The sequence below is a fragment of the Budorcas taxicolor genome, chromosome 18, assembly GCF_023091745.1.
Source record: "Budorcas taxicolor isolate Tak-1 chromosome 18, Takin1.1, whole genome shotgun sequence".
Classification (NCBI taxonomy): Eukaryota; Metazoa; Chordata; class Mammalia; order Artiodactyla; family Bovidae; genus Budorcas; species Budorcas taxicolor.
In genome coordinates, this window is record NC_068927.1 from 46015275 (window position 1) to 46152877 (window position 137603).

General features: G+C 41.2%; 2 protein-coding genes and 1 pseudogene across 4 annotated transcripts; 2 read left to right on the top strand and 1 right to left on the bottom strand.

Moving 5' to 3' along the window:
- The first annotated feature begins 45944 nt into the window (after positions 1 to 45944).
- Positions 45945 to 96996, top strand: LSM14A (LSM14A mRNA processing body assembly factor). 3 transcript variants are annotated; one of them, XM_052655435.1, is made up of 11 exons: positions 45945 to 46207; positions 69659 to 69822; positions 72056 to 72185; positions 81135 to 81257; positions 85622 to 85798; positions 86083 to 86148; positions 87789 to 87971; positions 88085 to 88256; positions 89368 to 89599; positions 94582 to 94638; positions 95618 to 96996. In XM_052655435.1, the coding sequence occupies exons 1-10, from the start codon at positions 46087 to 46089 to the stop codon at positions 94603 to 94605; spliced, it is 1392 nt and encodes a 463-aa protein (XP_052511395.1). In that variant the 5' UTR covers positions 45945 to 46086; the 3' UTR covers positions 94606 to 94638; positions 95618 to 96996. The 3 variants fall into 3 exon arrangements, with proteins under 3 accessions (XP_052511395.1, XP_052511396.1, XP_052511394.1); XM_052655436.1 differs by lacking the exon at positions 94582 to 94638; XM_052655434.1 differs by lacking the exons at positions 94582 to 94638; positions 95618 to 96996 and adding an exon at positions 93575 to 93601.
- Positions 96997 to 107274: 10278 nt separating this feature from the next.
- On the top strand, positions 107275 to 108345 carry LOC128063824 (T-box transcription factor T-like; annotated as a pseudogene).
- Positions 108346 to 109297: 952 nt separating this feature from the next.
- On the bottom strand, positions 109298 to 110300 carry LOC128063482 (ornithine decarboxylase antizyme 1-like). The gene is given in 2 exon segments (XM_052656250.1): positions 109298 to 110034; positions 110036 to 110300. Coding segments are annotated over 2 exon segments (684 nt in total). The 5' UTR covers positions 110240 to 110300; the 3' UTR covers positions 109298 to 109554.
- Between the last annotated feature and the right edge of the window lie 27303 nt (positions 110301 to 137603).

Below are 137603 nucleotides of genomic sequence, written 5' to 3' on the forward strand. Positions count from 1 at the left end.
TGCCAAGCAGAAGACACAGGGTCAATCCCTGGGTCAGGAAGATCCCCTGGAGAAAGGAATGGCAACTCACTCCAGTATTCTTGCCTGGAGAATCCCGTGGACAGAGGAGCCTAGTGGGCTACAGTCCATAGGGTCACAAAGAGTCAGACACAACTTAGTGACTAAACACCACACCACACCACACCACATAGTATATATACTATATTAGGTATTTTAAGTAATCTAGAGATGATTTAAAGTACTCAGGAGGATGAATATAGGTTATATGCAAATACTGCTGCTGCTGCTGCTAAGTCGCTTCAGTCGGGTCCAATTCTGTACGACCCCATAGACAGCAGCCCACCAGGCTCCCCCATCCCTGGGATTCTCCAGACAAGAACACTGGAGTGGGTTGCCATTTCCTTCTCCAATGCATGAAAGTGAAAAGTGAAAGTGAAGTCACTCAGTTGTGTCCTACTCTTAGCGACCCCATGGACTGCGGCCCACCAGTCTCCTCTGTCCATGGGATTTTCCAGGTAAGAGTGCCAGAGTGGGGTGCCATTGCCTTCTCCATATGCAAATACTACATCATTTTATATAAGGGACTTCAGTAGCATGGATTTGAGTATCAGTAGGGGGTCCTGGTACTCTTGCCTGGAAAATCCCACGGATGGAGGAGCCTGGTAGGCTGCAGTCCATGGGGTCACTGAGAGTCGGACATGACTGAACGACTTCACTTTGACTTTTCACTTTCATGCATTGGAGAAGGAGATGGCAACCCACTCCAGTGTTCTTGCCTAGAGAATCCCAGGGATGGGGGAGCCTGGTGGGCTGCCATCTATGGGGTTGCACAGAGTCAGACACGACTGAAGCGACTTAGCAGCAGCAGCAGCAGGGGGTCCTGGAACCAATCCCCCATGAATACTGGGGGATGATTATAAATCAAAGTGGTGTCATTAATTCAATAATTTCATTATTTCAAAACAATCATAGAAAATCTGTTGATTTCTGTTATTAGTAGTTGCCTAACCTGAATATACACATATTCTATGACTGAAAAGTAGAAGGAAAATCCCATTTAAAACAAAGGCGGGGGACATCTCTGATGGTCCAGTGGTTAAAACTCTACACTGCCAATACAGGGAGAGCAGGTTTAATCCCTGGTGGGGGAACTAGGATCCCATATGCCATGCAGCATGGCCAAAAGATACATAAATAAATTTAAAAAGGCAGAAGTCATGAAGGGGGAAGATCTCCTGCACTATCCCTCACTACTGTCTGCAGATCCCAAACAGGAAGAGATCTAACTTGGATCTCCAACAGGAAGATTATTACTTTCCTTCTCCAAAAAAGAAAGATTTCTCCTTGCCCAGCAACAACCTCAGGCTGAAAAACTATTCAGCCAAAAGAAACCATAACTCTCTCTTTCCTCCAATGGACTTTCTTTCAAAACAGCCCCCTCCAACCTCTTTCTTCTCTAGAAAGTAACATCCCTCTCCTTTCGCCAGACTTGCCTATGGTTTTGCCACAGCTTGTGCATCCTGAATTGCAATTCCTCTACTATTCTCAAATATTAATAAACCCATTTTGCTTGTAAAATACTGGCTGTTTTACTCTAAAGATCAACACAGCCTAGAAATTCTACTCTTAGTAAATGCCAACAGGAACATGTACAAAAGTTCATCAAAAGACAAGTTCAATATTCACAGTAGCACAACCCACACAAGCCAAAAACCAACAAAGAAAAAGGTCATAACCCAAATCTCTATCTATAACAGAAAATAAAATATATATACACAGAAAATATAAAATTGCAATGAGAATAAACAAACTACAACAACACATATATGTGTGAATCTTACAAACACAATGCTGAGTGAAGAAGCTGGGCACAAAAAAGTACAGACTCTATGATTCCATTTACATGAAGCTCAAAAACTACATATTAGAAATTAGGGAGAGGGGTTTGCCTAGTGGTCCAGTGGTTAAGAATCTGCCTTGCAATGCAGGGGACACCAGTTCAATCTCTAGGACGGGAGGATACCACATACCACAGAGTAACTAAGCCCGTGCACCACAACCACTAAGCCTGCACTCTAGAGCCCTCTAGTCTCAATTACTGGGCCCATTCACCACATCCACTGAAGCCTGCGTGCCTAGAGCCCACGCTCCACAACAAGAGAAGCCTCTGCAACAAGAGAAGACACCGCAACAAGAAGCCCATGCACTGCAACTAGAGAAAACCCTTCAAACAACAACAAAGACCCAGCACAGCCCAACAAACAAATTTTTTAAAAGAAGTATTTTTTTAAAAAGGAAGTTAGGGGAACTTCCCTGGTCATTCAGTGGCTAAGACTCTGAGCTCCCAATGCAGGTGGCCCAGGTTTGGTCCCTGGTCAGGGAACTAGATCCTGATGTATGCTGCATGTATGCTGCAACTAAGAGTTTGCATGCCACAACTGAAGATCCCATATGCCACAACCAAGATGGAAGATCTCGCATGCTGCAACTGAGACCTAGTGCAGCCAGATAAATAAGTAAATAAAAACAAAAAAGACATTAGGATAAGGGTTCTCAGCCCCCAGGTTGGGGGGAGCAGATATGACTGGAAGGGAGTCGATGCCTTAACACAAATCGAAGCAGTGGCACTAAACTGTTAGTCACTGTATTCTTCACAGCCATGCCCTCAAGTTGAGAAAGGGAAAAAAAAGCCTGCTTCAATAAGCAATGTTCCTGATGAACAGTAAATATCATTAACTTTATTAAATCTTGCTTTTCAACATACATCTTTTTAATACTTTAATACAATGTGTAATATGTGATGAAATGGGAAGTATACATGAGGCACTTCTGTCCCATACTTAAGTCCAATGGTTGTCATGAAGAAAAGCACTTGTGTGAAAATTTGAGTTGTAAACTGATATAGCCATTCTTTTGATAGAATGTCATTTTTACTTAAATGATTGACAAGCTGAGGCTATTCAGTCTTGTGTATCTGGCACACATTTCCTCTAAAATGAACTATTGTAACTGAGCCTATTACTTCAAGGAAAACAACTTAGCATTTGTTGGCAATAAAAAAAATTCAAGCTTTCAACAAAAATTATTTTGGAAAACTTATACCTGACACAAAGAGCTTGACAATTTCACACTACTTAAGACTCTTCTTGGGGGCTTCCCTGATGGTCCTGTGGTTAAGAATCCACCTTCCAATCCAGGGGACACGGGTTCCATCTCTGGTAGGGGAACTAAGATCCCACATGCCATGGGGCAAACAAGCTGGCGCAAGCAACTACTGAGCCCGCATGCGGCAACCAAGACCAGACACAGCCAAACAAATATTTTTTTAAAAGAAAGACTCTTCACTGATAGGTTAGTGGTAGAAGTAATCATTATGAGGCTTTTTTGTCTTGTTTTTGTATAATGAAATATGCCAACATTTGGAAGATTTGCAGAACTCAGTGAGCAGAGATTTGGAATAGGTAAACCCTTAGAAACGAAAAACAATGGAGCAGGAATGGAGAGTGACTGCTAATGTGTATGCAGTTTTATTTGGGGGTATTGGAAATATTAAATTGTAGTGATGGTTTACAACTCTGTAAATATGCTTAAAAATCACTGTACTTTATACTTTTAATGGGTGAATTGCATGGTACATGAAATATATCTCCAAGAGCTGTAAATCAAAAATTATACCACTGTAATAAAATCACAATATCTGAAGTTTATTTAAAGAAAAAAACCAGACTGTCACCCCACAGGCCATGGTTTGCTGATCCCTGTTTAACCATTATCTTTGAATTTCTCATTCTAGAACACCTTTTGGTGATCAGTATTTCAAACTCTACTTTTAATTTACTGTTTTTCCTTATTCTTCCATCATGACCTTCTTTTATCTGTACATCAAAACAATTTTCTTTAAAGTTGTCTGTATTAATAAAATGAGCCTCTTTCCAACCAATACCTCACAACCAAAACACACACACACACACACACACACACACACACACACACACAATAAAAGATATCACATGTGGCCATAGTTATCTAAGATCTGACTTGGGGTGAAAGACCAGTTTCCAAGTTCACTCATGTGATTGTTGATACAAAGCCTCAGTTTCTCAACTCAAGGATATCTTAATCTGTCACTTGTGTTTCCTCGTGACTCCTTAGGTGACTTCCTCCAAAGCAAGCAAGTCAAGAAAAAGAGCAAGGAAGACGGTCTGTGCCTCTTATGACCTAGTTTCTGAAATGTACATTCAGTTCAGTTCAGTTCAGTTCAGTCGCTCAGTCATGTCCGACTCTGTGACCCCATGAATCGCAGCACACCAGGCCTCCCTGTCCATCACCACCTCCCGGAATTCTCTCAGACTCATGTCCATCGAGTCAGTGATGCCATCCAGTCATTTCATCCTCTGTCGTCCCCTTCTCCTCCTGCCCCCAATCCCTCCCAGCATCAGAGTCTTTTCCAATGAGTCAACTCTTTGCATGAGGTGGCCAAAGTACATTACCTCCACTTTATTCTATTTGTGAGAAGTAAGTAGCCAAGTCTTGCCCACATTCAAAAAGAGAGGAATTAGGCTCCATCTCTTGAAGAGAGGAGTATGAAATAATTTGTGGACATATCTTAAAACCACCACAGACTCCTTATGTATGATAGTCACACAGTCACGTTCGACTCTGCAACCCTGTGGACATGACTTGTTGCCACTCTTTGCGACCCCTGTGGCCCACTAGGCTCCTCTGTCCAAGGAATTCTCTCAGGCAAGAATACTGAAGTGGGTTGCCATTTCCTCCTCCAGAGGATCTGCCCAACCCAAGGATCCAACCCACTCCCTTATGTCTCCTGCATTGGCAGGCAGATTCTTTACCACTGGGCCACCTGAACTTTTTTGCTGACTTGATGGTATGTAAAATAACAACTTCCTAAACCATGTGTTTTTAATTCAAGTATGAATGGAACACATCAGGTTACCCTGGATAACTTTTGCTTCATCTATGAGTGAAGCAAATTAGTATCCAGAATTCAGCCATTTTATTCTTTTTTTTTAAATAAATTTAAGTAAACGTCTAACACAGTCTGACAAGGAATTAACCTGGAGGCAATACTGAATAGTCAAGAAGAGCATAATCTCTGAAGCCAGTCTGTGGAGATTTCGACCTTGCAGTCAAGATCTCACACTAACAGGTGTGAAATCTTTGGGCGGCAACTTTGCTTCTCTGTACCTCAGTTTCCTCATGCACTCTTATACTATATCAGCATGGGAAGGAACAACTATATTTAAGCCAGAACTCCCCACCTAGCAAGAAACAAACCACCCAAATGCTTCGTCTCTTTTTCAAAAGCGCTCTTGAAGCCGACTCGAGGACGAGGAGAGCGTCTCCTGGATAGCTGGTCCCACTTGCCTCCGGACTCAGGGGCTCGGTCCTAAGTGAGGTGACGGAACTGGGGAATATCATCCCACTTAGCAGCGGCAACATCCTGCCTTCCCTTCAGCAACCCAGCTGGTGCGAACAACCCCGCGCTCCCGCAATCGCCCCGCCGCTCTCACCTGAGCGGGTACTGTAGCTCAGAGACCCGCAGCCGCGCCTCCGACCACCGCCCAGGTCGAGAGGCGGGGCAAGAGCCCAAGCCACGCCCACCCAACCTCGGGGCCGGACCTCACTGGGCCCCCACCACCGCCTATCTCACTGCGCCTGCGCCCGAAGGCGCGAGGCAGGCTGGGAGGTGTTTGTGGCTTGCTGTGTGGTGCGTAGGTTGGTTACCTGTTCCGCTGCTCAGGTGTTCGCCGCGGCCTCTGGGTATCGCTTTTGCTACTGCTACTGTCCCAGCCGTCTTTACCTCCCAGGCTTACCAACCCCTAACCCAGAAGGTTCCTTCCGCGCGACCCACGCCGAGATCCCAGCAACCAGCCAGGGTCTAAAGCTACTGACACGTCCTCCCCACCTGTATACCTGGCACTACACTAATTCCACGTATTGCTATGTCACTTCAGTCGTGTACGACTCTGTGTGGCCCCATAGACGGCAGCCCACCAGGCTCCCCCGTCCCTGTGATCCTCCAGGCAAGAACACTAGAGTGGGTTGCCATTTCCTTCTCCAATGCGTGAAAGCGAAAAGTGAAAGTGAAGTGTCCGACTTAGCGACCCCATGGACTGCAGCCTACCAGGCTCCTCCATCCATAGGATTTTCCAGGCAAGAGTACTGGAGTGGGTTGCCATTGTCTTCTCCAGTTCCATGTATTATGTCATTTTAATACCCTCTGCAACTGACACTGAAACAAGTTAAAGAACTTGCTTAAAGGCAGAGATCCAAGATGTACTAGAACTTCAGATAGATTACAGACTGCCTACTACCCTTCCACTTTGAATGGCAGAACAACAGAATGTCTAGCCAAGGGTCATATGCATTATATAAGTTTTCACTGTCTCTCAAGCGCCACAAGGGCGGTATTATCTCTACAGCTGAGGATTCTTGAGTGACTGGCCAAGGGACACCAGCCCAATTTTGGTCACACAGTCTGGGTCACACGTGGCCTCCGTGTTTCTCCATAGGTTTTTTAAACGACTTTATTGAGGTGATACTTAAAATCTGCACGTAGTTGAAGTGTACAATTTTATTTTTACATGTGTATGTATACACCCCTGAGACCATAATCAAAGTCAAGAGAGTAAGCATACACATCATCCCCCAAAATCTCCTTCTGCTCATTTGTAATCTGTATTGCCAGTCACAGCTTACTATACTTACTCCTCAGAGAACTGCTTTTGGTCACTGTAGATTAGTTTACATTTTATAGAATTGACCATAAATGGAATTATATGCGACGAGCTTTGGGAGAGGTTGGGGGTGAGTCAGGCTTAATTATTTTGAGGTTAATCAATATTGTTGAGTATATCAACAGTTCATTCCTTTTTACTCCTGAGTAGTAGTGCATTATGGGCTTCCCTGGTGGCTCAGATAGTAAAGAACCTGCCTGCAACGTGGGAGACTAGGGTTCGATCCCTGGGTGGGGAAGATCTGCTGGAGAAGGGAATGGCTATCCACTCCAGTATTCTTGCCTGGAGAATTCCATGGACAGAGGAGCCTGGCAGGCTGAACAGTCCATGAGGTCACAAAGAGTCAGACATGACTATACAACTTTCACCTTTTTTCTCTTATGCTATATTAATTTTAATATACAGTGAAAGATATGAGTTGAAGTTAATTTTTTCACGTATAGAAATCCAGTTGTTTCAATTATTTGTTGAAAAGATTATCCTTTCTCCATTGAATTGTATTTGCCACTTCATTAAAAGCAACTGATCAAATGAATGTGGGTTTAATTATGGAATCTATTCCATTCATTTTTCTATTTTCTGTCTTGAAGTTGATTACCATGTGTGGTCTCAGTGACTCAGTTGTGTTCGACTCTTTGCTACCCTATGGACTGTAGATGGCCAGGCTCCTCTGTCCATGGGGATTCTCCAGGCAAGAATACTGGAGTGGGTTGCCATGCTCTCCACCAAGGTATCATCCCAACCCAGGGATCGAAACCAGGTTTCCCTCATTACTAGTGGATTCTTTGCCCTCTGAGCCACCAGGGAAACTCAAGAATACTGGAGTAGGTAGCCTATCCCTTCTCCAGGGGAACTTCCCAACCCAGGAATCGAACCAGGGTCTCCTGCATTGCCGGGGATTCTTTACCAGCTGAGCTACCAGGGAAGCCCTTGGTTACCATAACTTTGTAAAAAAACCTTGAAATCAGGTCATTTACATCTTCCAACTTTGTTTTTTGGTCTCAAAGTTGTCTTGGCTATTCTATATCCTTTGCATTTCTAAATGAATGTTAGAATCAATTTATCAATTTCAACAACAAAAAAGAGCCTGCTGGGGTTTAGATTAGTCTTTCAGTAAATCTGTAGATTAACCTATGGCACATTGATGCCTTAAAAATAATGAGTCTTCTAGTCTATGAATATGGTATATATCTCCATTTAAGTATTTAAGTATTCTATAATACTTAAGTATTCTATAATTTCTCTCAGAATTGTTTTGTAGTTTTCAGTGTACACACTTTGCAAGTCTTTTGTCAGATTTATGCCTATTTCATACTTTGTATGCTAGTATAAACAGTATTGTTTCTACATTTTTAAAAGACTTTTTCATTTATTCATTTTTGGCTGCACCAGGTCTTCATTGGTTGCACTGGATCTTCATTGGTGTATGAGGGCTTTCTCTAGTTGTGTAAAGCATAGGCTACTCTTTATTACAGGGCACGACTTCACTTTCACTTTTCACTTTCATGCATTGGAGAAGGACATGGCAACGCACTCCAGTGTTCTTGCCTGGAAAATCCCAGGGACGGGGGAGCCTGGTGGGCTGCCATTTATGGGGTCGCACGGAGTCGGACACGACTGAAGCAACTTAGCAGCAGCAGCTTCTCATTGCAGTGGCTTCTCTTGTCATGGAGCACGGGCTCTAGGGCTCGTGGGCTTTAGTGGTTGCTGCATGTGGGATCAGTAGTTGGGCTCTAGATTGTGGGCTCAATTGCCCCACGGGATCTTCCCAGATAGGGATTAAACCTGTGTCCTGTGCATTGGCAGGCAGATTCTTAACCACTGGACCACTAGGGAAGCCCTGTTTCTACATTTTTAATAATTTATTGCTAATAAATAGAAATATAACTGATTTATATATATATATCTTATATCCTGAAAACTTGCTAACCTCAATAGTCTGAGTAGCTTTTTATAAATTCTATAGGATTTTCTGTAGATACAATCATAGTATCATCAGTAAATAAAGATGAATTTCTTTTTTTTTAATCTGGATGACTTTTCTTTTTCTTACCTATTGCACTAGCTATAACCTCCAGTATAGTTCAGTGAGAAATGGATTGTCTTTTCAATAAGTGAAGCTGGGTCAACTGGATATTCATGTAAGAAAACATGAAACTTGACCCCTCAAACAACACACAGAAATTAATTGGAGAAGTATTATAGAGCTAAGTTTGAAAGGTAAGACAATAATACTATTAAAGAAAACATAAGAGATTATGTTAAGGGCTAAGAGGAGGCAAAAATTTATTAAATGGGACAAAAAAAGATTAATAAATTAATTCCATTTAATGTATGAATTAAATAAGTTTAATTTACATATTAACTTAATTACTAAAACTTCTGTGCATCAAAAGATGTCATGAAGGGGACTTCTCTGGTGGTCCAGTGGCTAAGACTCTGTACTCCCAACGCAGGGGCCTGGATTCGATCCCTGGTCGGGGAACTGGATCCCAAATGCTGCAACTAACAGTTTGCATGTCTCAGGTAAAGATCCCACATAATGCAACTAAAGATTCTATATGCCACAATTAAGACCTGCCTCAGATAAACTTTCTTTTTAAAAAAAGGTATGAAATGTTTATTAAAAAAAAAAAGTTGCCATGAAGAAAGCGGAAAGGTTAGTGACAGGCCAGGAAAAGAGATTTGCAAAACATGTATCTGACAGGGGACTCCTATAAATTGATTTTTTTTAAATCTGAATCAACTTTAAGAGAGCAGAGGGACAGAAGACTTGCACTGATATTTACAAAAGAAGATATCCAAATGGCCAATAAGCAGATGAAAAAGCATTTAACATCAATAGTCATGCAAGAACATGCAAATTAAAACCACAATTGGGATACCACTACAAACCAACACACTAACCTCCACCATGCTGCACCCACTTTGGAGAACTGGCAGTATCTACAAAAGCTAAACATACATGTTCATCCTGTGACCCAGCAGTTACATCTCTGGGTATAGCCAACATAAATGAATGCTTCTGGTCCCCCAAAAGACATGTACAAGAATGTTCATAGCAGTTTTATTCCTAATGACCAAAATCTGGAAATAACTCAAATGTCCATCACCAGTAGGATGGATAACTGGCTATATTGTATTATATTCACATGGTGGAATGCTACTGTATGGAATGGAATACTACAATGGTGAAAAAGAACAAATCACTGCTATGTGCAAGCATGCGAATGAATATCACAAATACATGCTGTGTGCTGAGTTGTTTCGGTTGGGTCCAACTCTGTGTGACCTATGGACCATAGCCTAGCAGGCTCCTCTGTCCATGGGATTCTCCAGGTAAGAATACTGGAATGGTTGCCATGCCCTTCTCCAGGGGATCTTCCCAACTCAGGGATCGAACCCTCATCGCTTATATCTCCTACATTGGCAAGCCGGCCCATTACCACTAGCACCACCTGGAAAGCGTCACAAATATAACATTGACCAAAATAAGCTGAGTACAAAAGATTGCATCTGTATGATTCTATTTGTGTGAAGTTCATAAACAGGCAAAACTAACCCACCAAAAAGTTACTTTTGTTGGAGGAAGTGATAGTGAGTGGAAGAGAGTACAGACAAACCTACTGGGGTACCAGAAATGCTCTATATCTTGGTCTGAGTAGTGTCTAAGCTGCTACATACACACATGTAAAAATTATGCCTTTTATGTATGCAAGTTATATCAACATAAAGGAAAACTAAAGTGTCTGTTTCTGAACATAATTATTCAATTCTTCTGATATGTATGCCTATTTCTGGGCCAAAACTGCTCTTTTGATCACTATAACTTTCTAGTAAGTTTGATATCTACAAAATAAGTTTAGCTCTTTTCTTTAAAAAATTTCTTGCAAACGTATGTTTTCAAGTGAATTTTAGGATCAATTTTTCAAATTCCTTAGAAATTTTCTATTGTGATTTTAATTGGGATTGTGTTATATAGTTAATTTGTAAAGCAATTACGTTTCTACAATACTGTGTGTGTGTGTATTCATTCATGTCCAACTCTTTGAGACCCTGTGGACTCTAACCCACCAGGCTCCTCTGTCCATGGGCAAGAATACTGGAGTGTGTTGCCATGCCATCCACCAGGGCATCTTTCCGACCCAGGGATCGAACCCATGTCTCTTACATCTCCTGCACTGGCAGGTGGATTCTTTACCACTAGTGCCACCTGGGAAACCTTTCTACAATATTGACTCCATTCAATTAACATGGTTCATTATTGAAAATTCATGGAATTTTCAATCAACTTTTAAGGTTGACTTGTAGGACTTAAACATTTTTTTGGTATATTATGTATGTGATATAATTACATAATTATGATTTCTATTATATTATAAAGAAATATCTATCTCATTATATTCTGTAATCACTGTTGGTATATTAAAAAGCTATTTTCTTTTTTTAAAATATCTGGCCACCTTATTGAACTCCTTCATTCATTTCAGTAGTTTTTCATTTGATTATTTTCATTTCTAGGTCATGTGTAAAATGTTCAAACTTTTTCCCCTTTGTATGAGGATCTGACTTTTGGTTAATTTTCCAACAATATTTTCCTGGAAATAGATGAAGATGGTTAAGTGCCCACTAGGCAACATTGTTTATAGTAACAATGATGCCCATGGTTTGTAACTTTTATATGGACTGGGAATCACACCATTAGTTAGATAGTTCAGTCCCTCAGTCCTGTCGGATTCTTTGCAACCCCATGGACTGCAGCACACCAGGCTTCCATGTCTATAACCAACTCATAACTCAAACTCATGTCTATGGAGTCGGTGATGCCATCCAACCATCTCATCCTCTGTTGTCCCCTTCTCCTCCTGCCCCCAATCCCTCCGAGCATCAGGGTCTTTTCCAGAGTCAGTTCTTCGCATCAGGTGGCCAAGGTATTGGAGTTTCAGCTTCAGCATCAGTGCTTCCAATGAACACCCAAAGACTGATCTCCCTTAGGCTGTATCTCCTTGCAGTCCAAGGGATTATCAAGAGTCTTCTTCATCACCACAGTTCAAAAGCATCAATTCTTCAGCGCTCAGCTTTATTTATAGCCCAATTCTCACATCCATACATGACTACTGGAAAAAACAGCTTTGACTAAACAGACCTTGGTTGGCAAAGTAATGTCTCTGCTTTCTAATATGCTGTCTAGGAAACAGTGTCAGAGTTTATTTTGGGGGGCTCCAAAATCACTGCAGCTGGTGATTGCAGCCATGAAATTAAAAGATGCTTACTTCTTGGAAGGAAAGTTATGACCAACCTAGATAGCATATTGAAAAGCAGAGATATTACTTTGCCAACAAAGGTCCATTTAGTCAAGACTATGGTTTTTCCAGTGGTCATGTATGGATGTGAGAGTTGAACTGTGAAGAAAGCTGAGTGCTGAAGAATTGATGCTTTTGAACTCTGGTGTTGAAGAAGACATTTGAGAGTCCCTGGACTCCAAGGAGATCCAACCAGTCCATCCTAAAGGGGATCAGTCCTGGGTGTTCATTGGAAGGACTGATGCTGAAGCTGAAACTCCAATACTTTGGCCACCTCATGCGAAGAGTTGACTCATTGGAAAAGACCCTGATGCTCGGAGGGATTGGGGGCAGGAGGAGAAGGGGACGACCGAGGATGAGATGGCTGGATGGCATCACCGACTCGATGGACATGAGTTTGAGTGAACTCCGGGAGTTGGTGATGGACAGGGAGGCCTGGCGTGCTGCAATTCATGGGGTTGCGAAGAGTCGGAAATGACTGAGCGACGGAACTGAACTAGGTTGGTCATAACTTTTCTTCCAAGGAGCAAGCATCTTTTCATTTCATGACTACAGTCACCATCTGCAGTGATTTTGGAGCCCAGAAAAATAAAGTCTGTCACTGTTTCCGTTGTTTCCCCATCTATTTACCATGAAGTGATGGGACAAGATACCATGATCTTAGTATTCTGAAAGCTGAGTTTTAACCCAACTTTTCCACTCTCCTCTTTCACTTTCATCAAGATGCTCTTTAGTTCTTTGCTTTCTGCCATAAGGGTGTTGTCATCTGCATATTGAGGTTATTGATATTTCTCCCAGCAATCTTGATTCCAGCTTGTGCTTCATCCAGCCCAGCGTTTCTCATGATGTATTCTGCATAGAAGTTAAATAAGCAGGGTAACAATATACAGCCTTGATGTACTCCTTTCCCAATTTGGAACCAGTCTGTTGTTCCATGTCCAGTTCTAATTGTTGCTTCTTGACCTGCATGCAGATTTCTCAGGAGGCAGGTCAGGTGGTCTAGTATTCCCATCTCTTCAAGAATTTTCCACAGTTTGCTGTGATCCACACAGTCAAAGGCTTTGGTGTAGTTATTAAAGTAGAAGTATATGCTTTTCTGAAACTCTCTTGCTTTTTCTATGATCCAGCAGATGTTGGCAATTTGATCTCTGGTTCCTCTGGATTTTCTAAAACCAGCTTGAACATCTGGAAGTTCACAGTTCATGTACTGTTAAAGCCTGGCTTGGAGAATTTTGAGCATTACTTTACTAGCATGTGAGATGAGTGAAATTGTGCAGTAGGTTGAGCATTCTTTGGCATTGCCTTTCTTTGGGATTGGAATGAAAATTGACCTTTTCCAGTCCTGTGGCCACTGCTGAGTTTTCCAAATTTGCTGGCATGAGTGAAGCACTTTCACAGCATCATCTTTCAGGATTTGAAATAGCTCAACTGGAATTCCATCATCTCCCCTACCCTTGTTCATAGTGATGCTTCCTAAGGCCCACTTGACTTCACATTCCAGGATGTCTGGCTTTAGGTGAGTGATCACACCATTGTGGTTATCTGGGTCATGAAGATCTTTTTTGTACAGTTCTTCTGTGTATTCTTGCCACCTCTTCTTAATATCTTCTGCTTCTGTTAGGTCCATACCATTTCTGCCCTTTATTGAGCCCATCTTTGCATGAAAGTTTCCCTTGGTATCTCATATTTTCTTGAAGAGCTCTCTAGTCTTTCCCATTCTATTGTTTTCCTCCATTTCTTTGCATTGATCGCTGAGGAAGGCTTTCTTATCTCTCCTTGCTATTCTTTGGAACTCTGCATTCAAATGTGTATATCTTTCCTTTTCTCCTTTGCCTTTAGCTTCTCTTCTTTTCACAGCTATTTTTAAGTGCTTGTCAGACAACCATTGTGCCTTTTTGCATTTCTTTTTCTTGGGATGGCCTTGATCACTGCCTCCTATACAATGTCATGAACCTCCATCCATAGTTCTTCAGGCACTCTATCAGATCTAATCCCTTGAATCTATTTGTCACTTCCACTGTATAATTGTAAGGGATTTGATTTAGGTCATAGCTGAATGGTCTAGTGGTTTTCCCTACTTTCTTCAGTTTAAGTCTGAGTTTGGCAATAAGGAGTTCATGATCTGAGCAAGTCAGCGCCCAGTCTTGTTTCTGCTGACCATATAGAGCTTCTCCATCTTTGGAGTCACTGTAGTTCATTTTTAACTGCAAGTACCTTGTAGGGACACTTGGCCATCTGCTGAGTGGACTGATGCAAAGATTCCCACTGCTAGGAATATCTGACAGTGCTTGGTTGCATGTGTGGTTCCTGTCCTACGTCCTGAACATTGTTGCCGTTGTTTAGTTGCTCAGTCGTGTCTGACTCGTTTGTGACTCCATGGAGTGTAGCCCACCATGCTCTTCTGTCCATGAAATTTCCCCAGCAAGAATACTGAGGTAGTATGCCATTTCCTTCTCCAAGGGATCTTCCTGACCCAGGGACCAAATCGGTGTCTCCCACCTTGCATAGGCCTGTCCTATATCATGTGTGGCCTGCAATAGTCTTGTGAGTCTGAAGATATTTAGTCTAATCTAAGAAACAGCCTCATGAGCATTGCAGAGTGGCAGCAGCAGTAGGCTAGACTTTTAGACCCTCCATTCAATTTGACCAATGGACTGTGAGATAAGGGAATGAGGAAGAAACTGCTGACAAGTTACTAAATGTGAAAGAGAAGCCATCTACCCATTCTCTGATGTTGAAAACTCTGCTGTATATAAAAGAGGATAAATCATCCCCTTGTGGGGAGCAGATTTGGGTTGAAGTAAAACCAACTGCACACTGAAAGAAGAAATTTCTCACTGTTCACTGTGGGACCCACTGCATCTGGGCCACAGAAACTTATTAACAAACTGGTTGGTTGGGGGTTGGACAGGGGTGGCAAAGACAAAACAATGATTCACAAGACACCATGCCTGTGATGGGACTGCCACCTGATAAAGCAGGCGTGACTGCCAGGTAGACTGATTCCATGCAAACTTGAATCTACAGAGAGATGTTTGAAAGTGCCCAAGAGAGTGGAAGGCAAAAGCAGACAGCAGGCTGCGTGATGGCCATCAGGTCCAAGCAGAGCTACAACAGTATAATAGCATGTGGGGGTCACCAATAAAAGATTAAAGAAAATGCTAAGGGATAGTCCTGGCTCAGCCCTAAACATCTTCCATAATTCTGATAAAAGCTGTGGACTGAGAATGCTTGAGGCCACTTAAGGCTACACAAGAGCCTGACCAATGGCCTCTGCTGCCATCTAGTGAAGACTTGGTGGGAATGCAAACACTTTCTAAAGTGAGAAGAGGTTGTTAAAGCAATAATTGGTTATTTTAAAGGCCTGCACTGTGCACTTTCAGACTGGATAAAACCTTTGATATACAAATGGTATATAGGGAGAACAGATTATTTTTCTTAAAAAGTTAAATAAATTTCAGTGTAGTATGTTCTGTCTGCTAAAAACTAATCATGTAATATTGTTAGCTGTAGTGAAATTGAAGTCACTCAGTCGCGTCCGACTCTTTGCGACCCCATGGACTGTAGCCTACCAGGCTCCTCCATCCATGGGATTTTCCAGGCAATAGTCCTGGAGTGGGTTGCCATTTCCTTCTTCAGGGGATCTTCCAAGCCCAGAGATCGAACCCGGGTCTCCCGCATTGTAGACAGATGCTTTACCATCTGAGCCACCAGGGAAGCTCCATTGTTAGCTGTAAAATACCTAGAAATCCCCAAATAAAGAAGGTATTGTAGGCACTATAAATACAGATGATCAGACCATTCTAGATTCATAGGATATGAAGGGAACATCCTTACTGTAATACAAATCCTGGTGATGGCAAAATATTCAATCTTGTCCTTTATGTTAAAAGTGATAATCACAATCTTGGGAAAGAAGAATGGAACTGGAGGAATCAACCTGCCTGACTTCAGACTATACTACAAAGTTTCAGTCATCAAGACAGTATGGTACTGGCACAAAGAAAGAAATATAGAACAATGGAACAAAATAGAAAGCCCAGAGGTAAATCTTCGCACCTATGGACACTTTATCTTTGACAAAGGAGGCAAGAATATACAATGGAGAAAAGACAATCTCTTTAACAAGTGGTGCTGGAAAAACTGGCCAACCACTTGTAAAAGAATGAAACTAGAACACTTTCCAACACCATACACAAAAATAAACTCAAAATGGATTAAAGATTTAAATGTAAAACCAGAAATTATAAAACTCCTAGAGGAAAACATGGGCAAAACACTCTCTGACATAAATCACAGCAGGATCCTCTATGACAAACCTCCCAGAGTAACAGAAATAAAAGCAAAAATAAACAAATGGGACCTAATTAAACTTAAAAGATTTTTCACAACGAAGGAAACTATAAGCAAGGTGAAAAGACAGCCTTCAGAATAGGAGAAAATAATAGCAAACTAAGCAACTGACAAAGAATTAATCTCAAAAATATACAAGCAACTCCTGCAACTCAATTCCAGAAAAATAAACGACCCAATCAAAAAATGGGTCAAAGAACTAAACAGACATTTCTCCAAAGAAGACTTACAGATGGCTAACAAACACATGAAAAAATGCTCAACATCACTCATTATCAGAGAAATGCAAATCAAAACCACCAAGAGGTACCATTTCACGCCAGTCAGAATGGCTGCTATCAAATAGTCTACAGACAATAAGTGCTGGAGAGGGTGCGGAAAAAAGGGAACCCTCTTACACTGTTGGTGAGAATGCAAACTAGTACAGCCACTATGGAGAACAGTGTGGAGATTCCTTTAAAAAACTGGAAATGGAACTGCCATATGACCCAGCAATCCCACTGCTGGGCATACACACCAAGGAAATCAGAATAGAAAGAGACACATGCACCCCAATGTTCATTGAAGTACTGTTTACAATAGCTAAGACATGGAAGCAATCTAGATGTCCATCAGCAGACGAACAGTTAAGAAAGCTGTGGTACATATACACAGTGGAATATTACTCAGCTATTAAAAAGAGTGCATTTGAATCAATTCTAATGAGGTGGATGAAACTGGAGCCTATCATACAGAGTGAAGTAAGTCAGAAAGAAAAACACCAATACAGTATACTAACACATATATATGGAATTTAGAAAGATGGTAGCGATAACCCTATATGTGAGACAGCAAAAGAGACACAGATGTAAAGAACAGACTTTTGGACTCTGTGGGAGACGGCGAGGGTGGGATGATTTGAGAGAATAACATTGAAACATGTATATTAGCATATGTGAAATAGATCGCCAGTCCAGGTTTGATGCATGAGACAGGGCGTTCAGGGCCAATGCACTGGGACGACCTGAGGGGTGGGATGGGGAGGGAGGTGGGAAGGGGGTTCAGGATGGTGGACACATGTACACCCATGGCTGATTTGTGTTGATGTGGTGGCTAAAGCCACTACAATATTGTAAAGTAATTAGCCTCCAATTTAAACAAATAAATTAATTTTTTTTAAAGTTCTAATCAAAGCCATGGCAAAGATTAAAACAAACACACACACTTCTGCATGATAACCTAACCTTAGGTTTATTTCCCTAAAATTATGTCAAGTATGTTGCTAGGCTATATTGTTGTTACTGTCGTTCAGTCGCTAAGTTGTGTCTGACTCTTTGCGACCCCATGGACTTCCGTCTAGCCCATCAGGTTCCTCTGCCCACAAGGTTTTCCAGGCAAGGATACTGGAGTGGATCGCCATTTCCTTCTCAAAGGGATCTTCCCGACCCAGGGACCAAACTTGTGTCTCCTGCATTGCAGGTGGATTCTTTACTACTGAGCCACCAGGAAAGAAAGGCTGCATTGCTTACAGTAAAAACGATCATTGGTAGAGACTTCCCTAGTAGTCCAGTGGTTAAGAATCCACCTGCCAATGCAGGGGACATGGGTTCAATCCCTGATCTGGGAGAATTCCACATGCTGCAGAGCAACTAAGCCCAAAAGCCTCAAATAGAGCCCAAGTTCTGAAGCCGTCTCGCCTAGAACCTGTGCTCTGCAACAAGTGAAGCCACCTCAATGAGAAGTCCATGTACTACAACAGAGTAGGCCCCAGGCGCCACAACTAGAGAAAGGCTGCACACAGCAACGAAGACCCAGTGCAGTCAAAAATAAAAACGAAATGAGACAACCCGGAGGGATGGTACGGGGAGGGAGAAGGGAGAGGGGTTCAGGATGGGGAACACGTGTATACCTGTGACGGATTCATGTTGATGTATGGCAAAACCAGTACAATATTGTAAAGTAATTAACCTCCAATTAAAATAAATAAATTTTTTTTTAAAAGCTAATCTTAAAATGATCATTGATGAGACTTCCCTGATGGTCCAATGGTAAGACTCCACACTTCCAATGTAAGGAGCGCGAGTTCAGTCCCTGGTTTGGCAACTAAGATCCCACATGCTGCACGGTATAGCCAAAAAATTTTTTAATTAAAAAAAAATTTTTCATCATTGGTAAACTGGACTGACAGATCTGCAACTACCTAACGGGGAAGCCGTTGTCTGGAGCTTTGTGAGTACTGGACTCTTATAACTAGGCATATCCCTTGCAGAAACCCTGGAAACTGTGCCTGTGGAATTATGAGATTGTCTCTTGTGAGGCAGAGAGTGAAGTGAGGTGAAATCACTCAGTCGTGTCTGACCCTTTGAGACCCCATGGACTGTAGCCTGCCAGGCTCTTCTGTCCGTGGAATTTTCCAGGCAAGGATACTGGAGTGGGTTGCCATGAGGCATGAGACATTTAAACCAAAGCAGCTCTCATTGAGGTCCAATATGCATCTAGCATCTTTGTACCTACCCAGTGAACTGTGGCAAAGAATGTCTGAAGCTCCCCTAACCTATCTCCCTCTAAACAGACTGAGTGTGGCTTGCAGTCATCTTGTGAGTCTAAATAAGCCTGAAAGTGAAACTGTTAGTCGCTCAGTAGTGTCTGACTCTGCAACCCTATGGACTGTAGCCCACCAGGCTCCTCTGTCCAAGGAATTCTCCAGATAATAAGACTAGAGTGGGTAACCATTCCCTTCTCCAAGGGGATCTTTCTGACCCAAAGACTGAACTCCTAAATAAGTCTAAGAGACCACTAGTAGGCCTTGTATAGGTACTTACATCAGCTGCCCAAAATGACTTTTTTTTTTCCCTTTTGTTTTCTGTAACTATATTCATTTCCTTTTCATTTGTTATTTGTTATAATTTGTTGAATTACAGTCAGCATAATGCTGAGGGGAGGGAGAGGAGTCCAGTGGTGACAAGGGGAGAAGGGATGCCGTGTCCCTATGTTTTACTGTTTCACTTTTTATTATGAAAAGCATATTTCCTATATTTAAACATATAGAAAAGTTGCAAAAAGAATATAAAGAAATCCTAGAAAGATTCACAGAAAATTGACTAATTGTTAACATTTCACTACATTGCTTTATGTTTTTTCTCTCTCTACATATATATATATATTTATTATCATTATTTTTATTTAAGAGTGAGTTGTAGCCATCATACCCCTTTATTCTTAAATATTTTATTGTGTACTTCCTAAAAGCAAAACATCTATGAAGATTTCCCCAGTGGTCCAGTAGTTAAGACTTCACCTTCCAAAGTAGGGGGTGCTGTTCCGATCCCTGACCTGGGAACTAAGATCCCACTCAAAACATAAAATAGAAACAATATTGTAACAAATTTAATAATGACTTTAAAAATAGTCCACATTTTTAAAAAAATCTATATGCATAATTGCGGTACAATTTTCAAGCTGGAAATTAATATCAATACAATGCTATTACCTAATTAACAGACCTATGAAAATTTCCATAGATCCCAGTGGCCAAGGACTCCAGAATTCCATGCCCAAAGAGCCTCCGGCCTATTTTTTCGTCTTCTTTTAATATTTATTTACTTACTTGGCACGTAAGATCTTTAGCTGTGACATGTTCCCTGACGAGGGATCAAACCTGGGTCCTCTGCACTGGAAGCACAAAGTCTTAGCCAGTGAACCACCAGGCGAGTCCCACCTCAAGCCTGTTTCTAAATAGGCCTCCATAGGCCTCTCTTCCTATGTCCACCATCCTGAAGCATGACAGATTGCCACTTACAGGATGTTTTTCCTTAGGCTTGAGTGTGACTTCAAGAGGCACAGATGGGGCCTTCACACTGTTGGAAAGAGCTGCGAGTGGGAAGAGAAGAGGGCCTGGGCCATGGTCAGGGATGGTTCTCCCCCTTCACCATGTTCTGACATGGAACTCCGAGGAGTCAGAGAAGTCTACATTTGACCAGTCAGTTTGAAGGTGCAGTTTATCTGCTGCCGTTGTTCAGTTTCTAGGTCGTGTCTGACTCTGCAACCCCATGGACTGCAGCACGCCAGGCTTCCCTGTCCTTCCCCATCTCCTAGAGTTTGCGCAGATTCATGTCCACTGAATTGGTGCTGTTATCCAGTTTATCTAGAAAAATAAAGTAACATTTTATTTCACCTCTTATTGCTTGAATTATAACTGTTAAACATTTCGACATATGATACATGACCCATTTGTAATTTGACCCTGCTCCACCATGGAATACCCTGTGTAAAAGAACAAACGCTGCTCAGAACGGTCTTAGGGTGAACTGGTCCCCACAGGTGTTCACCTGAGAAGGTAATCTGAAAGCTGACTCCTGTCTCCACATTGCCCCTGGGAGAATCAGGAATGTCAGTGGCAATGCCTCCCAGCCTCCCTTGCCTGCAACCACTCAGTTTGGTGACAAGCCCCAGGCTTAGTGCTCAGCATTTTCAACAACAGTGCAGAATCCAAACTGGCCAGTTCCTCATTCTATCCACTCTCTATCTCTGGAATATCTTTTCTTTCTAGTTTATCTAATTTCTTTGAACAGCTTGATATTTGACCAAAAAATCCCCTATGATGGACTTAAGACCTCCAGACGTTTCTTTCTTTTTTTTTTTTTTGGTCACGCCACACAGCATATGGGATCTTAGCTCCCCCATCAGAGATCAAACCTTCACCTCATGCAGTGTAAGCTCAGAGTCTCAGCCAGTGGACTGCCAGGGAAGACTCCTTGGAAGTTTTCCTCCCTCTTATTTATTTAACACACGACTACCACCACCACAGCTACTGTTACTGAAAGGTATGCATGGGGGCGTCTGGATGCTCACCTCTCAAAAGTCAAAAAGCAGGCCAGGTTGGTGGAAAGGAAAGTTTGCTTTATTTCAGATGCTGGCAACTGGCGGGGGGCGGTGGGGTGGACATCTGTCCAAAGGCTTATTCCCCCCGCTGACAAGCAGAGGGTAAGAGCTTTTAGAGACAGAGTGGGGATTGGGGTCACATGCAGAAACAGTACAGTCATCTCTGACAGTCACCTTCAATTGGTCATCAGTGGTCTGACTAGCATCATGTTGCTTGTTCTAGGTACAGTTAATCTTCAGTTCGGGGGTGCATTTGTTCCCATTTCTTTGCAGTCAGTTCTCAGAATTGTGGCAGCTCAAGTCCAGGTACAGTCTGGTCATCATGGAGTTAACTCCTCCACCTGGTGTTCTGGTAGCTACAAGACAGCTCACAGGATACGGCTCAGAATATTATCTATAGCCCTTGAAAAAGAACTGAACGTCCTTGGCTGTTCTTAATGACTACATTATTATTATTTAGTCTCCTTAGACTGTTTTGCTTTGTTTAAGCATTTTTCACTTCTCTGATTAAACTTATCCTTTGATTGAAGTTTTCCACAGGCAAAAGGAAAGCAGAGAACATGATGGGGGGGGCGGGGGGCGGGCAAGGACCATGCAGTCCTGCTCTGTTTCAATACCGCATCCACACTGCCACACCTGCCCCTGGTCAGCACAGGGTCCTAAGGCTCATTTTCTCTTCCCAGAACACTCTAAATCCAAAAGATATTGTAAGGGGTGCATCTTACCAACACTAATGTACACTCAAGTCCAAGACACTTTGGAATTCCAACTAAGTAAATAACACCAATATGGTGCCCAGATCTTAGAAGTGAGGTGTATCTGGAAAAATGAGCAATTCTTTAAAATATTACTGGGATGACCCAGAAGGGTGGTACGGGGAGGGAGGTGGGAGGGAGGTTCAGGATGGGGAACACGTGTACACCCGTGGCAGATTTGTGTTGATGTATGGCAAAACCAATACAATGTTGTAAAGTAATTAGCCTCCAATTAAAATAAATAAATTTAAATTTTAAAAAATGAAATATTACCCCATGAAGTACCTCTAACTTTTAATGTTGTTTAGAGGTAAGTGTGTAAAATGTCACTTTTGATAATGTAATACTTTCAGTGAGACAGCCAAAAACATCCAAATGTAATTAGTGCCACATGATTTACACAATTACTAATAATATGAGTGAGTGATAGTTGCTCAGTCATGCCTGACTCTTTGCAACCCCGTGGACTGTAGCCTGCCAGGCTCCTCTGTCCCTGGAATTCTCCAGGCAAGATTACTGGAGTGGGTTGCCATTACCTTCTCATAATATAAGAACATATAATTTAGTGTTATGTAATTTACTGGGGTTTTTTTTCATTATTTTGCTCAGTTTTTTTACTTTTGTCCTAAAATTACTTTCTATAAATGTCATATAAACTCTAAGGAGTTCCTTGGCAGTCCAATAGTTAGGACTCGGTGCTTTCACTGATGTGGGCCCAAGTTCAGTCCCTGGTTGGGGAACTAAGATCCCACAGACTGCTGCGGTATGGCCAGTGTATGTGTGTGTGTGTGTCTGCGTGTGTTATATATATTCATGCATGCTCAATTGCTCAGTCATGTCTGACTCTTTGTGACCCCATAGGCTGTAGCCTTCCAGGCTCCTCTGTCCATGGAATTTTCCCAGAAAGAGTATTGGGGTGAGTTGCCATTTCCTCCTCCAGGGGATCATCCCTGCACAGGGATTGAATCGCCATCTCCTGCAGCTCCTGCATTGTCAAGTGGATTCTTCACACTGAGCCATCTGGGAAGCCAGATTATATTCACATAAACTCTAAAAGTTGTTCCGTTGTAATTTGTTTCTTTTTATGATGCTTTGAATCTCCAGAAAAAGGGAATTTTTATGAAAGTGTTTTGCATCAATGCATTGATTAGTTACTCCATCATTTTTATTTGCCAATGGTTATTCCTGTTACTTACTACAATTTACTTATTTATATTTTCAATAACCCTGGTCAACTATCAGAATACAAAATCAGTTAAGATACACAATAGAGCAAAAACAGGAATTTTTCCCACAAAGAAGTAAAGCAGAACCAGTTCCTAAGTAGGCCACTTTCTCTTCTAGCTGGGTGCTGTAATAGAAAGAACTGAGGTTTGGACTGAAAATACGTGAGTACAAGTCTTGACTCCACCATCGTCCACCTGAGGTCAAAACCTTCTCTGGCCCTTGATTTTCCCAGTGTAAAGAGAGGAGTGTGCTAATACTGATTCTCTGCTCTACCACACATGAAGTCATATGAAGATCGACTGATAAAATTCTTTGTTAACAGTATATTAATGTGCTATTTGTGATCATCCCACAGTGTGCAAAGTCTGTTCATTGGATCATGATCCCTCATGCTGCAGTGGTGTGGCAGCCTGCAGGAGGGGTCCTCTCTCCTTACTTAAATTGTACATTGAGAATAATTACCTCCTTAAATTTTACACCCTACCTTGATGCCTACCTTGTCTCACACCAGCCCTGACCCTGATTCCTTGGAGGGAGACCCAAAGCCTGCAGCTGTAGGAATAAGCCAGTGTAATTGTTTCCTGGTCTAGTGTGCCCTGGTGCTGAAGTTCCATCTTAGAGGGACTGACCCTCTACATTCCCCTGCAATCCTCTGCATTGGGCTCACAGTGCGGGCCTCGAAGTCATTGAATTTTAACTTCATGTCCCATCTTGCCTTAAGTTTTTGCTCTCTGCAAACTTTACATCTGCACATACATCTCAGGGGGAAAAAAAGTGTAAGAGCACTCGTGAACCTCTGCTGTAGATTCTCTTTGGGACTTTGAACTTGTGGGTTCAAGTATCCCACCAAATTTGGGGGATTCTGGACCACTGGTCTTTGATATATTTTTCCTCCACTTTTGGAACTCCAACTACACATATATTACACAACTTGATATTGTTTCATAAGTCACTGAGATTCTGTTCATCTTTAACCATTTTCTCCCTGTACTTCGTTTGAATAATTTCCACCAACCTGTCTTCAATTTGACTCTCCTGTGTTCTGCAGCTCCGTTCTGCATTAGGTCTAAACCATGGATCCATGGATGCATTTGATAATCCTTAATCCTGAGCTTACTTGTAAGACATGGCCATGCCCTTTTGGATTTCAACAGAAAGCTTTATTTATTGATTTTGGATTTTAATAGAAAGCTATACTTATTTATGGTTTTTCCAGTAGTTGTGTACGGATGTGAGAGTTGGACCATAAAGAAGCCAGAACACCAAAGAATAGATGCTTTTGAACTGTGGTGTTGGAGAAGATTCTTGAGAGCCCCTTGGACAGCAAGGACATCAAACCAGTCAATCCTAAAGGAAATCAACTCTGGATATTCATTGGAAGGACTGAGGCTGAAGCTGAATCTCCAATACTTTGGCCACCTGATGTGAAGAGCTGACTCATTGGAACAGACCCTGATGCTGGGGAAGATTGAAAGCCAGAGAAGAGGGCAACAGAGGATGAGATGGTTGGATGGCATCACTAACTCAAAGGACATGAGTTTGAGCAAACTCCAGGAGATAGTGAAGAACAGGGAAGCCTGTCATGCTGCAGTCCATGGGGTCAAGGAGTCAGACATGACTGAATGAATGAACAACAACAAGAAAACTTTACAAGTTCCACAAGCCTATCTTAGTTGCAAGAACCGAACTTCAAAATTAGTACAGAAATCTCTGCCTAAAATTCTGTTAATAGCTAAAACTTTCAGCTGGGTTCCCTGACGTCTCGCCCTGCCTGTATTCCTGTTAGAAGTCAACCAGAGCTTTGAGGGGAATTTATATGCACATTTTGCAGTTACTCTCCATGACTCACTCCCTTCTAGGATGTCCTCCATCAGTTTTCAATTTTAGGGCACTTTTGACAGTCCTAAAATCTCATCTCAGTCTTCAGCTAGTAAGATCACCACTTTAAAAAATAATCTTTATTGACAAAAGAGGCAAGAATATACAATGGAGTAAAGACAATCTCTTTAACAAGTGGTGCTGGGAAAATCACTTTCTAACACCACACACAAAAATAAACTCAAAATGGATTAAAGATCTAAACGTAAGACCAGAAACTATAAAACTCCTAGAGGAGAACATAGTCAAAACACTCTCCGACATAAATCACAGCAGGATCCTCTATGATCCACCTTCCAGAATTCTGGAAATAAAAGCAAAAATAAACAAATGGGATCTAATTAAAATTAAAAGCTTCTGCACAACAAAGGAAAATATAAGCAAGGTGAAAAGATAGCCTTCTGAATGGGAGAAAATAATAGCAAATGAAGCAACTGACAAACAACTAATCTCAAAAATATACAAGCAACTTATGCAGCTCAATTCCAGAAAAATAAACGACCCAATCAAAAAATGGGCCAAAGAACTAAGTAGACATTTCTCCAAAGAAGACATACGGATGGCTAACAAACACATGAAAAGATGCTCAACATCGCTCATTATTAGAGAAATGCAAATCAAGACCACAATGAGGTACCACTTCACACCAGTCAGAATGGCTGTGATCCAAAAGTCTGCAAGCAATAAATGCTGGAGAAGGTGTGGAGAAAAGGGAACCCTCTTACACTGTTGGTGGGAATGCAAACTAGTACAGCCACTATGGAGAACAGTGTGGAGAGTCCTTAAAAAAATTGTAAATAGAACTGCCATACGACCCAGCAATCCCACTGCTGGGCATACACACCGAGGAAACCAGAATTGAAAGAGACACATGTACCCCAATGTTCATCGCAGCACTGTTTATAATAGCCAGGACATGGAAACAACCTAGATGTCCATCAGCAGATGAATGGATAAGAAAGCTGTGGTACATATACACAATGGAGTATTACTCAGCCATTAAAAAGAATACATTTGAATCAGTTCTAATGAGATGGATGAAACTGGAGCCTATTATACAGAGTGAAGTAAGCCAGAAAGAAAAACACCGATACAGCATACTAACACATATATATGGAATTTAGAAAGATGGTAATGATGACCCTGTATGCGAGACAGCAAAAGAGACACAGATGTGTAGAGCGGACTTTTGGACTCTGAGGGAGAGGGAGAGGGTGGGATGATTTGGGAGAATGGCATTGAAACATGTATACTATCATGTAAGAAACGACTCGCTAGTCTATGTTCGATGCAGGATACAGGGTGCTTGGGGTTGGTGCACTGGGATGACCCAGAGAGATGGTATGGGGAGGGAGGTGGGAGGGGGGTTCATGTTTGGGAACTCATGTACACCCGTGGTGGATTCATGTCAATGAATGGCAAAACCAATACAGTATTGTAAAGTAAAACAAAGTAAAAATAAAAATTTTAAAAAAAGGTTAAAAAATGGAAAATAATAATAATAATTTTTCTTGAAATATAGCTGATTTATACTGTTGTGTTAGTTTCAGGTGTAAAAGTGATTCAGTTATTCTGATTTAGATTCTTTTCCATTATAGATACTATAAGATATTGAGTTCCCTTGGTATCTCTAATTTTCTTGGAGAGATCTCTAGTCTTTCCCATTCTGTCATTTTCCTCTATTTCTTTGCATTGATCACTGAGGAAGGCTTTCTTATCTCTCCTTGCTATTCTTTGGAACTCTGCATTCAGATGGTTATCTTTCCTTTTCTCCTTTGCTTTTTGCTTCTCTTCTTTTAACAGCTGTTTGTAAGGCCTCCCCAGACAGCCATTTTGCTTTTTTGCATTTCTTTTCATTGGGGATGGTCTTGATACCTGTCTCCTGTACATGGCTCGATAAAGGACAGAAATGGCATGGACCTAACAGAAGCAGAAGCTATTAAGAAAAGGTGGCAAGAATACGCAGAAGAACTATACAAAAAAGATCTTCACGACCAAGATAATCACAATGGTGTGATCATCCACTTAGAGCCAGACATTCTGGAATGTGAAGTCAAGTGGGCCTTAGAAAGCATCACTATGAACAAAGCTAGTGGAGGTGATGGAATTCCAGTTGAGCTATTTCAAATCCTGAAAGATGATGCTGTGAAAGTGCTGCACTCAATATGTCAGCAAATTTGGAAAACTCAGCAGTGGCCACAGGACTGGAAAAGGTCAGTTTTCATTCCAATCCCAAAGAAAGGCAGCCAAAGAATGCTCAGACTACCACACAATTCCACTCATCTCACACGCTAGTAAAATAATGCTCAAAATTCTCCAAGCCAGGCTTCAGCAATACGTGAACCGCGAACTTCCAGACGTTCAATCTGGTTTTAGAAAATGCAGAGGAACCAGAGATCGAATTGCCAACATGCACTGGATCATCAAAAAAGCAAGAGAGTTACAGCAAAACATCTATTTCTGCTTTATTGACTGTGCCAAAGCCTTTGACTGTGTGGATCACAATAAACTGTGGAAAATTCTTAAAGAGATGGGAATACTAGACCACCTGACCTGCCTCTTGAGAAACCTATATGCAGGTCAGGAAGCAACAGTTAGAACTGGACACAGAACAACAGACTGGTTCCAAATAGGAAAAGGAGAACATCAAGGCTGTATATTGTCACCCTGCTTATTTAACTTATCTGCAGAGTACATCATGAGAAACGCTGGGCTGGAAGAAGCACAGGTTGGAATCAAGATTGCTGGGAGAAATATCAATAACCTCAATATGTAGATGATACCACCCTTATGGCAGAAAGTGAAGAGGAACTAAAAACCTCTTGATGAAAGTGAAGGAGGAGAGTGAAAAATTTGGCTTAGAGCTCAACAGTCAGAAAACGAAGATCATGGCATCTGGTCCCATCATTTCATGGCAAATAGATGGGGAAACGGTGGAAACAGTGTCAGAGTTTATTTTGGGGGTCTCCAGAATCACTGCAGATGGTGATTGCAGCCATGAAATGAAAAGATGCTTACTCCTTGGAAGGAAAGTTATGACCAACCTAGATAGCATATTCAAAAGCAGAGACATTACTTTGCCAACAAATGTCTGTCTAGTCAAGGCTATGGTTTTTCCAGTGGTCATGTATGGATGTGAGAGTTGGACTGTGAAGAAAGCTGAGCACCGAAGAATTGATGCTTTTGAACTGTGGTGTTGTAGAAGACTCTTGAGAGTCCCGTGGACTGCAAGGAGATCCACCCAGTCCATTCTAAAAGAGATTAGTCCTGGGATTTCTCTGGAGGGAATGATGCTGAAGCTGAAACTCCAGTACTTTGGCCACATTATGCAAAGAGTTGACTTGTTGGAAAAGTCTCTGATGCTGGGAGGGATTGGGGGCAGGAGAAGAAGGGGACGACAGAGGATGAGATGGCTGGATGGTATCACCGACCAGAAGGACATAAGTTTGAGGGAACTCCGGGATTTGGTGATGGACAGGGAGGCCTGGCATGCTGCGATTCATGGGGTTGCAGAGTCGGACACGACTGAGCGACTGAAATGAACTGAACTGAACTGAAGATATTGAAATATAGTTTGTTTTTTGTCTTTTTAATTATTTTTCATTATAGGTCATTACAAGATATTGAGTATACTTTCCTGTCACTTTCTAATTTAGTTCTATTCTACCATGTGTCTGTGTTGCTGAAAGATAGAAGTGCCCTTAATGGAAAAGTCTGATAAATTGGAAGTTACCAAGTTTCTTTCTCTTCTTACAAGACTCATATTCCCTTCAATTCCTGCCGTCTTTAGATTGCTCACCAGTGCCTTCAAGCAATAGCATTTAAAAGAGCTTTTCGTTCTAGGGTTAATAACTGTTATCAAGAGATAAGTCAGTTCAATACAAGATATTATCATTTCCGAAACTAAAACCTCACTTTCCATAGCATTTAAAAGGAGTTATGGTTCCAAATAGGAAAAGGAGTACGTCAAGGCTGTATATTGTCACCCTGCTTATTTAACTTATATGCAGAGTACATCATGAGAAATGCTGGGCTGGAAGAAACACAAGCTGGAATCAAGATTGCCAGGAGAAATATCAATAACCTTAGATATGCAGATGACACCACCCTTATGGCAGAAAGTGAAGAGGAACTAAAAAGCCTCTTGATGAAAGTGAAAGTGGAGAGTGAAAAAGTTGGCTTAAAGCTCAACATTCAGAAAATGAAGATCATGGCATCCAGTCCCATCACTTCATGGGAAATAGATGGGGAAACAGTGGAAACAGTGTCAGACTTTATTTTTTGGGGCTCCAAACTCACTGCAGATGGTGACTGCAGCCATGAAATTAAAAGACGCTTACTCCTTGGAAGGAAAGTTATGACCAACCTAGATAGCATATTCAAAAGCAGAGACATTACTTTGTCAACTAAGGTCCGTCTAGTCAAGGCTATGGTTTTGCCTATGGTCATGTATGGATGTGAGAGTTGGACTGTGAAGAAAGCTGAGCGCCGAAGAATTGATGCTTTTGAACTGTGGTGTTGGAGAAGACTCTTGAGAGTCCCTTGGACTGCAAGGAGATCCAACCAGTCCATTCTGAAGGAGATCAGCCCTGGGATTTCTTTGGAAGGAATGATGCTGAAGCTGAAACTCCAGTACTTTGGCCACCTCATGCGAGGAGTTGACTCATTGGAAAAGACTTTGATGCTGGGAGGGATTGGGGGCAGGAGGAGAAGGGGACGACAGAGGATGAGATGGCTGGATGGCATCATTGACTCAATGGACATAAGTTTGAGTGAACTCCGGGAGTTGGTGATGGACAGGGAGGCCTGGTGTACTGCAATTCATGGGGTCGCAAAGAGTCAGACACGACTGAGCGACTGAACTGAACTGATTCTTCCTTAGATACTTAATTGTAGTAAAATCATATACAGCGAAGATAAATCTTTCTAGTCTTCATTGTGTAAAATATACATAACTGAGAAATTTACTGTTTTCACCATTTTAAAGTGGTATTAAATATACTTATATTGCTGTATAACCATCACCATCATCCACCTCCAGCACTTTTTCATCATCCCAAAATGAAATTCCATATCCTTGAAACAAAATAGGAAACCCTGTCTGCCTAGGGCTTCCCTGGTGGCTCAGCAGCAAAGAATCTGTTTGAAATACATGTGACATGGGTTAATCCCTGAGTTGGGAAGATTGCCCTGGAGAAGGAAATGGCAATCCATGCCAGTATTCTTGCCTGAGCAATCCCATGGAAAGAGGAGCCTGGTGGGCTACAGTCCATGAGGTCACAAAAGAGTATAACATGACTTAGCGGCTAAACAACCACCACAGAAACTCCTGCCTGCCCCCAGCTCCTAGTAACCACCATTCTACTTTCTCTCTCCATGAATTTGACTGTTCTAGTACTTCATATAAATGGTATCATACAGTATTTGTCCTTTTGTTAGAACACTTCCTTTTCAAAATGAGTGAACTCCTGGTTAAAGATAGCTGGGATCTTTTGTTTGTTTTTCCTATTGACTGATTGATTGATTTGACCACACCAAATCTTAGTTACAGCACAGGGGATCTTTGATTTTCATTGTGGCAGGTGGGATCTTTAGTTGCGGCATGTGGAATCTAGTTGCTTTACCAAGGATTGAATCCCGGCCCCCTGTGTTAGGTGTTTGGAGTTGCAGCCACTGGACCACCAGGGAAGTCCCTGAAGATGACTATTTAACCCACACTTTTATCCTCATGCCCTCCCCATGCCCCACTAAATTAATAATAAAGGAGGTAAAAGGTGCAACAAGGGATGGGAAATGACCATTCACAGTGAGCAAGGAATCCACCAAGAGATAAGAACTTTCAACAGATTGCGGTCAGGAAGCCTCCTGGTGATGATCAGGGGGCCTTTTGGCAATGGTTTACAAAGGGGCTCAGTCAGCTCCAGAGGTGACCAGGTTTCTGGGCCCTTCTGTGGCCTTGGTACAACGTCTCGTACCTGTGACCTTGGGGCAGGACTCAACAGAACCTACTGTATAGCACAAGGAACTCTGCTCAATGTTATGTGGGAGCCTGGATGGGAGAGGGGTTTGGGGGAGAATGGATACTTGTGTGTGTGGGGCTGAGTCCCTTCACTGCCCACCTGAAACTATCACAACATTGTTATGTGGAATCTAAAACAATAAAATAAAAAACTGGTGAATAAAACCATAGAGAAGCAGACTCACAGATAAAGAGAACAAACTAGTGGTTACCATTGGGGGAGGGGGAAGGGCAACATAAGGGTGAGGGCGAAGGAGGCAGAAACCAATAGCTGTAAGATAGGCTCAAGGATGTATCGTGCAACATGGGGCACATAGCCAATATTCTGTAATAACTGTAAGTGGAAAACTAACTTTTAAAACTTTTTTTCATTTTTTAAAAATTTTAACTAAATAAAAGAGTGGCTTCCCACCTGATCACCAGCAGTGAAGTCCTTCCATCAGTGAGTCCACTACAAACACAAAGGCCCAATCACAAGGATGATTCATGATCTCATTCTTACATATGCTCCAGTGGTCACCAGACTTCAGTGAAAGCCTCCAATATGAAAGACTCACTCTAAAATAAGCATACAAAATCACGGCCAAGAAGCAAGTGTTAGTCCCTCAGTTGTGTCTGACTCTTTGGGACCCTGTGGACCATAGCCTACCAGGCTTCTCTGTCCATGGAATTCTCCAGGCAAGAATGCTAGAATGGGTAGCTATTTCCTTCTCCAGGGGATCTTCCTGACCCAGGAATCAAACCCAGGCCTCCTATATTCCCAGCAGATTCTTTACCATTTGAGCCAGCAGGGAAGCCCATGGGAAGTCCTCAAGAAGCAAGGGGAACTGTTAATACAGCGAAGAATATACAGTCAAAAATAGGCACCACCAGGACACGTCAGGCCTACCTTACAATGCATGTAGCCTTGGACTTCTGCCCTTCATGAAGGAAATAAAATCAATTCAGGAAAATAATTTTTAAATATCTCTAAGTATTTGTTCTGTGAGATAAATCTTCATTTACTATAGCTGGAAATTAATAGTGAATGTCTACAATGGATGAATCAAGAACTGATGCTATAAACATATTATTTAGAGATGCAGATAACTACCAGTATAAGCAGCTAAAAAGAATTAGAAGTGGTGGCCTCCATAGGTCCATGGCTGGGGAGAGGTAGGCTAGGAATAATCGCTATGCTTCATAAGCCCTTCTGCACGATATGATGGTTTAACCTTATGCATGTATTAGTGGCACTTTGATTTTTTTTAAATTTTTTTCAAAGAAAATGACTAGAAGATTTTTTTTTCTCATGTAGTATTGTTTCGTTCTGGAATTTTCCAATTAAGCTTTTGGCTAAACACATACATATGATAATGATAATTATTCTGGAAACTGGGAGATTTGTAAAAACGTCGTGCGCCATTAGAGTAATCAAGCTCGGCTTTAACACATCTTGGCTTTTCAGGATAATTAGACCACACTGGAGGCCCAGATGGGGTGAATGAGAAAGCCGTGGGTGTCTGCCATAGAGAACCACTCAACTGGCAATTGAAATTTGCATGTTAACTTAGTACCCAACAAGAAGTCAATAAAAATGCTTGGATTTGGGGCAAAACATTTTATTTTAAAAGCCAAACTTAGAACAGTAATGGATGTCCCACACAACTCATTTAAGCCTTCATGTATGAAAACAATCTTCAAAACTACAAGTAGTTCCTTCTATATCTTCTGGTTTGTTTTTTTTTAAAGGTCACATCCCACTGTGAGTATCTTTGTTGTAAATTCACAAAATATAAGAAAAAAAAAGGAGAGAAACTATGGGCTGTAGCCCACCAGGCCCCTCTGTCCATAGAATTCTCCAGGCAAGAATACTGGAGTGGGTAGCCATTCCCTTCTCCAGGGTATCTTCCCAACCCAGGGATTGATCCCAGGTCTCCTGCACTGCAGCCAAATTCTCTTCTGTCTGAGCCACAAAGAAAGCCCCATGGAGGGGCGGGGCGGGGGTGGGGGGCGGTGGTGGGGGAGGCGGGGTAGCGTAGGGGCAGGGGGAAACAACAACTATTAATTCATTTGACAGATATTTTGCATGTCTGCTCTATGCAAGGCCCTGAGTTGGTGCTAAGAATGCAATGGTGGAAAAGCACATATAGTCCCTGTGAATGGAATCACCGACACAATAGACATGGATTTGGGTGGACTCTGGGAGTTGGTGATGGACAGGGAGGCCTGGCGTGCTGTGGTTCATGGGGTCGCAAAGAGTCAGACACGACTGAGTGACTGAACTGGACTGAACTGAACCAGGCACAACTTACAGACTAGGGTAGAATGTGCATATGGAAACAAGCAATTTCACCACCATGTGATTAGCACAAAGGCCTTAGTACAGGTTGGATAGGATCGTGTGAGAGGAGCAACTGTTTCAGATGCTGCTCTCAGGATATCAGTGAGGGAGCTGCTGAACTGACATGGTACCTAGGCTGAAAGCTGCAGTGGGAAGCCTCAGGGAGAGAATCTGATAGAAGTTTAACATGGCTTGTGGAATAGAGGACAAAGTCTAAGAAGTGGAGAGAACGGGGACAGTGAGATGGGAGAGTTAAGCAGGAGCCAACTTCTACAGGGTTTTGTAAACAACATACCCTGGCTTACTCTAAGAATAAGTAAGGTCGAGGGGAGAGGCTTGCAGGCCAGTTCTGGCATCATCAGATTTGCATTTTAGAAACATTTTCCTCAGATAAACTCATTATAAATTAATTTTCATTATTTTGGAAAGATAAGACTTTCCAATCAAACCCACTTCTTACCCATTTCTATTGCTTGTTGTTAAGATCAAGGGATAAACATTTGAATAATGCTAAGAACATGTAATTAACCATAGAGTACTAAATTTTTTAAGAGTTTATTGGAGTATTGCTGCTTTACAATGTTGTGTTAGTTTCTGCTGCACAGCATAGTCAGCCAGCTATACATATACACATTTCCTCTCTTTTTTCACGGGGGGTGGATTTCCTTACCATGTAGGCCACCACAGAGCGTTGAGTAGAGTTCCGTGTGCTATACAGTCTAGAATGTTATTAAGTTTATAAAGTGCTTTACCATATGTACTGCCACTGCATATACTTAGGTTATAGATGGAAATTTGGTCCTGATCTTATCACTCTGACCTTGCGTAATGGGAAATACACAACTCAGAGGGCTACTATAAATTGAAACAATGAAATTATGTCTTCTGTGCATTTAGCTATATGAGTTTAAAAACATGCTCTGAAAAGAGATAGCTATAAAGACAGGTATCAGTAACAATCCCACTCATGTCCATGCACCCAGAGCAAATACGGGATGGAAACCATCCTCCGCATCAGCATTAATTACTCTCAGTTTCAGTGCATTTCTCGTAAAATGAGCATCTCACTGTGCTGAAAGTGGCTCAGGTATTTGAAGGGACATAGTTTGAAAGAAAATCATAGCCCTTAAAGGCCAGTCAAAAATGCCATATGTTAACTGAAGGCCTAGCAGCCCATCCCAGTTCTGGAGCAAAAACTGGCTATGAGGGTATAATAGACATATTCCTAATGGATATAAATATGGCCCCCAAATCTCTCAAGGGCTTTTCTGGTGGCTCAGATAGTAAAGAATCAGACTGCAATGCAGGAGACCTGGGTTCATTCCCTGGGTCAGAAAGATCCCCTGCATAAGGAAATGGCAACCCACTCCAATATTCTTGCCTGGAGAATTCCATGGACAGAGAAGCCTGGCAGGCTACAGTCCATGAGGTCGCAAAGCATCAGACACGATTGAGCCACTAACACTTTTCATTTTCACGAATCTTCCAAATTCTACTTCCAGTTAAGCTGTATGAAGTCACAACAGAGTACCTCTTCTACTGTAAATATAGGGGAAAAAATTGATAAAGTACTTTACAGTTATCACAAATTAGTCTAAAGGATGTAAATGCTAGAGAAGGAGGACAAGACTTCAGAGATGAGAAGGGATTAGTGGCCACGGCAGGGCATTGGCCAAATCTGGGCACAGCCTGGCAGATGATGGGAACTGCCATAGTCAGAAGTCTCTGCTTGGCTAAGAAGACACTGCTGATAGATTAAACATCTCTGTGGGCTAGAGAAGCAGAGAAGAATACATAAAAGAACTTAAAACACAGAGCTAAGGACTTCCTTGGTCATCCAGCGGTTAAGAATCTGCCTTCCAATGCAGGGGGCACGGGTTTGATCCCTGGAAGGGGAACTAAGATCCCATATGCCATGGGGCAACTAAGCCTGTGCTGCAGCTACTGAAGCCTGGGGGCCTTGAGCCCATGCTCTGCAATAAGAGAAGCCATCGCAGTCAGAAGCCCTTGCATGGCAGCTAGAGAGCAGACCCTGCTTGCCACAACTAAAAAAGCCCAAGTATACCAACAAAGACATCCAAAAATTAATTAATTAATTTAATTAGACTAAATTAAATTTTAAAATACATTGGTTCTTTAAAGCAAAAGCAATAATGTCTTGTGGGAGCGTACACATAGAAGTAAAATATATGACAATAATAATACAAACAGAGGATATAAATAGAATTATTTTAAGGTCCTTACATTGTTTATAAAGTAATAAAAAGATAATTCAGCCTAGACTATAGTAAGTTATGGATGCATTTTATAATTTCCAGGGCAACCACTAATATAAATGCAAAAAAGTAGAGCTAGATTTCCAGTAGAGGAGGTAAAAATGAACAATAAAAATTATCTGATTAATACCAAAGAAAGCAGAAAAGAACAAATAGACAAAAAGTAGAACAAAAGAAAACAAATAGCAAACTTAAATGTAATCATATCAATAATTACATTAAATATAAATGGACTAAATATTCCAAGTAAAAGTTAGGACTTGTCAAATCAAATATAAATAGAACATTTAGTATGCTATTACAATGCACACATTATAAATAAAAGGATACAGATAGATGAAAGTCAAAAGATTAAAAAGATATGCCAAGCAACACTAGTCATGAGAAAGCTCTATTAGTATCAGGTAAATCACCTGAAAGAAAGTATTTCATAGTGATTGTTTTCATAGACATTTCAAAAGGGTTGCTTCATCAGGAGAGAGTAACAATCCAAACTGCATTCACTAAATAACAAAACCAATAGATATAACAGAAAAATAGATAAATATATACTCATAGAGGTTTTTAACATACCCTTCTCAGTAATTGATAGAACAAGCAGACAAAAAAAAAACAAAATATTTGAAGAACATTCTCAACCAATTTAACATTTATAAAATACTACACTCAATAACTGCAGAATACACATTCTTTTTAAGTGCCTATAGAACATTCATTAAGAAGTCGAGCTGTAAAACAACTGTCAATAAATTAAAAAGACTGCATGCAGAGCATAATCTCTGACCATGATGGAAATAAATGAGAAATTATTATCAAAAGACAACTGGGATATTCTCCAATGTCTGGAAATTATCCCACACACTTGGAAATAATTTATGGGTCAAAGAAGAAATGATAATGGGAAATTAGAAAACATTTCTAACTGAACAGTAACAAAAACAATATATATCAATCATGTGGGATACAGCCAAGGTAGTTGTTAGAAGGAAACTTACAGGTTTGAATGCTTATGCTAGAAAAGAAGAATTCTTTAACACCCACAATTTAAGCTTCTACCTTAAAAAGCTGAGAAAATAACAGCAAATTAAAACCAAAATGACTAGAAGGAAAGAAATAATGAAGATAACAGAAGTCAATAAAATGCAAAACAAACAATAGATAAAATTAACAAAACCCAATCTGGTTCTTTGTAAAAGATTAATAAAACTAATAAACCTCTAGCAAGACTGATAGAGGGAAAAAAGAAAGAAGACTCAAATTATAGGGAAAACATCACTACAGAGCCTACAAACATTAAAAGTTTGTTAACAGGATATTATGAATAAGTTAATGCCAATACATTCCACAAGTTAGATCACATTTCTTTTTTAAAAAAACAGGGAAATTGATAGAAGAAATACAAAATCTCAGAAGTTCTACTGTATAAATATAAAGTTTTACAGAAGAGAAACTTATTAAGTGGGGATCAAATTCACTAACACTTGCTAAAGTAAGATGTGATCACAGAAAAAGACTTCAGGAAATTGTTGCAGCTTGCTCGTGCTCACTCCTTTCAATCGTATGTGACTCTTTGAGACCCCATGTTCTGTTCATGGGATTAGTCAGGCAAGAATACTGGAGTAGGTTGCCATGCCCTCCTCCAGGGAATCTTCCCCACCCAGGGACTGAGCCTACGTCTCCTGAGTCTCCTGCAATGCACGTGGATTCTTTACTGCTCAGCCACCAGGGCAGCCCAGGGAACTGTTGACTCTACCTAATTTTTTACTTGCTTCAAGAAAGGATTTGTGGAGATTGGGAATGACATATTTACAGATCTATGTATAAAACAGATAACTAATGAGAACCAGATGTACAAGCTGGGTTTAGAAAAAGCAGAGGAACCAGAGATCAAATTCCTGACATTTGTTGGATCACAGAGAAAGCAAGGGAATTTCAGAAAAACATCTACTTCTCTTCACTGACTGTGCCAAAGACTTTGACTGTGTGGATCACAACAAACTGTGGGGAATTCTTAAACAGATAGGAATACCAGACCACCTTACCTGCCTCCTGAGAAATCTGAACATAGGTCAAGAAGCAACAGTTAGAACCTTACATGGAGCAACTGACTAGTTCAAAATTTCGAAAGAGGAACAACAAGGCTGTATATTGTCATCCTGCTGATTTAACTTATATGCAGAGTATACCACACGAAATGCCAGGCTGGATAAACCACAAGCTGGAATCAAGATTGCCAGCAGAAATATCAACAGTCTTAGGTATGCAGATGATACCACTTTAAAGGCAGAAATTGAAGAGGAACTAAAAAAGAGCTTTTTGATGAGGATGAATGAGGAAAGAAAAAATGTTGGCTTAAAACTCAACATTCAAAAAAGTAAGATCTGGTGGCATCTGGTGCCACCGTTTCATGGATAATAGAAAGGGAAAAGTAGAAGCAGTGACAGATTTTATTTGGGGGGCTCCAAAATCACTGCAGGATGGCAACTGCAGCCATGAAATTAAAAGACGCTTGCTCCTTGGAAGGAAAGCTATGACAAACCTAGACAGTGTATTAAAAAGCAGAGGCATCATTTTGCTGACAAAGATTCATATAATCAAGGCTACTGTTTTTCCAGTAATCATGTATGTATATGAGAGTGGGACCATAAAGAAGGCTGAGCACCCAGAATTGATGCTTTCAAACTGTGGTGCTGGAGAGGACTCAGGAGAGTTCCTTTGAAGGCAAGATCAAACCAGTCAATCCTAAAGGAAATCAACCCTGATTATTCATTGGAAGGACTGATACTGAAACTGAAGCTCCAACACTTGGGCCACCTGATGCAAAGAGCTGACTCATTAGAAAAGACCCTGATGCTGGGAAACATTGAAGGCAAAAGGAGGCGAGGGCAGCAGAGGATGAGATGATTAGATAGCATGACCAACTCCATGGACATGAATTTGAGCAAACTCCAGGAGATAGTGAAGAACAGGGAAGCCTGGCATGCTACAGTCCATGGGGTTGCAAAGAGCTGGACATGACTTGGTGACTGAACAACAACATATGAGAACCTACTGTGTAGCACAGGGGGCTCTACTCAACGCTCTGCTGCTGCTGCTAAGTCGCTTCAGTCGTGTCCGACTCTGTGCGACCGCATAGACGGCAGCCCACCAGGCTCTGGGATTCTCCAGGCAAGAACACTGGAGTGGGTTTCCATTTCCTTCTCCAATGCATGAAAGTGAAAAGTGAAAGTGAAGTCATTCAGTCGTGTCCGACTCTTCGTGACCCCATGGACTGCAGCCTACCAGGCTCCTCTGTCCGTGGAATTTTCCAGGGAAGAGTACTGGAGTGGGGTGCCATTGCCTTCTCCCAACTCAAAGCTCTGTGATGGCCTAAATAGGAAGAAAACCCAAAAAGGGGGGATATACATATACATATAGCTGATTCACTTTGCTGTACAGCAGAAACTAACATAACATTGTAAAACAACGGTAATCCAATAAAAATTTTAAAAGGAAAGAAAGAAAGGATTTACAAGGCTGCTGCAAGGAGTGTGTTTAGTGGACAGCTTTCAACCCAAGTCCATCCTCATAAGTCCGTGCTTTTCCTGGGTAGCCAAGACCGGTGACAGCAGGAGTCCTAAGGCCTGACAGTTTCTGTCTGATGTGGGTCTATTCTAAAAAGTATCTTTGTTCCAGGCCTCCTGTTAAACTGACTTGAGACTTGGTCAGATCTGCCAATTCTACTTGCTCCATCCTGCTTCCACTCCCTTTTACCTTTCACAGGAATTACCTCCAATAAACCTCTTTCGCTCCTGACTCAATATCTATTTCTGAGAGGGATGAAGTGACACACACACTGAGTTTAGAACTCCTAAGATGCGGCTCCTCCAAAGGATGTAAAATGACTGCCCCAGGCATTTGTCTTTCTTTTTGCATCATTCAGGAAACGCATTTGACTGCTAGTTAAGAGAGACTTAAAATAACTCTGACACAAGTAAGATAATTGACAGGCCAAGTTGGTAAAGTGGCTCCACGGTGTCATGAAAGTCCCAGCATTCTAGGCATTCCTGCCAATCAAGTGAATGAAACAATCTTGGACCGGCTAGACCAGGCAAGTGGCCACTCAATGACCCTAGATGATGCTACATGAAACAGAATTATTTAGTCATGCCTCTTCCAAAAACTTGTGAAACATAACAAAAGGTAATTGTTTTAAATTACTGAATTTTAGAGTGGTTTGTTATATAGCAATAGATAGCCAGAGCACGTCTCCTAACTGCTGCTGCTGTTGCTGTCACTTCAGTCGTGTCCGACTCTGTGAGACCTCATAGACCGCAGCCCACCAGGCTCCGCCGTCCCTGGGATTCTCCAGGCAGGAACACTGGAGTGGGTTGCCATTTCCTTCTCCAATGCATGAAAGCGAAATGTGAAATTGAAGTCGCTCAGTCGTGTTCGACTCTTAGCGACCCCACGGACTGCAGCCTACCAGGCTCCTCCGTTCATGGGATTTTCCAGGCAAGAGTACTGGAGTGGGTTGCCATTGCCTCCTCTGAATCGCCTAACTAATAGAGGGGAAAAAATTACCATAAAATCTTATATGTAATACCTTGATACAGTAGCATCTGGAAATTGTTACTCTCTTGCTTTAACACGCTGCCTGGTTTTTTTCTTTTAAAGAAGTCTTCATACAAGTTTGTATCTAGCTTTTTATCTTAAATATCCTCTTATGCGTAACTGATTCACTTTACTGTATACCTGAAACTAACAGGTTAGTTTTGCAAATCAACTATATGGACTTATATATATATATTCTCTTATACACCTGTGCCCATTTGCCATGTAACTTTAGAGTCATAAAATGAGGAGATATACGTTTTATTATGATACAATTCGCATACCATAAAATTCACTTTTTCAAGTGTATAAGTTAGAATCTTCACAATGTAGTGTAACTACCACCACTGTCTAATAATTCCAGACATTTTCATCACCCCAAAGAGAAACTGTTAGCAGTCACTCCCCATTCCTAGACCCCAGCCATAACCCCCAGCCTCTGGCAACCACTAATCCATTAATCTATTTTATGTCTCTATGGGTTTTCCTACTCTGAACATTTCATATGAATGGAATCATATGATATGTAGCTTTTGTGTCTGATTTCTTTCATTTAGCATAACAGTTTCAACGTTCACCCATGTTGTAGCATGTACCAGTACTTCATTCTTTTTTGTGGCTATAATATCCTATTGAATGGTTATATATATTTTGTTTACCCACTTATTAGCTATAGACATTTAGGTTGTTTTCACTCTATTATAAATAACACTGCTATAAACATCTACATATAAGTTTTTTGTGGGATAGGTATTTTCAATTATCATGGTTATATACCCAGGATTGAAACAGTGGCATCATATGGTAACCTTCTGTTCAACTTTTTGAGGCACTGTCAAACTTTCCCAAACAGGATGCACTATTTAACATTCCCACCAGCACTGTATGAGGGGTTTAATTTTTCCACAACCTCACTAACATTTGTTCTTGTCCACCTTTATAATCACTAGCCATTCTAGAAGGTATGAATTGGCATCTCATTGTGGCTTTGATTTGCATTTCCCTAAAAGTTATGACCAACCTAGATAGCATATTCAAAAGCAGAGACATTACTTTGCCGACTAAGGTCTGGCTAGTCAAGGCTATGGTTTTTCCAGTAGTCATGTATGCATGTGAGAGTTGGACTGTGAAGAAAGCTGAGCGCCGAAGAATTGATGCTTTTGAACTGTGGTGTTGGAGAAGACTCTTGAGAGTCCCTTGGACTGCAAGGAGATACAACCAGTCCATTCTGAAGGAGATCAGCCCTGGGATTTCTTTGGAAGGAATGATGCTAAAGCTGAAGCTCCAGTACTTTGGCCACCTCATGCGAAGAGCTGACTCATTGGAAAAGACTCTGATGCTGGGAGGGATTGGGGGCAGGAGGAGAAGGGGACGACAGAGGATGAGATGGCTGGATGGCATCACTGACTCAATAGAAGCGAGTCTGAGTGAACTCCGGGAGTTGGTGATGGACAGGGAGGCCTGGCATGCTGCAATTCATGGGGTTGCGAAGAGTCGGAAATGACTGAGCGACGGAACTGAACTGAACTGAACTAAACTGAAAGATCAATGATGTTAAACATCTTTTTCTGTGCTTTTTTTTTTTTTTTGGCCATTTGTATATCTTCTTTGGAGAAATGTCTATACAAATCCTTTACCCATTTTTTAAAATTTACTTTTTATTGAAGTATAGTTGATTTACAATGTTGTGCTAATTTCAGCTGTATAGCTAAGTAATACATACATATATATACATTCTTTTTAATATTGTATTCCATGATAGTTTACAAAGTTTAATCTGGAAATTTGTTTTTCAATTGAATGTGTTATAATTTCTGTTAGTTGTAAGAGTTGTTTACATATTCTTTATATATCCTGAATCTCTTATCAGATCTATGATTTGCAAAGTCTCTCCCATTCTGTGAGCTGTCTCTTCACTTTCTTGATAATGTCCTTTAAAGCACAGAAGTTAATTTTTATGAAATCTAATTTACCTATTTTCCTTTGTTTGAGCTTTTTATGGCATAGCCAAGAAATCACTGTCTAATCCAGGTCAAGAAGATTTACCCCAATGTTTTCTTCTATGACAGTTGTCTTCAACCTTTTTGGTACCATGGATCAGTTCCTGGAAGACGACTTTTCATAGACCAGGGTGGGGGGAAGAGATGGTTTGGGGATGGTTCAAGTGCATTACATTTATTGCACTCTTATTTCCAATCTAATGCTGCCACTGATCTGACAGGATGTACCTGTCCACAATCCAGAGGCTGTTTTAAGAATTTTATAGTTTTAGCTCTTACAATTAGGTCTTTGATTTATTCTAATTTTTATATATACTGTGAAAGTGATTTTGAGTCTTGTTTGTCACATGGAGATGGAATAAAGAGGCTTTCGTATCAAACAGGAGACAAAGGAATGCTTAGAGGTGGGAGAGTGACACATATGTTCTGAGAAGCACTGAATTCAGCACAGCCAGAGCCTAAGGCACACAGAGAATATGTTGGGAGGTGCAACGAATAACCGTGGGCACACCCAAAGACAGTGAGGTGCAGGAACCTTGTTTCTCCCATATTCTCCATTACCCAATCCCCAGCGTCACAAAGCAAACACAAATATAAGTTAAAAAAACAGTGTGCCACCTAGAAACATAACTTTGGACAAGCCTCCCATGCTTTTCATCTCCTCTTCCAACCTGACTGCCTCTCCAATGCAGAAATTCTAGACTTTCTATTGTTGAAAACATTCAATGGAGAGGTATTTATTTATTTATTTCCCATAGGCCAGCAGACATAATTGATGGCTGTTAAGCAGGGGAGCGACATGGGACTTGGGTTTTCAGAATCAATGGTAGTGAAACGTGCTACTTTCTCAGTCTTTTTCTAGTACCTAAGTTAGAGATTCACATGCGTAATACACTATAGGCTATCACACTGATCAGCTGCACTTATGCACAGTTCCTGGTGCCCTAGGGTGCAGGAAGCCATGAACTGCAAACATAAAATAGAATCAGCAAGATTGGTGATTGACTGGGTACAGTCAGATAAGGATTCTGATTTCAAGACTGGACACCTGAGTGAGTCCTGGGGCTGGTGATATGGACAGAGAGCATGGATAAAGGGCAGGTTTATTTGGGGGAGTGGAGTAGATGCATATATTTTTGAACATGTGGAGTTGGAAGTGCCTGAGGGACACTCAAGCAACTGTGTCCAGTAGGTACTAGTGTGACCCTGGAAGTCAAGAGATCTGGAATGAAGATGTAAATTTGGGAATTAGTTACTATATGAAAAAAGATGAGATCACTCAGGAAGCATGGAAGATAATCTAGGTCCCAGGCCTGGAAGCGGGAGGAAATGAGTTCAGCTCCTTGGGAGGAATCTTGTACTGAAGCAGGTATTTCAGTCTTCCTTTGAAGCTACTGTGAACCAGACCCAACACAGCTGTTAGTCTTCTGTACTGCTTCCCTCTCTGTTCCTTGCCAGACTTCTCACCATTTGTTCACTCAGCTCCCCACACATTCGACCTATGCTCTGCCTTCACCCACCTTCATCCAACTTACTGAAAAGCTGCTCTGTTCCAGGCTCTGTTCTAGGTTCTGATCATATAGTAGTGACCAGAGTAACATCCCTATCTCAAAATGTTTAGATTCTAGTGAAGGGGATAGAGACACCCAATTAAACATACTCGAGAGAGATGGGACTTGCCTGGTGGCTCAGCTGTAAAGAACCCATCTGCAATGCAGGAGACATGGGTTCAATCCCTGGGTCAGGAAGATCCTTTGAAGAAGAAAATGGCAACTGACTCCATTATTCTTGCCTGGGAAATTTCATGGACAGAGGAGCCTGGTGAGCTATAGTTCACAGGGACACAAAAGATCAGACACACTGAGCGACTACACAATTAGAGGAAGATAAACGCTATGAATAAAAAGAAAGCAGAGCAAGAGTATGTAGAGTGATTCAGGTGGTATCACAATAAGCAGGACAATAAAGAGTCATCTGCAGAAGCAACATCTGAGTAGAGATCTGAATGAAGTGGGCAAGTTTGAGGTGAAAAGGGGATGGCTAGAACAGAATGGGGAAGCAAGGAAACAAGGGACTAAATCATGTATGTCTCTATAGGGCAAAGTAAGGAGTCTAGCTAGCTTTCATCCTGTGTGACATGAGTTCACTGGGGAGAGGAGTATTGAGTAGAGGAAGGATACAATCTAACTTCGATCTTAACAAGATCCCTCTGGCCGCTGTGTTGAGAGTTAGGGGGACAAAAGCAGAGGTAGAAGGGTCTTCTAGGAGGATGTTTCAATAATTCTGGGTGGTTTGTTGTAGGGCAGGGGTGGAGATGGTGAGAAATGATCAGATTCAGGATACAGTCTATACTTGAAAAGGACAGAACTTTGCAGTCAGAACAGATACAGGCCTGAGTGAGAAGTCCCACTATTATAAGGATGAACAGTTGAGCGGCAAGATTAGGTTTAGAGGGGAAATCTTCAGACACACAAACTTGCCAATTAGAAATTCAACTAAAGATGCTGAAGAGGCTGTGGATGTCCCCTGACATATAAGTAAACAAACGATTTGGCAGCTTTCAAGCCATCAGCCACTGTAGTCACACCCAACTGTGAACCCTGAGGGGATTCAGGATGGAGAAAAGGTTTACTAAAGTTAGATAGTTAAGGAAATGATTTCAATGAGCCCAGACTCTAACTTCTTCCCATACCCAGAAAAGTGATGAATTCATTAGCTTGAGATGTACGGTTTGAGTAATCTTTTGATGTTAAACTACCTGGGTTTGTTGTTTTTGCTGTTTTTCAAAAACTCCTATATATCCTGGCTCCTCCCTTACTTCTTCCGAGCAGTCCCTCAGAGCTGAGAGGCTATCTCCAGACTTAAGTCCTCAGCAAACGACCCCCCACCCCCCACACCGGAAGAAACACAATTCTCACGCTTAGGTTGAGCTTTTTTTTTTTTTTTAAGTTAACAATGCTATGGCTTAAATGAATCCAGAGTTCACAGAACTGAACAAAACTGCGGACAGTAGGGTTTGGCCTGTGTGCAATGGCACTGAAAGCAATGAGAACCATTTGAAAGCTTTGGACAGAATCCCACGTCTAGAAGCAGCGAAGGGGAGTAGAGGGGAGCCTCGCTGGGTGACAGATGCTGTAATGATGGCTCCATGAGGGGCGCAGTTGCTTCCAAAGGAAAATGACCAGGTCTCAGAGGTGCTCACCAAGAGCTTCGAGGCACGTTGGAACTTTCTAGCTAGAGGGATCCGCCTTTGCAATGAAACTGGACTCAGGACAGGTTACAAAGGGTCTGGAAATGGCGTGGGCCACAGAGGAGATCAAGAGGACCGCGCGCGGCGCCACGCCAGCCCACAGTATCCTTACATTCCGAGGCTCCTGGCCTCTCCCTGGATCTCCTCTCAGGCCTCGGGCAACGACAGCGACAGACCAGGCCAAGCGGCACTGCTAGGACTTCCGAGGCAGCGAAGGAGCCCTGTGCCACCAGCCGCCAGGCGAGTCTCGCGAGACCTCGGCCTCCCCGTCCAGCATGCCCTGCGCCGCCGCCGCTGCTGCCGCCGCCGCCGCCGCGCCGCGGCTTGAGGGCGGGAGGCTGGGGGAGGGTAGCGGAGCCGGCGCCGCCGCCATGTTGGGTCTGAGGCGGCTGCTGTAGGCGCCGACCGAGCAAGTGGGCGAGCAGAACGGCCACAGCGTCGTGGGATCTGCCTCTCTGCGAGTGGCCGGGAGCGGCGGCGGCGGCGGCGCCATGAGCGGGGGCACCCCTTACATCGGCAGCAAGATCAGCCTTATCTCCAAGGCGGAGATCCGCTACGAGGGCATCCTCTACACCATCGACACCGAGAACTCTACCGTAGCTCTCGCCAAAGGTATGCCGGGGCGGGCCTCGGGGTGGGAAGCCGGGCCGAGCGCTCGGGGCTGCGCCGAGCTCTCGGCTCGCGACCTCCTCGCTCCCTCCCCGCCCCACCGTCCTCCTTGGGGGGCCGCTCCCTTCCCTCCGTCCGGGCCCCAGCGTCGCGGGCCGGGCCGGGCCGCGGCCTCCCCGGGGCTCCCAGGCTTCCGCCTTCGATCCGGGGACTAAGGACCGCGGCCGGGCCGGGCGGGGCAGCCCTGAAGTCCGAGAACGGGCCGAAGAACACGGAGATACGCGTCTTCCAACTCCGAAATTCGGTGGTTCTGTCTTCTTAATCACCAAACAAAGCCTGAGTATTCAAAGAATTTTTCCGCCCAGCTTGAGTTTAAAGCGCTGATTTGCTGATTTTCCAGCACCCGTCTTCTCGCGTTTTTAATTTCAATTCGTTGCATATTCCTCAGGTGAACTTTAAGTAATGTGCCCAAACTTTGGGTTTCCCCTGCGACGCAGACGGCCTCGAAATGCCATTGGTACCTGGAGCAGATCACATCCCACTTGTCTCCTGTGTGGTATTTACCTGTTAAACCGGAATCCCTCTCCAAACCTGTTGTGCAACCATCTCTTTCAAATGTTTGCTGCTCTCCTTTCGGCCTTGTTTTTGGAAATCCGGTGGGAAGAAGGGTGCCAGCTTTTTCCGTGTCCCTTTTTCCCAGGGCAGATCTAAGTGGTCAGTGGGCGCTGACCGACCCCGGTGGAGGCTCTCTGGGGTCGGGGAGGAAGGTGTCCACCCCAAAGTACGTACCATCATCGCCCAGTCTTGTGGGTTTTGTTTCCGTTCACAAGTCTGGGTTTTTGTTCCGCCAGGAAACCAGGAAAAAAATAAACTTTAGCTCCTGATCTTAAAAGAAACCTCACAAGTTTTGGGAACATATAGGAGAGGGAAGCAAGATAACTAAGGTCATTTTCGCAGCACATCTGGGAGAGTTACAGAAAGAATAGCATGGTAAGGAGAGAAGTCCGGCGATAGGAAGAAAATTTTCTAAATCTTTTTAAGAAAAAGATTAGTCTTTGACCGATAGGAGAGTCATTTCACGGTATCAGGCAAATATTTAAAGATACTTTTTCGATTCCCTCGTACATCCTTTTTAAAAGACTCTTGTTGGGACAAATTTTCTATCTAGGTAGGGAGTCTTAAAATTATTTTCTCTAAATGTTTTTTCCTCTCCTCTCCCACCCGTCCCTCCCCCCACCGGCGTGCATATGTAGCTGTATAGTTTTAATTTTTATGGTTTTGTGGAATTGTGAAAAGGGCCCTCTAAAGTTTTTGATGAGAGCCACATACAAGCTGAAAATAGTATTTCTCATTAAAGTGGTTTAATAGTTGTTTTTTTTTTTTAAAAAACGCATTGTTTGGGCCAATCTGACTTTGAAGGTTTCTTGCCAGGTTAGTGACTTATCAGTGAGTTTCCTCTGGTACCTTTACTTCTTACAAAGAAAAGAACCTATGCATTTTTAAGATTTCTAATGTATTCATTTGTCTTTTTAAAAACAAAAACCTATAAATATATTCTTTTACGCAAGAACCTAAAAACATCTATATAGCAATGAAGTCTTTTTTAATCATTGATTTAATTTATGTCTGTTCTCATGGCTTTGATATGTAATCCCACGTGCGTAATATATTCTTTTTTTCTAAAGAAATTTGAGTTGTTGAATGTATAACAGAGGTTTGGGAATTGTGTTTGCAAAAATTGGAGTTACCAAATGTGGGTATTATTCTACTTGGCAGTTTCTAATCTAAAACTGCTTTGTAACTGTGCAGTCAACAACCAGGTACTTATTTCAGATTTCAGAATTAGAAGTGGGATGTTTGGTGTTAAGATTTTAGAATTTATGTGATTTGTTGAGTAATTTGATAATCTGAAATTCCACCTTTTTCAAAATTTGGATGAAGAGTGGCAGTCTACCCGATGAAACCAAAAGTTCATTCATGGATTTTAGAATACAGTGTGTTTAGAATACAGTATGTATTTGGATTTAGAGATCCTTGCTAACTCTTTTTAAACTATGAATTGAGTTATCTCTTTAACATTCTTAAAATTCTATTTAGGACTTTAATTCTTTTCCCCTTTAGAGAGAGGTGTTTTTTTTTTCCCCCTCAGTGTGAAATATAACCACATATGTTGTAAAGATATGTGGATAAAAATGAAATATTTTTAAACAAAGGTCCTTGTAACTACCACCCAGGGAAAGACAGGCTTTGCCAACATCCCACAAGTCTCCCACTCCTGCATCTTCTCATCAACAACTGCTGCCTTCTTAAGCTAGATATAAATATTATTCTGACATTGATCGTCTTATCACTTAAGTTACATCTCTGAATGATAAGAGTTTTGTCCCTTTTTGAACTTTATATAAATGGAATCATGTTGCATATACTTATTTTGGCTTTTGTTGTGACATAGTATTCCGTCATGCATATAACTTGTTTATTTCTCCAGTTGCTTTGGATATTCTGAAGCTATTCAAATTGTTTACAGTTTTGAGCAATTATGAACAATAACTTTGTGTTTGAGTTTACTGATACATGTTTATGTAATTTTCTTTATGCTGTGTACTTTGAATTGCAGGATCCTGGGGAGTATGTCTTTATTAGATCATGAAAAACTGTTTTCCTAAGTAGTTGTTTACTAATTTTTATTTCAGTTATTAGTAAAGTATATGAGAGTTACAGTTGTTCCACATCTCTCACCAACAGTAATATTTGTAACCACCACTTTTATCAGGTATTTTAGTTCTATCCAATCAGGTATTTTAGTTAGTATCAGGTGTTTTAGTTCTGTCCAGTCTGGTGGGTATGTATTTGTACCTGGTTTTTAATCTTCCTGATTACTAGTGAGGTAAACACCTTTTCATATCTTGGTCATTTGGATTTCATCTTCCATGAAGTGCCTTTGAAATCTTTTGCCCATTTTCCTGTTGAAATGCATGTTGTTGTTGTTGTTGTTTTTCTTGAGTTCAGTATCAGAATATGAATCCTTTGCTGGATATATCTGTTGCAAGTATCTTTTCCCATTTAATGGTTTCTTTTGGTGAATAGAAGTTCTTGCTTTTATTGTAAATATGTTACCACTCTTTTCAATTGTGACTAGTGTTTCTTGTCCTTTTTTTTTTAAAGGAGCTTTTCCCTACCCAAGGGTCATGGACTTACTTTGATTATCTTTTCAACTATGATGCCCCTGTAATTGATTTTGTGTATGTTGTGAGGTATTTAAATATTTACATTTAGTAAGGAAGTCCCTTGGCTTATATGGTCCAGGTTATAATTTAGTTTCTTTACTTGGATATTACTTAAAATTTAAATCCATCTGAAACTATAGAATACTCTTAATATTTGGGGCTAGCTCTGTTTGATGTAGTATATAATTAGGATGACCATATGGCCTGTTTTGCCCTGGTGAAAAGTCCTTGTTTGTGCCTGTTATTTTGGTGAAATTGTTAAAACATCCTTTTTCTCTCTTGAAAATCTTGCAGTTTGGATAATAAATTGTATGGTCCCACTGTATGTAGTCAAAAGCCCAATGCCAGAGGTACTGCCAAATAGGTGTTATCTTTTATTTTCTGCTAGAGATTTGACAGACTAGCTTTAGTTTTATAAAAGTGAAATTGAGGTAAGTTTGATGAACTTTGATACATTGGAATCTTCTAAATCAATGTCAGGAAGTTTTAAGGGGAAGTAAGGAAGAATTTAATGTCAGTATAAGTATGTTAATAGATAATCTGGATTGTTGTTTGTTTCTTGAGGTCTTTATCACGGGTCTGAGTTTATTTTCTACTAGTACTGCTCATGACCTACATGTAATCATCTTTATTTGCATGTGTTTATTGTCTGAGCCCCTGGGACGAACAGATATTTATTAAATGAATGAATAAATGAGACTTATTTAGCATTTTAGTTTATTAATCTTATAGAAGTCTCTTGGGGATATCTCCAAATGTTTGCAGTTGTATCTCTTTAAAATTAAAATACATAAAGTATGTTCTCTCCACCAAGAGTAAGAAATTTTGGAGAATGGGAGTATAAGAGAATAAAATCTTTTTTTTTTTGGCTGTGCTGGGTCTTTCTGTGCACAGGCTCTCTCTAGTTACTGCGAACTGTACTGCACGGGCTTCTCATTGCAGTAGCTTCTCTTGCTGCAGAGCACAGGCTCTCGGTGCCTGGGCTTCAGTAGCTGCAGCTCACAGGCTCCAGAGCACAGGCTCCAGAGCACAGGCTCAGCAGTTGTGGCATATGGGCTTGGTTGCTCTGTGACATGTGCAATCTTCCCACACCAGGCAGATTCTTATCCCCTGTACCACCAGAGAAGTCCAGGATAAAATCTTAAGACATGCATGATATAAATGACATTGTTGGGGAGACAGAGTTTTTCACCTTATGGCTCAAGCTTAATTATAATTTTCATTTAAAATTTAAAGGAAGAATCAATTCAGAATGTTTGAGGGAGCTGCAAAGTGATGATGTAGTTTGTAGGATACTTCCAATTGTATATGCATTTGTATTTGTGAATATGACACCCAAACACATAATAGATCCTGGATACCAAGAGATTCCCCCACAGAATGGAAACTTTGTAGAGGCAAGGGTTTTGTCTCATTCATTGCTCTGTCCTCAGCAGCTGGAATAGTGCCAGGCACAGAGCAGACCCTTGGTAAATATTTGAATAAATGAAAGGAAACATAGCTTTTGAAGGTTTCTCATTGTGGGAATCTCAAAGTTGGAGGAAACTCACATATCCTATAAGCATTATATATGTGGATTTTAAAAGTATTTAAGTAAAATAGACTCAGTTCAGTCACTCAGTCGTGACTCTGCGACCCCATGGACTGCAGCATGCCAGTTCCCTGTCCATCACCCACTCCTGGAGCTTGCTCAGACTAATGTCCATTGAGTTGGTGATGCCATCCAACCATCTCATCCTCTGTCGTCCCCTTCTCCTGCCTTCAGTCTTTCCCAGCGTCAGGGTCTTTTCCAATGAGTCAGTTCTTCGCATCAAGTGGCCAAAATAAACTAAATAGACAAAAGTGAGTAAAATTCTTATCTAACATGCATTTAGTTAACTGTACCTGGTTAATAAACCCTTAAAATGAAAATCATGTTGCCATTGAATTAGTAAGAGAGACTTTGTGAGGAAGAATGATTATAAAAGCCAGCTGCTTTTCAAACAAACAGTTTGTTCTTAAAGAATCAAGTGATTGGTGGAGGAATATAAAAGTGGGTAAATTGGTGGGTAAGTGGGTAATGATATTGCCCATTGGCATAGCTTACTCACCTCTCGATTGTTAATTATCCACATAGTCATAAACTCCAGAGAGAGTGGGAGAGCTTTTATTGGGTGAAATGCCTGTGAAGTGCTTTATTGATTTCTTGCCTTCTCTCTAATTTGGGGGATCTGAATCTAGCAATTCACAAAATCACTACTTAGGAACAGCAAAGATTTAGTGAAACTTAGTGCTGCAGTTTCTTTCGGTTGCCCTATTTAGTGAGATTGCCAGAAGTTGGAGCCTTGGAAACAGTTTGTTGTTGTTGCATAGTCCACAGAAATTCTTGGTAATTCTGAGAGTCTCAGGTCAGGTGCCAGAAATTAACTGTACATTTTCCAGTACAGTAAGAAAAGCCATGGCTTTCTTCTTCTTTCTTTCTTTTTTTAAATATTTATTTCTTTTGTTTGTTTGCACCACCAGGATCTTCAGTCTTCTTTGCGGTCTGTGGGGGTCTTTGGGTGTGGCATGTGGGATCTGGTTCCCTAACCAGGAGTCAAACCCAGGCCCCCTGCATTGGGCGCTCAGGGAAGCCACTGGACCATCAGGGATGTCCCAAGACATGACTATCTGAATTGGAAGTAAAGAAAACAGCATAAAGCCTGAGGGAAATAATAGTAAAAGAAAAGAAATAGTAAGAGTAAAGAGATCTTACCTGTGTGACACGTAGCAAGAGTTTTGTATTTAACTCAGTGCTGAAGTAGTAATAGCAGTAACTGTAGATGGTTTAACTTGAATTTATTACTCCATGATAAAAGGTGATCTCTACGGAAGCAATTTACCTTTTACTTTCTCTGTAATACTTTAAAGTAGTACTTCAGTTAGCTATTTTAGGAACTGGATATCAGTGAAGTAAAATTTTTAATGGATCAAGTGTGAGTTAGTCTGTGAAGTATTTTACTCACAAAGATTTATTCTAGTGTTGTGCAGTGTTTGCTTTGCTAAGCAAATGTGACCTAAAAGGCCAGTTGGAAAACTTAGTAGTGTCCTTGGAGAGGTAATTTAATCTCAGCTTTAACTTTATATTTTAAGTAAGGATAGTGACGTGCATCTTTCAGAGTCATTCTCAGAATTAAATGAGATAATACCAGAAGTGAACTAGTTTGTTACAGTGCTTAATAGAGTAGCTTTCTCATTGTTATTTCCAACCACTGTCTCCATCTTTGTCTAGGTAACCCATCTCCATCAGTCATTCAGATCCACTGTAGCCTACAGCCTGTTGATCCTACTACCTTTCATTGACCCACACTCTCCTTATAACTTTGCCACCTGTTTTAATTCCATGAGGAGTTGTTACGGTCAGAGCAGAGCTTATACTGTCAACCCCCTTCCCCCTCCCACTTTCTTGTACAAACCTCACAGCCCTGATTATATCAGCACAGACATGCTGGCCAGTTTCACTGTACATTTATGTTCACTAAGCCCAGAAGTCATGGTTACTTCCCATATATTGTATATATTGTATGTCCTTACTCCATTCCGGTTTTGTACATGACCATTCCATTCCTTGTTTTCCTCAGACTTCGATCATCTCTTCCCCCATCTTCACTTTCAGCCTGTGAACCTTGCTGCTTCTTTATTTGAGGAGAGAATAGCAAACAGAAGAGAATTTTGCTCAACTCATCCCACATGTACCCAGTAACCTGCATCTGTCCCAAACCTCTCCTTTTCTCTGTTTAGATAAACTGTTCTCTCCTAAGGTCACCCATGCATTTGTGCAGTAGGTTTCATCCCCTCTTGATGATTCAAGGACATTGCTCCAACAGCCTCTCCTGCATACAGTTTCTCCTTCTCTACCAGACCTTTCCTGTCTACTCACAGATATGCTGTTATTTCATCCATCTTAAGAACAGCAGCAGCAGCAGCAACAAAAACACTGTTATTCTTAATGCAGTTACTCCTTTCTATCTACTGCCCCATCTCTCTCCTTCCCTTTACACCAAAACTCCTTGAAGAAGTTGTCTATATCAAGGTTGCCAAAGATTTCCATGTTGCCAGATTCAGTGGCTGGTTCTTATCCTCAGTCTACTTGACTGATCAGCAGTATACTGCACAATCTATCTCTTCTGCTCCTGGCTGTTTTTTCACTTGATGTCATCCTAGTTTTCTCTTAGACCGCACTGTCTCCTTTGTGATTCTTCAACTCCTACTCCTCCCATTGTTGGAGGGGACCAGGGCTTAGTTCACATCTTCACTGTCTTTTTCTCTTTCTCTTTTTTCTTTCGTGTTGGTTACAGATTATTTCCTTGTTTTATCATGTGCACTCTTCTCTTGATTTCATTCTGAATTTCATGACTTCAGATGCTGTCTATAGATTATTGTCTCCATCCTGCACCCCCCCGCAGACTCCTGATTTGTGTATCCATCGGCTTCCTTGATATTGCCACCTGGAAGGATGTCTGCTAGGCACCTCCCATTCAATATGTCCCAAACCTATTTCTTCATCTAGTCGTTTCCTTCTAATTGAAGACAATTTATTCTTTTAGTTGGTTAAGATAAAAAAATCTTTGAGTCATCCTTAAATTTCTCTCACAGTACGTGTTTCGGATCTCGTCAACTAATTCCAAGATATATGCAGAATTTTACTTCTTACCATCTCTGCTACTTTACTACTTTGCATTATCTCTGTCCAGTCTGTTCAGAGACATGCAGGGGTTCCTGTTTCTTGTTTACCATGTTGACTTCTTAGTTGGTTCTTTTCCCCTCAGTTTTGCATAAGTGCATCTTTGTCATTAAAAAAAAAAAAGGTGGCATGTGTGGGTGGCAGATTTTCTTAGTGAATCTATGTTTTTCTTGATTGCTTGATTGACTGGCTATATTATTATGAATCAGATTGTTTTTTCATATGGACATTTTAAATTATTGGATTATTGTATTCTAACATTCTGGTATTGCTGATACCAATTTGATTCTCACTTTTCTCTCTGGAATTTCTTGGAGTTTTGAAATATTGCCACACTGGAGTGTGTTTTTCCTGAGTGATTTCAGTGGGTCTTGTAAATCTGAAGACTCAGGTTTCTTTAACCTAGTAAATTTGCTGTCTTTGTCCAACTCTCAGATTAGTTTCTCTTTCACACCAGTGTTTTTTGTTTTATTTTTTAACTCCTATTGGATTAAGTTATTTTTAATTAATCAATTTGCTTTTAAAAATATTTTTATATCCCTATTGGTTATATCTTTGGGAGATTAAAACAAAAATCCAACCATAAGAAAGAATACCCAACAAAGCAGCTTAGAGGGTTGAAGCTAAATTTAGACTGCAAATTGGACTTGCTTTTCCTTTTTCTTCCTGTTTATAAGTCTTAACTCAAACTACATGAGAAGGCATTTTTTAAAAAACACATGAACCCATAAAAGAGAAAGTAGAATTGGAAAGGGGACAACAGCAACAAAATTTTGAAGGGTGAAAAAAAAGTTTTTGTCTTTCGAGTTTAAATGTCTTCTTAGCAGAATTTAGCTGCAGACTAAGGAGGCAGTGGGTAAAGCCAAGAAGTAAACCTGATTTGTACCCAAACTCCTAAAAGTCTCAGGCATTGGCATCATCATATGCAATGAAAACAAGGGCTGTAGTAATTGGGTGAAGATAGAGGTCAGAACTGGAAGATTAACTTGAAATTTGTGTCAACAGTGGCCAGATTTCCAAAGCCCCCTTTGCATTTCCCACATCTAGGTGGATAGCTACTTCTCTCCGATCCTGGTACTCTGGTGAGGTTAAACTAGAGATTCTGGAGAAACCTCAGCACATTTAGGAGCAGAGGTACCTACCACACCAAAGACAGCATGGAGCACAGGGAGCATAAGAGCAGCTTGTACATGCCTGGGGCTTATTACATCCATTCAGGAGAATTGCTGAGCACCTTTTATGACTCTGTGTTAGACACTGTGCTATATTCTAGGAAACCAAAGAGCCAGAGACAGGGTTCTTGAGGACCCAGCAGCTGAGGTAGGGCCTGACAGATAGTCACACTTAGCCACAGGAAGAGGATGTCTAGGAAGAAGTGTCCAGTCCTAGGTCACGGGGAGTTTTGCAGTCTGTCAGGAAAGTGAACACAAAGTCACAAAGGAAAGAGAACCAACAGCTCTGGAAGGTCCCAATGAAAATGTATCAAATAACAGACGCAGGCCCCTTCCTCCCCTTTTATTTTTCTTCCCCTGCTACATTTATCTTAGTTTATTCAGTTTGTCATTTGAATAGCACACTAACAAGTCAGTTTTCTTGGTGGGTTGTAAAGTGAACGTGAAAGTTGCTCAGGCATGTCCAGCTCTCTGTGACCCCATGGACTGTATAATCCATGAAATTCTCCAGGCCAGAATACTGGAGTGGGTAGCTGTTCCCTCTTTCAGGGGATCTTCCCAACCCAGGGATCAAACCCATGTCTCCTGCATTGCAGGTGGATTCTTTACCAACTGAGCTATCAGGTGGATTGTAAGGATCCCTGGAAAGTTTTTAGCCAATGAAGTGATTTGTCAGAGTCCAGCTGTAGGATGTTTATGCTGACAGCATTGTGCAAAAATTGTGAGTGAGGGACAGTTGGAGCTGACAGTATTGAATGATAGTACCTATAATGATTCCTATCCACCAAAATTAGGAAAGGAGCAAGAGGGAATCAGGTTTATCCTTCTAGATGCTACTTGAGCATCCTCACCCCTTCAAAGCCTTCCCCAGTTACCCTGGTCAGAAACTGTATGTTGCATCTTCTGTGTTTGCAGTTTATCTTCTGTTTTCTTTTTGTGCTTAGCAACCTTTTCTTATTTTTCGCTATAGACTAGTTTTCAACATCTTTCCCTCCTTGTGTCCTTTGTGCTTAACAAATCAACTGTTGATAACATGAAGGATTATTATTTCTGAAAAGTCTCCTTCGTCAGAAAATGAGTGGTTGAACTTGACGTTTTATAGGAAAGGACACTATGATAAATGAAGATGGTATTGAGGATATTTTATTCTCTCAGATTAGGAAGTAATAATAAGTACTAATAATTAATAAGTAAGTATTTACTTTTGCTGTCCTGTGCTTTACAGAACTGTTTCAGGATCTCTCCTGTTTGCCATTTCAGAAAAGTCCTAATTTTTGTGTTTTGCATTACCACTGCTGTTGTTTCGTATCACCATCTAAATTATCAAAGTGCCTTTTGGCTTTATAATTCTCTCTTCTTGGCACTCTTTCTAAATTCTTAGGCTAGTCATTATTTCCTTGTACTCAATCTGAAATGCTAATGGTTGAACCAAGAAAGGTATGTCTTGAGTAAATCTGCACGTATTAGTAATCCACTGGGAGGAAGCAAGTGAAGTTGCAGGGCCTTAAGTCTATAATCATGGAAGATGACTTTGGGCTGAAAGAAATGTAGAAGTCTTTCTTCCCCCAAAACTGTGAGGAAGAGGGGAGAAAATGAGTGAAGATATGAAATGTATTAATGAGAAGGATGAGATCATTTGGAGTCTTTCTAGTCAAAGAGGAGTTTACTTTCACTTTTAGAATTAAGTCATAAAGGAGTTGGTTTTAAGAATATGTTTGAAAAGGTGAGAGAAAGTTATCTGGGCCATGAACTCTGTTATCGTAGAGTCACCAGTGACTGGCCTATGACGCTGAGGAGATTGAGAATACTGCAGAGAGGTCAGTAGTAAAGTCACTGTTGGGGAGGACAGGTCTGAAGTACGTACAGGAAGGGATTACGGAGGCTGGAGACAGATGGTTTTATTTAGCGCAGTATTAGACCCTAACAGAAAGCAGTGTGGATAAGGGTGAAGAATGGACCAAAACAGGGCGTACAAGGTGTGCCAGAAGTGGAGGTTTGCAGTTAAAAGCTGGGACATGATTTCAAAGAGCAGCCCTGTGGAATCTTATGTTTTAAATCTCCCCACCCAAGTAAAAAAAAATCTGGAGCCCACTTACCACTATCCTGCTCTCAGGGTCTATGGATACTGTGTTGTAGAAGAGAGAGTTGATAAATGAAGATCTTTTAGTATTTAATTAAATCTTGTGTTAAACCCTTATATAACAGCTTATTCCAAATATGTAGAATCTCAAATAGTTTCAGCAAGAGTTTGTATAGCATACTGGATATGCACTAAGAACTGTACTTAAAGATAAATGTAAGGAAAATAAAGATACCAAGTGGAGCTTTTTGTTTGTTTTTAGATTTATTTTACCTTAGCTGTTGTGATGGGTCTTTGTTGTTACTCATGGACTTTCTCTAGTTCTGAAGAGCAAAGGCTACTCTCTTGTGGAGCATGGACTCTGGGCATGTGGGCTTAGTTGTTCCACGGCATGTGGGATCTTCCCGGATCAAGGATTGAACCGGTGTCCCTTGCATTGTAAGGCAGATTCATAACCACTGGACCACCAGGGAAGCCCCCAAATGTAGCTTTTCAGCACTTCTCCCTAACCCCCACTTGATGCTTATATGCTGGTTTTTTTTTTTTTTAATCCATGTGCTGTACTTTCTGTTTTCCCATTCTATTGATGTCCAGCTGTTATTTCTTTTTGAAAATAGTCATTTTCCCATTTTATTCTAAGTAGGTTTATTGTGTAGTTTAATTCAGTTCCTTTGGTATTAAACAGTGCTCAGTAATTTTGGAAATAGCTTACTTAATAGCTTTTTCCACTGTGAAATTTATTCAAGAAATATTCAAATGTCAGCACTATTTAGGGCACTGTGTTAGCTACTTGTGTTAATTGCAAGGATACAAATCTTTGTCCTGAAGATCTTTCGATTTTAAAAAAGGTCACTATATACAGTGGTAGAATGCTATATGAATTTTAAAGGAAGAATATGTTACCAGCACCTGGGAATATTACTGGTAGAGTTGGGTAATGGCTAGTGTTATGTCACTTTGCCTGGGCCATTGTGAGCTTAGTTGTGCAGTCATGTCCAACTTTTGCAACCTCATGGACTATAGCCTGCCAGGCTCCTCTGTCCATGGGGATTCTCCAGGCAAGAATACTAGAGTGGGTTGCCATGCCCTCCTCCAGGGGATCTTCCCAACCCAGGGATCGAACCCAGGTCTCCCGCATTGCAGATGGATTCTTTACCCTCTGAGCCATGAGGGAAGCCCACTCATAGCCAGGCCACAGTGCCCAGATATTTGGTCAGATGTTTTGGATGTTTCTGAAGGTTTGTTTTTTTTTAAACCAGATTAATATTTAAATTATTGTACTTTAAGTAAAGCATATTTGCTCCCCCATGATGTGGGATGTGGGTGGGCCTCATCCAGCCAGGTTGAAGGTCCTAATAGAACAAAGACTGACCTCTTCTGAGCCAGAAGGAAAGAATGCTACCAGGAAAACACCTTTGTTCTCAAACTGCAACTCTTCTTCAGGTCTCCAGCCTGCTGGCCTACTCTGCACATTTTGGATTTTCAGATGAGCCAGTTTCTTAAATCTGTGTCTATATATGTGCATTCTGTTGGTTCTGTTTCTCTACAGAACTATGATGAATATAAGTAGTATCTAAACTGAACTTTAGGATAGGTCACGTGTAGAGAGGCGCTTTGGTGGAGGACAGAAAACTTGGTCTGTGTATGGAGAATGATGAGCTTGGTTCGAACTTAACGTTTGGATAAGTGATTGGGACCAGGTCTTGCAATTGATACTTGAGAGGAGTTTTAATTTTAAGATTGCTTCATAAATGTTATTATGGATTTCCATTTGAACTTAGTTTTCCAACTTACTTTTGGACATTTCTTGAGTAATCAACCTTTTGTTTATTGCTCTCACCTTTTAGTATTCAGGAGACTTGTTTTTCTTGTTTATCAATCAGTATCAGAGCCTAATTTATAATTTTTAGTTTGTGTCCAAAAGCTAAGGCTTTTGGAAAATATTAATGTCATTTTGATGGTGCCAACTACATTTAACTATAGATATATTTATTGTATTTAAACTTAACAAAGCTTTGGTATTTTATAATGGAGATACTGTATTGGGAATTTGGTCACTACAGCTCTTCCCTCTTGTTGTGTACTTTGACTATATGTATAGGTATTAAGGGTCTTCCCCTGGTGGCCAAGTGGTAAAGAACCCGCCTACTAATGCAGGAGAAGTGAGTGCTATCTTTGCGTCTGGAAGATCCCCTGGAAAAGGAAAATGGCATCCCATTCTAGAATTCTTGCCTAGGAAATCCCGTGGACAAAGGAGCCTGGCCAGCTGCAGTCCATGGGGACACGATTCAGCGACGAGTATGCACACCCGTGGGTATTAATACACTGTGAACAAAGTTTGACATTAGTGTATGTTTGAGTTTGCCATGATCTAGAGATAGAGTGGCTCAGACGGTAAAGAGTCTGCCTACAATGTGGGAGACCTGGGTTCAATCACTGGGTCGGGAAGATCCCCTGAAGAAGGAAATGGCTACCCACTCCAGTGCTCTTGCCTGGAAAATCCCATGGATGGAGGAGCCTGGTAGGCTACAGTCCACGGGGTCGCAAAGAGTCGGACACGACTGAGCAAATTCACTTCAGCTTCAGAGATAGAGATATTTTAGATAAATGATTTTGCTAGAACTTTGACCCTATTTCTTGATTTTAAAAAAAGTATCATGGGATAGATTTCTATTAATAAATCTTTGCTATTTGTAGCCAGAAGTAGGGAATTGATTATATTCTTTAAAAATTAATGCAGGAAAAAATACTTTCCCTACTTCCCACTCTTTTTAACGTTAGCTTAAAATGTGTACTTTTCTATTTTGGGAAATAAAAACTAGAATACTTACTAAAGCAATGTAACAACATGAAGTTAAGCATATAGAGGACAACTTCTCCTAGTTTCAGCATTCTGTTCCAACTATTACTGTCATTTTGTGTATTTTCTTACTGCTATATTTGTAGGGGTGTGTCTGTGTGTGTTTCATTTTTGTTTTTTGCCTCACCTCAAGGCATGTGGGACCTTAGTTCCTCTACCTGGGAGACCAGGAATGGAACCTACACCCCTGCAGTGGAAGGGCAGGACTGCCAGGGAAGTCCCTGTGTGTGTTATTGAAGTAAAATTCATATAACATAAAATTAGCCACCATAAAATGTAGGAATTAATCTAGTCACAGTGTTGTGTAACCATCAGTTCAGTTTAGTCGCTCAGTTGTGTCCGACTCTTTGAGACCCAATGGACTGCAGCACACCAGGCCTCCCTGTCCATTGCCAACTCCCAGAGTTTACTCAAACTCATGTCCACTGAGTCAGTGATGACATCCAACCATCTCATCCTCTGTCGTCCCCTTCTCCTCCTGCCTTCAATCTTTCCCAGCATCAGGGTCTTCTCCAGTAGACAAGTCAGCTCTTCTCATCAGGTGGCCAAAGTATTGGAGCTTCAACATCAGTTCTTCTAATGAATATTGAGGGCTGATTTCCTTTAGGATTGAATAGTTTGATCTTCTTGCTGTCCAGGGGACTCTCAGGGGTCTTCTCCAACCCCATAGTTCAAAAGCATCAATTCTTCGGTGCTCAGCTTTCTTTATGGTCCAACTCTAACATCCATATGTGACTACTGGAAAAATAATACCTTTGACTAGATGGACCTTTGTTGGCAAAGTAATGTCTCTATTTTTTAGTATGCTGACTAGGTTGATCATGCTTTTCTTCCAAGGAGCAAGCATCTTTTAATTTCATGGCTGCAGTCACCATCTGCAGTGACTTTGGAGCCCAAGAAAATAAACTCTGTCACTGTTTCCCCATCTATTTGCTGTGAAGTGATGGGACTGGATGCCATGATCTTCATTTTCTGAATGTTGAGTTTTAAGCCAGCTTTTTCACTTACTCTTTCACTTTGATTAAGAGGCTCTTTAGTTCCTCCTCACTTTCTGCTATAAGGGTGGTGTAATCTGTATATCTGAGGTTATTGATTATTTTTCCCTACAGTCTTGATTCCAGCTTGTGCTTCATCCAGTCCAGTGTTTCTCATGATGTACTCTGCATATAAGTTAAATAAACAAGGTGACAGTATACAACCTTAACAGACTCCTTTCCTAATTTGGAACCAGTCCATTGTTTCACATCCAGTTCTAACTGTCGCTTCTTGACCTGCATACAGATTTCTCAGGAAGCAGGTCAGGTGGTTTGGTGTTCCCATCTCTTTAAGAATTTTCCACAGTTTGTTGTGATCCACATAGTCAAAGGCTTTGGCGTAGTCAATAAAGCAGGAGTAGATATTTTTCTGGAATTCTCTTGCTTTTTCTGTGATCCAACGGATGTTGGCCTTTTCCTCTCCCTTTTCTAAATCCAGCTTGAACATCTGAAAGTTCATTATACTATAGTTTGAGCACTCTTTGCCATTGCCTTTCTTTGGGATTGGAGTGAAATCTGACCTTTTCCAGTCCTGTGGCCACTGCTGAATTTTCCAAATTTGCTGGCAAATTGAGTGCAGTACCTTCACAACATCATCTTTTAGAATTTGAAATAGCTCAGCTGGAATTCCATCACTCCCACTAGCTTTGTTTGTAGGAATGCTTCCTAAGGCCCACTTGACTTCACATTCCAGGATGTCTGGCTCTAGGTGAGTGATCACTCCATCTTGGTTATCTGGCTCATGAAGATCTTTTTTTGTGTAGTTCTTCTGTGTTCTGCCCTCAGTTTGAAGGACACTTACTTTAATTTCTCATTTCCCCTTCCCCAGCCCCTGGTGGCCACTAATCTGCTTTCTATTTCAGTAGATTTTCTGACTCCAGATAAATGGAATCCTAATATGAGATCTTTTGTGATGGACTTCTTTCACTCAGTGTGCTTTTAAAATTCATCATATTGTAGTGTATTTCAGAATTTAATTCCTTTTTATGGCTAAATAGTCTCCCATTATACCAGATACATTGGGGGCTTCCCTGGTGGCTCAGATGGTGTAGAATGTGCCTGCAATGCAGGAGAGCTGGGTTCAACCCCTGGGTTGGGTAAGTCCCCTGGAGAAGGAAATGGCAACCCACTCCAGTATTCTAGCCTGGAGATCTCCATGGACAGAGGAACCTGGTGGTCTACAGTCCCTGGGGTCACAAAGCGGACACGACTGAGCGACTAACACACTCTGTGGATTCTTGCCACCTCTTCTTAATATCTTCTGTTTCCGTTAGATCCATACCATTTCTGTCCTTTATTGTGCCCATCTTTGCATTAAATGTTGCCTTGTTATCTCTTATTTTCTTGAAGAGATCTCAAGTGTTTTCCTCTATTTCTTTGCATTGATTGCTGAGGAAGCCTTTGTTATCTCTCCTTGCTGTTCTTTGGAAATCTGTATTCAGATGGTTATATCTTTCCTTTTCTCCTTTGCCTTTCGCTTTTCTTTTCTCAGCTATGTGTAAGGCCTCTTCAGACAATCATTTTACCTTTTTGCTTTTCTTCTTCTTGGGGATGGTGTTGGTCACCACCTCCCGTACAGTGTTACAAACCTCCATCCATAGTTCCTGGGTGATGCTCTGATATCACCTAGGAAATTCAAAGAGATTTAGGAGCTGTGTGTCAGAAACCAGGGTCAAAGACCAAACATTAAAACATTTATCTTTTAAAAAATTAACAGAAGTTTTGGAGCTCTGGTCAGAAGCTAGAGATGAGAACCTATTTATATGGGCTTCCTTGGTGGGTCAGATGGTAAAGCACATGTCTGCAATGCGGGAGACCTGGGTTTGATCCCTGGGTTGGGAAGACCCCCTGGAGAAAGAAATGGCAGCCCACTCCAGTAGTCTTGCCTGGAAAATCCCATGGACAGAGGAGCCTGGTAGGCTACAGTCCCTGGGGTCACTAAGAGTCGGACACGACTGAGTGACTTTACCTTCACTTTCACTCTGGTGGCTCAGATGGTTAAAAATCTGCCTGCAGTGCAGGAGACCCAGCTTCAATCCCTGGGTTGGGAAGGTTCCCTGGAGAAGAGAATGGCTACCTACTCCAGTAAATTCTTGCCTGGAGAATTGCATGGATAGAGATTTGATCTCCTTGCAGTCCAAGGGACTTTCAGAAGTTCACTCCATGATAGCCAGCATCATATTCAGTGGTGAAAGACAGAAAACATTCCCCTAGGAACAGAAACAGGACAAGGTTGTCCACTTCCAGCACTGTTACACAGCAGTGTATTAGAAGGCCTAGCCAGCACAGTTAGTCAGAGGGACTGTACTGTCATGAAGTATAGTCCCTTTGATGTACTTTTTGATTCAGCCTGCCAGTATTTTGTTGAGGATTTTTGTGTCTGTATTCTTGAGATTTTCATGTAGTTTTCTTATGGTAACTTTGTCTGGCTTTGGTATCAAGATAATGCTGGCCTCATAGAATGTGTTAGGAAATATTCCTTTTTCTTCTGTTCTTTTGGAGGAGTTTGAATAGGATGGATGTTAATTCTTAAAATGTTTAGTAACATTCACCAGTGAAATTTGATATCACCAGTGAAGTCTGGTCCTGGTTCTTTGGAGGGTTTTGACTACCAGCCCAGTCTTTTGTTGGACTTGTTAAAGATCTGTTGAGATTTTCTGTTTCTTCTTGAGTCAGTTTTGGTTATTTGTATATTTCTGGAAAATTTTCTTTTTTGTCTAGATTATCTATTTTGTTGGCATATAGTTGTTAGTAGTATTCTCCTATAAGTTTTTTAATCTGTGTAAGGTTGGTAGGAATGTTCTTGCTTTCATTTGACTTTAGTTATTTACATTTCCCCATCTTTTTCTGTAGTCTAGACTAGAACCCCAGGGACGGGGGAGCCTGGTGGGCTGCCGTCTGTGGGGTCGCACAGAGTCGGACACGACTGAAGCGACTTAGCAGCAGCAGCCTAGCTAAAGGTTGTCTATTTTGTTGATCTTTTCAAAGAAACAACTTGTGGTTTTAATGGTGCTGTGTCTCTGTTTGCTGTGTTGTTTATCTTGGCTTGAATTCAGTCTTATTATTTCCTTCCTTCCTTCTGCTGGGTTTGGGCTTAGTCTGCTCTTTTTCTGATTTCTTTCATCTTTTTGTTCTTTCTTTCTTTGAGTGCACCGGGTTTAGTTGCAACCCTCGGTTTCTTCGCTCATTAGTTGCGGCGTGCAGACTATTAGTTGTGGTGGCCTGTGGGTTCTAGTTCCCTGACCAGGGATCAAACCTGGGCCCCCTGCGTTGAGGGCACAGAGTCTTAGCCACTGGACCACAGGCAGATTCCTCTAGTTTCTTAATAGATGATTTGAGATTTTTAAAATATAGCATTTATAATTATAAATTTCTTTCTTGAGTATGGCATTCTTTATATCCCCTAATATTGGCAGGCAGTGTTTTCTTTTTCATTTGTCTTCAAGTTTTTTCTTTATTTTTTAAAAAAACGTATTTTTTTAGTTGAAGGTTGATTGCTTTACAGAATTTTGTTGTTTTCTGTCAAACCTCAACGTGAATCAGCCATACAAAATTTTTCTTAATTTCCCTAGCGGTATCTTTTTTGTCTTATTGGCTCTTTATGAGTCAGTTGTTTAATTGCCAAATACTTGTGATTTTCTAAGTTCTCTTCTATTACTGAGTTCTAGCCTCATTTCCATTTTAGTCAGAGAGGATACTTGATAAAATTCAATTTTTTTCATTTATTGAGGGTTGGTTTGGCCTAAAATTTGGTCTGTTGTGAAGAAAGTTCTATGCGTAATGTAATGTGCATTCTGCTGTTGTTGAGGGGGAGAAAAGATATTCTAAATCTTCTAAATGCTTTCTCCAGTACTACTGAGGAAGCCAGTTTTGCCCTGCCCTTGAGGGTTAAAACAATGGTCAGCCTCTCTGGCTGGCTTCTCAGTGAATTTTTAGGTAGATCATAGCATACAACCCTAAATTTTTGTAGGACAATATCCCTGTTCCCCACATGGCACCAGCAAGCTAGCCAGAAACATGGGCTACTGTCCCCATAGCTGCCTTTCACAGGGATGGGGGATGATGAATGGTAATAGCCAGCTGCTGTGCAGAATGCCAGAATTCACCGAAAGTTAGCAGCCTCTTTCTTCGTTAGATGCTCACTTGGATTCTCCAGGCATCTGGTTAGACTCCACAGTGCCAAAATGGTTTCTGCAGATCATTTGCCAGCCCAGTCGTTGTTTGGGTGGAGGGACCATTCCTGGATCTTCTTACTCCACCATCTTGCATGATGCCCCTTACGCCTATGTATTTATTTTAAATAGTTGTAATCTTCTGAAATTAATAGTTTTATAATCTGCCTCATGCATAGTATGTTTAATGTTGTTGTATGTTCACCTAACTTTTTTATGTTACAAATAATATAGCAGTCTATTTTGGGGAAAAAAAATGTGGACAGAGTTGTAGATTCCGAGTAAGAAATTACATTTAATAAATCATGTTATATTTTGACCTCTTTAAGTACCTTTTCACCATCACTTGTCCAGGAACTTCCAAACTGACCCTCTGCTTCCTTTTTCATTGTATCTTCCAAGTCACAGAAGAAAAAATACTGGAGAATAGTAGTTGCTAGGGGTAGGGGGAAAAGATGCATGGTCGTTCAGTGGGCAAAAAGTTTCAATTAAGCAAGGTGATGAAGTTGTAGAGCTCTGCTGTAATTTTGTTTGTAATTAACAATACTGTGATGTACATTTAAAATTTTGTTAAGAGGGTAGATCTCATGTGGTGTATTCTTACAACAGTGAATCTGATGGGCTAGAGTCCATGGGGTTGCAAAAGAGTCAGACATGACTTAGCAACTAAAGAACAACAATGCAATTAAGAAAAATCGAGAATTCTCTGGTAGTCCAATGGTTAGGACTTGGCGCTTTCAATGCTGAGGCCTGCGTTCAACACTGGTTAGAGAACTAAGTTGCTGCAAGCCGGGTGATATGACCAAAAAGAAAAAGCATTAATAGATAACATTAACAAAATTGCTGGTGAAGTATACCTAACAATGGAGTTGTCTGCCAGCTTAAAAGGGAAAAAAAGTAAGGTAGCATGATGGAAGAAAGTATAACAGAGCTAGTCTGCTACTTGGAGGCAAGGACAGAGTGCATCAGAATCAGGAAGAACCACACAGTAAGGACTGGTTACTGAGCCAGGAGGAAACTTGGGGTGAGTGGGAATCGTACACTGTTCCTACACGGTTTTCTATGTTTAGCCACTGCTCCCTAAAATACAATAAATAAAATAAAATAGCAGGTTAAAATAAATTAGGGATGAAACAATGTGATTTCTGACTGTACTGACATAATTCCCTTATTAGCCAGTTGCACATGAGCTAATTCATGTATTAAAATTATTTGTAGCAGAATAGTACTGGTAATTTTCTACTTTTTCTGTTCTTGTCCTGCTTTCTCTTTCTGCTCTTAGCATCCAGGTTCCAGCCTTCACTACCTCTCATTTGTTCTGTTATCTTCCAGACATTTATACCCTTCTGATTGCTGTTCTAATTCAGTTATTTTTTATAATACTAGAAGAACTGTCCTGAAAACATTAAATCTGATCAGATAGTCTCTATCATTAGAACCTGTTTCTCAAACTCTTAGTGTGTGCAAATTATTCTTCATGGTGTCTGTTGCCATGATTTTTTACTTTGACTCTCTTGCTGATGATAAGAGATTTTCTTCATACCATATTTTGGAAAGTATGCTTTTAATTTTCAACTCTACTGTGGGTTATCTTTACGACCGCAGATAACAAATTTTTAAGCCGATGTACGTGAATTTATCAACTTCCCCCAAACTTTTATTAGGTAACTCCTTACTGTAAAAGCTGAGACTATTCATTTATGAATTTCCTTTCATGTTTCCTTTGCTTCTTATTTTCATCTCCCAACTTTTCTGAGAATAGTGTGAAATAGATAACCATCTTAACAGCCCATAGCCGGAGAAGCCTGGTAGTCTACAGTCCATGGGGTCGCAAAGAGTCAGACAGGACTGAGCAGCTTCACTTAACTTTTCTAACACTTTGTAACTTTGTAGTCTTTCAGAACTATTAAATTTACATCCTATCCTAGCACCTTCAGTGGTAAAGAATCCGCCTGCCTATGCAGGAGTCATGGGTTCAATCCCTGGGTGGGGAATGCAGTAGGAAATGCCAGCCACTCCAGTATTCTTTCTTGGAAAATTACATGGACAGAGGAGCCTGGGAGGAATGGGGTCACAAAGTGTTGGACACGACTGAGTGACTGAACACACATGCACACTCGCACCTGGGTAAATTGTCACATACATTAATGTGTTTAAATGATTTTATTGCCCATCTCTTATTTTTCAATGCCATTGTCTCTGTGAGTTCTTTATTTTGATGTAGCAAAGGATAAGTCTGTATGGCTTATATTGCACTGAAGTTCTTTTTTTTTTTTTTTTCCCCCTGGAAATACAGTGAAACTTTCTGATCATATTTAGGTCCTTATGTCAGGAAATTTGTTATATCTTTAGTTGCATTTTGTCTTACTTGTTCTGTTATCTTTCTGAGAAACTATTCTTATTATGTTTATTCTGCAGCTATGTTTGTCTTACCTCTTTTTTTTCTTTCTTTAACTCTATGTGTTTTCAGTATGTGAGTTTTACTTTTCTTGAGAATATAAAGCAGTTCTTTCTGAAATTTTCTTGTTTCATCTTTCTTTTGGATACATGGATATCATTTGAATGGTTTTGTTATGCCTTGGATAGCCTAATAGAGCTTCTCTTTGGTTTTATAGATGGAAGACCTTTAACCCCACCCCACCTGCCTGCAGCTTCAGGATGAGCTGATTTGTTCCTTTGGAGGTCTGGGACTTAATAAAACTTTGTATGGTGGTAATAGTGCTGGTGCTGAGTTTAGGAGTGGGATTGATCCATTTGTAATTTTCCTAGCTTTCTTTTTGGTTAAAGGACAAAACATAAAACCATGTCTGTTACTTCTGCCCTGATATAGTATTGTTTGGCCACCAGAGAGAGAGAGGAGCTTCAGCTCTGACATCTTTTCCTTTATCACATCTGTGTCCCCATCCATCAAGTTGGAGTACGCCTGGGAAATTCTCAGCATGCTGTATATGGATTCTGGAGTTGGCCTTCCAGAGTGGACTAACTCAAAAAATATCTGCATGATACTTCCTAATAAAGTTTTATGGTATAGGTTTGAGGTATTTTCTTGGTTTAGGGGTGTTTTAACTTTTTAATTTTCTTTAGTTACAGGGTGGAATAGTCATCTGCAAACCTACAACTATGCCATTATCTTTTCCTGAAAGTCTCATAAGTACCTCAAAAAATTTTTAGGATTAAAAAAAGGCATTTAAGCTGAAATATTATCTTCAGTCTAGCTATGGATAAGTTCTGCAGAAAAATATAAACTTTGCACAGTGTTAAGGGATTTGCTTCCTCTAGGATACTCTTTAAATGAATAATATCTGATATGGCAGGCTTTCTTATTTGGAGCTTCTATGGGGATGTCAGCATTTTCAGAAGTCTCCTAAGATAGTGAACCTGAAACTTTAGTATTAATAAGAAACTCTTGAGGAATTGATTTAAAATATAGATATAGATTTCTGTATCCTCTTCACAGAAAATCTGAGTCAGTGGATTCCAGAATCTTTTTTTTAGGTAGTTTACCCTGAAACAGCTGGTCACAGTTCAACTTTGAATAATGCCATCCTGAGTGTTAGAATAGTCAGATTTAATTACGAGGTAGATATTTTAGGTAACTAGGGCATTTCAGGCTATCCCATGGAGCCGAGTAGCTCACAGAGGCTTTACTTGGTTTCTAGAGGATGTACTACTGACCAAGGAAGATATTCTTTTCATTGTCTTATCTTAAACCTGAAGCTCAATTTTCCGACTTTGGGATTTTTGTAGATTGGGAAAATCTTCACCACACACACACACACACACACACACACACACACACACTCACTCACTCACTCACTCACTCACTCACTCACTCACTCACTCATACGAGTTGCCAGTTTTTTATTTTGCTGAATGGGAACATTAAAAATAAATCAATAATGAAAGGGCTTTTTTTAGCACCTCTTACCACAACCACCAAAGATGTGAGTGACAATGTAGAAAGAACACAATACTTTCTAATACAATATTCATAATACTGATAGTCTTTTAAATTGAACACATGTAACTATGCAAAACCCACTTTCTTTTCCACTTTAAAAAAAATGTACTGTAGCTACAAATTAATGAATGCTTTCTCATGGAGGGCATTTAAGTGCCCCTTAGTATTGGAAACAATGCACTGTAAGAGGCGCTATCTGAGTACAGTGAGTAGACGCCTGTCTCATATCCTCTGTTTTCTTACCAGTTCGGTCCTTTGGTACAGAAGACAGACCAACAGATCGTCCAATACCACCTCGAGATGAAGTCTTTGAATACATAATATTCCGTGGGAGTGATATTAAAGACCTTACTGTTTGTGAGCCACCAAAACCACAATGTTCTTTGCCTCAGGACCCAGCTATTGTTCAGGTAATGTTGTAAATCTGTCTTAGAGTACAAATAAATTTCATACACATAACTAGCCTTGGATTTTACCTTCTCGTTTTAGTCTTTTAAATTTTCTCTATTGAATATTCATGGAGCGTATTACCATTTTCTAGTTACCTAGATACCCAGAATAACTGGGTAATGTTCTCATCCAGGTTTCTCTCTTTAGATGATAAATCAGAACTAAATAGAGTAAGATAGCTGAGGGATTTTTTTTTTTTCTTTTTCTTTGGCTCCGCCACACAGCATGTGGAATCTTAGTTCCCATGTGGAAGCCTGGAATCTTAACCACTGGATCACCAGAGAAAACCAGGAATTAATTTTTATCATAAGAATTTTCTGATTGCAGCAACAAAGTAGCTAATGTTTATTGAGTTCTGAGTTTATGAGAAGCACTGTCAAAAGCACTGCACATACAATAAGGCAAACCTCACAACACTCTCTGAGCTTGGTACTATAGTTATTCTTTTTTATAAGTGAGGAAATTGAAATAGAGCCATAATTTTAACAGACCCAGGCATTCTGGCTCCAGAATCCAAGATCCATTCCACTATATTATTCACATATGTTCTATTATTATTTTATTCACACATGGTTCATTTTACAAACCAGGATGATGGTGGCTACTCTTAGGTATGATTACTAACTAGGTTTAATGAGAAAAATGCTGAATCACGTTATATGTTTATATAGTGTACATGGAGTGTTATATAGTCAGCACAAACACAAAAAGATTTTAACATATACAGATATATTATTCGATTCTGTAATAAAGTATTAAAAAGAAGATCCTAAGGCTTCTCATTAAGAGAAATTTGAAAATTTGTGTATTTTATTAAAAACAGAAACATGTGATGTCTAATAGATTGCAAATTATGAGTTAAAGAGGATGTTCATTATAGTACCCGTTTATATGTTAACTGGAAATACATAGAAACTCTGGATTTCTACTATAGCAGCAGCACAGGAGATAGGTTAACATAAGAGTATTTTTGTGGGCATAACTGATTAAAAGCTTTGTTGCCCCCATGTGACTTTCCTCCTGAATCCATTTTCTTACCAACTTTTTTCCTTATCAGAAGTCTTTGGTAATTTGCACTAAATTATGCTTGTTGTCTTTTTTAACTTACTCTTTTATGCTGTGAGTGATAAAAGTCTTAGTTTTTCACAAAACTGATTGTTAAAAATATGCAGAATGTATATGCATTATCTTGCGTAGAATGTACCTTCCAGCTTTTAAAAGGAAATACCTAATGAACGCTCCTAAAGAAAATATTAAGTGCTGTGTAAAATTAAAATGGTTGGGGGGGGGGAGAAAAAGTACTTTTTAACATTTATTTACTGTTTCTTCTGAATACAAGATAAGCTTTTTATTAAGAAATGGCTGGGACTCCCATGGTGGTCCAGTGGCTGAGACTTCACACTCCCAGTGCAGGGGGCTTGAGTTCAATCCCTGGTCAGGGAACTAGATCCTACATATCGCAATTAAAGATCCCACATGCCACAACTGAAGATCCCTGAGAAAATGTAAACTTCTTAAATGAAGGGAGAAAAGACACGTTCTCATAGAAATAGTTGCCTGCACTGAACAGGGGATCTTCTCCAGGCTCTCTTCCCAACTCAGGGATCAAGTCTGGGTCTCCTGCGTTGCAGGCAGGTTCTTTACTGTCTGAGCCACCAGGGAAGCCCCAGCATAATAATAACTATATTTAAAGTATAGATAGTAAGTGATTTTGTATGGTATAGTTTGTTTCTGCATCTCTTGCTTGTAAATGTAATAGTATACCTCTAACGATTGAAAAGAAGAGTAAAATCAAAAGTGAGATATCTTATGTGTGTCAGCACAAGACTGAAACTTAGTACTGTTGATATAACCAAATTTGATTTTTCTTTAAACAAAGTTTATTTACGCAGGTAACTTTTTTTGGTTCTTTCCTAAATCTGCTCTAAAATGAAACCTAAAAGAGGAGTTCATTGTAGAAAAAAGTGTTTATAAATCACAGTAAGTATAATTGACAAATATAATCAAATATTGCAGTCAGATTATTCAGCTATTATTCAGCTCATTAAATGCATGTTGCAAGTTGTTGTAATTGCTTCTGTGTGTAGTAATTGTAATTTAATAGTTTTCTTTAAAATATAAATATGCAGATTTATTTCCATTATGTACATATTGTTCAGAGCCTGATAAATTAACCCATAATCTTTTCTTCAGTCTTCACTAGGTTCATCTACTTCTTCATTCCAGTCAGTGGGCTCCTATGGACCTTTTGGCAGGATGCCAACGTACAGTCAGTTCAGTCCAAGCTCATTAGTTGGCCAGCAGTTTGGGGCTGTTGGTGTTGGTATGTTGTGCTTTTTTCCTTTCTTTCTTTTTCGTAATTTTCCTGTCTTTATCATAAAGATATATAAAACCTTCCACAAGTTTTCAGACATTGTTTGATCTTCCTTTTGTAACCTGTTATTTTGAAGACTTCAGTCCTTAATGATTAGTGGTTCCATAAAGGCCATCTCTTAGAATTGTAGCTTTTTAAAATCTAGGTATATCCAATTACCAAATTTTATTGAGCATTATTTTAAATTTACACAAGATATAGCCATTTAAAATAAACATTTTTTTCCAATAGGATGGGTTTTCAAAAAGGGAAATGGAGATAATCCTGTTGTTAAGGAATAGGAAACAACACTGTGGGCTTCCCTGGTGGCTTAGTAGTAAAAGAGTCCGCCTGCAGTGCAGGAGACACGGGTTCAATCCTGGATTGGGAAGATCCCCTGGAATACCCACTCCAGTATTCTTGCCTAGAGGATTTCATGGACAGAAGAGCCTGGCGGGCAACAGTCCTTTGCATAGAGTTGAACACAACTGAGCAACTAACATACACAACACTATAAGAAAATGCAGACAGGCTAATAACAGTCCTGCTTGTGACTAGAAGACAAAGGCTCTCCTGTACAACTAGATATAGTTAGATTAACTTTTTTGTGTTTTTGTAGCTGTGCATTTTACCTTTTAAGTATACCTTTATTGATTTCATTGATATAATCACTTATCAGTTTATTTCACTGAATCACAAATCCAGTTTTCAAGTTTATCTTGAAACTCATTAGTATGTTAATAGTTTTGTTAATTAAGTAAACTTTTACACTGATATTTTACACTCTTACAAGAAGAAATACAACTCTTAGAAAATGTGATTTAGGGTTTATAATTGGTAGTGGTATTGGTGGTGTTCATCTCGAAACTATTTTTTGTATGTATAATAGGATAAGGCATATGAATAATATATTGATGTTGATAAACGGTATTTTTACCTTGGAAAAGGGAGATACACATATTGAATGGGGAAAGGTAAAGAACAGTGTTGTGGTAGTAAATGTGAATTGGAGATATAGGTGTGAACTCATTTTTTAAAACCTGATGATTTCCTGGTTCTGTTCATAGAAAAGGCTTAGAAGCAATGATACCCAGTAGCAAAGGACACGTGTAGAACCAGTTCTTGCTTTCTAAATACTTTTCCCCACTAAACAGAATCTAGGCCCCTTTTAAAAAGAAGGAAAAGGAAACTTTTTTTTTTTTAAGTAAAATAACGCTAGCTAAGAAATATAAGGAATGGTGAACATAGAAAATCACCATTGTTAATCTCTAGTGAAATAATTAGCAGGGATTAGCAGTGGATGCTAAAATCATTGGGTGAATGAGGTTGAAACAGGATATTAAAATAATCTTAAAGTATCATCGCACAGTTTACTTGTTCATTACAAAGGGATAAGATGTACCTTTATAGTGGAGAAATCTGATGGTCAGTCACCATCTTAATTAACTCATCAAGCTTGGTATTGCCATAATTATTGATTATATGTCTTCTGGTGTGATGATACAGGGGAGAGGTGTAAACAACTTCACTTCTGGGCATTCTTGCTAAAACTGCAGATTCTAACCTTGAAGAAACTGACATATATTTTCAGAAGGTCAAGTTTTTCAAAGGATTCACCGTTGTGAAGAGGAGAGGGAGCAGGGCTGTTATAGACTTGGGAAGACTGAAGAAACATAGCATCCAAATGTAATGTATGATCAGATCCCAAGTTTTAGGAAAAGCTGATAATAAAGAATGTTTTAGGGACTATTGAGGAAGTTTGAGTAAGGACTAAGTGTAGGATGATGTTCATTTTCTTAGATGTGGTAATGGTATTGTGGTTAACCATATAGGAGAATATGTTTTAGGGAGATGACTTTAGTACTGAAGGGTGAAGAGTCAGATTGATTATAGCATATGTAGGTGAAAAGAGAAGTCTGTATATCACAATATGAAGAAATGAAAAAATGGGATAGGCGTGGTTGAGAAGTTAGTAGTTGGTGAGCTAGGTGAGGAATATATTGATATTCAGTGTACTCCCTTTTTTTGACACAATATTGACATTTTTCAAGTTTATATATTTTTGTTGGGGGTGGTAGTTCTTTCGTCTCTAATCAAAATTTAAATATTTAATTACTTCTTGGGTAGGTGAAATAACTGGTCCATGTACCTCCTAATCCTACTCAAGGAAAGATCAATGTTAACTTATCCATGTTAAATCAAGGTATACCCTATTTTAGTTACGACTATTAGAATCCTATTCTGAGGATTCAAAATAAGGGACAGTTGCAAATTATTTTATCCTTTTGAGATTCCTTTAATTGAGTTGAATAGTTAGCTAACATGTGGATTATTGTACTTACCTTCTACATTACTGTGAAGTTGCTTAACAATATTTATAAAAGTGTTTGAAACAGAGTCTAGCACAGAATGTCTGCATAGCAAATGCTGCTTTTGCTCTTCCTCACATCCTGCTCCTCTGATCAGAGTATTTTGTGGTGGTGACATACATTGATATATTCCTTATAAATACTTTAATCTAATTTTTATATTGGGGTTTGCTGGTTTAGTGTTCTTTGAATGTCAAAATGTAGGTTTTACTTGTGTTTTCCATATGAGTAGACTAGTTTTTGCAGTAGCAAATTATTTTTGATTGTTTGATTTCCATACTGGTAGAATAATTTGTGGAGTGGCTAATTAAAGAACTATATATAGTATTTAGAAGTAGTTAAATGAGGAGGAGGAAAACTGTAGCATTGATTAAGGTGGCAGATGTTCTTTAGAAACAGAATTAACTCAGATACAGTTTGTGTTTATACAAATTAAGCCAGATTTTAATCTAAGCCTCTTGTTTTCATTTTCTGTGCCTAGTATTCTGATGTAAAGAGGAGGTTTAAATAAATTGGGATTACTCTACTGCTGTTTGGGGGAATTTTTTCCATTTTAATTTTCATATATTATCTTTTTATAGTTTTATTTGCAGTTTATATCATGAAGGATTAGTATCTTTAATATCTAAAGAGCTTCTGAAAATAAAGATCTACAACCCAACTGAAAAATAGATTAAGGTTAGAAACTAACTTTGCCTTTTTCAGAAAAAAAAATACAGATGGCCCTTAAGCACGGAAAGATGCTTAAATCTTGCTTATGGTGAGATAATTAAATCAGCACCACAACACCATTTCTCGTTATCAATTTGACAGAAACCCAGAAGTTTGAATATATTCTGTTTTGTCACCACTGTGAGGAAACAGATACTCATACTTTGAATGGAATGATGCAGTACGTAGAATTAAAACGTTGTTTTTTTAAGCTGACACTCAGATAGTTCTTATGTGCAAAGATTAGGTCACTACTGCCTTTAATTCATAGGCCTTTAGGAAAAATTAATTATCTCAATAAACTGAAGCAGCAAACAGCCGTGGCATGCTCTCTCTCATACTACTCTTGTGGGCAAGAGGAGGTATATTGCCTGAACAGTCAGGCAAATGAATACATTTTAGCTGCTTAAATAATCAAATCATATTAGACAGTGATTCTTTTAGGTCTCTAGTGTTTTGTACAGATTAATTTTTAATCAGAGTTTAATGAACACTTAACTTGCTTATGAACTTTATAAAGTTAGTATAAACCAGGAGAGTGTTTCATGCATTAAGAATGACAGACTAAGGATTATTAAAGATCTACTTTGGAATTCCCTGGCAGTCCAGTAGTTAGGACTTTGTGTTTCTACTGCAGGGTGCCCATGGTTGGGGGAAAAAACTAAGATCCCACATGACATGTGACGTGGCCAAAAATAAATAAAAGACCTACTTCAGTAATGTGTAAAGGAATTGAACATTGTGATTAAAAGGCAGAGATCATCAAACTGAATTTTTTAAAAAAGACCCTGTTATGTTCTAATGAGGTGGATGAAACTGGAGCCTATTATACAGAGCTAAGTAAGTCAGAAAGAAAAACACCAGTACAGTATATATATATACGCATATATATGGAATTTAGAAACAATGACCCTATGCGAGATAGCAAAAGAGACACAGATGTAAAGAACAGACTTTTTGGACTCTGTGGGAGAAGGCAAGGGTGGGATGATTTGAGAGAATAGCATTGAAACATGTATATTACCATATGTGAAATAGATCGCCAGTCCAGGTTCGATGCATGAGACAGGGTGCTCAGGGCTGGTGCACTGGGACGACCCTGAGGGATGGGATGGGGAGAGGGAGGGTCAGGATGGGGAATACATGTACACCCATAGCTGATTCGTGTGACTGTATGGCAAAACCCACCACAATATTATAAAGTAATTAGCCTCGAATTAAAATAAAAATTTTTTAAAAGACCCAGTTATATGATATTTATAAAAGATGAATTAAAAGAAAGTAAAAGAATAGAAAAAGGCATGGCATACTATATAAACACTAATAACAAGAAAACTATGTTAGAAAAATTAATGTCAGACAACGCTGCTTAAAAGTCAGAAGTACTGCCAAAGATACAGAAGGATTCTTTATAACAGTACAGCGGGCAGTTCATCAGAAAGCTGTAACAATCCTAAATGTGAATGTAACTTTTATAAAATAGTACACCAACACCAACACTTGCAGAATATAGATTCTTTTCATGGAAAAGAAAATGGCAACCCACTCCAGTATTCTTGCCTAGAGAACCTGTGGACAGAGAAGCCTGGTGGGCTGCCGTCCATGGGGTCGCACAGAGTCGGACACGACTGAAGCGACTTAGCATGCATGCATGTGTTGGAGAAAGAAATGGCAACCCACTCCAGTATTCTTGCCTGAAGGATCCCAGGGACGGAGGATCCTGGTGGGCTGCTGTCTATGGGATCGCAGAGTTGGACACGACTGAAGCAACTTAGCAGCAGCAGCAGATTCTTTTAAAGTAAATATGGATCAATCAATGGGATAGATCAAGTCTTGGTCTATAAAAGAAGTTACATTAAATTCAGAAAGATTGAAATCATGGTATTTTCTCAAACCACCAAGAAGTTAAGTTTGGAATTAATAATAAAGATAACTTGAAAAAATGTACAAACAATTAGAAGTTGAACAAACTTATAAAAATCATTAATGAATTAAAGAAGAAATCACAGGAGAAATTAGAAGATATTTTAAAATATAATGATCATAAACCACAACATATCAAAATTTTTGAGTGGAGCTTAAGCATTGCTTATACCTTTAAACACATATATAAGAAAACAAAAATATTTTAAAATCACTGCTCTAAGCTACCAGTTTATTAAGGGTAAAAAAAAAGGAAAGAAAATTAGCCAAAAAGTACTAGAAAGAAGGAAAAATGTAAAACAGAAAGGAAATAGAAACTAATCCTATATATATATAATATCAATAAAGCCAGAAATTGGCTTTTAAAAAATTTCATAAAGTTAATAATCCTCTAGCAAAACTAAACAAGGCGGGGGAAATTCAAATACTGATATCAAGAATGAAAGAGTAGACATCACTGTAGATCCTAAAAGGATAATATGAAGATATTATGGACAACTTTATGTCAACAAACTTGTCATTTTAGATGAAATAGCCAAATTTCTTGAAACTACAACTTTCCTAAACCAATACAAGAGAAAGTATAATCTCACTAACACTCTGTTAAAGAAGTTGAAACTGCAATTTAAAATCTTCCATAAAGAAAATTCTAGACTGTTTGCTTTACTGGTAAATTCTACCATTTAGGGAATAAATAATTTTACCAATCTCACAAACTCTTTGAGAGAATAAAGGAGAAGAACACTTCCTAACCAGGTAATGAAGGCAAGATAAGATACCAAAATGTAAGTGAAATTATTACAAGAAAATAAAATTACAGCTAATTTCCATGAACATACGTATAAAAATCCTCAACGTAGTCTTATCAGTGCAAGTCAGCAGTTCATAAGAAGGTTAGTACATAATGACAAAGTTTATCTCCGGAATGCAAAGATGTTATAACATTTGAAAATCATTGGTAATTTACCACATTAACAGAATGAAGCAGAAAAGCTGCAATCCCAAAAGATATAGAGGAAGTGTTCAATAAGATTTGATACTCATTTATCAACAACTAAGGAATAGGAGGGAATTTCCTAATTTGATCAGTGAAATGAAAAGCTTGCATACGTAATGGTGGGATAATGAAAACCTTGCAGACATAATGGTGGGATAATGAAGGCTGTTCCCTTAAGGTAAGGAATAAAGTGAAAGCAGAACTGTATCTTATTTCATGTAGTATTCTTCTAGAGGTCCTACTCAGTCCAACAAGGCAAGAAAAAAGATTCAGAGATTGGAAAGGCAGAACTAAAAGTGTCGTTATCTGAAGGTGACATGATTGTGTGTATAGAAGATGCAAAGGAATATTAAAACCACTAGAATGAATAAGTGAATTTAACATGGTAAGGGACACACGGTAAACACACAAAAATCAACCAAATTTTTATATTCGGAATAGGCAGGTTGACAAACTATGGCCTGTGGACCAAATCTTGCCAGCCTCCTATTTTATTAGAATACAGCCATACCCATTTATTTGCATGTTGTGGCTACTTTTACACTACAGGTGCAGAGTTGTATAGTCGTAACAGATCATGTGGCCTGAAAAGCCTAGAATATTTTATTTACCATCTGACAAATTATAAAATTTGCTGATCGAGAACAGATTATTAGTAAATGAAATATAAAATGCAGTGCAGCTTATAATAGCATCAGTAACATCAGATACCTAGGAATGAATATTTAAAAAGAGATTTAAAAGCCTCTGTAATAGTGGTTCTGAGAAGAGGGAAGATCATTTCATCCCCCTCCCTCAGGGGACGTTTGATAATGTTTGATGACATTTTTTTCTGTCACAACTTGGGTACTACTACTAGGTAGTGGGTAGAGGCCAGGGTTGCTACTTAACATCCTACAATGCATGGGACAACCCCTCAAAACAAAGAATTGTCTAGCCCACCGTGTCAGTAGTGCTGACGCTGGGAAAACTGCTCTTCAATAAAAATGACAAAACATTGCTGACAGAGATTAAAAACCTACATAAATACATGCTTATGGGTTAAAAGATTCAGTATTTTTATGGTGACACTTTTGCCCCAAATTACAAATTTACAGGTTGAACATAATCTTAGTAAAAATCCCATCACACTTTAAAAAATAGAAATTAACACATTGATCCTAATATTTGTATGAAAATACAAACTCTATAATAACCGATACACTCTTGAAGAACGAGGAAGTTTGAAGTATATGCTGTTTCAAGATTGAGGACAGGGAGTGATCAACACAACAATAGACAAACAGGTAGAGAATAGAGGGTTTCGAAATAGACCTATTTAAGTGCTGACTTAAGACAAAGATGCCAATACAGTTCAGTGGAAAGGAGGAAAGTTTTCCAGCAAATAATGTTGCAGCAGCTGGGTATCTATTTGGAAAAAATTAACATTGATCCCTCCCTCACTGTATACATAAAAGGTAATTTGAGATAAATCCGCAGCAGAATTGGCATGAAGGAGGTGGGTGTTGTATGACCAAGAACTCAGAAAAGAGTTGGAAGATACAGAAGAGCTTTCTAACCAGAGGGCAAGCAGTGGGAGGTTGAGACAGGTGAGAAAACACAGAGCTGGATGGAGGTTGAATACGCATCATCAGAGTAGTCTATATCTTGGTCAGTACCTAGAGATACTAGGGGTAATAAAAATGGGTTCAGCATTCTACAGAATTATCGAGAGCACTAGTCTCAACATTTCTGGGCATGTTGTGGGAGATTATGTTAGGCCTCTCCTTAGCTGACTGGGACCACAGCCTGAATGGATTACAACTCTTAAGGAATCCCATTCATTCTTACCATCTGAGGTGCTGTGATAAATTCTGCGGCCCCATTTTAAGAGGGATTTGAACAACTAGAATTCATTAAATTAGGGAGAAGTCAAAGAGGCAAGGCTTAAAGAATATGTGAAGGTAAGTAATAGTTGAAGGAACTAGAGTTGCTTAGCTTGAAAATAAGATGTGAGGGACATGTTCATAATGTTCAAGTAATTTAAAAGCAGATAGTTAAACTTCTGTTGTGGAGTAGACATGAAAATAATGAGGGAAGAGGTAGGCAGATTGGCGGGGGGTGGGGGCGATTGCTTATAAACTAAGGCAAATAATTTGAACTTTTTATCTTGAGGATGGTGGGAAGCCACCAGAGGGTCCTAAGCACTGTAGTGATGTGATGATGTTTCTATTTCATAAAAGATTATTCTGAGTACCACTTTTAGATTTAATTTAGAGGTGGGGAAGGAAGACTGTTGGAAACCTATGTAGATTAAATATTAAGAGATCACAGCATGTGGAAAGTGATTGATTCATAAATTCTGAAGAAATGTAGAGAAGATTGACATAACCTAATATAGCAAAGAATTGAGTCCTTTTGAGGGATTTTTTTCTTCCGATTGTCAGAAGTTTTCGTGGTTGCTTTAGGCAGAACATAGCCCCACAGTGCTGTCCTGAGGAGAAGCATTAAAATGAACTGGAGTCCATTGTCCATTGGAAATGCTGGAAAAGCTCTTTGTAGACCTGTCTGCTGATTTGGCTGTTTATACAGATACTTGGTTTTAAAATAATTGAACCTTCATGTTAGTGTTGAAGGTTCTCTATCTGATGTGCATTCTGCTGTGCTACCTGCATAACTGCTCAAGACAGAATTGCATGTTACCAAAATCATTTGCATCCAGAGAAGCTGGAGTACATATGGGCTTGCTTTTATATGCATATACTGCCAAGATTTTCTCAAAATTATTTTTTGATTGAGTTTCATTGATTTCTAGTGTTATTAATTTGCTCAAGTGTTATGGGGAGGGACACTTATCATCACTAACATGGTATATTACTTTATATAATAGAAAGGTTTAAAAAAATTTTTTTATTGTCATTAAAATTTTTTTTCTTAAAGCCGGAAGCTCCTTGACATCCTTTGGAACAGAAGCATCAAGCAGCAGTGCCCTCTCCCAAAGTAGTGCAGTTGGTTCTGCCTTTACACAGGATACAAGAGCTCTAAAAACACAGCTATCTCAAGGTAAGCTGTTTTTTCCTTCAAAAATTTCCATTCTAAGTTTCTGTGGTGGTTTTTGTCTTTCTTTGAATGGAAGAGCTTTTGCAGCTTGTAAATCATGTGTATAATTTCTATTTAGCTCTTTTTAAATTGTTATCCCAATAAGTATATTATTGAATGACTTCCACTGCTTAGACTTTTCATAATTATTAGATCATAAAATGAAAATGGTGAACACTGTTTGAATTTTTTTTTTTTTCCCTAACGAAGCAATTATATTGTTTGTATATGGTGGTTGAGTCACTAAGTCATGTCTGACTCTTGTGATCCCATGGACTGTAACCCACCAGACTCCTCTATCCATGGGATTTTCCAGGCATGAATACTGGAATGGGTTGCCATTTCCTTCTCTATGGGATCCTCCTGACCCACGGTCTAACCCGAGTCTCCTGTATAGCAGGCAGATTCTTTACTGGCTGAGCCATATATAATATGTACTTGTATATAACACTTAAATATTATAGGTTAGTCTCAGACTCACCACTGAGGATGAATTCTCTGTGAATCTGAATATTAGTAGCTGAGGAAACAAGCTCTTACTTAGGCTGTGGCATCTTTCCTATCGTCCTCGTAATCTAGAGCAGTGGCTCTCAGTGTGGCCACCTAGAACCAAATCATCTCATCTGGAATGCTTCTTTAAAGTGTAGATCCTGAGAACTGCTACATAAGAATCCTGGGAGCTTGGAGATGTGCATTTTAATAAACTTCTTAGAGGATCCTGTTTCGTTTGTTTTTAATTTTGTTTTTCTACCAGCCAGTCTCATAACCTTCAGTGATTCTAAGATTCCTTTTCTTTATCTGCTAAAATAGCTGATACTGGCCCATAGCTTTATATGGATATTTACTTTCAAATAAAATAGAGTAAAGTCATTTCAGAAATATGCTGTAATCAGGACAATATTTTCAAAAACTCTTCAGGGTAAAATCAAGCCAGTGCTAAACATAATCTTGTGTATCTCACTTTAGATATTTTGAAATAGTTGTAGGTACTTTTATTCATATTAACTTAAAATAACTTAATTTTTAATTTGTTAACAATCTGAAGATTTCTTCTAAGTATTAATAAATTAGAAATAGACTAAGTGTACTGTATACCACAGGGAACTATATTTAATATCCCGTGATAAACCATAATAGAAAAAAAGCATGAAAAAAGAATGTGTGTGTGTATGTATATAACTGAATCATTTTGCTTTACAGTAGAAATTATACAACTTTGCAAGTACTTCAATAAAATAAATCTTTAAAGAAATACACTCAGCATAGGAAGAAAATAAAAATACTCAATTTCACTACCCAGGAATAACATATTTATTTGCAGATTTTAACATAAGATTTCCTTCTGAGAGAAAATACTTAATCTTTTTAAGCATTAATTTTCTGTACTGTAAAATAGGACCTTACTGATAAACTAACAGACTTATTGTAAGGGTTAATTTTTTTAAAATGTGTGTAGTGCCCTTCGCATAGTACCTGACAGGGAACATGCTCAGTAGATGTTAGCTGTCTTAATTAATAACTAGCATTAACCTTAATATTGAAGCACCAGAAAGACTTATTAAAATCATAATAAAGAACTCTGGATCTCATTGCTACTCAGCATTGTTCTGGAATTTTTAGCTATGTCAGAAAAAAGAAAGAAGTATGAATACTGGAATTAGCATTATTTGTCAATGCTAACTTTCTTCTTGGAATTGAGATTCACTGAAAAACCTAAAATGAATAAGGGACTTAAATTAAAGCTAAAATGTAGAGAATAAGTACAAAAATCAATAGATGTCCTAAAACCTAACCCACTGATTATTGATGGGGATAAAAGAAGATGTTCACAATGATGAGAAATAGAAATTATATAGAAAATATATAATAAATATGACCAGCCTCTGATGAAAGAAAATGTAATAGAGGGACATAAAAGAAGTTGCCTATAATCAGAAAAGCATATCTTATCTCTAAATACAAAGATTTAGTTTTAGGAAGACTACTTCGCATAATAACTTTACTGTACTTCGTAAGAGAACCTAATAAAACACATACACAGACTGTCTTAAAAGCATGCAAATATACCTAGACATGTTTTAAAAATAAAAGTAATGAGATAGGGCTTACCTCTTAATAAAGTATACATAAAATAAAGCGGTGCAGGAATAAATTTAGAGATGAATGGAGCAAAAGTCAGAAATAGATCCAAGTATAAATAAGTAATTAATATATGATAAGGATGCTGTTTTTAAATTAGTAGAGAAAGACTTGTTGTCCAGTAAATGATGTTGTTAGCAGATAACTGTCTGATCATTTGGAATGTTAACTCCAGAATTCTTCCCTCATACTTCATCCTAAAATAGGTCTTAAATAGGTTAAAATGTTTTTTAAAAAAATTTTTACAAGAAACAATGAGAAAGGAGGCCTGGCGTTCTGCATTTTAATTTCACCAACTAAATTTCTGAAATTTATCAAATTTTAACACCTAGAATTTTCTTGTAACTGGGAAGATAAGAATGAAGGTAACTTGAGAGAGTGTGTTTATAATAAGAGCTTTTAAGTTTTATGTTTACATGTATGCTAAGTCACTTCAGTTGTATCTAACTCTGTGACCCTATGGACTGTATAGCCTGCCAGGCTCCTGTGTCTATGGGATTCTCCAGACAATGATACTAGACTGGATTGCCATGTCCTTCTCTAGGGGATCTTCCCAACCTAAGGATTGAACCCTATGTCTCTTACATCTCCTGCATTGGCAGGTGGGTCCTTTTATCACTAGCACCACCTGAGAAGCCTCTATATAAGATCATTTAATGTACTGTCATAAAATTACCAAAAAAACAGGGACTTCCCTGGTGGTCCAGTGGTTAAGAATCCATATAACATTGCAGGGCACACAGGTTTAATCCCTGGTCAGGAAACTAGGATCCCACGTGCTGTGGAGCAGCTAAGCCTGTGCGCTACAAGAGTCTGTGCCACAAGGTCCCACGTGACACATTGAAGATCCTGCATGCCACAGCTAAGACCTGATGTGACTAAGTAAACAAATAGAGATTAAAGATAGAATTACCTAAATAATAAGCTTTTCAAAAAACATAACATTTGTTCAATAAATAAATCACCTTTATTTTAACAAATAAATACTTTTATATAAATAATTACAGAAATTTTTCTCTTAGGTCCAAACTTATATAAACTTGTACCATGATTTCCCATTATAGTTAATGGGAAAATTACAGTGTTTCTGTTAACGGCAGACTGAACTGTGACATTAATGTCATGCTGGAAATAGTGACACACGTTTGTCGTTGCATACTTTAGATAACCATAAACCAGGGGAGGATGCTGATAAATAATACCTGAAGCACCTGGTGCACAGCAGCCAGTGTGCTATCAGCACTCAGCCAGGTCCCCAGTTTGGAGCCTGTGCATATAGCACAGGTGGATAGTAACATTTGCAGCACATTTGGGATTTTTTTTTTTTTCTTTTACATAAAAGTGAGCATAATTTTTTAAAGCAAAAGCTATTTTGGTACAATATCATGGAATGTGAGAGCACCTTGAGCAGAGATTTACAGCAAACATAGGGGACAAAAAGCATGATGGGAGCACCCAGTGTTACATTCTTCTGTTCGTACTGTGACCAAGCTCTGACCTCACAAAAGGAAAAATGGAATTTGTAAGTACAAAACCTATATTAAGCAAAAACTTGCCTAGAGATCATTCAAATAGCAAAGATTGAGTATAGTTACTGATTGTATAATTATCTGAAGGTTTTATTTGTTGCTGGTCTTTTACTATTGATTACCCAAGCCCCTAAGGTATTGAAGAACTTCGCTGTACTTTCTACTTCTTTACTTCCTTTATAATACTTATAGATATAAGTATCACTTTAGATATATCTTCAGAAAACACTAAAAATGTTAAAGCCTCTGAAAATAATGACTGAAGTGTCAATATAATCTTGTGATTGTGGTTGTTGGGGAAAGCCTACATCTGATCTGCCTAAATGCTCTTTGATAATATACATGGGGAATTTTGTTCCATCCGCAAAAGTTAAACCTTATTCTACTAAGTAGAAATACAGATTCAGTTTTCACAGTTTTTTGTTTGTTTGGGTGGGATTTATTTTTACTTTTTTTTTCTTCTTTTTTTAATAGTAGTTAAGTGACCAGCCCACTAAAAGATAAACAATTTTAAGCTCTGGTCTAATGAGTAGATGGATCCAAAGTATGCAAAAGATTTGAATTGATGGAAATAAAGCTCTAGATGTTTTTTTAGGGTCTAGATTATTTTGAAACCCCCCAAAGGTTAGGGTAGTTTCTTATCTTTTGGTTACGTTTTAGGTCGTTCAAGCCCTCAGTTAGACCCTTTGAGAAAAAGCCCAACCATGGAACAAGCAGTACAGACCGCCTCGGCTCACTTACCTGCTCCAGCACCTGTTGGGAGAAGGAGCCCTGTATCAACCAGGCCTTTACCATCTACCAGCCAAAAACCAATAGAGAATCAAGAGCACAGGCGAGGTAGAACTTTAGCTGTTTACTATTTCTTGATTGACCGGTCAGCATCTTCCATTCAACTTATTTTCATTAAAAAGATTTACTTTATGTGAAATAATCCTAGAAGGTTTAAACTGAACTTGAGAGAATGTTCATTCAGTCTTTCAAATTCTACAAAGTAGTGATGGTGGTGGGGTTATATGGATTTTTGGTTTTGTTCTGGGTTTGTTTGTTTTTCCATTTCTGACTTTCCAGAAGTTTTTGATTATGTGTCCCAAGTTGACTGTCACTTTCTGTATATTCTATAGCTGAAGTACATAAAGTCTCAAGACCAGAAAATGAGCAACTCAGAAATGATAGCAAGAGACAAATGGGTAAGTAGTTACTTGGATCTGAAAGTCTAATCCTATGCTTATCAATTAAACATTTGAAATGTATGATGTCTAATTACTATTTTTAAAAAAGAACAACAAGGTTTGGTAGCTATACAGGAGTAGCACAGGCGAGTTTCATTGTGTTATCTTGATTATGGTGCTGATGCTGTGGATCTGTGTATGTAGCAGAAGGTCATAAAACTGTGCATAAAGACATACCAGAAAATGAGTACACGCAAAACTGTTGAGATCTGACTATGAGATCTTAGTGTAGTTAATTATATTGTGCCAGTGTCCTCGTTTTTCCCAGTTTTTCATAATGTACAATAGATAATCAAGATGTTACTGTTGGAGGGGAAGCTGGGTGATGGACACTCTGTACTACTTTTTTCATTTTTTAATCTAATTGTTTCAAAATATATTTTTTTAATCATTATATGTCTGGAATAAAACCTGCTTGTTGGTAAGCAGTTGTCTTTTAATCGTAAATATCTGCTAGTGAGATTGGTATATTTTTATTTTTATATTTTATATTGTTTAATGGCTTTCTCTTTTGTACTGTCTTTTGTATTTTTTTATGTTTTTGTGTCATGTTAGCATTATAAAATTGCTTTCTTTGTTTTCTGTGTTTTTAAAAATGGAATCAAGAATTCACTGGTGGTCCATGGGTTAGGACTTGGCACTTTCACTGCCATGGCCTAGATTCAGTCTCCCTTCTGGGAACTAAAATCCTACAAGCCACATGGTGCAGCCAAAAAGAAAAGAGAAAGGAATCATTGGAAACTGTGTTCAATATCCTGTGGTAAACCATAATGGAAAAGGATATGAAAAAGACTATATATATTTTATATATATATCTGAATCACTAGCAGAAGTGAACATAGCATTGTAAATCAACTATACTTCAATAAAATAAATTTTAAAAAAAGTGAAATTATCTGTACCTTAAAAATTTGAGTTTTCTCATTAAAATTAAGTCCTCCTTTTTTTTTTTTGAAGTAATTATTCAAGAAGTTTAACTTTCTTTCATAATTATTGACTTAATACTTGTATACTTGATCTTTTTGGTAATCTGTAACATACCCCAAATCCATCTATTTTATTATTTTCATATTCATTAGCAGAGAATAAATTATGATTTAAAACTGTTCCAAGTTAAAAAAGAAAGGCAGTGTGTGATTAACTTAATTATGTAATAGTTGGGAGATGATCTTCAAGTTTAGAAAGCTAGAAAACACTATTTCTTCTGTACATTTTCATATGTGTTTTTATTTATGCTGTGTGCCATAGAATTAACGGAAGTTAGGGTTTGGTTTTACTGTGTTTCACTTTTTTTTTTAATTTGCAAAAATGAAAGAACTCCTCTCTTCTCAAGATAAAATAATTGCTATGCTTCCATCATTCAAAAATCATGTAAAGTATAGTCTACAGTGTTGGCTGCGAGTGAGCGACTTTCACTTTCTTTCACTTTTTTCTCAGTCTACTATGTATTAATTATTTATGAAACTTCATCTCTTTTTTATATTAAAAAAATACAAATATAGTCAGGTATATAGAGACTTATAAGCATTTCTATTGTTGACCATAAAGACCATAATAATAGCTTCTGCTTTAAACCAGCTTATTCTTTATTAATATAGTTCCAAGTGCTCCTTCAGCTCCAAGGAGAGGGCGTGGGGGTCATCGAGGTGGCAGAGGAAGATTTGGTATTCGACGAGATGGTCCAATGAAATTTGAGAAAGATTTTGACTTTGAAAGTGCAAATGCACAATTTAACAAGGAGGAAATTGACAGAGAGTTTCATAATAAACTTAAATTGAAAGGTGAGTTTTTATTTTTCTCCTCAGAGAATACTCTTTTCTGACCATGTGAATTATGGATATTTAGGCCAAATCTTGACTTATATGGTATGTACCTTCTTTTTTTTTTTTATTAGAAGATAAACTTGAGAAGCAGGAGAAGCCTGTCAATGGTGAAGATAAAGGAGACTCAGGAGTTGATACCCAAAACAGTGAAGGAAATGCAGATGAAGAAGATCCACTTGGACCTAATTGCTATTATGACAAAACTAAATCCTTCTTTGATAATATTTCTTGTGATGATAATAGGTACAGTCTTTTAAGCTGCTCTTATGCAATTAGGAGGTTGAAGTGTGAAGTGATTCCTGATAAATTCACAAAGTGTAATGAATACTTAAAAGTCCCTAGGGACTTCCCTGATGGTCCAGTGGTTAAGGATCCATGCTTCCCAGTGGGCATGGATTTGATCCCTGGTTGGAGAACTAAGATCCCACTTGCTGTGTGGTGCAACCCCCCCCAAAAATCTAATGACTGCAATTTTTTAATATTTTGATAAAAGAAGATAACTAATCCTAAAATTTTAAATGATATTACTTTTGAAAAAGAAGAAATAATCATCTATTTTTGTTTGGGGGTACATTCACATTCGAAAATTAGTAATTAAAATAGAAGCATTCGTCTAACATCTAAATACCTTTTACTTTACCCCTCTACAGTATAGTTCAGTTGAAGTTTGCTGATGTAGTAAAACTCTGCTCTATTGCAGTAAATATGAATCCAGAAAACTGGTTGATTAGAGGACTCAGCATAACAAAGTTGCAGTTTCTGCTGCCTGGCTCAGGCCTGCCTTCTGTTGCATTTTGGTGCCACCCAGTGGTGGTTGTCTGCTTCAGTTTCAACATGGATGGCGATGGTGCTGAATCTGATTGGGCTGTCGGCCAGCAGCAGTGATTCAGAAGCTTTAGGCATCAGGTCCAGAGGTTGGACCAGGAGCCTAGTAGGATCTTGGGAATCAACCCTTTACCCCCTCCCATCCTGAGGCAGGGTTTCCTTTCCCTTTCTTCCTTTGAGGCTGATTGGAGGGTAGAGTCAACTACCAATCCCATTTATTGAGGCTATCCAGTTTCTTTGTATCATCAGCTGCATTTGCAATAAACAATACCAGTCAGACTTCACATGAAGTATAACAGAATATAATAGGAACATATTGCCATGGACAGCTTGTGATGACTTAGATGAGGTACTTTTGTAGGTTTTTTTGTTGTTGTTTTTTGTGATTTTTTTGATGCTTAGGAATTATTTAGCCTCAGTTCGGAAATTAAGTGCCTCATAGTCTTGCTGGCAAATGTTCTTTAAAAGTTAAAACACTACAAAAAAAAAAAAAACTTGATATACTAAAGATTATTTGTCCTCATAATAGAGAGCGGAGACCAACCTGGGCTGAAGAGAGAAGATTAAATGCAGAAACATTTGGAATCCCGCTTCGTCCAAACCGTGGCCGTGGAGGGTACAGAGGCAGAGGGGGTCTTGGTTTCCGTGGTGGCCGAGGGCGTGGCAGTGGCCGAGGCAGTGCCTTCACCACTCCTCGAGGATTTCGTGGTGGATTCAGAGGAGGTCGTGGGGGCAGGGAGTTTGCAGATTTTGAGTATAGGGTAAGTGTTATTACTTGTTTTGGGGTTGGCTTCAGTTGTATGAAACTCAAAATGTTTTAAATTTTTTATCTATTGGGAGTGAGTATTTCTAGGACATCTGTGTAACTTCCATTTGACTTTTCAGTGGAGGATATACTTGATTATGATATTTATATAATTTTAAGGAGCAGTAACTTCTTGGCTAATGGATCTAATTTTTTAAACTATTTTCTTTTACAATTGGAGGAAGTGAGAGAAATATATTTTTATCTTCTGTTATAGAACCATTGTTTCAGATTTCATGGACTGGTAAAATTTCTTCTAAAAAACTATTAGAGACTGACTGAATTTTTTTTCTTAAAAAAGTTTTGTCATTGGAGGCACAGGGAATCACTAAAAGATATTACACAATACAAAAAAGGACCATATTATATCAGCTTTATTTCATGTTACAAAGTATGCTTTAATACCAAAAGAATCTAGGAAGAACATATTCCAGAATGGAAGGCAAACCTGTGCATTTAATACAGCTAATGTAGTATTTTGTGTGTACAAATGAGGAAATGGGTAAAGAAATATTAAATAACTTGCCCAAGGTTAGCTGATAAGTGATGATGCTGGATCTTGAACCTAGTACATTTGTTCCTCAGTCCATGATCTTAATTAGTTTTGTGGAAAACTCAACTACATTTTCCCTGGCTTTTTATTTTACCATGGTCTTAAAAATATCATATTGGCATATGGAAACTGCTGCTTGCAATTTCCAATTTACAATGTTAGTTTCTGGTGTATAGCAAAGTCATTCAGTTATACACACACACACATATACAGTCTTTTTCATATTCTTTTCCATTATGGTTTATTATAGAACATTGAATATAGTTTCCTGTGCTATACAGTAGGACCTTGTATAAAAAAAAATATGTATAATGTATTTAAAGAAGTCTTTAAGTCAATGTTACTATCCTAGTTATTGACTTTAGGGATAGTGGAAAGTATATAATCAAAGAAAGGATCAAAATCCCATCATAAAGAAGTCTATTAGGAATTACAGAAAGCAGCTAGAAACCTAAAGATCCACTATCAGGAATTTCACTCTTCTATATTTAAAACTGGTCACTGTTGAGATCCCTCTTGAGGGATCATTAATTGTGGCCTTTGGATCTGTTCTGTTATTTTTAATGCCTTTGATACTGTGTCATCACAGCCAAGACTGCTGAAAATTAGCCTCAGATCATTAGGTCAGGATATCCAGCCATGGTAGACACAGCCTGATACATCTACAGGACTTTTGACTTCCAAAATAGCCATTCCAACTTGGAGACTATCTTAGGAACCATGGAATGCTTCTTACTTGCCACTGTTCCTCCTCTTAAGGGTGCCAGTGACCTTTTGCTTACCAAATTCAATAGCTTTTTCGCAAATATTTGCCCTTCATTACTCTGCAATATTTGACACTGATAACTACTCACCCAACCTGGAATCTTCTTCCTGGGTTTTTTTTTTTCTTCCATAAATACTTTTGATATTTTTCTCATTATAAAAATTAAGTATGTTCCTCACCACAGCCTATAAGGTACTTCATGATCTGCTTGCTTCTCCACGTCAGAAGTCTAGTACTTTCTCTAGATCTTGTTGCTAGGGGGACTGCAAGCCGTTTCTGTCATCCATTCCACTACAGATACAGAGACCTTGTTCTTGTTTAATGCCAAGCTTATTCCTGTCTCACAACCTTTTTACCCATTCCGTCCGCCTGCAGTGTTCAGTTTGCTCTATTGTGTTCGTATTTGTACTCTTGTGTAGGCTTGATCTCCCTCTCTGTCTGTATTCCTCCCTCTCTCCTCTCTTGCAGAGATTTCCCCCTCCCCTCTCTGAGCTGATCTATTCATAGCTTCTAATCAGTTTTTCAACTTGGACCTTGGACCTTGACCTACATATTTCTGTGTTTACTTGCATTGTCCTGTGATCAGCTTAAACTTAACCTTCCTCAGAATGACCTCATCATCTTCTCAGTTTCCCATATCAATTTGGTATTCTTTTGGTCACCCTGGTGGTGGAGTATCCATGTCCATGTCACCATATTCATTCCTTTGAGATATTTCTGCCAGTTACCATAGTAACCCACTGATTGCTCTTCAGACCTTCAGTCTGTCTTTACCTCACTTGAAGCATATCAGCTACCTGTTGAAGAACCTGTGGCAGCTCCTTGTCGAAGACCACATTGAGTCAGCTTGGTTTGAGAAAAATGAAAGTGAAGTTGCTCAGTCGTGTCCGACTCTTTGCGACCCAGTGGACTGTAGCCCACCATGTTCCTCTGTCCATGGGATTTTCCAGGCAAGAGTACTGGAGTGTATTGCCATTTCCTTCTCCAGAGGATCTTTCTGACCCAGGGATCGAACCCAGGTCTCCTGCATTGTAAGCAAGGTGCTTTACCGTCTGAGCCACCAGGGAAGTCCATGGTTTTAGAAAAAATGCATTTAAATCATACCGTGATCCTGATGAGAATTTTTGTTATCTTTGCCAGTATGGCATCGATTTAAGTTGTTAAACCTATCAGGCCCTCAGTTTTGACATTTGTGGGTAGAGAGTTCAACAGATTTATTTTAGATAGGCTTTTTAAAGACCATTAATGTCTCAAGAGTTGGAAAACATCTGAGAGATGTGACCTTCTGGCCAACCCAAACGCCTCTTCTGTTGGTATCCCCTGTAGGGACTGGGAACTTACTACTGTTTGTCACAGCATCCATTCCACCTCGAAGGTGCTCTTAATTATTAGAATTTCACAGACACATGGAATTTGAATGAAAATCTTTTTCCCTCTATCGTCAACCTGTTAGTTTAATTCTATACACACAATATATACTCTTCTTCATGATGATTTTTCATATATTTGAAAAAAAAACAGCTGTCATGTTATCTTTAAGACTGGACAGTTACTTCCCTTTACCTGAACAGTAACAACTGTGTGCATGGTTTACTGATGCCAACCTTCTTTTTAAGGCCGAGTCTCACTGTTCAGCTCCCTTGAGCTTTAGTTAAACTTCTGTCATATATATTGCAGAATTAGAATGCATTATAGGGGTTGTCTGCATCAGTCTTTTTTTTGGCTCTGCTGGGTCTTGGTTGCCGCACATGGGCCTTCTCCAGTTGGGGCAAGCAGGGGGCTGCTCACTAGTTGTGATGCTATGCTGTGCAGGTTTCTCATCGCCGTGGTTTCTCCTGCTGCAGAACCCAGACTATAGAGCTCACAGACTTCAGTAGTTGCAGCTCACAGACTTAGTTGCCCGCAGCATGTGGGGTCTTCCCAGACAGGGACTGGACCCTTGTCCCCTGCATTGGCAGACATATTCTTAACCACTGGGCCACCAGGGAAGTCCTGCATTTGTCTTTATCCATACTAGGATATCCCTGACGGATAGTTCAACCTCTGCTTGGGTGTTTCAAGGAGTGAAACCTGAGTGGACCTTAGGCTGATGATTAGAAGGTTCTAACATGGCATTGCACAGCTTTCTCTTTTTACCCTATGAGAGTCCCACTTGATATATCCAGCCCCATTTCTTATTACCCTTTAAACTATCTAATTCAAATAGGTTGAACCTTGATCATCTCTTAAACAATTGCTTGATTACAACTAAACTTCAGTCATTGACCAAATATTTTGAATTTCTAGTATATGCCAAGCTCTGTGCTAGACATTGGTGGTAACAAAACACTTGGAGCCTTCTTGATATTATATTCCAGTGGAAAGACAGACATAGCTGAAAGTCAAGGGTTTCTTTTCAGGCTTGCCCAAGGTTTGCTGTCTCCCTAGAAATTTCTCTCCCCTCCACCTCTGATTTCTTTCTTTTCTGACCTCCTGTGGCATCTGCTTTCATCACCACACATTTTATGTATACCCATATTCCCTGTTTCAGGTGTTTTGTTTTGTTCTGCATCACCAGGTAGATGGGACCTCTTGGCATTAGTGAATATGTATTTTACTTTTCTTTCCACCAGAACACCTATGCCAGCGTGGAGCCATAGTGAGCTTGAAGTAAGTACTTAGCGTGATTAGCGTGATTCCTTGATTAGGAATAAGTTACACCAGCTTTCAGTGAGGCTGAAGGTCCGTCATTGTGGGTTCCCATTGATTGATTGTTCCAAAGTTAAATGATCCTTCTTCTGTCTACCAGTAGATCCTAGACCTTCTCAGCAGCGTATTCATTCCAAATCATACCATCTGGCACCTTTAAAAGTGGAAATAGTGAGAGATCAGTATTACATAAAGGAGATTTATCTTCAGAGGATTAAACTTGTTCTGAAACATCTAGTACTTCTCAGAGATGAAGTGCAGTGACATTTGCAGCAGCCTTCATGTAATGGGTTAGCTTTTCTCTTTATGCTTCACTGACATAAACATTACAAGTAGGTCTGGTTGTTTAATGCAAACATGGGTAAAGATGGAATCATAGGTTTTTTGTTTTTTAAGGATTCCTCAGAAATATCAGTCAAACTAGAACCTCTCTCCCACCCTCCTCCCAGTAGATAGTTAGGAAGCCAGTAACCCAGAGGAGTTAACTTCCTTGATCTAAATGCAAGCTAAGCAAGCCAAAATTCACTCGTTGACTTCTGAGTTTTCCTTAAGGATAGTGTTAGAAACATAAACTTCTGGTGAGTTTGGTCCTATAGTGCTTTTTCTTTTCTTTATTTTTTGGGAATGGAAGATGAAGCTGGGCATAATGAGAGAGTAGCCCACTATTATTTTATATGCTGCTGCTAGGGAGGTTGAGCTGCCATGGTGGGTGAGATAGGTTGCCTTCCACTTGAGTCTTATGTTCTTCACAGAGGGTCCAGAGACAAGTATCTGAAATGACTCAGCATAGTACTTTCTCTCTCCCTTGCCCCTTTTATTTTCTCCTTTCCTTCCTGCTACCTCTCTGTCTCCCCCTCCTTCTGCCTTCTCCCTCCCTCTTTTTTTTCTTCTCTTTCTTGCTTTCTTTGTTTTTTTTTTTTTAACCTTTCAGAAGACCACAGCATTTCAACCCTAAAAGGTCTGGATTGATCATACAGCTTTCTGAAAGGTAAAAAAAAAAAAAAAAAAAAAATGGGGGCATGTGAAATTTGGCCTTGGTGGGGACAACAGGATCGTCTTCAGCAGCTTGCTTTCTACATCAACTAATGCCATGCCGTTTGTATTCTAACTTAATAACACTGTACAAATGATTTTTGTATATGCAGATAAAGTTTTTCACAAAGTATGTGTTTCTAACAGTCAGGGTAAGAATCGGCAGTAAAAATCAGGCATGTGGTAGCAGCTATTCCTGAGGAAAAGAGAAGCCCTTCACTTGGCTCTGTGTACAGGCCTTTGGTTTAGAATTAATCTCACTGGAAAACTAGAGGCTCCTTGAGATTTTTATTGCTTTCTTCTCCCTGGTTAGTTTTTTTTTTTTTTTCTTAATTCACAAACAGTGCTCTGGTTTTCATAACTTGATTTCCTATTTAAAATCATATTTAATATTTATTTTAATCATATTTAATATTTCATATATATTTCATATTTTCATAAAAGTTGTCCTTTTAAAATGAACTTTTCATATCATTGCTTTCTCCTGGCATGAAACTTTGAAGAGAAATGTTATTTTGCCACCTGATATTTTATTGCTTAGTAAAGATATCAGAGACTTAAGGATTTTATTAATCTTCCAATATATGTTGTCAGTGGTATTTGATGAGTTTGATCACTATGTTCAAGGCTTAATTATTTTTTGAAATTATTAGGACAGCACCAAAGGTAGTAGGGCATACCTCTGTTTTAACTGGGGAGCCTTCTTGCCACTGCTTTAACCTCTATTATCTGGAAAATACAGTTACAATAATGAGCTACTGCTGAGTGTGTAAGGTATAAAAAGTGTTTCCTGGAAGTCAGTGAAACAAATTGATATGTGAAAGTTAAGAGGAGGGTGAATTTAAAGGTAATAAAAAATATACTTAAGCAAATTAGAAATACTTATTAATAAACCCCAGTAGTTTGAAACAACTAATTTTTTTTTTCCTGTTTAGAAAGACAACAAAGTTGCTGCATAGTCTACAAACAAGTCTTTGGAAATAGATGGGTTCCTAGTTCTTCGTGGTCCTGAGAATTGGTCTCAGTCTTTGGAAGAATGAAGACGTGACTTTGCTGTATATTTGTCACCAGCACTGGGATTTTGTTTGTTTGTTTTTCTGCTTAATTTCAGATACAATGCAGTTACTTTTGGGGGTGGGGGGGAAGGCTCATCTTAAAAAATGAGCATTAATTATATTTGGAATAGCAGAAGGTTAAGTAATTTCTTATGTATAGTTAAACTAAAGCAGTACTCCAGTGAAACTTATAAGTATTTTTTCATCACTGAAATGATTTTTCTTATCACTAAATTGTATTTGGCAATTCCTGCAAGTTACCTGCAGATAGGGCCGTGATACTGTGTTTTGAGCCACAGAAGGGTGTGTGTGTGTGTATGTGTGTGTCTGTCTGTCTGTCTGTCTATATCTTCTTTCCTTTTTTCTTTTTTTCTTTCTTTCTTTTTTGGAAATCCTGTAATATCCTTTTTGAGATAGCTTATTTCGTCAATTAATTAGGGTGCTGGATGGTAGAGAATTTTGTCAGTCAACTATGTACACACAGTAAATACTGTTTCTTAGGCAAAGGTAACTTTTTTATATAGTTGTAAAATTCCATTATATTCCATTGCCAAAGAAACATTAAGAACTTTGTATAGCTGTATAAAAAGCAACTAATTTTTTAAAGAATAAACATTTTAAAGTCAGCAAACATACTGTGTCCTTGCAGAAGTTGATGTGTTGAGAAGAAGAACTGTGGGTGGGTCTTTTTTTCGTAGCTTTTCAGGCTTAAGATTGTTGATTTGACTTTTTTTTTTTAATGTTTGGAACATAAACGAAGATTTGATACATTCATTATCTAAAAAGGATAAATTACTCATGTTTGTTGTAAGAACTTTATTTTGTAGCAAATGGCATATCACAGGATTTATCCAAATACTAGATATTTTCAGTATACAAGTGTAAATAATCATAGATAAGAATGTATTAGCTGTATTTTCAAATAAGTATCCCCCCTTTTTTAAGACAATAAAACTAGGTGTCAGTTAACCTGTTCTTCCTGATATGCCTGGAATTTTGTTGTGATACCTTGACTCATTCCATTATATTTCAAGAGGATTCAGAGTGTTAGAAATTATTTTGGCAACCTATGAAATACCATAACACTGGTCCTTAGGCCTATGACCCACAGATGACTCAGTATAGAGTTCTTTGCTTATGATAAATTATTAGTGAATCTTTTTGCTATTTTAAGCTATAGTGGTGGGGGGGGGGTGGAATCTGGCCACTTTTGTGTTTTTATGAAGGCCATGGAATAAAGGGATCCAAAGATTTAAACATTTTTATCTATTTTGATTTTTGTTTACTTTCTCCTTAAAATAATCAGTAGTGGTAAAGATACAAAAAACTGCACTGTAGGAGAATTGAAATATTTAAAGGTGGTTGATATTTTTAATTTTAATTTTATATCTTTTGTATGGCTCTACAAGAAAATGTTTTGTAATTCAGTTTCAGTATTGAGGTCCAGTACTTGGCAGCCATAGTTTAGATGATATTGTTTAATACTGTTTGCTTGCATGTTAACGACAAAATCTTTTGGAGGACCCACAAATCATGATAGTGAACACATTTCTGAGACATTCGGAACATCAAGTGCTATGACAATACCTGTGTAGACTGTTGGAGATATCCTGGGCTACTTTGAAGAAAAAAGAAAAACTGTAAATACCAATTCTACATGCTCTGAAAGTATGAATTCATGCATTTTTCCAAGCCCTCTGGGTCATTGACTAGGGCATTTGGTACCCCAGTAACTGGCAGCATGACATACCTGCAGTGCACCTTACAATATTAAAGCAGATTTTTATTCTGAGACAGAATAAAATGATTCAATAAAAAATGTTCGTCAAAGTTCTTTCTCTTTAAACACTAATATTCTCCTTACAATAGAAAGAAATACAGTACAAGGGCTCTTTAATACGTAAGGGTTTATATTCCTTAAAATTAGCAAAATTAATTTCTCTTTTCCTAGGATTTATATATTGTTGTAGGTGTTTAGGTAAAGCTAGAAACCCTTTCTCCCCGCTCCTAGCATGCAGCCAGCTTCTTAGTTACAATCCATGACATGAGGAGATTAAGCCAGCCAGATACAGGCCAAACTGGCAACCTCAGGCTAGAATGCATGCTCTACAGACAGGCAGGTGCAAAAGAGGGAAAAGGGGAGGGCTGATTCCTCCAAACTTGTCTTTGGAGAGACCATTTCTCCCTCCAAAAGCACAACTTGGTGTGAGGGCTAGCAAGAGAGGTCAGGAATGTTCTTTCAGCTCACTGGCTCTTAAATCAGGGGTGATCTGACATTGGGGAACATTTAGAAATGTGAAAGCAGATGTTCTGGTTATCACAATGATTTGAATGATTTGAGACACCACTGACATTTAAAGAGTAAGGGCCAGGATGCTAAATGTCCTGTGCTCTGCTGAACAGTGCCCCTTAATTATCCAGTCCAAAGTGCAGCAGTGTCCCTTCCATTTAGAGGAATACTAAAGTCCCTCTGCATGGAAAGGCGATGAGTGGGGAATCCCCCTGCCCCCAGGATTTAAAAAAAAAAAAAACTTTACTCAAGAAGCTATATGGTATGTGAAAGGAAAAGAACCTTACTTCCAGGAATACTGTCGGCATGTTGGAAACTGATTATCACATAGGAATTACCAATTCATCCTGTTCTCCATCAGTTGTTCATAAATCACTTACCAGAATCAGCTGAGGAGCATTTTTTAAAGTACAAATTCCCATGCCCCACACTTAGCGTGTCTGATTGTAAAGTTCTGCTGTGAAAACTGGCAACCTTAAATCCCATGGTACTTCTGATGAGCCAGGTTTAGAAAGCCAATTTTAAAACATCGCAGCTGGCTCATCTAGCCCCCTCCATGTTAGGGGCCTTGGTGAGGTTTCCACATAGAACTTTTTTTTTTTTTAATTTCTCTATTGTTCCAGATTCAGTATATCTAAATTGTGGCTCCATCCTGAAGAATGGGAAGGAACTAAGTGGTAGAGGGGGTGCGTGTCTGCAGGACAGAATCTAGAGGGAAACAGAAAGATGGAGACTTGTTTCCTCCATTGTTCAGCTGCTTTGAGTACTGAGGCTCAGTTCCCAGCATGTAGGAAATGAGTGTGTGGTGGTGTTCCTGTGTGTCAGTTTTACATGGCTTTCGTCCCTGTCTCCATGGATTGTCCAACTGAAAGAAAAGCTGCTCTTTGCGCAAAACCCTGAGGTTGCAGCTCACATCTGTCTAATCGTGTCTGGATTCAGTGTTGCGGGATCTCCCTGCCCTGTTAGTTTGGAGACTGTAAGCTGGTTTAAACTGTGACAGTGGAGAGAGTGTCACAGTATAAAGTAATGAATGTGAGTGAACTTTTAGAGGAGCTCAGATGTCACGAATTTGCTTAATTTACCTGTTTTGACTGATTTTAGAAGATGACAGGTATTAATACAATGAGAATCCAACTTAGGGAAGTAAAGTAGCACCATTAATCTCTGAATCTGGGTGTGCCAATGGGGCTTTGCACAGAGCAGGCTGCCCTAGCTTCTCCCAGGATAGACACTGGGACAACTTGGCCTAGGAGCTAGTCAGGCAAGAGACCCAAAGGAGAGTGTACCTCTGAGTGGCAGTCTCGCAGACCAGCAGCCACCAGTCGGTCAGCTCCTGTGTACACTGGGAAGCTACAGATGGAGGACCAAGGCCCTGCTCTTGGGGCTTCCCAGCCTCCTGAGGAGGAGTGATGCAGAGGTTTGTATCCTGTTTTTCAGGGCCAGGGTTGGTAAAAGCAAGTTTGTGGGTTTTGAGACATTCATAAATCTGACCCCAAGAGCATGTAGTGAGACTACGAATCTAATGTGGTTTCTGTTCTCCATGATGGTGCTGAGCTATGAGCCAGTGATATGGGTGTTCTTTAAATTCCAGCTTGGTTCATATTTAACACATTTGGCTGACTGATGAAAATGTTTTCAGGTTTAGCTCGTAAACCAAATCAACCTGAACACACTGGTGTGCATATTGTGGTTTGTAAAGAAAGCAGCCCTGTGATGCCAAAGCACATTTCAGTTCAATAATAAGGCTTTCTTAGAGTGACTCATAGTCTAGGCACACAGAAACAACTGAGAGCGGCCAGCAAGGAGCTCATGACCCAGAAAGTCTTGCGTTCGCCTCCAGACTTGAGCAGTTTGGGAGTGGAAGGGCAGAGAGAATTCCAGCTTGAGGAAGTGGGAGAAGCCGAGGCCCAGGCGAGATTGAAATGAAGTCCAATGAATGATTTACAGTCACTGCAGGACAGAGGACAGGAACATGTTTACTGGATGTCGAGTGCGCTTCTGTAATCCTGGTTCTCATTTAATCCTGATAATCCTCCGGAGCTAGCCCTACACAGGATTGTTGATGAGAATGCAAATCCCTGCATTGCAGTCCAGGATTTTGCTTGTGCTGAAATTGTTTTGAAAAAAAAATTTTAATGGGTTAGTTGGGTGGCAGTTATCCCTTACTTCATTCCCCAGTGTTGTTTAAGTTAATAGCATTTCTTTGTCCCCAAATGGTATTGGAGCTTTGCAGATTGCAGTCTACAAAGGAATGAGGTGTTTCATTTTTGTAAAAGTAATACATTGTAAAAAGGATGTGGGGCGTATGGAAGATGGTTTATAGAAAGATAAGAAAGAAAATCTACAGTTCCACCATTCAGTGCTGACACTGAAGAGTCAATAGAGTTGATAGAGTTGATAGAGTCAATAGAGTTGATAACACTATTTGGCTATATATTCCAGGCGGCATTGTTCTACACGGGCATGTACTTCTCAGCAAAAATAGACTCATAGTATACATACTATTGTGATACTTGTTTTTTTTAACGTAGTGTATTAGGTAGCACTGCTTTGTTTTAAAGTATGGTATGTACACAGACAAGTACACATGTCATAATTACCTATGTAAACACTACCCAGAAGCGCATTACAACTCCCTTCCAGTAGCTCCCACCCCCTCAAGGGTAACCACTAACCTAAATTTTAACAACATAGATTGCTTTTGCTTGTGCCTGTTATTTATAAAAATGGAATTATACAGTATATACTCTTGTCCTTAGCTCAACATTGTATTTGTGACATTCATCCAGGTTGTGTTTGGCTGTGCACTCTTCATTTTCGTTGCAATATAATATTCCATTGTGTTACAGCACAATGGTTTTATCCATTCTACTGTTGATACCATATTTGGGTCATTTCTAGCTTTTGGATGTTAAAATCATGCTGGCACTGTTTTTTTCCTCCTCAAGAGAAGCTGAAGTTGGAGTGGGTGAGAGGAACACTGACTTACACCACTTAAGGACTTGGACTGCTGTGAAGGATAGTAGTGCCCAGCTATGGTGCCGCTCCACAAGTGCCCTCCTGTTTGTAACTTAAGAATAAAGTACCAGAAACCCTGGTATGCTGCAGTTGTAGACATAGGTGTGTCCATTAGAGCAGATGCAGGGTTACTCCTCCTCTACCGGCCTAGCCTTTGTTCCCCAAGGACACTGCTCTACCCACCACCCTTCCCAGTGGCAGCACCAGAGTATTCCTTGCCCTGCAAACCAATGTTCAGGACGTGGGCTCCATGTCCTTCCTCCCTCCCTTCCTGGCAAAACCCCTACTTAATCTGTTGAGGTTTATGTGATCCTCTCACTCTCCTGGTTACCTGATAACTACTGTCTTAAAAAAAAAAAATTATTCCTGTCTTTCTCTTCCTCTACACTTGATCCTTCCAAGTGAATTCATCTGTGTGGTTTACCCATCTATGTTGGGAGTCCCCAGGATCATCATCCTCAAGGACTGTCATTCTTAGGGCAAAATTAAAAAGGTGCAACGCAAAATTAAGGAAAAGTTACGTGGGCAAAGTCTAGAGCAAACCAGGCTCAGGCTTTCAGAGGGTGTCACAAAGGATGTATCAATACTTGGTTCCCCAAGCAACAAATTGTTCCAACCTGGATGGAATGTTTTTTTATCAAGGAAACCCCCTCAGCAACTGAGGGCCCAGGGTTTTGACTGGGGTCTGGTTATGTAGGCACCTTCCGTGTGGCACATACTAAAATCCAAGACTCGAAAGCATAAGTAAACCACCTTGATTGTGCAAACAGTTTAGGCATCTTGAGCCACTCTTATCTTAAGTGTTGGGAACGATGGAAACCCTCCTCAAATCCTAAGTTTCCAAGTGTCAGCCAGGGCCGAACTTATAAGCCGTCTTTATAAAGGAAAGTAGTCAGCCTTGCTGTGTTAATTCTTGTGGAGCCACCCCACACCCTAGTTCCTGTTCCTTATCCCGTGACCTTTTCTTCTCATCTCCTCCCATCGAAACCTGTACACACACCTGGACCTTGTCCATCAGCCTCAACTGCATCAATCTCTGAATCATGGATTTAGACACCTCACACTTGGCTCTTCCAAATGACTTGCTCAAGAAATAATAATTACACACAGAGTGACCTAACCACTCCTTTGCTCAGTAACTGCTTTCAGCTTGATTGGTGCAGACCTCCAGGTCCGGAATCTTTCTACCTTGCTTCCATCTTTTGCTTTCCCGTTTCCCATTTCCATCTAGCCTAGACTCCTTGAACCATCATTCTCTTAAAAACCTTAAACCCTTGTGCTCTTCTGAACTTTCTGTGTTCTTGCCTAGAGAAACTTCAACCCCGAAAACAGCCACCCGCTCACATGGTCAGTATTCACTCAGACGGTTGTGTCCTGTGGAAGAGAATCGCAGGTGAATGTGTTAGTACCACTATAAACCTGACTGCTCTCTCCTGGGCCCTTAACACTGCCAGTAAAACATACTGCTACTCTGCAATCACCTCTCTAGTCAGCAAACGGCCCTGTTATGCATTTCGAAAAACTAGAAGACACTGGAAGGAAACTGCCTCAGGCACTTAAACCATACTATATGCTAAGCTCATGTGCACCCAGCCTTATCCTGGTTGTCCTGTAAAAACAGAAAAGACCATGGATCAAAAAACTGCTCATGTTCTGTCTCCCTAACTCCCACCATTCCCATTCCCAGACTTAATATTATTGAGTTACCTCTCTGCCTGTATTCAACTTCTTCCTTAAGGATCCTTCCCATTCACATTTAATAATTATGCCAGCATATTATATGGCATAAGTAAGTGAAGTCGCTCAGTCGTGTCCGACTCTTCGCGACCCCATGGACTGTAGCCTACCAGGCTCCTCTGTCCATGGGATTTTCCAGGCAATAGTACTGGAGTGGACTGCCATTTCCTTCTCCAGCAGATCTTCCCGACCCAGGGATCGAACCCGGGTCTCCCGCATTGTAGACAGAGCATTGTAGACCGTCTGAGCCACCAGGGAAGCCCTATTCTATATACAGGCATAATGGAGATATGGGTTCAGATGGACACCCCAGTAAAGCAAATATTATAATAAAGTGAGACAGACAAATATTTGTTCTTTCCTAGTATATATAAAGTTAGATTTACACTGTACTTTTGTCTATGAAACGTGCGGTAATAGCATTGTGCCTAAAAAACAATGTACATTACCTTTATTTTTAAAATAGTTGGAAAAATGGCCCTGATAAATTCTCTAGGTGCAGGATTGCCACAGAACTTTCAATTTGTAGAAAAGGCAATATCTGCAAAACAATAAAACAAAGTATACATATAGTAACTGTAGCATTTATGTTACAAGCTTCTTTGTTAAGAAAATTATCCTTGAATCCTACATCCTACCAGTTCTACTTAGAGCGCTTAACTGTCTTGACACCTCATCTCCCTTTCACTTCTTAACCCACCTTGTTCCACTCCGGTGCACCACTAAAACAGTTCTTGGTAAGGTCACTAATGATCTCCAGTGAGCCTTTCGAGGTTTTCCTCTCTTACTTGCTTTCCAGAACCGTTCCATACCGTCCACCTCTTTCTTCTGAAAATACTCTTGTCTTCCTGGCTGCCATACTCACCGGGTTTTCTTTCCGCCCCTCTAGCTGCTGCTCCTCAGTCTGCCTAATTCTGATTCTACAGTCACCCCATTTTGAAATAATAGTGTTCCTCAGGGTTCGACTTTAGCTTTGTTTCTATTCTCCCTGCCACTCCCTGTCTTCCCCCCAACACATACACATACTACCACAAATTATTCAGTGGACTTTCCCGCATTTGGGGAAATCACAGGAGCAGCACATCCGGAAAAGCCTCACTCTGGGAAAACCACCTTTGTGATCCTGCTAGCTAAGGTCACTTGTTTTTTGGCTGGAGGGTTGGGGGAGCGCTTATCTATATGGAGTTATTCTCATGTTCACTTATTTAGCACAGATCTTTTCTAAGTCTGGATCTGACCCCCCCCCCCCCACCTTTTTTTTTTGGTTGGCTGCACCACTTGCAGAATCTTAGTTCCCCAACCAGGGATTGAACCCAGGGCACCACAGTGAAAGTGCTGAGTCCTAACCACTGGACCACCAGGGGCATCCCTGAGTCTCACTTCCTGTTTTTGTTATTAAAGGTTTTATAGTAGCCTCTCGTGGAGAAGGCAATGGCATCCCACTCCAGTACTCTTGCCTGGAAAATCCCATGGACGGAGGAGCCTAGAAGAAGGCTGCAGTCCATGGGGTCGCTGAGGGTCGGCTACGACTGAGCGACTTCACTTTCACTTTTCACTTTCATGCATTGGAGAAGGAAATGGCAGCCCACTCCAGTGTTCTTGCCTGGAGAATCCCAGGGACGGGGGAGCCTGGTGGGCTGCTGTCTATGGGGTCGCACAGAGTTGGACACGACTGAAGTGACTTAGTAGTAGTAGTAGTAGTAGTAGCCTCTCGAATATAATGTTCCCCAAACTAAAGCGATGGATTTTTTTCCTTTTTTCCTTTTTGGCTGGCCACTCAGCTTTTGGGGTAGTAGTTCCCTGAGCCTTCAGCATTGACACCACTGAGTCTTGACCACTGGACCACAGGAAATTCCCATTCCCTCTGCTTTTCTTCCAGAGTTCTTGGTCTAGTAGGCAGCAATACCATCCGCTAACCCGACTGTGCTGCGAATGTGAAAGTCACCTTTGACACTCCATTTCCTTCAGTTTCACACCAGCTTCCCACCTGTTAGCAAGTTCTATCCATTCTACTTCTTAAATACATCTAATGTCTCCTATTTTTTAAATGTGTTCTGTTGATAAGAGATATGTGTAGACATGTGTTTTAATTTAAATGCCTCAGAAGGCTTTTAAAGAAAGCCCTCAGTCATACTGTCATCCCTTCCCACCTAGTCTTTTGGTTTGTTTTACTGGTTTTCTGTGGAAAACAGAAAGCTATTCAACAAATCTTTACCAAGCCTTTATATGCAAGAGGTACAGTTCATTGGCAGGGTAAGCAACAGTGAACAAAATAAAATCAGCCCTTCTTGGAGCTTGTGTTCTGGGAGGAGACAGACAAATAATTAAATTTGTAGTCTGTTAAGAAGATGCTTAAGGGAAAATTTCCTGGTGGTCTAGTGGTTAGGACTCAGCATGCTTTCACTTCAGGGGCCCAGCTTCAATCCTTGGCCAATGACCAGAATCCTGAAAACCACATGGCATGACCAAAAAGATGCTGAAACTCTATGGAGGAAAAAAACCACGAAAGGAGGACAACATAGGGTGTATAGGTGTGAGGGGGGATTGCTGCTTCAATTTAAAATAGGTTGGAGAACCTGACATTTGATAAATGACTCAAGAAACTGATTGGATGTTCAAGCAGAGGAGATGTTAGCTACAAAGACCCTGAAGCAGGAGTGAACCTATTATGGCTGGAGTAGAGTGAGGGAGGGGCTTCCCTGGTAGCTCAGCTGGTAAAGAATCCTCCTGTGTTGCAGGAGATCCGGGTTCAATTCCTGGGTCGGGAAGATCCCCTGGAGAAGGGATAGGTTACCCACCCCAGTATTCATGGGCTTCCCTGGTGACTCAGATGGTAAAGAATCCTCCTGCAATGCAGGAGGCCTGGGTTTGATCCCTGGGTTGGGAAGATCCCCTAGAGGAGGGCATGGCAACCCACTCCAGTATTCTTGCCTGGAGAAGCCCCATGGACAGAGGAGCCTGGCGGGCTACAGTCCATGGGGTGGAAAAGAGTTGGACACGACTGAGTGACTACACACATCGCAGCACAGAGTAAGGGAGGAGAAGCTTTTGGGTTATGAGGTTAGAGTCAGTGGAGTCTTGATAGGGAAGGAATAGTGGAGTCCACTCTAATCATTGGCGTTTGTTCCCAGATGGGAAGCAATTGTAAGGTTTTGAATAGAAAGAAGAGTGACAATCTGACTTACATTTAAAAAGAATTGGGAAATTCCCTGGAGGTCCAATGGTTAGGAGTCAGCACTTTCGGTGCTGGGGGCCTGGGTTCCTTGGGCAACTAAGATCCCACAAGCCATGTGTTGTGGCCAAAAAAATAAAAAGCACTTCTACTACAATGGTCAGTGAATCTCGTCCATGTGTATGTCTTTGGATTTTAAATAAATAAATTTTTTAAAAAAATCTGACTGCTATGTTGAGAATAAATTAGTAGGAAGGCCAGTTAGGAAACCAGCACAGTAACCCAGAGTGGTTCTCCCTGCCCTCTGACAGTTGGAACATGTGGCCTAGATTTCCAGCGGCAGAGATCTGTAGTTTGGGGACCTGTTTGGTCTCCTCAGTGGACTGTTCCTCTGGCGGAGGTTTCACAATATTGCTTCTATCTTTTTTTTTATATTATGGATTTTTTTTGTCATGGTTTTTTATGTGGCATCTTAGCTCCCCAACCAGGGATCAAACCCACACCCCCTGCATTGGAAGGTGAAGTCTTAACCCATGGACCACCAGGAAAGCCCCCAGCTGAGGCTTTAATGTATGTATTCAAACAGTTCAAAAATAACTTAAACAGAGTTCCAGTTGCAGTCTGCTTCCTTTTTCTCAGTGTCACCCAGATCTTCAAGTTGCCGTCTTCACTTGCAACCAGGTTGTTTCCAAGTTTTGCTAGTCCAAATAGTGTTGGAATGAGTCATTTAACAAATAGGTGAATGTATCTGTAAGATTAATAACTGAGCTTCTGGATAATGGGAAACATGACTTCATAATTCTAATATTCCCGTGTTCTTTTTGATAGAAATTATAGCAATTTACATTCAGCTGGTTTTTCAGGATGTGTATTACTTTATATGGGCTTCCCTTGTGGCTCAGCTGGTAAAGAATCTGCCTGCAATGTGGGAGACCTGGGTTCGATCCCTGGGTTGGGAAGATTCCCTGGAAAAGGGAAAGGCTACCCACTCCTGTATTTTTGCCTGGAGAATTCCATGGACTGTATAGTTCATGGGGTTGCAAAAAGTCGGACACGACTGAGTCACTTTCACTTTCACCATGACCACTCGGACCTTTGTCCCTTTGTCGGCAGTTCAAGTGGAATAACCTTCTTCCCCACCGCGTCCCTTGCTACCGCCCCTCCTCCTCCCCAGATCTCTCTCCTCGCCATCCACCCGGGTCTGGGACCCGGGAGGCCCCTCTTGTTGAAAGAGCAGCCGCCTACTGAGGTGAAGGTGGCTCTCCTCTCGAGTAGCCAAGTCAGGGCTTGGGGGGCGGTGGGGAGGGGGCAGGTAAGAGGATGAGCTCCCCCACACCGAGAGCGGGGAAGAGCCTGCAGTACCCCGCGGACCGTCTGCTGAGCTGTAGAGGGCGAGTAGCAGGCAGGCAGCGAGAAGGCGGCCCCAGGGAGCGCGAGCTGCGCCCGGGCCTAGACGAGAGCTAGCTGGGGCTGCGCTTCAAGGACCTCACCAACGAGATGACGGTGACCACGAGCGGCAGGAGGGTGTTCCCGGTACCGAAGGTGAACGTGTCCCGCCTGGACCCCAATGCCGTGTACTCCTTCCTGCTGGACTTCCAACCGCCTGAAGTACCTGAACCAAGAGTGGGTACCAGGGGGCAAGCCTGAGCCGCAGACGCCCAGCTGAGTCTACATCCACCCTGACTTGCCCACCTTCGGAGCACACTGGTTGAAGGTGCCTGTCTCCTTCAGCAAAGTCAAGCTCACCAACAAGCTCAATGGAGGGGACTAGATCATGTTAAACATTGCTTCCCAGGACACCCAGTTCATGGCAGTGAGCACTTACCAAAATGAGGAGCTAGCAGCTCTTAAAATTTAATACAGTCCATTTGCAAATGCTTTCCTTGATGCAAAGGAAAGAAGCGATCACAAAGATACGATGGAAAAACCTGGAGCCAGCAGCCATCTGAATGCTGGCTGATTCCTGGAATCAGCACCCTGTGTCACCTGCCGCCCCCACCCTCAGTTCAGCGCCCTCCTCTCACAGGCTTCCACGCACGGCTGTGAAAGGTACCTGGCCCTGAGGAGACACCATCCAGGAGACCCCTACCCCAGCCCTTATGCAGCAGAACAATTCTCGAACCCTTTCTGACAATTCATCTGCATGTCCATACTCCAACCCATGACAACTGTCCAGCCTTGGAATGCCTGCCCACACCAGCATGCTCCCCATGGGCCCCAATGCTGGTCCTCCTATGGGCTCCAGCCAGTACGCCAGCCTGTGGTCTGTGAACAACGGCATGGTCACCCTGGGCGCCCAGGTGGCAGAGTGCCCAGTGGTCCCGGCACCCTCCTCCTCGGGGTCCCCACGAAGGGGCTGCCACAGCCAAAGACATTGCCGACAGCCGGTAGGATCCCCCAGCCCGCCTCCTGGCCTTGTGGATGCCCGTGTTGCCTCCGTCGATGTGAACCAGAGCCTGTGTCTTAAAGGACGCAATGACTCTGCTGTGGCAGCAAGTGTTCATTTGGTTGGCAGTCTCACGGGGCGAGGGAAGGAAACGAGGCCTGTTAACCCTCCCTTTAAATAAGAGGAAGCTACATATTCTGCTATTTACCTTACTTCATCCTCGGTGGCTGCAGTGCTGTCCTGGGTCCTTTATGTGCTGAGGTGAATTCCGGTGTGAAAGCGACGCAGGTGGCCTCACTCACCAGGATTCACAGTAGCAGTGACTTGCTAGCATCCAGAAACTCTGTTTTGCTTACAACACATAGGTGACTCTGACTTATCAAAATTTGTAAACTCCCCCGGTCATACTCCAATGAGATAAGAAAAACACACTTTTAATTCTCCTCCCTGTGGCTTTCGAGTAGTTTTCAGATTCCTTTTGTGGCAGGGATCATAGTCAGAGTTCAGCTTGTGAGAGAATTAAATCATAATTGGGGACAGCAGATTGTAGTTGAAATGACAGTGTCCAGCCCTGTCCTCTAGAATGTGTTTAATTTGACCATATGTAGCTAATCTTTTGTATTGTTAAACCTACGACTGTTCGTATTTTGCTTTTGACAAAACTAGCCAATCAGCAGAAAGCATCTTCTGTAAAATAAAACCAATGCAAAAAAAAAAAAAAGGTTAAATGGATTATCCTTTGAATTTCCATCAGTTTCTTAGGATCATCTATATTATATTATTTTATTTTATTTTTTAAGAGGGATAATCACTTTTATTTGGATTTCTGAGAGCAATAGAATGGTAGATTAATACCTATCTTTCCAAGTTAAGAGACCTAAGACTGTTCCAAAAAGGCTTTCAAATAAGAAACTCCTCAAAGTACAAGGATAATCTGAATCATCTTAAACTAGCAACAAAAAAGTAAAATATAAACTTTTATTTAGAATTAAAGCAAATACTTCAGTATCACAAACACAATATTAAACTTCAAGAAATACACGGCTAATTTGGAGTGAGCGTTTATTTGCACAATTACAACATGCGGACAAACCAGCAGGTGAGCAGGCTGACGCTGGTCAGCGCAGTTGATCACACCACCCGCACCAGGCACGGCGCAGAGCACACACGCAAGGGACTGCAACTGAGGCCCGAGGGGCCCCAGGGTCGTCACACTACTCCTCCTCACCCGAGGACTCTCTCTCAAACGTGTAGGCCATGAAGCAAGCATCAGGTCTCTTGGGGACAAGGGGATGCCCCGGTCTCACAATCTCAAAGCCCAAAAAGCTGAAGGTACGGAGCAAGGCGGCTCGATCATGGCGGTTCTTGTGGAAGCAAATGAAGACGTGGTCAACATGGAGCCGCTCTTCAGCGAACTCAAGAAGAACTGCGAAGCTGTCCTTGCTCCCCTCGGGCAGAGCGCCGCCCGGCATCTCGATGCAGAGGCAGCTGTCGCTCAGCACCGCTCTCCAGTTAATATGTTTGGCCTCCGTGAGCCTGGACTGGACATTAAAAATCCTCGTCTTGTTATTAGACGTTAGGTCCTCTGTTACATTCAGCCGATTATCAGAGTAAAATAAATTAGCTGAAAGATTGTGATCCCTCTGACTATTCCCTCGCCCACCTGGGATCGTCAGGGGTGGGTGAGGGACATCAGGAGCACCACCGAGGCCCTGGACCCAGGTTACTACAGCAGCTGATGGAGACCCTGGAACTCTCGCTGCTGCGGCCTCCGCGGCTGTGCAGGCTAAGGAGCGGCATGGTGCGGGTGGCGTGGACGGTGGCGCTGGGTTTATCCCCTTCCTTCCCTCTGGCGAAGCAGTGGCTGTTGAGGATCCGCTGCAGGGAGGATTTCACCATCCGGCCGCTGGGGTCCGAAACCAGCAAAACCTCCGCTGCGCTTCTCCGCGCCGCCGCCGCTGCTCGCCGTTCGCCTATATTATATTATTTTAAAATTGTGCTTAGTTTTATTTTCGGCTGTGCCAGGTCCTGCTTCCTGTGCAGGCTTTTCTCTAGTTTCGGAGAGCAGGGGCTGGTCTTCATGGCGGTGCACGGGCTTCTCTTGTGGCAGGGCACAGGCTGCAGGCTGCACAGGCTTCAGTACTTGCAATGTGTAGGCTCGGTAGTGGAGACTTCCCAGTGGCTCAGTAGTTGTGGTGCATGGACTAAGTTGCTCCGTGGCATGTGGGATCTTCCTGGATCAGGAATCACCCATGTCTTCTGCCTTGGCAGGCTGATTCTTTACCACTGAGCCACCAGGGAAGCCCAGACCATCTACATTTTAATTTGCTTCATGACGGGACCCTTCCTTTTTCAACTTTTAGATTGTTTTTCCTTTACCTTTTTCACATTTAATATATACAGAAGGATATGTGACCCACGATGTGAACAAATGAACCTGTCACTTAACCCCCAAATTAGAGCACTACCAACAACCTGCGTGTGCATATTACCACTCCCCTCCTCCATTCTCTCCCTGTGTACCTCTGTGTGTGTGTTAACCATTCACTCTAGTCTGAGTCTTTGCAACACATGGACTGTAGCCCGCCAAACTCCTCTGTGCATGGGATTCTCCAGTCAAGAATACTGGAGTGGGCTGCCAATCCCTTCTCCAGGAGATCTTCCCAACCCAGGGATGGAACCTGGTCGCTACACTGAAGGCAGATTCTTTACCATCTGAAGCACCAGGAAAGCTCTTCCATTCACTTCTGCCTCATCCAAAAAGAAATCACTATCCTGAAATTTGTGTTTCATTGTAGTTTTGGTTTTGTTTACAGTATTTTTCCATAGAATTTCTGATTGGCTCTTGCACAATTGGTGTATATTCTCTGTTGCTTGGAATCTATTCCACTTTTTCTTGAGCTCACCAATTTTCAAATCTCATTTAGACCATTGTTTCCTTGGATCATTATTTATCCTATAGTTTTTTGTTTTCCTGGAGTTTCTGAATGCTCTATTTGGCTTATGTTTGTTGCCTTTATCACATAATAAAGTTTTCCCAAACCCTTAACCTTGAACTATCATTTGATTTAGCTTACGAAGGCTCCTTTTTTTCCCACAGCCCATCATCCTATAATCTTTTGCCATCCTGCTAAAATTCCAACATGTTGCTTTTGAGATCTTCAGGAAAGTTAGGATCCTAGGATTCCTCTTCATTGCTCTCCTGGGTTAAAGTCACAGATTCTAGGATGTCATGTTTTACATTTCCTTGTTTGCTAGAATTCTTACTTTAGGGAGCTTTCTTTAAAAGTATGCAGGGCCAGATAGTAAGATCTCTGTCACAACTTATTCTTTTTTTACTTAACAACCTTTTAAAATATAAAAATCATTCTCAGCTCAATTGCTGACCGTTCATCTAACATGCAGCGGTGCTAAGTCTGATGCCAATTTGATTTGTTTTTTCCATAATAGGTGATGTGTTTTTTCCTCTTTGGGGGTTGGGGAGGTGGTGCAGGGCACAGTTTGTGGGGGTACCCCAACCAGAGATTGAATCCAGGGCACAGCAGTGAAAGCACTGAATCCTAACCACTAGACCACCAGGGAATTCCCATGTAGACCCTTTTGACTTAAAGATTTGTATCTTTCCTTTAGCTCTTTCTCTTACTACTTCTTAGATAATATCTTTGATGCCACCCACTCTGTTCTTTCACTAAATCTCCTTCTTACTCAAAAGTAAAAACTGTCAAGTCAAACTTTTGTGTTTCTTAGGTATTTTTACCAGGATTGTTAATCTTGGTAGTACACTTCCTGTAGTAGACTTTATCCAAATATCTCAGAATTCTTTCTTACCTCTCACTGGAAGGAAGCAGAAGAGTTGCCTTGGAGCTCTGGGTGTCACCAGGATTTGTCATCAGACAAATACTCTAAGGTGTATCTTTATCGTGAAAGTTGGATCATAAAGAAGGCTGAGGATTGATGCTTTTGAACTGTGGTGCTGGAGAAGACTCTTGAGAGTCCCTTGGACAGCAAGGACATCAAACCAGTCAGTCCTAAAGGAAATCAACCCTGAATATTCATTGGAAGGTCTGATGCTGAAGCTGAAGCTCCAATACTTTGGATGCGAAGAACCAACTCATTGCAAAAGACCCTGATTCTGGAAAAGATTGAAGGCAGGAGAAGGGGGCAATAGAGGATGAGATGGTTGGATGGCATCATTGATTCAATGGACATGAGTTTGAGCAAATTCCAGGGGACAGCGAAGGACAGGGAAGCCTGGCATGCTGTAGTCCATGGAGTTTCAAAGAGTCGGACACAACTGAGGGGCTGAACAACAATGAACAACAACAAATACTCCCAGGTGTATCTTTATTGTTGAGGTCTCTGAATTCCCAAGGGCTTCATTCAGAGGTGCCAGTGTTTCCAGATCCACAGATACTCTGTATCTGCAGAAAAGAATCTTCCTTTTATTGTTTGTCTTTCCTAGGAATGTGTTGGTTAATTGTAGGTCACTTTAAAAGCATTAAGAAACAAAATTGTTCACTGCTTGTTGTACAGATACACCTTAGGTTAGTTTTCCTGTTTTCAAGCCCCCTTCTCATGCTTGCCCTCTGACTTACCTGCTGCTTCAGAGTCTGAAGCATTTCAGAGTTTCAGGCAAGCAGCTCCTCCTGCACAGTAGCAACCCTGGGTATGGTGTCAGCAATCTTTTGTTCCTCCCTGGGTCACCGTACTTCTTCCATCTGCTCTAATTAGTCCAGAAATTTGTTGAAACATACCTCACAGATTTCTCCCTGCCCCACTGTATTTATATTCTAAATATCATTTTAGTCATTTACTGACTATTTAGTGTAGTCTTAAAGGTTGCTGTTGTTCAGTCGATAAGTCATATCCGACTCTTTGTGACCCCATGGACTACAACACGCCAGGCTTCCCTATCCTTCACCATCTCCTGGAGTCTGTTCAAACTCATGTCCATTGAGTTGGTAATGCCATCCAACTACCTCATCCTCTGTTGCCCGCTTCTTCTCTTGCCCTCAATCTTTCCCAGCATCAGTCTTTTCCAATGAGTCAGTTCTTTGCAGCAGGTGGCCAAAGCTTCAGCATCAGTCTTTCCAATGAATATGCAGAGTTGGTTTCCTTTAGCATAGACTGGTTTGATGTCCTTGCTGTCAAAGGGACTCTCAAGAGTCTTCTCCAGCACCACAATTCAAAAGCATCAGTTGTAGTCTTAAAGGAAAGAGAAGGTAAACATTTGTAGTTGGTAACTCTGTTTGCCTCTACTTTAGTGTGAAACACTGTCAACTCTTGCCTGTACGACTTTAATAACCTCTTCACTGGCCACCCATCCATACTGTACTCCTGCCATTCATTTTCTATGCAGTAAGCAGGATGAACTTTTGGGAATATAAGTCCGATTGCCAGATTATATCACATGTCTTAGAGAAGGCATCTAATATGGAGGCCTCAAGAGACTGTCCTACTGGAAATCATATCACTGCAGCCGCAGTCTGTAATGGATGGGATCATGGTGTCAAACAGCCAGACCCATGCTACTCGCAAGAGCCAGCTCATGAGCAGGGCTTCTGTCTCCCCAAGGTCTCAGTCCTGGTCTAGACCTCTGAGTCACAGATCTAAAAATAAGTTTCGGGGCTGAGAGCTAGCAGGGCAGGAGCAGACCTCTGGTTCTGTGGCTAGCTGGTGTTTGGCAGCAGTGAGTCCACGTCCAGCACCGCTACAGCTCCAAACAGCCTGGAGATCTGGCTCAGCACTGGGAAGGACTAGGCGTTGGAGCTGCTCAAAACCTGGCACTGGGTTTATATGTAGCTGTGTATGATCAGAATCTCAGGGCTGTCCTCTGCAAGTATCTAAAGGGCTTCTTGACAGAGCAAGAAATGCCAACCTTGTCCAAATTTACTATAACCACTCCTGGGTATATTCCTGGGTCAGATGCCTCTCAATGTCTGATTGCCAGGACTGTCTTTTTTTTGTTGGTTTTTTGGGTTTTTTTTTCGTTTTTTTTTTTTTTTTTGGCTGTATTGTGCAGTATGCAGATCTTAGTTCCCCATGCCTAAGGGGATCAAACCCTTGCCTCCTGCAGTGAAAGCATGGATTCTTAACCACTGGACCACCAGGAAAAGTCCCATCCCAGACAGTCATTGGGTTTACTCTGCAGCTTTCATCATCCCAGGTTGTGACTTAATACTCAAAACATACCTCATGTCTGGGCCAGCTTACTTTTTCTTTCCAGCTGCTCCTTGGTTTAAATCTGGAAATCCTGGAGTCTTCAGACTTCCACTGAGCTGAGATAGACCACTGTCCTGGTGTCTATTCCTAGTACTGACCGAAGATAGCTGCTTTTTCTTTTCCCAGAAATAGAAAGGAGCTGTCAGACATGCTCATTTTTGCATTATTCCAATTAAAACTTACCTTGTTCACACTTAAGAGGCAAGGAAGTATAGAACCAAGTGTTAGTGAATGCAAATAATGTCTGTAACAGCCAGCTACAGATGACTTGGCAATGCTGAGCCCACAGAGATCATTGGTGGAAAGGCTGACAGTATCCCAAAATTGCTGGCATGAGTCCCCGTTTACCTAATGGAACAGGCTGACACCTTTTCACAAGTTATCCTCTCTATACCCCTGTGAACAAATGGGGTGTGCTCACAGTCTTCTGCTTTTCAAAACGGAAGAGGAAATTTTAAAAGCTCAAAATATTGGAAATAGTTGGGAACTTCTTAGTTTAATAAAAGATACAAAAAATGTACACCAGCGGGGATTTCCTCGGTGGTCCAGTGGCTAAGACTCCAAGCTCCAAGTGCAGGGGCCCTGCATTCAATCCCTGGTCAGGGAACTAGATCCTGCATGCTGCAACAAGATTCCACGCACCGCAATGGAGATCAAAGATCCTTCGTACTGCAACTCAGACTCAGAGCAACCAAATAAAATAGAAATATATATTTTTTAATGTACACCAGCATTACATATAATAGTGAAACAGTGAACACTCCTCCTGTGATTGGTATCCATTACCATCACTTATATTCAGCATTGCATTGGCTGTCCTAGCTAGAATGAAAAAAGAAAGGTATTCATATAAAGATTGGGGGAAAGAGAAGATAATTATTTTTAACATGACACAGTGAGATATGTATAAAATCCAAACCTATCTACAAACTGCTCCCATAAGTGAATTATCAGCATCTACAAAAATCACTTGTTTCTATGTAATTGGAAAATGAAAATTTAAAATATTATCATTTATAATAGTACTAAAAAACCAAATGTCTAGCATTCTAATGAAAGATGTGCAATACCTCTACACAGGAAACTACAAAACATTTCTGAGAAAAAATAAGGGCATGTTTTCAGAACCTTGGAGTGGGCGAAGAGGACGTAAAAAGTGATAACCACAAAAGAGAAACTGGACTTCATTAAGACTAAAAGCTTGTTTTATCAAAAGATATCAAGAGAGTGAAAATGAAAGCCACAGCCCAGGAGAAGATACTTGCTTTATGTAATATTAGTCCATCTGCCAATGCAGGAGACACAGGTTCGATCCCTGATCCAGGAAGACCCCACGTGCTGTGGAGCAACTAAGCAGGTCGACCACAATTACTGAGCCTGTGCTCCAGAGCCCGAGGGCCGCAACTGCTGAGCACACAAGCTGCAACTGCTGAAGCCCCAGTGCCCTAGAGTCTGTGCCCAGCCAGAGAAGCCACAACCAGAGAGCAGCCCCCACCCACTACACCAAAGAGAAGAGCGAGCAGTGCTGAAGAGCCAGCATAGCCACAAAAATAAAATTTGGAAAAAAAAACCCCCACAATGAGGGACTGGCCTGGTGGTCCAGTGGTTAGGACTCAGCGCTTTCACTGCTGGGGCCTGGGTTTAATCCCTGGTTGAGGAACTAAGATCTCGGAAGCTGTACGGCCAGCCAAAATAAAAATAAAAGCACAATGAGATGCCACTCAAACCAGCACAAGAGTGACTTAAACATTTATACATATAAATGGATATATATGTATATTTAATTTATTTTTGGTTGTACTGGGTCTTCATTGCTGCTTCATTGCTGCTAGGGCTTTCTCGAGTTTCAGTGAGCTGGGGCTACCCTTTTGTTGCTTTTGTTGCGGTGCACAAGCTCACTGTGGTGGCTTCTCTTGTTGTGGAGCACAGGCTCTAGGCACGAGGCCTCTGTAGTTGCCATTCAAGGGCTCAGTAATTGTGGTGCACGGACTTAGTTGCTCTACAGCATATGGAACCTTGCCAGACCAGAGATCGAACCTGTGTCCCCTGCATTGGCAGGCAGATTCTTATCCGCTCTATCACCAGGAAGTCCGACATAAACTTTCTTTAAAAGATGTAATGTCAAGTGTTGGTGAGGACATGGAGAAACTGGGACTTTCACACTTTAACGGTAGAAGGGTAAATCAGTACACCCATTTTGAAAAGCAAAGGAGCAAGATCTGTTAAAACTAAATATGAAAAAATTAAAAGCTAAATTTGTATATTTATGACCAGCAGTTTCACTGTTGGGTATATTCCCCATAGAAATGATTGGCTTATGTCCACCAAAAGACATGTCAGATTGTCATAGTATAAGCCATAATAGCCAAAACCTGGAAATAAATGTCTAGCAACGGTAGAATGAACAAATAATGGTATATAATGGAATACAGTGAAAAAAACAAGAACTTGATTTATGCAACATAAATCTCACAGATGATTTGAGTGAAAGAAACCAAATACAGAAGAGTATATACTGTACAGTGACATACATCTATATAAAGCTCATAAAAAAGCAAAACTAACTTATGATGATGGAGTTTAGCAGTTACATTTGGAGGAGGTAGGGCTTGCTAATATATTTATATCTTGGCTGGAGTGATGGGTACAGAACATAACTGAAAATTTGAACCGTGCTCTTAAGATTTGTGTACTTTATATAAATTAAATATCATTATAAACACTAAACTTCCCTAGTTGTCCAGTGGCTAAGACTCTGCGCTCCCAATGCAGGGTACCTGGGTTCAATCCCTGATCAGAGAACTAGATTCCACATGCCACAACTAAGACCCAGCACAGCCAAATAAATAATTTTTTAAAATGCTATATGGAAGGAGGCCTTAGATTCTCTCTATTGCTCTGCCCTCTGAGTGCCTTGCTGACTCCCTCTGCCTCTGCCCTCACCACCCCAGTGCTATGGAAACACAAATTTTTACAACTCTCCAGTGACTTCTTGTTTCTCTTAAGAAAGTGTTCCATCCTTCCCAGGCTGTCTTACATGATCTAGTCCCTGGAGAACTACCCTTAGCTTTCCCTTAGTGCCAGATTCCAAAATGAGCCAAATTCCAAAGGCCTTTGCAGTTCCTTTCACCTGGAGGTCTCTTCCCAACTAATTGCGTCTCATTCTTCAAATGTCAGTTTGAATATTACATTTTCAGGGATGCCTTCCAGGTCCTTCCAGAATGTGTTAAGGTCTCCTTGACCACTTTTCTTCACCGCAACGTGTCCTCACTGTGCTTGCAGGTTTATTTTTATCTTCATCTTCATCATTTTTGCTTGTGGGGAAGGATCGCATTTGTCTTATTCACCACTCCATCCCCAGTACCTGGCACTGTGCCTGGCCTGTGGTAGGTGCTTACAAACTTGTTGAATAAAGGAGCAAGTTACTTCACGAATGCCCGCCGTTTGCTGTATGCAGTGCCAAGTGCTGCAGCTACAGTTGAATATGAGATGAATATCACCTAAGCTCACAGTTCAGGAGGGGCAAAACATAACTGCTTTGGGAGGTAAATACTATGACTGGGAAAACAGAGAGTTTTGGATTTCAGAGAAGGCTTCCTAGAGGCTTCCTTGAGGTCATGCTTTCAAACAGCTTAAAGAGCCCCACGACTAGCGGCCTGTTCTGGGAGGGGACCAAGCTTGGGACAGATTCTGGACACATGGTTGTCTTGGATCTGCCTATACCTAGGCTCCCCAGGTGGTGCTAGTGGTAAAGAAGCTGCCTGCCAATGCAGGTTAGTTGTAACAGATGCAGGTTTGATCCCTGGGTCAGAAAGACCCCCTGGAGGAGGGCATAGCAACCCACTCCACTATTCATACCTGGAAAATCCCATGGACAGAGGGGCCTGGTGGGCTAACTCCGTGGTGTCACACAGAGCTGGACATGACTGATGCAACCTAGCAAACATGCACGTGCCTGAGCAGAAGTGGAAACCTCTCAACTTTGTTCATTTGATGAGATCACAGAATTTTTGAGAAGTAATCCCATTTCTTCTTACTGATCTAGTAGACTTTATGTGAGATAAAGTTTTACTTTCAGGGTTTCTCCATATGGGTTTAAAACGAACTGGTTCCCTTTCAATAAGTCCAATCTCTTTTTCTGGATGGGTAGGAAGGCTGCACGGTTCAGTTTATGGAATCTAAGTTCCCCAACCAGAAATCAAACCCTGGCCCCAGCAGTGAAACAGCTAAGTCCCTAACCATCAGGGAATTCCCTCGATGATTCTTATAAGTAAGTCAAAGGTGGCTTTTAGTTTTATCAGCTTCTTCTGAGAGCCTCATTGTAATCTCAGAACTGGATAGAGCTGCCCAGACTCATCTGTTGCAGTGTCGAGTGAGCAGAGTTCATTATTTTGCACTGTAATAGCAATGTTTCATGGTAGTGAAATCATTGTAGGTTAAGAGCCAAATTTTAGTTTATAAACTCAGCCTTTTCTCAAATATTTCTAGTAACTTGGCTTCAAAATGGTATTTGGTTCTGCCCAGTTTTGCCCCTAAATGGAAAGCATGAATATTTGGCAGCTGTGTGGGTTAAGGTTAAGGTTAGGCACAACACTGCCGAGCAGTGAGAAAACCAAGAAAACCGGAGCTCGGGGCCCTCAGCCCATCTCCCTGTGGAGTGAGTGGAGAAAAAGCCCTTTGGCTGTTCAGTGCTCACACACGCTGCTCCCTGACCTAGCTGAATAGCTGTGCTCCACGTTCCACACGGGAGGCATCAAGCTGTCTGATCCTGGGAGTCTGGTGCTTATGGTCCTACCATCCAGCACCTACAACAAACTTGAGTCCATCTCTTGGGTGAGACCCAGTCTCTGTGACCAGTGCCCAAGGTTGCAAAAGTCACCACTGACACCAGAAACTCAGCCAGTGGCAGCTTTAGTGTCCCTGCTTGCTAGGAATTGAAGACCCAATTGACATGCCCTAAATGAACTGTAACTAGAGGGTGTGTGTGCTTGCTAAGCTGATTCAGCCGTGTCCGACTCTTTGCGACCCCATGGACTATAGCCAGCCAGTCTCCTCTGTCCATGAGATTCTCCAGGCAGGAATACTGGAGTGGGTTGCCATGCCCTCCTCCAGGGGATCTTCTCGACTTAGGGATCGAACCTGCGTGTCTTATGTCTCCTGCATTGACAGGTGTGTTCTTTACCACTAGCACCACCTGGGAAGCTGCAACTAGAGGGCAACCACATGTAAAAAACATCGGAATGGAGACCTAAACAAGTTCAGAGTTGTTGGGTTGGAAGACTTTGGCATTACATGTTGAAGAAATGAGGGGACTTCCCTGGTGGGCTAATGGCTAAGTCTCCACACTCCCAACGTAGGGGCCTGGGTTTGATTCCTGGTCAAGGAACTAGATCCCATATGCCATGACTAAAAGTTGGCATGACTAAAGGTCCTGCGTGCTGCAACTAAGAGCCAGCAAAGCCAAACAGATAAATAAATAGAAATAAATACTGAAAAAAGAAAGAAAGAAATGCGGGAAACAACCTCCCTGAGCACCCTGAGGTGCTCCTTCCCACTGAGCCCGGAGGGAGCAGACAGCTTGCAGGGCGGGAGCCTGTAAGTTACTCCCAAGCATCAGGACCGTTGCCAAGGACAGCCATTCTAGTGGCCACAGTGCTCTTTTTGTTTTGATTAATAAATCCTCTCTTGTTTCAGTGACAATGAGTTGTGGTTATTACATCTTGATAAAAAGGAGAGTCCACCCGCACTCAGGACAGCGGACAGAGTTCTGCTTTCTTCAACCACAACTTCAACATCTGGGGGACTCAGGACCCTCAGTCTTGGCCCCCTTGTAGATTTACAAATTTGGCCCCCTTGTAGATTTACACGGAGAAGGCAATGCAACCCCGCTCCAGTACTCTTGCCTGGAAAATCCCATGGACCGAGGAGCCTGGTAGGCTGCAATCCATGGGGTCGCTAAGAGTCAGACACGACTGAGCGACTTCACTTTCACTTCTCACTTTCATGCATTGGAGAAGGAAATGGCAACCCACTCCAGTGTTCTTGTCTGGAGAATCCCCGGGACGGGGGAGCCTGATGGGCTACCGTCTGTGGGGTCACACAGAGTCGGACACGACTGAAGTGACTTAGCAGCAGCAGCAGCAGCAGTAGATTTACAAACCACACGTATGAGGGAATTCGCACACATATAATTGTTCGGAACTCCCAAGTTTTCAAGTTTGAACTCATCACAAGGCCACAGAATCAACTCTGCAAACGACCCTCCTGCAGTTCTTGAGAGCACATCTTTCTTTTTTTTATTATATTTGTTTATTGTTAATGATTGATGATTGCTTTACAATATTGGTTTAATTTTTGCCATACATCAACATGAATGAGCTATAGGTGTACATATGTCCCCTCCCATTTGAATCTCCCTCCCACCTCCCACCCTTTCCCACCCCTCTAGGTTGTTACAGATCCCTGGTTTGAGTTCCCTGAGTCTTACAGCAAATTCCTGCTGGCTGTCTGTTTTACATATGGTAGTGTATATGCTTCCATGCTACTGAGAGCACATCTTTCTGGATCAAGACCACAGCATGGATCTTCTGAGTTAGGGTGGTGCCCATCGGCAGGTCCACGTACCAGAACCTGAGGAGAGACAGACCTTGGCTGTCAGCATCGAATGGACTGGAGCTGCCCCTGGTTTTCAGGATAACTTGACCTCAAGGCTGTACAGACCTTCTGTTTCCACCAGCATCTTGCTTGGTTCCCTCTTTAGCACATCTTTTCTTCCTTTCCTGGTCCTAAGTCCTTGGACCCCTGGCAGTCTATGAGTTCTGGAAAATAGCCATTGCCGTTGTGCAGACCTTCACAGCTGATGACTGTGGTGGGCACAGCCTCTAGGGTGGCCCCTAGGGCATTATTAGCTACCCCTCCCTCACCCCACACACATCCAGCCCCCGCTGCTTCACCAAGCCCAGGAGAGCCCTCAAGGAGTCCCCCAGCAGCTCCTCCTGCCTATGTAGTACCAGGCATCCTCTCCTGGCTGCAGGGGGAAGGGACTGGACTTCTGGGGTCCAGTCCACCCATCAGGGATCTCCTAGGCTCCTGGCCAGCCCCAGACCCTCAGAATGATCAAAGGCAACCTGGGATCTGAGAGATGGGGGTGAGACAAGATGGCTCAACCTGGCAAGGGCCTCTTGGCCACAGCCCAGTCATTTCCAGCCAGCAGGGGCGGAGGGGGGGCAGGGGGGATGGAGAAAGAACAGCAGGATGTTCAAATGATTACAGGGGAAAGGGAGCGGTGTGGAGCGACTTCCTCAGGGAGACAATCTGGAGACTGGGGGAGAAGTTTCCCTTTTGGCACATGACCCATGAAGCCCTCAGCCCCTTTCCTGCCTGGTCCACACCACCCAACAGACTGGGGCTGGCCTCGCCCCAGCCACTCTCTCTGTGCCCAGCAGTCAGCCAGTTGCTCTGTGCCCAGAACGTCTGGCCAACCTTCTTCAGACTGGCTCCCAAATCCCATGGATTCTTGGATGCCAATACCATTCCTGGGGCTCACAGCCCATCTTGCCACTTTCACATTCTGCCCAAGGGGGACCAACAAGGTGAAGGAGGAAAATTACTCTCCAAACTCAACCCCACAGCCCCTGCCCACTGTGCCCCCCTCCCCTACCCAACCACTGCCACCAAGAACACTTGGCTATGAAAACTCCTTCCCTGCAGGATCTTCTTTCAGACATGCCCACTAAAACCAACATGTAAGAGCCCAGCCTGGAAGCTCTGGCTTCAACTGTACAAACAGCACACAAACCAACAGTAATAACTTTGACTGCTTAAGAAAATCAGTTCTCTAATCCCTTCTGAGCCCCTTTCTGTGGGATGCTCCTATTCTGCAGCTCTTCTGATGTTAGGAATGTGGAACCCTCAGGAAAGCTAGACTGAGCAAATCAGCTTTGTTTTTCTCAACAAGAGGAGGCATCTCAGGTCAAGGCCAAGGTGCATCTCTGGCCCATCTCACTGACGCAGGGCTCTTCAGCCACTTGAGGGGCTCCTGACATCCTGTTCTGCTCTTTCCTCCCAGAGAACAACCTCTGAAGCTCTCTTCCCTTCCATGGGGTCTGGCTCCAACTCTACCTCTAAATCAATATACAGGAGGGCGAGTGGATTCAGGGAGAGGTCTTGTTTCCTGGCCTGGGCCTTTGGGACTTCCTGAGTGACAAACTCAGTTGTTTGTCTGGTGGTCTCTGAGGCACCCATCCCCCTGTGCATGCTGAAGCTCTAACCATAGACCTCTCTGCAGAGCTGGAGGATCACAGCTTTGGTCCCCGAGGATGTGGGGGCTCCAGGAGGGTCCAGCCTCCACCTCTAGACTTGTGGGCTCCATCCTCTTTTCTTGGCACTCTGCTGCAAGGGAGCTTGGAATAAAGAGGTGACATGAAGTGACTCTTCAGAGTCCCTCAGATAGCAAGGAGATCAAACCTGTCAATCCTACAGGAAATTGACCCTGAATGTTCATTGGAAGGATGGATGCTGAAGCTGAAGCTCCGGTACTTTGGCCACCTGAAGCGAAAGCCGACTCACTGGAAAAAACCTGGATGCTGGGAAAGGTTGAAGGCAAAACAAGAAGCGGGTGGCAGAGGATGAGATGGTTAGATACTATAGCATTACTGACTCAAGGCACATGAATTTGAGCAAACTCCAGGAGACAGTGAGGGACAGAGGAGCCTGGCATGCTGCAGTCCACGAGGTCGCAAAAAGTGGGACATAGTAACTGAACGATAACAACGATGAAGTGATAAATGTCTCAGATCTGTGTGGTGGGTCCATGGGTGTTTTTTCCCTTTCTCTCTATATCTATGTGTGTTGGATGAATGAAAATAAGTGTCATACCCTCTAGGAGGTACGTATGATAGATAGGTGTGCTCACAAAGCAGACTTGATATTTCCACAATACAAAATGCCTTCAGGTAAGCCTGGGAGATCCAAGATAGCCTGATGCTCAGAGCACCCCAGAGGCCACCAAAGAATCCCCATGATTGGTAGTGTCCACACTAAATCCCAGTAAGAAGTGCAGGCATGGCTGAATGGGTCTCTGGAAACTCCTGGCCCAGGACTGAAGTCTAGAGAAAGGCACAGATGGTGCCAGGCATGAGTGGTTTCCAGGATGTTACTCTGGGACCGCGAGTGAAGTGAGAAACAGTGGTTGGGTGTGTGGGTTAGAGCTTACTGGAGGAGCCCCTTTAAAGCCCCATCCAGTGTTTACCAGGTGCCTTTAGGCATAACCACTGGAGGCTTTGGGGGTCTGTAATAGAAGTTAGGAGAAAAATGGGAGCGAGGAGAACATTCAAACAAGAATTGGGCTTATCCTGAGACTGCAGGGGCCACATTTGGCTCACTCAGAAGCCAAGCACCACTGGGACTTCCCCGGTGGTCCACTGGTTCAGATCCCTCGCTTCCACTGCAGGCACCATCATCTCTGATTCCTTTTCCAGCCTACATAGGTGTGGTGACACCAGCACCCAGGGACACTTCCTCCAACTTCGCTGTCCTCTTCCACATCACATCCCCTCTCCTGTAGCTTGAGTTCCATAGCCCATTATGTCAGTAACACTGGCTCCTCTCTCTGTTATTCAAGACCCAGGTGAATCCTTGTTCGTCTTCTTCACTTTTACCTGAAAACTGCTGGGACGAGTCACTTAAATAGGAAAGAAGGTTCTGTCCACCTGAAATAGACCTTCAGTACAATTTAGAAATTCTACCACGTATTTCCTTTCTGCTTTCAGACCTTTTTCACTCTCCTCATACCTCTGTCCCTAGGCTCCCCTCACTCTTTACTGCAGACTGAGGTAAGCCCATGGCCAAGCATTTTAGAACCCTTCCAGCCTTTTCAGAACCTCACAAGATGAGTCACATCATCTTTCTACTGTATACTCAGCCTCTTTCTGTCAACCAGATTTTTCTCTCTGACACTGAAACATGCTTAAGTTTCTCCACCTTAAAAACAACAAACCATGGATTTCTTTGGTGGTCCAGTGGTAAAGAATCCACCTGCCAATGCAGGGGACACAGGTTTGATCCCTGGTCTGGGAAGATTCCACATGCCATGGGGCAGCTAGCCCGTGGTCCACAGCTACTAAAGCCCACGCACCCTAGAGCCTGCGCTTTGCAAGAGAAGCCACCACAATGAGAAACCCATACATCACAACTAGAGTGGCCCCAGCTCACCACCACAAGAGAAAGCTACATGCAGCGATGAAGGCCCAGCACAGACATAGATAAATATATTTTCTCAAACTACACTCACCTTTAGCTGCATTAGCCCCCTAAGCCCCACTGACATCTCCAGCTCTCACCTAAGCTCCAGAGTTCCACCTCAACTGCCTACTTGGTGTGCCCTCTTCCACATGAAATCATGTTCACATGGGCACTCATGACCTTTTACCTCTCTTCCTCACTTTCAAATGTGGTCTTCAGGAGCTTCCCTGCACTGAGTGTCACCACTCCAGTGGCTTATCCCAGAGACCCAGAAGAGCTTTGGGATTCCCTCCTCTTTCTGATCCTCCATGTCTAGTTCACCACTGACTTTATTCCCCGTTGGCACTCCCATAGTATGTGAATGACTTTCAAAGTGAGAGTCACACACTCACTAATGTAAGAAGGTGATCTATTGGAGTAAAGGAAGAAAATATTAGGACTTAAGACTTATCTTTCAAAACGTTTTATGTATGTTTCATAACATAAGCAGCATATTAGTAGTGTATTACATCTATATAAGTTGTAAGTAAATAAACCTGCACGATATTCAAATGTTTTCAAGAACAAAAAAAATGTGCAGGTCCTGGTCTAAACGAGGATCACCTTTTGAAAAAAAAAAAAAAAGGAAATAAACTCCTTACTGATCTCCACATCCATCCAACTGCTGCTGCTGCTAAGTCACTTCAGTCGTGTCCGACTCTGTGCGACCCCATAGATGGCAGCCCACCAGGCTCCCCCGTCCCTGGGATTCTCCAGACAAGAACACTGGAGTGGGTTCCCATTTCCTTCTCCAATGCATGAAAATGAAAAGTGAAAGTGAAGTTGCTCAGTCGTGTCCGACTCTTAGCGACCCCATGGACTGCAGCCTACCAGGCTCCTCGGTCCATGGGATTTTCCAGGCAAGAGTATTGGAGTGGGTTGCCATTGCCTTCTCCGATCCATCCAACTAGCTTGGTAAAATATACATAAAACGCACCATTTTAATCACGTTTAAGTGGCCGCTTTGCGGCATTAAGTACATTCACACTGTTGTGCAATCACCATCACATCCATCTGCAGAACTTTCTTATCTTCCCAACCCACAATTCTGTATCTATTTATTTATTTATTGGCTGCACCATGCAGCATGTGGGATCTTGTTACCCAAATAGGGAATGAACCCGCGCCCCCTGCATTGGAAGCATGGAGTCAACCCTAACTGGATCATTTAGGGAAGTCCCCCTCTGTACCCATTAATTACAAACTCTGAATGCTCGAATGCTCCCCTCCTCCCAATCCCTGTCAACTACCATTCTACTCTCTATGAACTTGACTATTCTAGGTACCTCATTTAATTGGAATTATAGAATACTTGTCTTTTTGTGATTGGCTTCTTTCACTTAGCATAATGTCTTCAGTTTATCCTTTTGTAGTATGTGTCAGAATTCCCTTCCTTTTTAAGGCTAAATAATAGTCCACTGAATGGATATACCTCATTTTGTTTATCCAGTTCATGCATTGATGGACACCGGGTTGCTTCCACCTTTTTGACTTTTATGAATAATGTTGCTATTAACATGGGCATACGAATCTATGTCCACTCTTGTCTCTCCTCTCTAGTCCTTCTCCACAATATAGCCCAAGTAATCCTTTTAAACCCACAAGTATGGTCAAATCAAGTAAAATTTTCTCATCACGTTAGTTTCTTGAACACAAAGCCACTGAAAACACCTGCCTTTACTTCTGCAATAATATCCTTTCCTCCCTGCTTCTTCAACCCTCCCCACCTTAGGACCTTAACTCCTGCTCTTATCCTGAGGGAAGAATCCTCAGGTCACTCTCCTTCACTAGGTCTGGGGACTCTCTCCCTCCCCCATCAACTTTCCCCTCCTAGCCCTTGTCTCAGTTGGCACTGTATCATCAAGCGCATTTATAACAATTATTATGTTTCCATCGCTGGAGAATAAACGTATGAGGGAGAGGGCACTATCCAGTTCCTACAGCGCCTACCAAGACCAGGCAGCTAATACGCGCTCAATTTCTCAGTAATTAATTTTAACAATAAATCTGTGTGGACGCAGCTGACCCCTCCCGCCCGGAGGCCAAGTCACAGTAGAGAAACTGGGTGGCTCTGGCCGCCGGTCCTCCAGCGCACCCTGGCTCTCCCATTCGGAGGTCGGGACGGAGGTGCAGGGCCGCCCGCGTCCCCCGCTCGCGTAGCGCGTTGCGAGGCGGGGTCGGCTCCCAGCCGCTGGGTCCTCAGCCACCCGGCGTCAGCCCGGGGCGGGGGCGGGGCCGGCCCGGATACGTCACTTCCGGTGTACACAGCCGGTCCTGGCGGTGCGAAGGGGGCCGGGGCGCGTCGCAGGTGAGGAGCGGGCACGAGCAGGCGCTGCCTGGCTCTGGCTGGCGGGCGGGCGGGCTCACCCACCGCGGGGCGGGAGGGCGGTGGGCCGCTGCCGGGGCTGGCGACTGGATGAGCTCGCTGGGCGTCGCTCCCGCTCGGGGCCTCAGGGCTCAGGGCCGTCGGCTCCCGCCCCTTGCCTGTCCGCTGTGGAGGACGCCGGGCTCAGGGGGAGCTGGCCGGGCGGACGGAAGCCCGGAGAGGCCTCGCGGGCTCGTGCTTGGGACTGGGGGCGCGGCAGGGACCCCGCGGATACGGGACATGAGGGGCCGGGGGCGCTCCCTTGGGCGACCGGGGCCGGGGAGGTCGAGCTGGCCCTGGGACCCGCTCCCGGAAACCCCTCCGAGGAGTCCGCGGAGGGACCTCGGCCTATGGGTCTCGGGGTCCGCGGGGACTGCCTAGGGACGCGGCCCTCACGCCGCCCGGCGGCTGCCGGTCGGCTGAGCTCACCTTCCCCGCCGGGGCCGGGCCGGGCCGGGCCCCGAGGAACACGATTTTCCGGCCCCGCTGAGCCCGTTGGCGCAGTCGGGCCCAGGGAGGTTGCGCGGGGACCCCGAGAGGGCCGGGGCTGAGGATGAAGGACCCAAGCCCGAGAGGCGAGCGTAGGGTCAGGGGTGTGTCTTCCTCTTCTGCTCGGTGCGAGGAAAGAACCTTGCCTGGTTGGCATGATAAGAATTTTGTTTATTCTCCTCACAAATTTTGCCAGGTGGAATACTTAGCTTTGGGGGGAGAGGCCCTAATTTGAAAATAGCTTGTTTCCGCCCCTCACTCCCATTGTAAAAGCAATTCATTCTCCTTTCTTCTCGCTCAAGACAACACAGAGTGTTGTGACAGTACTTTTTAAAATGACAATCATCCTGCAATCTACCACTCAGTGATAGCCATTGCTAACATTTTGGTGATGCCAATGAATACATGTATTATCACTTTTATGGACTTCATAATATACCTTTGTATATCACAATTTAACCAAGTCCTACTAATGAACCTGTAGGTTGCTTCCAGTTCGTCATGGGAGAGATGATTCTGCCACAGGGATTTGTCTGATGGTTCTTTTAGTGTACATTAACAAATGAGGTCAAAGGTAACATTCATTTTAAAAATTCGTAGTGTTTTTTTTCTTTTGTTGACGCTTCCAAAATTATTCTTCATTCCAGTATTTATAACATACATCCATCTTTGCTTCTCTTTTCATAGTTTTGTTTTGTTTTTCTTTTAGCTATTTAATTTACTTAAAATAGAGTTTTGGTTTAAGATATGAAAAATTTTCCAAATACCTTCCCAATTTTATTGAGTAAGCTATGATTGCCATTTTATCATGTTTTACACCGAAACTTCTAAGTATGTGTTTGTAAAAGACTCCTTACAGGTTTGATATTTAGATTTTGTGTATGCTTTTTCAAAATTCCATTCACAGTATCTTTTGTAAAAATTATTTTTCTTTACAAGTCCAGGGAGTATTTAATGTTTGAATTTTTTAAAAAAATTTTATTTTTTGAGATAGAAAGTTTAGTTACTACAGTTTCATTTGCTTTCTTGCTGACAAGATAACAAACTCCATATGAAGAGTTCAGGTTTGTTGTGGCAACTTTTCCGTCTGGCATTTGAGATTCTAATCTTCCTCTATTTTTGCACACGAATACGTAGGTTAGCATTGGAGACCAAGATAGAAAAGTTCTCAGATTCCCTTGGCAAGCCTAGATTTTTCTATCTAAAATTATCCCTGGATTTTTGGAAGACAGCATGTTTTAAGCATCCTTTTTAAAAAATTTTAAACAAGTTGCACATGATTCAGCTGAAATTTTTGCTAAATGTTTATTCTGTTGCTGATCTGAAGCCTAATACACCAGGAGCTTTTTGTCACGCAAATCTAACAAGTCTATAGGAAAATTACTGTTTCTGAGAGTTAGTGGACTGGGACATCACATACTCTCTTCTTTTCCCTCCTGTGACTTTCTGCTTAATGGAAAATGACCTTCCAAGGTGGACAGAGAATGTTGGTTTGAATAAGGAATTGCTTTTTTGAAGTTACAGAAAAAGTGAGATCCCATTTTCTCTTAGTATAAGTTCACTGAAAGCCTGGATGTGTCAGGGGTTGTGCTTCAAATGTCTTTATTCATACTGAATCCATCCTCATGATGGTCCCTTAATGGATAGACACAGTGGCTGCTGCTTTCTCATTTCCCTTGACCATAAGTATTTGGCATGGTGAGCCACACTTTCTTGCTGTTGTGAACCTCCTCTTGGTTTGCCTTCTTGATGCTATCATGGTCATTATCTTAACTTTGTGACTGTGCTTTCTCATTTGTCTTTGCTTCTCTTCTTCCCACATCTGCCTGGGAGTGTTTTGTATTTTTGTTGTTGTTCAGTCACTAAGTTGTGTCTGACTCTTTGCGACCCCGTGGACCGTAGCACACCAGGCTTCTCTGTCCTTCACGGTCTCCCAGGGTTTGCTGAAATTCTTGTCCATTGAGTCAGTGATGCTATTTAATCATCTCGTCCTCTACTGCCCCCTTCTCCTTTTGCCTTCAGTCTTTCCCAGCATCAGGGTCTAGGCATTTTCTAAGGCCTGGCTGAATATCTCTATCTCGGTCCCTCAGTGCATGCTCCTCACTCATCCAGTATGTGACTTCTAGGTAGAGACCCACTTCATCCCTTCACCCTATTTCCGCTTGGTGACCCCAGCTCAGACTTTGCTGCAAGTAATTTCTTTCTTTCACTCTAACTGACCCCTGGACACGTTCCCAAGGCCATACTGTCTTCAGGTGAGGGAGCCCTTCACTGCTTCCCAAGGTGGCTTGGCCTTCATGACTCTGAAGTTCTTACCAGTTGACTTATTACAACTCTTCTCCTTTCTTGATTTGGGTTGCATTTGCCATTTGCTTTCTGTTTCTTACAGTTTGAGGTAAACTTGTACCTTTGCTCTCAGGGACTTCAGACATAATATGATCCTACTCTAAATTAGAAAAGCGAGACCCTGTGAATTTAGTCATGAATTTAGTTAGCTCATGTTTACGGAGTATTTACAGTGTAGGCCAGTTACTGTACTGGAAGATGGGAATACAGAGCTGGAAGGCATGGCCTAGGTAAGAAAACCAGATAAGCAATTTCATCAAGTATCGCAAGTGCCTAGAAGCAGGAGACAGGTTTTAGAGATCTTGTCTGTCATGTTCACTGCTGCTCTCTCCACAGCCTGAAGCACAGTGTTTCCGGAGGGATTATTTGTTGATTGAATCAATGATCATCTGAGAATGAAATCAGAATGAGTGTTACATCAATTATCTATAGAAAAAATACAAGGCACGAGAAGTTCGTAAATGTAGGTTTGAGAATTTCAGGGAAAACTTTCAAGTTCAACCAGAACGACCCAGCTATAACCCTCAGAAGGCATGATTGGAATGTGTTTGTGGCCAAATGCTTAAACTTAATGTTGTATCCTCAGAAGAAAGACTGGGACTCTGGAAGGAGAGGTTTCGGGAGATATCTTTGGAAATTGGATTGGTGGGTCCAAGAGAAGAATTGACTTATGTGTTTGTAGTACCATCTGGGGACCCTGATTGGAGGAGCTGTGTGCAGTCCTCCACTGGGCCTTTGCATTTCCAAACAGATGCGTGCATCTCTGTTGATACCTCTAGTGGGCTCTAGTGGGAAGAATCTTTCGTTTGCTGCCATGATCCGAAAACCCTTTGATTAGAACATGACTTTACATGGAGATTGCCTGTTGAGAGTGTTCTTCATCCCGACTGATTGGTGAGATTCTGGTCTGTTTCCCCATCGGATAAATGGGGTAATAATAACACCTTCCTCTTTGGTCCCCAGTAAGTGCTCAGTATTAGCTCTTGTCAGTACTTATAGAGTTTGTAACTGGCCTTCAGGGCTCCCCTGATAGCTCAGTTGGTAAAGAATCTGCCTGCAATGCAAGAGACCTGGGTTCGATTCCTGGGTTGGGAAGATCTACTGCAGACGGGATAGGCTACCCACTCCAGTATTCTTGGGCTTGCCTTGTGGCTCAGCTGGTAAAGAATCTGCCTGCAATGCAGAAGACCTGGGTTCGATCCCTGGATTGGAAAGATCCCTGGAGAAGGGAAAGGCTACCCACTCCAGCATTCTGGCCTGGAGAATTCCATGGACTGTATAGTCTATGGGGTCACAAAGAATTGGACAAGACCGAGCAACTTTGACTTTCACTTTTCTGGTTAATACATCAGTCATCTTTGAGCTTAGATGGCCTGAATCAGTCCCGTTGAATCTACTTGTTCCTGAGTGCACTGACAAAGCTGAGAGCTAGAAGGTGGGAAGTCATGACAGATAGGCTCTTCCCAAACTGCTTATTCAAAGAATTCAGCCACAGTTGTCAAGGAAGACTTCCAGGGGAAGGCTGGTCTTGAGCTGAGTACTGTGGGAAGTAGTGAGTTCATCTCTTCCACAAGGGGAGCAGGCTTTTAGGCACGGTCATGACAGCTACAGAGGTGTAGAGCTGAGCAACCTTGAGGTATGTGATTTGAAGGAGATTTAGGGTGAAGGGTGGATAGACATGAATAGGGGAGTAGAGGGAAATGAGACTGGAAAGTGGGGCCAGCTTTTGAAGATACACTTCATAACAGTCTCTAGCTTTTGCATCAGGTGTTGTGTCTATCCCTTAGCCTCACTGTGCCAGCCAGGTGTCATGTGAAGTGCTTTGCATGTATTACCTTGTTTGCTCCTCATCATAATCCTGTGATGTAGGTATTTACTGTTAAAGAGAAATGACATGTCAGATATCACCTACAAGGTCTCTGCCCCTCGACTGAGCCTGCATGTTGCTATAAGGCTAACCCTTGATATCTGCTATGCACTTAAAAGCCTTTTGTGGCTCCTGTTTCCTAATAAAGTCCAAGGTCACAAGATTTTCTGACTTCATAAAAACATCTTACAGTGTAGGCCAGTTACTGTACTGGAAGATGGGAATACAGAGCTGGAAGGCATGGCCTAGGTAAGAAAACCAGATAAGCAATTTCATCAAGTATCGCAAGTGCCTAGAAGCAGGAGACAGGTTTTAGAGATCTTGTCTGTCATGTTCACTGCTGCTCTCTCCACAGCCTGAAGCACAGTGTTTCCGGAGGGATTATTTGTTGATTGAATCAATGATCATCTGAGAATGAAATCAGAATGAGTGTTACATCAATTATCTATAGAAAAAATACAAGGCACGAGAAGTGTGAAAATATGTATGTCTTATTATTGAATCAAAACAGCATACGTACAGAATGCATCAAACACAGAGAAATATCATCTCAGTGAAAAAGGCAAGATGCAAGACAATGTGTATATGTGCCCATTTGTGTAAAAAAAGAGAGAGAGAGTACTCATGAAACAGATTTCTAAGGGCAGGAAGACAATTCTCAAATGATAGAAAAGAAACAGTGATTCTGTTAAGAATTCTGATAGAAAAGAAAAGTGATTGCCATTGGAATGAGGCTCCAGAAGTTGAGGTTGCTAGACTGATCTAGCTTTTTCTTGCATACTCTTTTGTACAATATGATTTTTTTAATGGTGTACTTGTATTATATTATCAATTAAAAATTAATAGGAGGACTTCCCTGGCAGTCCATTGGTTAAGATTTTGTATTTCCACTGTAAGGCTTCCCAAGTGGCTTAGTGGTAGAGAACCCGACTGCCAGTGCAGGAGACACAAGAGATACGGGGGTTTGATCCCTAGGTCGAGAAGAGTCCCTGGAGTAGGAAATGGCAACCTATTCCCAGTATTCTTGCCTGAAAAATTCCATGGACAGAGGAGCCTGGCAGGCTACAGTCCATGGGGCTGCAAAGAATTGGACACAACTGAGTGACTGAGCATGCACGCACGCTTCCAGTGTAGGGGGCACAGATTCTATCCTTGGTCCAAGAACTAAGATCCTACAGGCTGCATGGCACAGCCAAAAGAAAAAAAAAGGAATTAAAAGCTAAATGTCCATTGTACACAGCAGTCATTTAGAGAGGGAATGTAGCGTAGAGGTTAAGGGCAAGGACTGTATCCAGACTGCTTGAGTTTACATCCTGCCTCTACTACTTAATTAGTCACTAACTCCTAAGCCTCTCTTTACCTCAATTTACCCTGTCTGAAAAAGGGGAAAGTAATGGTGCCTACCTCCTGGTGTTATAGTCATGCTTAAAGGAGTTGCAGTTTATGAAGTCCTTAGAACAGTTCCTGACAGGTGTAGTTTTCTGCTGGTGGTGGTCCTGGTGGGGCCCTGTGTTGTGCACCAAAGTGACTGTGAAGATGTGTCCAGTCTGTTTCTGTGTGTCCACAATTCATCTGCAAAGGCTCCATGGGAACTAAAGGGGCCGAAGAAACAGTGGATCTTAAATATTGGTAACTTCTAGAAAAAGTGAAAGGAGAGACAAGGACACAAAGTGGCTTGTTCTGGGGGTGATGTGTCCGAGATGGACTGAGGCAGAGAAGTGAGGCAGGAAAGAGCTTTGAGGGAGCCTGAAACTGGGGTATATTAATGCCATGGCCAGTCACTGTTCTTAATATATATAAAATAATGATAGATTTGTGATAATGACAGTTTGGGCTTGATGAAATGTGGTAGCTCTACCTTGATCTTTCACATGATTGTGGGGTGTTCCTGTGTAATTTTTTTTAATGAACCCCTTAATGCAGTACATGTGGGTTACTTCCAGGTTGGTGCTTGTAGTCAGTGCTGCCAGTGGGCATCCTGGATACAGGCCTCTATGTTTCCTGAGTCTGTTTCTAGGATTCATTCCTAGATGGTGTTGGTTTTTTTTTTTTTAAACTATTTTGATTATGTTCCTTGTGTCTAGGCCACCGTCAGATATATGCTTTTTCAAATTGGTAGTTGCAAAGAATCATAATGTGAAAGATTGATTTGGAGTGTGCAATTAAAGCTAGGTATTACCTGAAAAAAATTCAAATTTTCTTAATTGTAAATGATTTGGGGATTAGGTGCTACTGAGATGGTCATTATGACTGGCGAACCTAGAAATACCTGAGTCTTCCACTACCCAACTCCCACATCCCAGAGGGGGATGTGTGTGCCTGAGAACAGGTAGAGGAAGCTGGCTTGGCTCCCAGACGTGAGAGCTGCAGTCTGGAACCTAGGCAGGGAGAGGGGAAAGTGGTTCCTCTCAGCAGGGACAAGGATCTGTCGTCTTTTTTTTTTTTTTTTTCATTTATTTATCTGTATTTTTGGCTGCACTGGGTCTTTGTTGCTGTGTGCAGCCTTCTCTAGCTGAGGCGAACCGGGGCTCCTCTTTGTTGCGGTGTGAGGGCTTCTCGTTGTGGTGCCTTCTCCTGTTACGGAGCATGGGCTCGAGGCTCAGGGGCTCTGGTAGTTGTGGCTTGTGGGGCCGAGAGCACAGGTTCAGTAATTGGTGCGCAGGCTTCATTGTTCCACAGCATGTGGAATCTTCCTGGACTAGGAATTGAACCTGTGTCCCTACACTGGCAGGCGAACTCCTATCCACTGCACCACCAGGGAAGTCTACGAGGACCTGTCTTGTTCCCCATCTCAAGGTAGGAGAGAAGGCACCTGTGCTTGAGTTGCTTTGTAATGTACTTTGTAGTGCAGGGTGATTCATTCCTTAGCACTGCCCCTGTTCTTTCTCTAGTTTGGGGCTGAAAGAGGAGGGAGTGGGCAGCAGGGAAGTGGGAGGAGCCTGGTTTCCTTCCCCTCTTGGAGGACGCAGGGCAGCACTACTTTCAGTTTCTTGCCAGGACTTTGGGAGTTGAGGCCAGAGCTGCAAGAAGGTAAAAAGTATTTTTGAAAGTTGTTATAACTGTGTGGGGGTGGGGGTGAAGGGGAATTTGTATTTTTAATGATAGTAGGCCAGAATGAAGAATTAAAAAAATAGATCAAATGCTGCCCTCTGACTGGTCTGTGGCCTGTTTCAAAGCAGTAGCTTCCATTTATTGAGTGCTGTCCTTTATGGACTTAATCCTCACAGAAGTCCTGAAGAAACTGAGGCACAGGAGTTCAGTAATTTGCATAAAATCTTGGGTTAGTAAATACCGTTCATTCAGCTGATAGTTACCGAGAGCAGGATTTCATATCCAGGTCAATCTGTCTCCCAAAGCCATAACTGTTTCCATGAAATCTCACAATGTTGGAGCATCTTACCCTGCAAATTAAGAATATGAGCCACTGCAGTCCTCCTCCTAGGGCTGTCTTGCCTGCTTCGGAAAGAAGTGGGGGTAGGAGGCTCCTTGAATGTCCTCACTGCTAAATATTTGACTTGCTGGAATGTTTGCGGAGAAGAATGAGCTCCTGAGCTATAACTCTGATTTACTCGAGTTTTTTGAGAGACGGGAAGGCTTGCTGGGTGTGAAAATTGGAGCTTTGTTCCCAGTCCAAAGGATGGAACTTCTGTTATATTCATCGATAAAATTTTTCATGGGTACTTTAAATTTTCAGAAATTATCCTGAATCTGAAGTGTATTTATCTAAAATTTATATGGTTCCTCTCTGTATTAAGAGAAATAGCTTCCATATTACAGTTTGATTTACCCATTTGTATGTAAGCTTCTTGATAAATACTTGTTTTTCCCCATTAGAGGTTAATTTTGGATAGGTTCCACAGTGCAAGTTGTTAAGAATGAGTAGGGCTATAGAACTTCTAAGTTTTCTCAAATTACTTTCTAATGGATACATAAATTTGGAAACTTTGGACTAGACTTAACCAGAGCTGAGTAGATCTAAGCCTTTTCGTGCTCTAACACACTGAAACAAAAACTGAAGGTTTTTAATAGGTCTAGGTTAAAAAAATATATTTTTAAATAAATCGGATTTGAAAAATTACATCAGTGTTTTGTAACTTTTAATTTAATGGTTTACTTTAAAGTTATTGTCTCTCCTTGATTTATGCTCTAATTTCCATCAGCAGCATAGTTTGTTGTCATGAATGTCTTCATAGTGCTTGGGTGCATTTTGATGTGCAAATTTTAAATGGTGCAAGACAATTTCAGTTTATAGATAAAAACTTTGTTTCCCTGAGTAAACTTTTTCAGATGTTTAGGAGCCAACTTTGTTCACCTTTTGGAGATGTGGGGTAGTTGTTTACAGATAAATCCTCTTGGCAAGACTCTTGACTTCCCCTTGCACCGCCCCCCCCCCCCCCATTTCCTTTTCTTTTGGAGATTTCTGTTCAACAGAGATTTTTTTTTGACTCAGAGCATTTCTCTAATACAGTTCAAAAGTTCTCATATTGTTTTGTTTCTTTGGTCCTACCTCATGGCTTACAGGTACCCGCACCATTGGCAGTGAAAGCAGAGTCCTAACTGCTGGACCACCAGGGTCCTGGACTATTTTGTTTTTAACCTGTGTTATTTTGAAACTAAATTTCAACTCTGTTGCCTTTGAGATTAGAATATTTCTTTTTTCTGCTGTAACTGAAATTATCAGTTATTCCTAGATTACTGTATAAAAGCTTTTTGACAGTCTGCTAATGCTAACTTGCTTTGTTTTTATGGAGGAATGTCATATTTTGTGATGATAAATTGTTTTAGAGCAGGTGTCAGCACAGGAGGCAGTCAGGTATCACCCCGTAGAAGCAGTGTTACCCCATTAGACCAAAATCTCCTTGACACCAGCACTGTTAACCTTTGCATCCTAGGTGCCTAGAGCATTCAGGCGCAACTTACAGGGTTGAGCCATGCTAGAGGACACAGGTGTAGAAGTATCTTTAACTACGATAGATTCTAGCTATGATTAGAAATTTTTAGAATTCTGTGAATAGAATTTTTATTTAATAGAGTTTTTTCTGTCTGCTTGAGTTTTCATACCTCAATATGATTTTAATACTTTTTGTTTTGGCTGCATCAGGCTGCGTATTTAGTAGGGTTTTTTCCTGTCTACTAGCGTTTTCATACCTCAGTATAGGAAAGGTTGGACTGCAGATTTTGTCAACAAGTCGGTTATTTAGTAACTTTTTGTTTTGTTTTGGCTGCACAAAGCTGTATATTTAGTAGGGTTTTTTTCCTGTCTACTTGAGTTTTCATACAGGAAAGCATGGGCTTCAGATTTTTCAACCAGTCAGTTATTTAGTAACTTTTTGTTTTATTTTATTTGGGTTTCACCACTGGGCATGCAGTATCTTAGTGCCCCAACCAAGGATCTACAACCAGTGCCCCCTGCAGTGGAAGCACAGAGCCTTAACCACTGGGCCACCAAGGAAGTCCCTGTCTTAATAGCAGTTTTAGTAGCCACTTCTTGACCAGGAAAAATATAGTTTAATCTTGGCATCCTTAAATTTTTTTCATTGACTTTTTTTTTAAACTCTGATGTAACTTTAATGTTTCAGGAGTTGTCGCACGATTCTTTAAACTAACATGGGTTATATTCCTTGGAAACTTTCTGTATAAGCTAGAGCCCAGTTTTGCATGTATTTTTCTTTGGGAGCAGTCTCCTGGGCACA

What these genes read in the sequence shown, in the direction of transcription:
- LSM14A (XM_052655434.1), top strand. Translation starts at nt 46,087, where the DNA reads ATGAGCGGGGGCACCCCTTACATCGGCAGCAAGATCAGCCTTATCTCC. An exon ending in TAATAAACTTAAATTGAAAG is followed by an intron (nt 87,972 to 88,084) that starts GTGAGTTTTTAT and finishes TTTTTTTATTAG; the next exon opens with AAGATAAACTTGAGAAGCAG. An exon ending in ATTTCTTGTGATGATAATAG is followed by an intron (nt 88,257 to 89,367) that starts GTACAGTCTTTT and finishes TCCTCATAATAG; the next exon opens with AGAGCGGAGACCAACCTGGG.